Source organism: Sebastes fasciatus, chromosome 6, assembly GCF_043250625.1.
Source record: "Sebastes fasciatus isolate fSebFas1 chromosome 6, fSebFas1.pri, whole genome shotgun sequence".
Taxonomy (NCBI): domain Eukaryota; kingdom Metazoa; phylum Chordata; class Actinopteri; order Perciformes; family Sebastidae; genus Sebastes; species Sebastes fasciatus.
In genome coordinates, this window is record NC_133800.1 from 22,656,773 (window position 1) to 22,789,165 (window position 132,393).

The following is a 132,393-nucleotide window of genomic DNA, read 5'->3' on the forward strand; positions in this document are numbered from 1 at the left end:
CACTCACTGTGCTCACATGAACGTTCTGTTAGCGCATTAAAAAAAAAAAAAAAATCATGGTTCACATACCCTAATTCCACAAAATGCACTGGATACATGCGCTAACATCAGTACAATATCAATGGAAGAGGAAAAAAAAGCTAATAAAACATAACAGATAATTGTCTCTCAGCAAATAAAACGTCTGAAACCCTATGTTGAGTGATGCCAAATATTTCTGAAACACTAACGCAGATGAAGAGTAACTCATGCATTTATCCCATTCATTCATGCCCCGACAATATTGTTGCTTAAATTCACCAATCAGGCCCAGCAGGGAAGGGTGCCGTCCTTCCTCTCAGGCCACACATCGGTACACACAGCCCTGCACCAGGCGTCTGTGATTACAATATGAGCTCAGACCAGTTGGGGAACCCCTTTTACCCATTATGTCCATTGAAAATGTTTAGATTCAGTGAAACGTGGAGTCTTTTTTTTTGTCCCTGTCTAGCATGATACCTCCAGCCATAATGGAAAACAGCCTCATCACAATCAAACCGATCGAAGTCAACACAGACATGCTGATCAGAGGGTCACTGAGGCCGACTATCAAGATGATCCATTGTTCTGCTGGGGGTCGAAGCTGATGACAACAACGTAAAAGGGAAGACAACAAAGCTTAACACAGCAGCTGTGAGGTAGGTAAAGCTAGGAAAGACAGAGACAAAGTAACAAAGCCCCTTGTGCGTGGTGGGGGACAGTTGTACGGTTCTCCAAACGTCGACTGACTCCAGTACCAACGGAGCACAGAACAAAGAAGTTCAAAAGGTTGAGGGACACAACTTGTGTGGACTGTTACTGTGTAGTCTGAATGCTTTGAAAGACCTGCTGGTGTCTGACACGTGACAGGGTCTTAAAGTAAAATGGCTGTCTACGGTTTGGCACAAAATGGCGCCTGGTTTGGGTGAGAGGAGCACAGCGTATCCTTAGCCTGGGCTGCTCTTAATAAGACAATACATATTCTTAGAAAAAAAAAAGAGGACTTAACAGCGGCAAAGTCACACACCACAGAAAATAGGATAAAACAAACTAATGAATTAATCAAAAAAGGAGAAAAGTGATCATTCATGCATCTCCCTCAGACACGATCTTTTCATTTTTTCTTCTTTTTTTTCCCTCCGTCATTTTCTTGAGGTTGTAATTTTTGTAAATCAAGGTCCTTTCGATCCTCACGTAGCCACTCATGCCAGTGCTCATTTCAAAAGGTTCACACTCATTCTCAAGTCTTTGTCAAAGTTGTTGTCGCCGCTGCTGTTGTTGTTGTTTTTGCTTTGTAAAATCTATATTCTCTGGATCTTGTCAGCTACCACCACGGGGTTCTCTTTGCGGATCTTGGCGGCAGCCTCGGCTTTGTAATCGTATGGACAGTTGTGCTTGTCTGAGTATCGGTGGATGCCGCAGAACAGATTGCCACAGCGACAGTCGAACCCTGGAAGCAAAAAAGGTCAGGGGTCAAAGTTAGAACGGGAGAGGTGAACGACTACACTTGAGAGATGGTAAGAGAAAACCCTGTCTTTCCATCTATAACCAGTAAAACAATCATCACAACCTGAACCACTGACAGGAATGTGTTGCATCAGACACCCCTTCATGTCCCCCTTTCTCACCTGTAAGGCCCACCCTTTTACGGCACAAGAAGCACCTATTCTTCTTGGGTTTCGGGGTCTCACCCTTGCCTTCTTCACTGCTGGAAGAAGCTACAGGAGAAGGGCTAGAAGCAGCAGGCTGGTTTACAACTACATAAAAGAAAAACAATAGTGAAAAAACACTTATTAGTCATGCTAGATTGAATTTGCCAGTATCTGATATCTTTCATTTTGCAAGAACAGCAGATTAATGAGTTTTGTTCATAGTTCTACAAGACATGCAAACACGTGGGCAAGTGAAATTGTGTACTTTTGTTCCGAGCAGACAGTAATTAGTATGTTCCTTATCTCTAAATTGCCCCCTCTTGTTCTTGGCAGAAAAAACAGCGCACTAGTCTGAGAGAGCCTCTGGCAGGCAGCATCCAATCTGAGAATGCCCTCTGGCGTAGAGGTATTTTTAAACAGGGTTATTTTTAGGTCTCCTCTTTTTCTTGGAGGCTGTAAGTAAAACCAACAGTTGGGTTTAAGATATGCAGCGAAGCATCAAAAATAAACTGTGGCTGCAGTGGGTCCTGCAAGGCCGTGTTTGCCTTAAGAAGTCTGTGTGTGAGCAGTCACCTGCGTGTGTCTGTTCTCTTGCCTGTGTGTCAAATGTCTTGCTTGTTTATGTCAGCTACAAGTGTGTGTGTGTGTGTGTATGTGTGTTTCTGCGGTTTTTACCAGGCTCTAAGGGTTCAGGCTTGTCTTCTCTCGAAATGCTCATCTCTGTCATTTGTTGAGTAACAGGGAGAGATCCTTGAATAGTTCTGTAGGTTTAAATAAAGGGAGAAACAGGGATCAACGGGAGAAAAGGAATAAGCAGTTCTCACATTCAACAATTACTTACTACCTTGAACAATCAAACGCAGCCAATACTGACCTAGACATGTCTGGTGAAGAGGCAGGCGAGGCGTCAACCTTTGCTAAACTGGCTTCTAGTCTCAGGATGGCTGAGGCCTCTGAGGTAGGACTACCAGCTGAGCCTGGACAAGAATAGATTGATTGAGAAATTAGACAAAGTAGAAAACAATGACATTTTAAATCAATACAAAAGTACAAATTATGTAAAATATTAGGCGGAAAAACACTTGTACTGTAGAAAGTACTGCACTGTATTGATGTAGAAATTAAAATATAACAAACTCATCTCATCTACCCCAGATTAATAATTCAAAATATTTTCTTGGTAATGTAGAAGTATCGGGCCAATTTCCCATCTCAAAGCTGTATTCAAGATAATCTTTCTCTTTGCAATGTGTTTATCTTGTTTGAAAAATAGGTCACAACAGGTTGCCAGTGGCGCACTGTGAGAGAAACTTCAATATTTGACCTTAGAAATGTCTAAAGTAGTGAACACCCACCTAACCTTGAACACTGTAATAAAGAAAACAGCTGTCTTTCATTACACAGAGTGGAAAAACAGAGAGGGAGGGCAGGGGGAGGAGAGCTGGGAAAATACGCCGACTGGCCTGGAACTGGTAGTATTTCAAAACAATGTCTACACTTCCTCGAGCCTCTCCTTATCTCTAGTTATAAATATGTAGTGTATGGTACATGTATTGTGTTTACAACACAAACTCAGGGCTTCTGAAATTTGGATTGCAATCGTTTTTTTATATGAGACTCGGACAGAATTCTTTATCTCTTTTTTTGTATTTTTTTTTTTTACTTACCCATGCCCATAGGGCTGAGGGGGCTCATGCGGTCGCTGCTCTGCTGCCGCGTCAGGTGATCCTTATAGCATACGGAGCACATACCATTGGTTCTTGGGTTGCCATAGAAACCGCAGCCCGTGGCACAAAGCATGGGCACCTGGCTCTGGTTCGTCTCTTGGGCCATTGCTAACAGAATGAGAGAAACAGAGTGAGAGTTAGACTGACAGGCACACACACAGAGAGAGAGAGAGCATTTTATTTTTTACACCTCAAAGTGAAACACGACTAAAAGCTTCTGTTTTTATTCCATCACGGGACACATTTCCCCGTAAAGACGCTGCCAATCTGGTTCCAAAGAAGAAACTTGTTGCTGTGTCAACAGCGCTCACAGATAACACGAGTCATATTATGAAAATTGTCGAACAACATGCCTGTCTCTTTGGGCTTGCCCTTTAGCCTGAATACAGTAATGAACGCTTCTCCACAGGAAGTCCAGAGAACAAACAACACTCGCTGTGTTTCTGCTCAGCACCTTGGCAGAAACTGGACTCCGTTCTGTCCCAACGCTTTGTTCGCTGTTGTGTCCCCCTTTTCCTCCCACCATCCCCTCCCCCATGAACCCCTTTTCACAGTTCTGAGAACAGTTGGCTCTTCCTAACTTTGTCTTTCTCATCAACTGTTCCCCCTTTTCCAATAGCTCATCGTAGTCACATAGCTGGCATTATAACTAAATGTAATAAGTGTTATATGCGTAATCACTGTGTGTCATGATAATTACATGACCAAAAATGACTTCACAATTACTAACACTGCCTCATCAGTCCATTCACTTCCTCCGTATTGACACGAAACAAAGCGCTGACTCACTATCTCGGTCACTGTTCTGTTCTTACCAAAAGACACAAGATAATGAATGAACAGGAACAAAGTAGGTCAGCAGGTTTCAGAAAAAGTCCCTCCCTTCCCCCGTGTGATTCTTGCCCCACAGGGCATTTCAAAACCTTCCGAATCATTTCTACCCACACACACGCCCATAAACAAGCGTGTATGTGCGTAACTTGGCAAAATGTGTAGCCCTATGACGTTGCCTGCTCGGCTGCAACGCAATACAGCAGGAAGTTGTGTAATGGGAGGCGCTGCCTTTGAGTCTAACAGATCAAAAACACCATGATGAATGAGCAAACAGACAGACAGGAAGGCCTAGATTAGCTGGGTAAAGAGAGGTATCCTGTCGGCCAGTCGTGCTCTGACTGCTTTACAAATAGTCTGATCGACTGATACAGAACCACCCCAGAGAAGAAAAACAGCTACCAGCGTACAACAGAACCATATTTCAAACAACCTTTGGCCCTGTCGTGCTGTAACATGGCAGCTGCTCGCATGCGTTGGTGTGAAGCTCGTCTGTATTCTGCTCACGGACACAAACAGGACACTAGGCGAGCTTAACGTTCCAGCAGACGCTGGCAGTTGTTTCAGAGCGTCCTGTCAGTTCACTCGAGGTGTCCTGGCCTCACCAACAGACTAATAACAAGTGCCATTAAATCTTGAGCTTCCCCTCACAACCCCTCCTCCTCCTCTTCCTCCTCCTCTCTTTATCTCCCCCTGCATGCTATCACTGCCGTGTCAACAAAGGGTTTCCTTGGAAAAGCCCACAAAGACCTTCTCTCCCTTTGCGTCACGTGTTCAACTGCTGACTGCTGACAAATACCAGACAGGACTGATCTAGAGGTCTGTGACTAACGTGTCGCTCGAAAGGAATTTTCTTTGCACGTGATCATCAGTATCGTTCTCTTTAAACCCAACACCAGTTTATTATGTTGACAGCTACATTTGGACTGTAGGATTTGGGCTGATATCTCTGTGTTCTTGGATAAGGTCTTTGAGTAAAAACAGCTCCTCAAAAAAGGAGACTACATCACATCTGACAAGAAAAACAGCATGAAAGACACAACCGAGAACACGACAAGGACTATAGCTGCTTAACAGATTAACCGTGACTGTTGACTTTCTGACACAAAGGAACAATGGACAGTGTGGCTCAGCTGTCACGTTCGGGCCCAGCTGTCAAACAAACAGGAGGCATGTTAACCTTTACCAAGACCTCACACACACAGGGAAGAGGAAGGAGGTAAAATCACTCAAGTTACCCACATTTAAATCCAGCCAGCTACCAATCTGGCACGAATACACTGAATATTTGAGAAGTTTTTACATGTTTGATGATCAAATTAGTTTTTTTAGGGAGAAAAGCACACATGAAATATAACTGATTGTTGTTAATGTTGGTGTCCATCACCAAATGGAGCTACTCAAATACACCTTTATTAATCAATAGCTACTTTACTGCCCCATAAGCTAAATAAAATACCTATGTCTCGCTTCTTCAAATTGGCAGTAAGCTATGTCACTAACAATGTATTGTGAAAAACTGAACATCCGATGGGGCAAGTCTGGGGGTTTCCAGCACAGGGCAGATTTACCAGTCACCACCAACTTCCTTTCACAAAAAAAATCCACTCACTGAGCAATAAAATGTGAAAAAAATGCTCTGGATCGAAATTGTGCTGATTGGTCTCTAAAGCAATCAACAATTGAGTCCAGTTTAAAACAACATAGCTGTGAGAATCTCTCAAACAAAAGGTTGGAAGACAGTGCTCCTGTATCTAGACAGAGGCTTAGCTCATATTTCAGGCCCTGCTGTGCTGAAAACTACTGAGTCACACTGAAGGACAGAACAGGAAAAAGCCCTCTCTGTTGTTTTGTCACACACACACTAAATCATTCTCTCTAAAAAGGGGACACAATGCTGTAAAATAACCATCAGAGATTGATTAGGAAGACAAACAGCACTGATGTTTTCTGAAATAACCCACAGTCTAGACAGTGTGGTCTCTGCTCTCCTTTGTTTCTTCTTTCTTCCTTTGTCTGCAATCTCTCTCTCTTTGCTTCCTGTTTTGTAGCTCTCTTTTTTCTCGCAGTATTTTCTACTAAATAGACATTTTTCTACCTATTTCCAAAGAAGCATTGTGATCAACCTCGACTATATAATCACACTTAAGTACTTAGAAAGGACTTGGTGGTGCTACATAGCTCTTAAACACCGAGCAAACCTCATTTTACCTCCTTCTTCTTCTTCAAACACACACAAAGATGTACTGGCAGATCATTTAATATTTAACTATAATGTGTAGTAATTTCACAGCATCTCTCTTTCGCTCTACTTGCCTCATTCGGCTTATGAATTTTCTATTTCTAGAGAGGAATTAGCTGGCTTTGGTTCCCCCATCCCCCCCAGCTCTCTGGAGTGAAATAGAAAAACAGAGACAGCAAAGCAAAGCAGCACTAGCTATCCCTCCCGTGTTCTTGTTTTCCCCTTAAAGCAGACTGGAGTCACGTTTTCAGGGCTTGTGATATTTCCAGTCAAGGAGGAGGAGATGATGACAACTTCAACGACACCAAAACACCGAAAAAAACAGCTTGTTTACCACACAATACCATCACACATACAACCTCTCTGACCTTTCAATCCAGCCTTTAAAGGTCGCAGTGACCGACCAGCTGCTAGTTAGTTAAACACCCCTCTTTTTCCTTGTTTACCTCGACAAGACTTTAAAATCATCCTTTTTTAAAGAGGAAAAAACACCCAATAATAATCCAAGATCATCACCTGCTAAAAATGAAGTTTCTCTCTTGCGAGACGACAGGAAAAAGTGGTCCTGGAGAGAAGAAGAAACCGTTTCCCCTGTAATGTCCTTTAAGTCTTCTTCCTTTAGCTGTGTTGATGTGTTGGTTGTCCTTCGTGTCAGACAGGTTTAGGTGGGTTTAATTCTCCCTTCCTCTCGGCCTCCTGCCTCTCTCTCTTCTATCTCTCTCTCTCCGTCTCCCGTTCCTTCTGGATGGATGTTTGTTTCCTTCTTTAGTAAAGAGGAGTGGCTGCTGGATGATGTCACGGGTAAAACCACGTGTCGCTATTGGCTGACCGCGGAGCCCCCGGTGGAGCGCTGTGTACAGTTCTTCTGTCTGTAGTCGGTTCTGCGCATGCGCACAGCTAGTGTTGCGTTATTACACATCCATTCGTCATCCTCCTCCTACAAGGCCACGAATCTGCTTTATTGAGTAATCACACATAAGGCATTTAAATGAACAATGGTGCTGCTGACGTGACAGAATTAATAAAAAAAAAGTATGATTATTAAGATATGAATTCCTCTTTGTCCAATGTTCTATATTTTTCAATTCAATTTGCTTTATTGGCATGACTTGTCAGGTGAACAATATTGCCAAAGCGTCAATTCAATGATAAATAAAAATTAAAAAAAAGAACAAAATAAATACAATAACATATACATACAGTATATACAATTCATTAAAGTGACTGTTTGTAAGATTCAGAAATGCTTGTTAACAGCAACACCTGTGGCCGTTAAGTCAACGAAAGTCAGCGTCAGGCTCGCGCTTGTGCTCGCTCTACATAGACATGAACGAGCATCGCTCAAAACAGTGAGGCGACACACGTCAGCTAAAACCACAATATCACTCTATATTTCACCTGCTTGGCAGTATTGTTATAGCTGACCAGACGAAGGTCTCTCCATGAATCAATGCTGATCCTAGTGTTGGCTTTTCCTGCTTCAGCCTCCCGACCACGGCCGGAGGAAACAGGGGAGACACCAGCACCCGGTCGGAGACGATAACGTTTCTCGCTGCGGAGCCCCGTCACTTCACAAGACACGGAAAACCTCTGTTGGTCTGGAGGAGCTGCAGCATTTATTTCTGCACAAACGTCCACTGTACATTTACTAGATATTCTCAGAGCTAAACTAACTCTTCTGCAGTGGGTAGTGTGCGCGCATGCACGTGAGGTGGAGCGAGCTGAGTGAAGGCAAGCAGGCAGAGGAGCAGAGTACAGCAGAGACATATGCGAGCGCGCATGGGACACTGACCCGAGTGATTTATACATGTAAGAAATTACAAACAGTCCCTTTAAAGTATCAAAACGCTCAATATACGGAGAAACACACACACAGTCTGTATTTAGAAATTGCGCGTTTGAAACAAGCCGTTAAGATTGCTGTCCATTTGTGATGTCACAAATATACAATATATTTAGACCATTACACGGTTTTAAACGTAAACATTCTAAATCTGTCCCAGTTTATTTCCTGTTGCAGTGTATGTGAATGACATCAGCTGACAGGAAGTAAACATGGACCCAAACTGTTGCCTATCAACGCAATTCCATTGCAATTCCATTGCAATTCCATTGAAATGCACTAAAACGGAGCGTTTCAGACAGAGGGTAAATACAGGTATATTCAGGCAGACGGTATGAGAAAAATAATGTGTTTTTTGAACATTACAGCATGTAAACATGTTCTAGTAGAAACACAAAATAAACGTATGAACCTGAAAATGAGCATGATATGGATCCTTTAAAACAGCCTCGCCCCTCCTGCTGATTATTTATGTCAGAGGAACAAACAAGTGTAGTTTTATAACCAGGAAGATATACGAGCCTGTTTGTTATAAGAGAGGATGACACTAGGCTGCCCACCCTCCCTCCTGCATACACACACTTGTTTTGTTGACACTGAGAGTGTAAACATGTTTTCTGGGAGGTATCAACAGACAAGAGCAAAGCAGTGGGTGATACCAGGACATTTCAAACTGATACCAAGTATTACACCCGGGCCAGGATCACACAAGTATTGATACGATACCAATTAATTAAAATTGGTTAATGTCAGAGGTGGAGGAAGTACTCAGATACTAGAAGTAGAAATACCACAGTCTGAAAATACTCCGTTACAAGTAAAAGTCCCAAATTCAAAATGTTACTTAAGTAAAAGTACAGAAGTATTATCAGCAAAATGCTTAAAGTATCAAAAGTAAAAGTGCTTGCCATGCAGAATGTCTCCTTTAAGTGTTATATAGTAAGGGATAATGTTGTGAAATAAACCCCGGGTCTGGCTTCACCTTGAAGAGGTTTATTTTACAACAATGACCCGCTTGCTGTACATTATCCCGCTTATTACACGGCTACTTACTTAAGAAATCAATAATTTGACACAAAAATGGTCCGCCAGAGTCTGACATCTGAACTGCGCCCATAGCAACAGTCTGTTATACATAGCAACAGAGCAGTGAGTGACCAATCAGAATGAAGTATACAACAAAGCTGTGTAATATAATTCATACAGTATATATATATATATATATATATATATATATATAGTTCTGGTGTCGGACTCGGGGGGGCGTTTATGTGTCAAATTATTGATTTCTTGAGTAAGTAGGCGGGATAAGCGGGATAATGTACAGCTAGCAGTTCATTGTTGTGAAATAAACCTCTTCAAGGTGAAGCAAGACCCGGGGTTTATTCCACAACAATGACAGGCTTTCTGTACCTTGTTCCTATTTTTGTTTTTATCACTAAAACATATATGTAAGAGCATTTTAATGTTGTTGATCCTCATCTTGGAGACAATTGTTGATACTTTGTATACTACTGGGTAGATTTGAAGTGAAGTACTGTATCCCATCATGTGTTTATATATATCTCTATATCTATCTATATATATAGAGAGATAGATATAGATAGATAAATATGTAGTGGAGTAAACAAGTACAATATTTTCTTCTGAAATGTAGTGGAGTAGAAGTCTAAATGCTATCATATGTAGGCATATACATATAGGTCAGTTCTGAATAGATTGTCATCAGTGATTTGCCAAACTTAAGGCATTTATTTTTACTATTTTGCTATACTCTGTAGATGCATGTTAAAACACAAGACATTTTTTTAAAGGATAAATATAAATGTAACCTGTATTTAATCAGGTAATCTCAAATATGTTTAATGGGTGGATTTATGAGTTTTCATGTGCCCAAAACATAATCTACTGAAAGACAGATCAAATGTTTTGGGATCGATCCTGTTGATGATGTCGAGTTGAATCTGTGGTATCGATACTTAAGGGTATTCACTCACCCCTAGTGAGGACCCTCATTTACATAAATTATTGCTTAGCCCCCACGCCCTTATCCTAATCTTTACGATCACAACTACCCAACCAGCCCATCCCCAAGCCTTACACTAAACTGAACCCACTCATTATTCTCACCTTTTCCCTAAAATATAATCTTAACTGTCAAACAACTCTTTGAAGATCTGACTCAAGTGAGTACACGCCAACAATGTCTTCACTTTGGAAAAATGTCCTCAACCTGAAGGTTTGTATTGGTCCTCATAGAGATAGATTTACAAGAGCACACATACACACACGGTGACACTGTGTTGACGGTGAGAGTGTAAACATGTCTTGTGGGAGGCTACAACAGATAAGAGCAGAACAGCACCAGTATAGTTTCAGAATGTACTGTTAGGAAATGGTTGTGAAATTCATGTTAGTTGGCAGTTGGTAAACAGCGTTGTAGCCACTAAGTCACCACTGAGGACCCTGATGTCAAGACGTCAATATTGTTTCAGGGACTTTGGGGGGTTTTCAACAATCTGAGATGGCGTTTACAGCTACAGTTACTGAGTCCAAATTCTTGAGTATTTTAGGCTAAAAAGCTGTGCTAAAATAAAGTGTTGTGGGGAACGATTTGATATAGTATCTAGATAATTGTGTACGGAGATACATTTAGCAGGATCTGTATTAACAGTTAAAATTCTTGAAAAAGAAAATAGTTTCTGTGTTTTTGGTGGCTTGGCAAAAATGTCATGTGTGGGTGGGATTACACTTTGGACTCTTGGTCTCAGTATTTCTAAGATCTTGGCTACAGTCCTGGTGGTAAACATATTTCTAGTGATAATATAAACACCAAACAGTGTGTTCTTTTGTTCTATCAAATTTGACTATAGCCTGCTGTTTTTAACATCAACAGCCTCCAGATCATATCATCTACTGGTCATGTTTTTGTGAAACACGTTCCTTCCACTCACTTGCAGCGTGTCATATGTGCTGTATAGTTTGCCCTGCAGGTCTAACAAGTCCCAACAAAGTATTCCCCCCCCCACCTTGTCAGTATAACGTCACCCACATCCTCAGGCACTAAAGGCCACGCTGAGCACAACACAAACAGGGTAGGGGTAGGGCCTTGTGGTGTTTGTGCGTGTCTGTGTGTTTGTGTGTGAGTTTGAGGGAATGTGCTGTCATCTATCCGTAAGTGGATTCGTGGAAACTTAGTCGACTAGTACAGTCTGGAAGCCATTGGCTGTAGTAAAGTCTGTTTGCTCCAGTTCAAACCGGAATTCATGTGGAAACTGGAAAGAGGTGTAGCCAAGTGAAAGTAAAAGTAGTAGCTGCTGCTGATCTTCCCCTAACTTTTTTAATACTCACACATATGTTTATTTACACAGATAACATTGGCTTCATCAAACGTCTTTATTTATGTAGCCTGAAACTATTTTTAATGACATTTTCTTTAACCAATTTGTCAAAAAAAAAGAGGGATAACTGAAACTTATTTACCTAATTATCTATAAATGTAAGATTGTGTCTTCCACAGGAAATAAATCAAACACATAGATATAATTTTTACAGCGCAAATATGCAATCTGTGTCCTTTAAATAATGTCTAACTAACTTGTCTTCTACTATCCCTAGCATACTGTGTTTATTCATATATTTGTGTATTTTCAGGGGAAAATATTCAACACAAAGAAAGAAAGACGTGTAAATGTGACCTGATTCCCTCATAAATAAGACAATTGAAAAAGACAAAGTGTTTTTTTTGTCTCTTCTCACAAACACTAAGAGTTGAGAAACCTGAACATTGATCAACAAGCCCTGATCATCTTCAATCAGATTGTCAATCTCTGATTACTAAAAGCCGGCTGGTGACTATTTGAGTCACTCTAACTGCAGGATGGCCAGTAACATTCACACTTGTAAAATTCGGTAATTAATTCAAAATCACATGATGTTAATGTTGTCTTCTGCTTTCCACACCCGCTTTGACAACAGTGAGTTCATTTGCATACAAATGACAACCAAAGTATCAGGGGAGTGTCCTCAAAAGCCAGGAGCGTTATTTGCTGATTAAAGTGACGGTGTAATCTAAAGATGTAATCAAATAGTGGCAATGGGGTGGAATATTGACAACCACTGAAAGGCAGCCGTGGTTTGGATTTAAAGTGGCAATCGCAATCCTTAAGATTTCAGTCCTGGCTGATGATATTATGTTGTGCGATACTGTATTGATCCTCCAAATCGCTATCAATTTTTGATAAACCTCTTAAAAAAATCATGTGAAACTAGAAAAATTAAGGAATCCATTGGTAACAACCACGTCATACTAGTTTATCGAGAAGGAGGCTTAATAACGCTCCACATTTACGCTAAACTTTGGCGAGAAAAACTGGCATGGCCATTTTCAAAGGGGTCCCTTGACCTCTGACCTCACGATATGTGAATGAAAATGGGTTCTATGGGTACCAACGAGTCTCCCCTTTACAGACATGACCACGTTATGATAATCCCATGCAGTTTAGGGCAAAAACCATGCAAAACGTTTTTGTGCATGCATAAATGTGTTGATTTTGCCTATTCTAAAATGGTTTATTTCTGGTGTGTTCTTCATACTATGACAGTTTTCCTAAAATTAAATTAAAGAAAAACCTGCAATATATCACCTTGCTTAGAGTATTGCAATATATTAAATCGTAACATCTGTATCATGATACGTATCGTATCGCCAGATTCTTGCCAATACACAGCCCTAACACCTAGCAAAGTGAAATCTTATACTTAGACTTGAATTGAAGCGTCATTGACGTAACAGAGCTGTCCGTCAACGTCTGTTATGAACGCTGTCTTCACTACCGCATTGCATTTTATTATTCATGCTGCCGTAGAGTCCAGCGTTGCCTACTGTAATATTATACTGAAATAGTATGCAATTCGCGTACTATTGGTTTCATACTAAGGTTTCGGACATACTAAAATAGCTCACATACTGTTTTAGCGTACTAAATAGCATGTTAGTAGGGAATTTCAGACGCAACTGGAGTCTTTTGTTGATACATGAGCATAGAAATAAAATAGAAAATTCTAATAAATTCTATTTCTATGTACATGAGATTCAAATTTTCTGAATTGTGTGCATAGTTAAATTTTTTGTGTGTATTCAATTGAGAAAAACTGTAAATTTCCCCGGGGATGTCACCACAGACACCCATTTCATAATACAAATATATAAATATTGCAATACTTTCATCAGTGGGCCTTAGGCTCAGTCACCATTGTGTTGCCTCATTTGGCGATTAACAGACATTTATTTAAATGAAACTCTTTGAGATTGCCACTTTAAAGTCCTCCTCGCAGAACGGTTAGACAATTGTGAATAGTGCTTGTGAAAGTTCAGCATGTGGCATTTGTTTTTTGCAAATCGTGTCAATGTGTCATGACACAGTAGTAGTAGTAGTACTAGGGTTCCCTTGTTGTACAGACATAAGCTTTTCATATGTGAGTAAAGAAGGCACAGGGAGGGAGGGAGGGGTGAAGGCAAGGGGGGGAAACCTGGTCTGTGTTTTACACTGAGGTCTTTGTGTGTGACTGTTGTGTTAACGCAGCCCTTTACAGAGAAGCAGAAAAGAAGGAGCATGTGTATATATGTGAAGTATATATGTCTGTTTAGTATGTGAAGGTTCATGGGTTTCAGTGAAGGGAGGGGGCAGCTGAGGAGAGAGTGGGAGGTGTCGAGTATCATTACCCATCCCCCTCGATGTCATAGCTTGGCTTCTAAATATGTGTGTGTGTGTGTGTGTGTTTGTAGGTTTTGGTACCAGTATTGAGTGTGTGTGGGTGGTTAGGTGTAATGGTGCTGGTGTCTAGTATTGAATGGGGGGGTGGGCCATTCGCCACGACCATGACGGGCACACGTGAGGAACTGAAAGTGACAACGTTGCCATGACAACAGATGCATACAATTCGCAGCTATGCTTTTTTGTTGTGTTTCAGTCTGTGCGTGTGTGTGTGTGTGTGTGGGTGTGGGTGTGTGTGGGTTTGAGAGGGTGTGAGGATTACTTATGTGAATCTGGAACAGCCTGTCTGTAGTTACTAGGCAGATATTGGCCCACTCGACACACACACACACACACACACACACACACACACACACACACACACACACACCCAGGGGCACAGCTTGCCTGTGTCTGGCGTCGCCGTGGTGAGACACTGTTGATAAAAGGGGCTAGTGGTGGAAATGGCAGCTTATCCATTTACATAAGCTGTGTGTTGGGCTTGATAAGCTCTGCACTGAGGGCTGACTAAAACCATTGCTTCAAAACTTGATCCCCCACCCTGCTCTACTCTGTCCACATTCAACTTCATGTGCAGCCCCTTGTTAAAAGGGCGAGGACGTATGCGCATGTGTGTGTGTGTGTTAACATAAGTAAAGAGAAACATTTCGTGAACAGAGAGGTGCCTGTCTGTGTGATTCTGGGGAGATCAGGGACAGCTTTGTTGTAAATCCTCACTACTTTCAGTTGTTATTGCTCTAATTGTTGAGGGAACCCTTAAAGCGGCAGTAGGCAGAATGATAACTTTTCAGCACATTGTAATTCAAGTGTTCTGAGTGAGAACTAAACTCCTGCACCTCCTCATGACTCTGTTTTCAGGCTTTAACAAATCTAACCCGTGACGGGAGACTTTTGCCGATCACAGGTCATTTCACTCGCAAACTCCGATCAAATGGTAAAACTAACAGCGCTAATCAAATATGAATCAATATTCCTTTACTGTAATGCCAATTTCTCGCGTCAGATGTTTTCAGAAACATCTTGTAGTGCACTGTTTAGCTGTAAAATGAGAAAGTTTGGCTGGTGGGCGGTGCTTAGTACTTCCTAAACTGATCTCAACATGGCTGCCGGGTCACAAACTTTCTCATTTTACAGCTAAACAGTACACTACAAGATGTTTCTGAAAACATTTTATTTAAGAAATAGGCATTAAAGTAACAGAATATTGACTCATATTTGATCAGCGCTACCTAGTTTGACCGTTTGATCGGAGTTCGCGAGTGATTGACAGCTGCTCAGAGACGGCAAGGCTCCAGCTCGGCTCTTGTTGGTTGTTTTCCTACGGTCTGTGAAATCTTGCAGATGCCATTAGGCGCAGTGGAGGACACCGGAGGATTACCGGTCTCATGCACTACTGTCAGGATATAGTGACCGTTTTATAAAAGTAACTTTTTTAAAATCATATTTGCTCCATTTCTACCTACTTCAGCTTTAAGTGAACACACTGGGGTCACATATGTGCAAAAGTGTCAAATAGCAAGGTATTCTGGATGGAACTAAAGAGACATTAATTAATAGAAAGAACAACACAAATCGGATCAAATGAATGTGATCTGCTGAATCAGCACCGACTGACCATTCAGTCCCTCACTCGTGCTACAAAACTCCTCTACATCTCTCATGAATGTGTTTCTTGTTATTTCTGACCAGGGAGGAGTCCCCCCAAACTTTCCCAGCACACACACTAAACTGTCTTCTTCTTCCTTTCTCCCCCCTTCTTCGCACACACAAACCCCACCGTACATGGGTATCTGGGTGACTGTTGGAATAACACGGTGTGTGTGCGCAAATGTGGTTCTTAAAATTGCCAAAAGGTGGTGCATGTAACAATGTGTTCTAGTAGAATAATTAGTTGTCAGTTACAAATGTATGCTGTTGTGTGTGTGGGTTTGTCCTTTGCAGCTGATATATGAGTAGGCTGCTGCATGCCTGCGTGAGGTGAACAAATGTGAACCCTTGCATGTGAGTGTGTGAAAGAGAAGGAGTGTGTGTGTGTGTGTGTGTGAGTGTGAGAGTACATGTGTGTGCAGCAGATGTCCTGTGTTCTGTTCTGTTCCCCCAGACTGGCTGGTCTTTGTTGCTGCTCCCTCGTGCAGACGGGCCTGGCCACGTGCTTCTCTGTCTGCAGGGACAAACCACGCCTCCGCCGCTGTAATCTGTCAGTTGCAGCCGCCAAGTCCCGCCTTTAACAACACCCATAGTCTGACGGGGTCCGCCTCCTCGCTTGATGACGCTGTTTTTACTCACGCATACTTACCATACTCTCTTTTTCCTCTCTCTCAGTCACTCACCCCCCTACACTGTACTGTGGATGTGCCATGCATGGACAGACTGCAACAAAACTGAGCAACACGCTTCTTCTCCTCTTCCTTCCATGTCATCCACCTCTTTCTCTCATTTCCCATCCAGCTCCTGATATGTTAAAGGATGAAATCTCCTTCCTGAAAACTTTTCTTTTCTTTCTTCCTCTTCTTCCACAGTCTCCTCTCTCCTGCAGAAACACCCAGAAACAGGAGGAAAGGAGAAAAACTAGAGAGGGAGAGATCCAGCTGGGCAAAGGCTAAGTCTCGAGGTAAAGACATGTGCGTTTATGACAGAATAATGTTCCACTTTCTTTTCTTTTTTTATAACCTCTCTGACAAAACAAGTCTAACCTTTGCTCAAAAGCAACCAATCATCCTGACAGTGTCGCAGGTAAACAACCTGCATCACATTGAACCTACACATGACTCCGTGTGCTTCGGATGTCTTTGAAGACAACTCTCTGTATGCAAATTCTGTCTTGTTTTGAATCCCTCTGGCAAATATATGTGTTTATAGCCCGCAGTCACAACTGATTAACCTGCACTCCCCTCTCAGCTGCATTCTCTCTCTCTGACAAAAACAGCTTTGCCCTCTAGGCCACAACTCCCTGCTGCTTTACATTTAGTGTCAACAGTTGTGGAGCTTTAAAAGTTCACCGGCTGTTATAGAGTCAGTCATACAGGTGGTGTTTGCGCATTTGTTTTTTACTGTTAGGGTACAAGGAAATAGATTTTTCAACAACATCAGTTCATCTTAATATGACCGTCAGAGAACTGTTCAATTTAATTTGATTCATTTTCCTTTGTTAGTTTATCATGTTAAAAAACAAACTGCTCTGTTAACCCCTCATATTTATAATGAACAGTAGACTGGGGGCAGGAATCTTGGTGACAGACAGATCATCTGTTAAAGAGCTGCTGTTTGACTCATACAGACCCTTTAGAGGGTTCACTAGCCTTTTACCACGGCAACTGTGAGATGAATCACTGTCTAATGCCTGCACTCCTGATAGTTACAAGTCACTTTAGCGTATCACCAAACAAAAACAGCATGGACAAACTGTGCTGTATGCTGCGCACAGATAGGTACACTCATCAGAGCAGTCTGGAACAGAGTGCAAACACATGCAGACGCAAATGAGCTTTTGATTAGATTATTTTCATCCTGTTTTTACTCTCCATAAAGAGAGTTATTTTAAACCATTAGGCATATAATAATCACTTCTTTGCACATTATGTTCAGTATATTATCCCTATAATATAATCCGTGTAATTCCCATGAACATGTCCTGCTCTGACTCCCATATAGACCCGAGAAGACATTAACGGCATTATGTAATACTAGCTTCAGCTTCACATAGTTTGACATTAAAATATTGCCACACCATCTTCACAAATCCTATTCTTTAAAGGGTGTGTTCACCCCACTTTAAAAAGAATAAAATCCCGTAGTGGTATCTTGACAGATCATTTTGAATTAATTTGTCCTTTTTTCGGTAGAAAGTAGTTCCAATGAAAACAGTTCACACAAGGGCTGTGAAGTTTCCTGAGAAACCAGGATATTGATTCTGGAAAACATCATTTTTTTTCCCAAATAAAATTCCCCCCTAGGGAGACTTCACAAAGCCTGGACAAAATAAATCAAAATAATCTGCATGGCTAGATACCACAACAGATTCATTTACAGTCAGATGCGTCTTGCAGTTTGTTTTCATGCCGCCTCTCTCTGCTCAAGTGACCTTGATGACCTCCCTCAACCTCTCTGTTCAGTGGTTCCCTCGGAGCTGCAGCTAAGTTTAGCCAGAGGAAACTGATATCCCTCCCACTCTACTTGATCCCATATCACACCAGAGATGATGATCATGTACACAACACAATTACGCTTTGGGCTTTCTCCAGGCGTGCATACACGAGTACACAGACACACATGCAGAAAACAAGTCAGTTAAAGATAAAAGATATATCAAGACAGAGTCTTCCTGCTCATTCCAGTATAGAGCAACAGCGCCCTCTACAGGTTTATTGGTTTGGTACTCACCCCTGCCTCTCTCATATTGGAGTTTTTATGTTCAGTATGTTTGCCTCATTTTTTTAGTCATGTCAGTGTGACACCGTGCTCATATGTGATTTTTTGTGATTCAGACCCTTCTCAAATGTAAACATTACATTTTTGCTTTTTTGTCAAACCCTCAGAGAGACTAGTTAAGGTTGGGGTAATACATCTAATGTAGGTTAGTGTAACATCCCCCTAAGTGAACAGTACACAACATACCTTTTTAACCTCAACCAATTCGTAACCTTAACCAAAAAACATGTCTTTTTAACTGTATTTATTATATTTTGGTTATATCTGTCAGTACATATAAACCCCTACATACGTACATATACATATGCACATATATGTACAGACAAGGTATAACAACAATAAAAATATTATAATAAAATAAATAAAAATAAATAAATAAATAAGGGAAATAAATAAATGAAAAGGGAGGAGGGATTCAAATATATTTATCTAAATATAAATAAATAAAAAATCCCTATCACATGTCCATATACAATATAAAAATTGGATCAGAATAAAATGTGACACCATTATCAAGTTCAGTGTCCTTTCTTGACCTCCATTATGTTGCCCGTAGCGCTAAAAACCACGTCTTTATCCTAACATATCACTTGACTATGTGGGGACCAGCTTTTTGTCCCTAAATTAGTAAATGAGTCTCCCTAATGTGACAGATTTATTCACCATAAAATTACCATGCAAGTACGCACACATTCAGATGTGTCAGATGGCTGAATTAGTCCATAAACCTACCCACACACAAGACTGTGACTCATTCTTTTGGCAGCCAGGATCAAAACAATGTGAAATGTCAGCTTTAGCCTTTATTTTAGTTCCATGAGATAAAGACAGGAATGGCTTTGTAACCAGAAACTGCACAACAGATACAGAATTATTATTAATCTGAGAATAAGAGGCCAGACTGACTGGTGGCATTATTATTTTTACCCAAACCTGTGAGACACATATTCAAATTAAATAAGAAAAAGGAAAAGTGCATTTCAAGAAATAGTTGGTCAGGAGTCAGAATCAGGGCCCCGTTTTATTTTTTTCTTGACTGGTGCTTTACACAGATTCATGTTTTTAGCCATAGGGTGTCAAGGGTCAGAGTGTGGGAACAGTATAGGAAAATAGCAAGAACTAACTGATGCATATGTGAATAAACAAAATCAGGAAGCCGTCTGATAAAACACATTATATAAAGCCATTGCCATTATTTCATGAAGAAAATAAAAATGTGGACGTTCAGCTACATGAATGTGATTTTTGGATGTCACTTCTCAGTGAACCCTAGCTGCTGAGTCATGTGTTATGATACAGTGAAAACAACCTCCCATGACCCTCATGTTTTTGTCTTTATACACACATACTCAGAGGTACACACTCACTCATAAACACTCACAAACACACACAAACACACACACACACACACACACACACAGCTGCATAAAGGCAGTCATAACTGTTTTGAATAATTGATTGCTAGTGAAATTGCGTGGCTCTAGGGTTTCCATGCTGTCATTGTCCCTGTTTCGGGTCGATGGGTGGCGAGGAAAAAGTAAACTTCTCATGCGAGTTACTCATCATGTACCAGCCCCTCAACACACACACACACACACACACACACACACACACACACACACACACACACACACACACACACACACTTCATTCCCATGGCAGTGTGTGGGTTTGGATAAGCAGCATCCTTCCCTGTAAAGATGCGAAAGGAGAGAGACCACTGAAAACCCTGCAGCTTTGTTACCACCTCACATACGCAGAGCGTCTGCTGGATGCCGGGGCGACTGCTTTAGGGGTTACAGGACCATGAGAGGAAGATGCCTCGAGACAGTCTGATCACCTCTGAGAATGACAGTAAGACCATCTTTATATTTCCATCACCAGGCTGCTATACTATTGAGATTTTCACATAATATGATTCTGGAAAATGTTCATTATTTGTACCTGTGGTCATGAAATTATGATAGATTTACTTGCCAAGCATGTTGATTAGCATCAAATATTACTGATTATTTAAATAAAGCAAGGCCCTCTGGTCTCTGTGTTTATAGTGTGTTATATGACATAGTCGTGATAACTGATTTGAACCGATGTTTGGACAAAAACATCCGTATTTATTGAGTTAAATAGAGCCTTACGTTCATTAATATGAAAAGAACAGACAAGCAATGTTTACACTTAAGTTCTGGTTTTAATCATCAGTAAACATCGACCACCTCTAATATATTTATCCACTGCTTTCTTTCATCCAGCTGCATATTTGGGAGCTGGCCTCTGGCCCTTGGCTGTCTCCCCGCCCCTGTGGGCTCAGCCACCCCGTCTCCCTTCATTAGGCCATTGTTTGTGTCTTTTGTGCCCCTCTACTGCACACGGCCTTAATGACCCGGGCTCTGGCCACTCCGGTTACACTAAGGACACACATCAAAGGGCCGACTACATAAATATCAGCTCAATTTGTCAGTGGTCCTCTTTGTTTTCCTCTTTATCCCCCTTTACTGCAGGACAATAGTGCCAAGCAGGTATACAATAAGGTCGACTAAGCTCCACCAGTGAAAGGGGTCAGTGTTGTAATGAAGATATTAACTGGATTTATAAAGCTGAGGTCATCAGAGGAGGAAAGGGTTGGATATATTTAATCTGGGGTAAAAAGCAACCAATAAATAACTACAGAAATGTTTCCTACATCTTTATTTCGCTACGACACTGTAAAATGCCAACTTGTATTTTTCTGCATAATACATAGGCCATTACAAGTTAAGTTGGTCGGCCTTCAAAATATACATTTTCAGCATTTAAAGGAAAAATATGTTTACTGTTTACTTCATAACAGACCTTTTAGTTATGTCTTCTTTTATGATTACCTCAACAAGTTTGTCAGTTTCAAATCAGGTCAACTTAAATTGTGTAGTGATCACTTTCAGGACTTCTAATTGTGTAACACAGTTGACTAAATGTCCAACTCATCTTCCATGTGACTCATCAAATTAAGTTGTTTAAAAACACCGTTAGCTCATTAGCATATTCTTCCCAGCATGCATAATAATTTTCTAATTTGAAGAAAGGGACATGGTGGAGGCTTGTATGTGTCTTGTTATATGTCTCAGATGAGTCACATGGACTTTATCTCTGTCATGAAAATGAAAACAATGAAAGTTATCCATGTCAGTCACCCCCGTCCCGTCTTACATCACAGGCATTGTGAGAGATCTTGAGAAACTATCAGGAGTACACTAGATTTTTAAACATGATTCAACTGAAAAATGTGCGGTCAGGTTAACATGCAGGCTGTTCGTTCATTTCATTTGGGCTTATTACAGTCCTGCGACAGCCAGAGATGCTGGATTCTTTTCTTTGTTATGTCGGAGCATTTGATCTATCGATTGCTGTCGGGATGTAATAAGAATTTCAACTAATATAACAAAAAATGTGTCTAAGCGCTGCAATTGTGGCTATTCAATTTAACAGCACTGATATCGTTTGACTGTATCTGCATGCATGTCAATAACAGTTACAACATATTATGCTATGGCTTGTCGCGAGACATCACTTTATAATGCTATAACTTATCAGATTTGAAAGTCCAGTACAAGGATGAAGTGATGTTGACACAATATACAGATGTAATTATAACAATTATGAGTTGGACAACCTCAGAAACATTGAGTTTTCTCACCTTTTTCCATTTTTGACATAATCTTTCTCCCACAGTTGACATTGGACTGGAGTTGGAAGGTGAGTGTATGTTATTACATGAATCACTAAAGGTTCCTATAGTTCAGGATGTTTCTACCGGTAAGATGATCATGAAGAATTTTCCTAAATAAACTAAATGATTACGGATTGCAGAGGAGTCTCGTCTTCTTAATGGTCTTTTGTGTACGTTTTCCCATTTGATCCTGTTCCTGGGGTTGAGGAGCTGTTTGTTTTTGACCAGTTGTTCCTTCTCTTCTCTCAGAAGCTCTGCTGTCACCATATACACATCTGGCCTCGCTGCTCCAACAGTTCATCTACCATACCCAGCCCCATGTAATATTTACACTACCTTTTGCTCCCTACTATGACCTGTGTCTCCAATTATCACAGGACTATCACATCTGGATTAAAATATACCAGTGACAGAGAAAAAGAGATGTTTAACTGAGTAGAGAACAATGACAAACTTCACAATACTGTAAGACAATTATAGAACCGCAGAGAGAAAGAAAAGTGACAACACTGAAGTGTCAGTGATGTGAGTGAGTGTACATAATGTGTGCAGTATGTTGATGCATATATTGAATAAAGAAAGCATCTATGTTTTACTACAGGTGACGAGGATGAAGTTTCCACTTTTCAAGAGGAGCATGAGAGGGAAAGACACAGAGGGAAAAGAAGGGATGGTGATAGAGAGAAAAAGAAGAGGAGAAAGCGAGCATCTAGAGCAGGAGAAGGTGAAGAAGAAATACAGGCCAGGCCTGAGAAAAGAGAAAGGGGCAGGAGGAAGAGAGCGAGGAGTGATCAAGAAGCAAAAGGAAGAGAGGCGGACGAGGAGGAGAAGCCCAAAATAAAAAGCAGTAAGGCTTCAAAGACAAGGAAGAATATAAAAAATGAGAAAACAAGAAAAATGGAGGAGGAGGTGGAGGATGGAGAAGCTGAAGAAAGAAATGCCAAGGGAAAAAAGAAACATGGAAGTGCCAAAAAAGAAGAGAGACAAGAGGATGGAGGTAAACGCACAGCGAAGGAGAAAGAACGGGAAGTGAAGAAGAAGAAGCACAAGAAAGTAGTTGAAACGAGGTAAAGTATGATCTTATAAAATTCACCTTATCTGTAGTTCCCTGCTGAGGAAAACTATTGTAATCTTCCCATTCTGCAGAGTGATCAGAAGGACTTTAACGGTGTCATGCATGCAAGAAAAGGAACAAAGACATTTAACACACTACTCTGCTATGCCTCAGTTCAGAGCCGGAGGCAAGCGAGGAAGATGATAATGAAGAAGAGGACAATGAAGAGCAAGAGGTGAGGCCAGAGTCTCTGACACCAGAGGAGCTGGAGAAGCTGAAGGAGGCTGTGGACGAGAGAAAGAAACTGATCCAGGGTCTGAGGGGTAAACCCTGGCCTATGAAAAAGCAGCTTGTGACTTTACGGTAAATCCATGTTTTTATCGACGTGCACTTTGAGTTCTCAGGACCAGCTGTGATACAACATGTGGATTAATTTCGAATCATCTTCCTTGTAGGGAGTCTCAGGAGTTTGTGGAGAAATATGAGGGAGCTTTGGGAAAAGGCAAAGGAAGGAAGCTCTACGCGTACAAGGTCATGATGACCAAGGTAAGGACTCACAGACTGATTTGATATCAATACCTATTCCTATAAGTATTTAAATAATCTTATTGAATAGATGATGCATTTTTTATGTGATTTTATTTATTTTGTAGAAATGGATGAAGTTTCAACGGGACTTTGAAAACTTCAAAACTGCCTGTATTCCCTGGGAGATGAAAATCAAGGAGATTGAGAGTACGTTTATTTTTCAGATATATTTTTTTTTTCCTCTCATGGTTTCAAACTTTACGTCTAGAATTCAAGACTTCAAAGAGTTTAAAGAGACTATGTAAAACGAAATATACATCTCACATCTAGTTCTCTTGCTTTCAGAAAGTAATCACGGGTGTAACAACCATCCTCATATTTCTTCCCTCTGTCTCTCAGGTCACTTTGGCTCCTCAGTTGCCTCTTACTTTATCTTCCTGAGGTGGATGTATGGCATCAACATGATCTTGTTTTGTCTGACCTTTGGCCTGGTTATGGTGCCAGAGGTACGGTACATGGCTTTTTTTTTTATCAGAAACAAATCATAATTTCCTGGTATTTCCTTCTACTCATTCTATTTGTTTGCATGCTTTGAGTCTTTTCTCTAATGACCCTCCTTGCTCCCTTGCTTATTCCTAACAGGCATTAATGGGGCGGCCCTATGGCACCATCCCAAGGAAGACTGTCCCCAGGGCCGAGGCAACCAGTGCCATGGACTTTGCTGTCTTATGGGACTTTGGAGTCAGTTTTGTGCAACATCACACTCATCTCAGTCTCTTGAAATAGCATTTAGTTGTTTTGTTACATGTGCAGTGGTGGAAGAAGTACTCAGATCTTTAAAGTAGCAATACTACAGTGTAAAAATACTCTGTTACAAGTAAAAGTCCTACATTCAAAATCTTACTTAAATAAAAATACAGTATTAGCATCAGCATATAATATAGAACCAAAAGTAAAAGTACTCATTGTGCATTATAATTAGTGATGCATTAATATTACATCACTAATATTACAGCTGGTAAACGTGAAGCTAATTTCAGCTACTTTATATACTGCTGGGTAGCTTAATCCGTAATAATATATCATAATTTATTAGTTGATTTATATTTTGTATTAATAATCTGAATCTGCAAAGTAACTAACTAATAGGGCTGTTAATCGATTAAAATATTTAATTGCGATTAATCGCATGATTGTCCATAGTTAATCGCGATTAATTGAAAATTAACTGCACGTTTTTTATCTGTTCATCTGTTCTTATCATCATAGGATTGGGCAAATATGCTTGCTTTATGCAAATGTATGTATATATTTATTATTGGAAATCAATTAACAACACAAAACAATGACAAATATTGTCCAGAAACCCTCACAGGTACTGCATTGAGCATAAAAATATGCTCAAATCATAACATGGCAAACTCAAGCCTAACAGGCAACAACAGCTGTCAGTGTGTCAGTGTGCTGACTTGACTATGACTTGCCCCAATTCGCATGTGATTATCATAAAGTGGGCATGTCTGTAAAGGGGAGACTCGTGGGTACCCATAAAACCCATTGTTATTCACATATCTTGAGGTCAGAGGTCAAGGAACCCCTTTGAAAATGCCCATACCAGTTTTTCCTCCTTCACGACATGCTAGTATGACATGAGCCCGCTACAACCTAAAAATCGCAAGTTGTGTTAGTGGCGTTAAAAATTGTACTTAAGTACAGCGCTTGAGTAAATGTACTTAATTTACATTCCACTACTGTGCATGTGCCTGTGAGTCAGTTTAGAAATAATAATGCATTCTTTGTTTGTTGCACATCACCTCAACTAAACTTTCCATCTACAGGGTTACGCTCAGTATTCAGTCCTCTTCTACGGTTACTACAACAACCAGCGTGCCATTGGCTGGCTTAAGTTCCGCATGCCTCTGTCATACTTCCTTGTTGGTGTGGGAACGGTGGCCTATAGCTATATGGTGGTTATAAGAACGTACGTTTATTAGGAATACATTGATTGATTAATCTCCTTTTGGCACAATGTTATACTGTAATTATTTGTGATTAAAGGATGGCCCGTAATGCGAATGAGACCGGGGTCGGAGATGACAACAGCTTCAATTTCAGCTGGAAGATGTTCACCAGCTGGGACTACCTGATAGGAAACCCTGAAACTGCAGACAACAAGTTTGCCTCCATCACCACCATTTTCAAGGTCAGTGCAGCTGATCCAGTATTTGATGCCATTTATATCACATTCATCTACATCCTCAGGTACATCCCTCCTTTTACCTCTGCAGGAGGCCATCTTAGAGGAGCAGGAGAGCCGGAAGGATGACAACATCCATCTGACTCGTTTTCTGCGAGTGCTGGCCAACTTCCTGGTCTTGTGCTGCCTGGCAGGAAGTGGATACCTCATCTACTTTGTAGTGCGTCGCTCTCAGAAGTTTGCCCTTGATGGACTGGAGAATCACACCTGGTGGGAAAGGAACGAGGTATAGCAATGACAAATGAGAAACAAAGAATGAAAGAGACATAAAAGGAAGAGTATGTTGAGCAAGTTCAGTATACAGAGTGTGTGATACTTTATATGGTTTTAAGGGGAGACACTACAGGTGAGTAGGGTAAACAAATTTAACTAATAGATATTGCCATGAAACTTACCCAGTTGATTACTTACATAAAGACAATATATTTTGATTTCAAGTTTTATGAAAATGTATGTTTAAATAAGCAAATGAGGCATTATCTTTTCAAATTTGTGCTAATTTGCATACGTTTCAAGAACAGAAATCTGAACATTGGATAAAGCCAGGTTAAAAATGATTGTTTCATTTTGTTGACATATTAGAGTCAAAGGTTTTTAGAGAGGGGATTTTTTATCTCTCTATTTTATCACTCCATAAATCAGAAAATACTGTCAACAGCCATAAAAAAAAAATTAATTTCCACATGTTTTTAGGAATAAAATGTTGTATAAATCAGGTTCTGAATGATATGTGAACACACCCGTCTGTAAAAACCTTCAGAATATAGATAGGAATGAAACTGGAAAGTTTGGAGGATGTAAGTGCTGCTGAAGTGGAGATTTCTGGCTCAGATTATAAGAAAAAACTCATTTTGAGAAAACAGCCTTTAAAGATATGTATTGTAAATTTCCATACATTTTGACACTTTGAACACATTGAAGACTCTACAGGTGAATAGGGTAAAACATTTAACTGATAGATCCATCCATCCATCCATCCATCTGCAACCGCTTATCCCGTTAGGGGTCGCGTAACTGATAGATATCACCATGAAACTTTCCCAGTTGATTACTTACATTAAGGCAATACGTTTTCTGAAATGTTATGTTTAATTATGCAAATGAGGCATTATCTAATGCTAACTTTTGGTGTATCAAGGAGAAATGTACAATCGCAAATATACAATATGTAGTAAAATAAAAACTTAAGTGTGTATTTTGGATGTTTTCTTTCCACTAGCCTGAAAGAAGACATGTTATGGAAGCAAAATAGCCAGAAATCTCACAAAATTGACACACCTGTAATTAATAACATTAATTAAAATGAATTTGTGTTTCCCAGGTGAACATGGTCATGTCACTACTGGGGATGTTCTGCCCCATGCTGTTTGACGTCATCAGCGCCCTGGAGAACTACCACCCTCGCGTCGCCCTGCAGTGGCAGCTGGGTCGCATCTTTGCCCTTTTCCTGGGAAACCTCTACACCTTCATCATTGCACTCATGGATGAGATCAACCTCAAAGTGAGAACATGCAGCATGTAGACGTGTGAGATACTCTATCATTTTATAATATACTTTAACCAGGCGGTGTGTGTATGTGTTGCAGAGGGAAGAGGAAAAGATAATAAAGTTTAATATAACCACGTGGGAAGCCAGTCTGTTAAATGTTACGGTATCAGAGAACAGCACGGCTCCACCTGTCACCATCCAGCCTGCTGATGTACCCAGAGGGCCCTGCTGGGAGACCATGGTGGGCCAGGTCAGTGTGCATGTGTTTGTGTGTAAACTATTATGTAATTGTATGATGTAATCAATTCTACAGCATAAAGGTATGGATGCCCACAGTGACCAATATTAAATACAAATATAGAACATTGTGAATTAACCATATGAATGAATACAAACTAAATATGTAATATAACCATGGAATTGTGAATTGTTTTTTTTTTTGTTTAGCAATTTGTATTGGTTTTCCATTAAACCCACTATACATTTGTTCGCAGCAAATATTATAAATGAAAGTGTACACAAGCATAGACCAGCTGCATTATTTAACTTAATACAATTGTGAAAGGAACCCTTCCAATCCCTCCAAACATCCCCATTGTCCCCTTAAATCCGAATCTTCACAAGACTGACGGATTGTCCACTGATGTATATACTGTATACACATATATTATGTATGATTGCTTCATCCTTTGCAGGAGTTTGTCCGGCTCATCATATCTGATACCATGACGACCTACATCACGCTGCTGATCGGGGACTTCCTGAGAGCCGTGCTCGTTCGTTTTCTCAACTACTGCTGGTGTTGGGACCTCGAGGCCGGATTTGTGAGTCATCTGTTCTACCTGATTACTGTGCCTCCGAGTGTATCATTTATTTTTGATTACACATTCAAAATATGCACCTTCTTCTGAGGTGAATTTGAATGTTGGCATCACAGTGAGTCACAGTAGTTATATCTGCCTTTTTTTATGTCGTCTGTGAAAGCCGTCCTACTCTGAGTTTGACGTCAGTGGGAACGTTCTGGGCCTGATCTTCAATCAAGGAATGATATGGTAAGAAAACAACATTGGTTTTATTTAAATCAGCAGGTTGATGATGAATAGCACTTTCAGTCTGTTCTCCACTCTGTGTTTGTCCTAATCTTTTCCTCCAGGATGGGTGCCTTCTACGCCCCCTGCCTGCCTGCCCTGAACGTCCTCCGGCTCCACGTCTCCATGTACCTGCAGTGCTGGGCCGTGATGTGCTGCAACGTGCCTCAGGAAAGGGTCTTCAAGGCCTCTGGCTCCAACAACTTCTACATGGCTATGTTGCTGGTTATCCTCTTCCTGTCCACTCTGCCTGCCATCTACACCATCGTCACCATCCCCCCTTCCTTTGACTGTGGACCCTTCAGGTAATGATGATTGTTCAAGAAGGGATCCTGGCATTTACAATGTGATGACTTGACCTTCTGTCACAATCGTTCTCTTCTCCTTAGTGGGAAAAAACGTATGTTTGATGTGATCCAGGAGACTCTGGAGTCAGACTTCCCTGCCTGGTTTAGCAAAGTGTTCAGCTATGCGTCTAACCCTGGACTGGTGCTACCCTTCATACTGCTTATGGTGTGAGTCAGCAGCATACCGCATGGATACAGATTCTCATATCTTCTTCTTTCTTTTAGTGGTAAAGTTTAAGGTTCTTTAATGGTGATAATCTGTTATTTTATCTTTCAGACTGGCCATTTATTACCTGCAATCCACATCTAAAAGCTACAAAGAAGCTAATGTGGAACTGAAGAAAAAACTACAGACGGTAACCAGAAATTATATTTTGTTTTTCCTCTCATCTAGCACTAGTACTCTAGCTTTTATCTGCTTTTGGATGCACTGGTAATGTGCGAAATTGTATGTGATCCTCTAACTTTGTAAATAAAGAGGGGGAATTGAATATCAGGCAAATAAAGCTAACAAATTGACAGGAACTTTCATGTTTGTTATTTGTTTGTCCTCCAGATTTGCTTTTCCAATTCCATTTTTAGCAGCTTTAAAACTTCCCAACAGTGTGTAGATTCACAAACAGCCCACCTGAGGCCACTGTGGTGTCTGTCTGTGGCCACAGTAGTTGTATTAGTATCATCACTCCAGCAGATGGCAGCAGAATAACAGCTCATATCTGTCCAAAGAGCAACAGCTCAATAAAAGTAATATAAAAACTGTATGTCTTATTCTACATTTCTAAACTTTAAAGGGATTTCTAAAGATCTGTGTGTGGACATGTGCTCCGAGTGATCTGAATATGTTTCATGCAGTCAGTCTTATAATAATTGCTTTTGTGTCCCTTTCAAGCAAAATGAGGAGAACAAAAAGAAGAACAAACTAGCAGCACTGAAGGCACAAATGGATCTAGAGGAGGCCAGAAAAGCTCCATCGCAGACTGCAGAGCAACAAAAGAACAACAACGCTTCACTACAAGACCAAGAGGGTGAGACTTTTTTAAATTCAAGATAAAAAATAGAAACAAAGGATTTTTAATCGTGGGATAAAAAGAAAGATCCAATGTAAGAAAAAACAAAAATATGTTAAACTTTAATTACAGAATGCACTTTGGGTCTCACACTATGGAGCCCTGAAACTGACAAAATGTAGTAAAAGGTTATTTGACAAGTAAAAAAAATTAAAATAAAATAAAATTGAGTGTAAAAAGAAATGCAAAGCTTTATACTTTTCCTTTAACCTCCAATTAGTTTGTAAAGAAAGGCAAAAATGTTGTATTCTTTACCACAAATCAGTTGATAAAAATCAATTAAAAGTTGTTTTTTTCTATTAATCTTTCACAAACTCATTTTATTTTTCATTTCCTTATTTTTCCTTTTTTTTCTTGGCACAAATTTAATCATTTATCTATTTCATATTTTACCATTACTCCCAAGTAGAGTTAGCTATCTTGTCCTACGTTCTCCTTCAGCAGATGAGGAAGATGACCACGGCGTTAGTCAGAGGCTGCATCATGGTAAGAATGGACGCAACCCTCCTCCTCCAGTTCCAGCCACCAGAGCCCCTGTCCCCAGGACCTATCACCATGGTAACCATGGGGCTCCTGGGTACCTGCCCGGTTTCCCTCGTGAACCCAGGATGCACAGGGTGCCGAGCCTGCAGAGACACTGAGGGACGGAAAAACAACAAGTTGGCAAATGTCACTCAAAAGCAATTAAGCACTTTATTGAGAAGTTCAAGTAATGGAAAGTTAGTTAGTTAGTTAGTTAGTTAGTTGGTTAGTTAGTTGGTTAGTTAGTTAGTTAGTTAGTGCACATTTTCTCCTGAATAAAAGTGTTTTTTAAAACTGTGTATCCATGATAAAAAAGAAGCTGAAAGCATTTCAAATTAGTAGTTGTTTCTTTGTTTACCAAATAAACATTAACACTCTGCGTGGCCTAATCTTTCATATCACAGCAAATCACCACTCCAAGGCAATTATTTTGTTTTAGAAATGAGTGAGCTAAACGTGGAGGTTTTGTTTTTCTAAATTGTATTAATTTATTTTAATTAATTCTACACATTTTTTTTTTGCCTTTTAAGACCCATAACATGGCACAGATTAACCATTAAAGGTACTAAGTGCGAGATTGGGAGCATTTCTATAGAGGGGCAAAGTCCATCCCCTTCCGGTAGACCACCATGGGACCTTATTTTGGAAAAAATATGTACAGTAGTGAACGGAGTGAGACAAATCATTTTTTGATACCGTTTGAATTGTGCCATGAATCACACATGTGATGTTTGTCAATTTAAAAGATAATTTTACAAGTCAAGAAAGTCACAGTTTGTCGTTTAACTGTTAAGACTGTGAAAATACGTAATTAGAAAGACTACACACCGGAAAGTCGCTGAAGCTACGATGTGTTACGTATCGGAACTCCCACAAGCAACGCTCATTCTTTCGCTTCCTGGCTGATAAAAAGACCTTAGGAGTCTCTGGATAAATCACACCAAGGACGTTACATTTGTGCTTGGAACCTAAGTTAGATAGCTAGCTAGTGTTGGTGACGTATATAGTGCGAGACGAGAGATGTAGTTCACTGAGCGGTTTCACACAAAACTAAATGACACTACGACAAACTTCGACTTCCATGACTTGCAAAATAATCTTTTAAATTGACAAACATCATTCTGCAACTCAAACAGGATAAAAAAAATATTTGTGTCTCACCAGGGAGGGGACACCGGAAGGGGAGGGACTTCGCCGCTATTGCCTCCAAACGGTTCTCAACATGGCGATGACTGAGCCAGCGGCCTGCAGCTAGCTAATGGTGCTAACAGCATTTACAGTGAAAACAACGGCGACAATGCTGACAGAGCTAACAGTGTTAACCTTGTAGGGAACCGGAGAATGGGTGCAACGCTTCCTCAATGGCGCAGTCGGTCGGGACGGCATTATCAGCTGTAATAGCTATATGAGAGCAGTGCAGAGCAGCGGCCGGGAGCTAGCCAGAGCCCGGCTGTGTCAACAAAGCACGGAGAAGCCCGGCTAACGTGTCAACAAAGCACAGAGAAACTCGGATTACAACACACACAGAGGGAGAGCGACTTCATTCTCTGCTCAGGTAGACACTTCTCCTTTATATCTTTGTATAGCTAATAGTTGTTTGCTGCTATATTAATGCTCTGGATATATAGAGCACCATTCACTTTTTAATCTTAGTGTTAGGTTAAAGAAATTAGTTCTATTCACACTCTTGGCCTCTCACTCTGAGACGCTGAGCGCAGCTGTCCCTGGACCTGTGACTGGGCCAAAGCATTAAACAATTCATTAGACATGGACGCCATTTAACCTAGCTAGGCTTAAATTGATCTCTTACTCATCTCTGGCTGGACTTACACACTCAATTTAAATCTGTTTTCCAGCTGTCTAACATAGTCAGCTCTGAACTTTGGAAAGCACACATAAAGAGTGTCAGATTATCCCTTTTTACGAACAGCAACAATGAAGTGTAATCTGTGCCAAACAATCAGATTTGAGTTGTCAGTGTAAATCCATTCATTGTGTTCTCCTGACCCTCATCGTGTAGCATGGATGACTCGTATCATCTGAGAACCGCATAGCCATATCCGGTGTCTCAATAGCAGGTTGTGCTCTACACTCTCCTGTCAATCAAACGGTCATTTCGCTGACTTGTCAGTCAAACGTATGGTGTCGTCTCATTAGTTAAAGCTTTATTTACCTGAAATTCTATATATTGATAGTCATTCAAAGTCTTGAAATTTAAGATCTGAGCAATGCAAGGGTTGTCATTGAGGAATAAGTGTTGCGTCTAAATCATTCAAGACAACGAGTCAACAAGCTCATAGTGCCGCTGACGTTGAATTACAGTGCCAATCAAATCCACTTCCATCGATGCTCATGATCAATTCATGGCAAGTACATTAAGTATTAATTCTGCAGTTATTTGAGAGCTAGAGGGAGAAGTAAGCCTCTATGCTTTATTCTTTCAACATGAGCCAAGAATTTGTCAATCACATTATTTAATAAAGACTGAGAAAGTAAAGCCTCCATCTTCTCTGTATACTGGAGTCATAATCAGCCTCAGTCTTATTTATTCAGGTAATGCCAACCCCCCCGATGCCCGCTGTGTCACCCTCCTACTGGAGTAGTGTTCTGGCTCCGTCCCAGTCTCCCTCCATGCTGGTAGCCTACAGTGTAGCAGAAAACTGAGCCATGACAGGTTGCGCATTACCGGATATCTCAATGTCTGCTATACCACGATGGGCATCTCTTATTCACTAACGGTGAAGAGAGGAACGAGACATTGCGGCGCTACAAGCACTGATTTGATTGCTGGGACGGTGTCCAGTTTTGCTTTGGAGAGCAAAGGTTGTCACCGAGTGAGAACTTGTGGAAAGTTAGACGCTTTTTATTTAATGGATCTAAAGAACAAATGCATCTAGACCTTCTGTAATCCTATAGGATAGTGAGAAGGAGATGTATACCGAATGGTTGCAGGAAGTGGAAGGGACAATCAGGTGCGAGGAGCGAGAGGAGGAGATGGATGACGAGGACATGAAAAGCTGCAACCCTGAGGGCTTAGCTTGTCTTTCAGGTACCAGCCTTCATACAACCCCCGGAAGTGTGTTGCTCTCTGTGTTAGCAGCATCTCCTGTTTCCTCCTGTATTATTCAAAAGGTCACATCTGACATTTGACCATAACTACAGAGGTAGTAGCTACACCTTAGTGGTTGAAACACATCATTTAGATTAACATTAAGCAGCATCGTTTGTCCCTCAGTCCTCAAATCTACCTCATTTTTTCCACATCACATCTGTGCAATCACAAACTCGTAATTCACACAAATTCCTAATACGGCTATATGAGGTTTCAGCTGTCTGAGTTAGTCAAATCAAGTGGGTAGAAACCCTTTTACAGCCAATGTCATCAAAAATATGCGCGCACATGTTGGCAACAGAAGTGGCGTTTTGCCCCAGCCATTCAGACGAGTTAGTAAGCTTTAAACATGGAATTAAAACTGTTACTTGCATCAAAATGTTTGGTTGTTGCGTGTTCGGTTGTGAGAATCGATATCTCAGCAGTGGGCTCAAGTCCTACAGAATTCCGACAGGATCACAACAGTTTCAGAGCAACAGGTGTTTCGGTTTAATGAGTGACCGTGTTAACTGGTGACGTTCAGCTGAATGCTTCCGTGATTGTTTGTAGTAACTGACGTAAATGCTTGGTGTAGATAAGATGAGTGTTTATTTAAAATTGATTGAAGGCTTTTTACGAGGATACATGTTCTGTTCATGCTTTAAACAGCTGCCGTCACTACAAGCAACCACGACGCATTCGGCTAAGAGTCACCAGTTAACGCGGTCTCACACGTTAAACCAAAACACCGGGGGCGTCTGTGGCTGCCAGCTATTAACCGTGTTGACTATCACTGGACTGAGTACACAATCTAGTGACTTGTATGCTTGTAATTTCTCGCTGGTGTAACGTTACATGCTAGGTTTCTCCACTAAATACTTGTATATATTTGGCCACTTAATATTGGGCCACTTGCTAATGTCTTCTACTCACTCACTAATAGCACATGGATCTGGAAAGTCAATTTGTTTGTGATCTTTGGTGGTTAATGCCATTGCATAACTTGACAAGCTATTGCACTCCGCCGTACTTTCATTGCCAAACTGTGTGCGCACACACTTACGTATGTCATCATTATTTGCAAACTGTATTTTCGAAAGTCACAGTCAGTCGTTTTTAAGTTTTCTTGTTGAGCTACAGTGGAAAGATAATAACACAAAGACAGAATTTAATTCTAAAAAGACTGTAACTATTGAAAACACCCACTTAATTTGACTAACTCAGACTGCTGAAGCCTCATTAACTTTAGCTGAACTTTGGAGTATTTGTTTTTATATTTTCAATATACATAATTTTGAGTGTTGTTTTAAGATAGACTTGAAAAAATGTGAACCTATCCTTTAATAAACGGCTCGTAAAACAGACTGATTTGTCCCTTTAAAAGAACAAAGTTACAGATTCACTGGAGTAATTCTTGTGTGTTCAGTTTGCATCGTACTCCCACAGAGGACTCTGTACAGTATTTAAATCCAGTGACTTGTTTCGCTTTTCACTCAGGATTACTTAAACTCTCATCTAACTTTAATGGGGCCTGACCTGTATGTCTAAATTTGCTCTGGTGTCTCCTTTCTGGGTCACAACTGACAAATGTCCAAGCATCAGTTTTTAGTGCGCGGCTTTCTTGTATAATACAGTGACAGTGATACAAGTTGTTAGCCTTTATCCAATCTGAATAAACTCAGATTAGAGCAGGTGGAATGTAACCGAGCTCTTATTGCTCCAGTGAATTATCAATTAGCATTTTGACTGACAAGTCCATTGTCTGATCCTGTTTTCTCCCAGGCTCCCTGACTATCATCTAATGAACTGTGTTGTCTTTGACGGTCGTCAAGGAGCCCGGTCTTTGTACAACAGAGGAACACCTGTTCCTGCATGTGTGTGTGTGTGTGTATGTGTGTAAGGGTGTGTAGCCTGGCTTTTTGACACAGCACCTTCACAAGTGTAACAGCCCCTTGTACTGAGTGACTCATGGATGAAGAGGGAGAGTTTAAAGTGAGCAGAAGAGGACTAACTGCAGGAAATAACTAAAAGAGACACAGCAAAATGCCTCCAAAGCGGAAAAACGATACTGCGGTTAAGGTTGAAGATGGTGAGATCTTTTTATGCTATTATGCTAAAAATAACTGTCTTTCATTGTTTCTAACAATCAATTTCCAGCTTTAAATATTCACCTTTTTGATTATATTGATAATGACTGAGTAAAAGTCATTGTTAAGTGGTAAATATTAGATAATTTGTGTTTGTTGTTTTTACATGTTCACAGTTGGGATGGAGGTTGATGTTGTATCAGACAGTGGAAGTGAAGGTGAGTTTGTTTACTTTTCATCAGAGAAGCAGTTAAATTGAGCAGGGTATGACTATGTCTTGAAGATTTGCCACAATGTGATGGTGTTATGGACAAATTAGTATAAATTAATGCTTATTTTTCCCTCTTCCATCTCTTTTCTTCAAGATTATTGCAACTTTTGACCACATTTTCTCTTTCATAGAGGCTGACTGGAATCATTTCCGAGGATTCTTGTACACTTTATTATTGTATTTTGTACTTTTGATGAGCTAGAAAATGTAACGAGAGTAATATCACTGTGTTGCACATGCACAATGCCGTGCTGGATGAATGTTTCAGCTACTCATCTAAAATGTATGTTTGTTTCAGAGGAGGCCAGGAGGAGGGCTAAAAACAGAAGAACCAGACCACAACGTAAAGCCAAACAGGTCAGCGATGATGATGATGAGGAGGATGAGGATGAGGCACCAAGGAAAAGAGGACGAAAGAAGAAGGCCAAGCCCCGGGACAGCGATGATGAAGACGACGAGGAAGACAACCGGAGTGTGAAAAGAAAAAGTTCAAAAGCCTCCAGGAAGAAAGCCAAGGAGGAGAGCGACGAGGACAGCGAAGAAGATGTAGGGAAAAAGAAAAAGCGAGGGGCGGCCGCGTCCAAAAAGGACAAAGAGGAGCAGAATAAGGAGAAGAAGGGGAATGTTAAAGGGAAACAAGGGAAGGATAAAGGTGGTGAGAAGGACAAGAAAAAGAAGAATGGGAAGATGAGCAGGTGCAGTATTCTCTGAGAGCTATCTCTCGCCTACCTGCACGCTCCACACACCTGGATGGGCTCTCTCCATTCAGTCTCATGCAGACCCCTGCAGACTCTGGTGATATGAAGCTATGTGGCATATGTTCAGGGAGATGGAATATTAACTGTGTGAATGACGTCAATATTACAACACTGAATACACACTTGTTTCCCTGAATATATGGCATTTAGAGTTTATCTTGTTTTAATGTAGCATATCAGCAGTCAGATGCTTGTTATGTACTAAGAAAAGTTAAGCAGCTTTAAGTTAATAATTTAATTAATTTAATGATGAACAGGTTCGCACGGTTTTGGCTGCTGTGATGGATGGTGTAATCTAATTTTTTCATCCATTATTCAGGCTACTGCTGCCTTAAAGTAAAGGCAACGGGACAAAACATCCTGAGACACCAGATCTTCCTGCTGTTTCATGGGGAGTGTTTGGGAGTTGGCTGCATTTTAAAATGTAGCTAATCCACTATCCAGTGTCAAGAAAGAAGCTTTTAACTTTTTGTAGGGGATGAATTCAAATCCATACCGTGACTCTTAAACGAATAATTTAATATGATAACTTAATTTGTGTAGAACTTTTAAAAAACTTTATGAGAAAGTGCTGCATAGAAGGTAAAAGAAACTTTAGCTTATCAAAATAGCACGAAGGCTTTTGACCTTTACTGGCTGCCTGTTTTAGAACAGATTTTAAAGCCACCGTGTGTCCTATTTCGCGCCCCCCCCTGGTGATAGTATGAAAAACTGTCGCAGACAGCAAAGCATGCTGCCATGAAGTAAAATTAATGAAATGAACGGTCTCCGGCCCTTTCTGTAATTTTACGAAACTGACCATCCAACATTCACACGCACTTTATGAAGCGAAATGACACGTCTTCCAGGAGATATCTTATTTATTACATGGCTGTGTTGAATACTCGATTCTGATTAGTCAATCATGGCGTTCTGCGGTCTGTAATTTCTGTATAAAAGACCGTTGCTATGGGCGCAGCTCTGATGTCGGACCGTTTTTGTGTCAAAATATTGATTTCTTAAGTAAGCAGCCGTGTAATAAGCGGGATAATGTACAGCTAGCGGGTCATTGTTGTGAAAGAATCCCCTTCAGGGCGAATAGAGACCCTTCCTCTGTGCGTCAGGGTGCAGCATCGCCCTGTCTGGGATTCTTTCACAACAATGACCGGCTCATTGTCACATTATCCCTTACTTAAACGATTGTTGCATCTCCCCCCCCACTCAGGCTTTTTCCCTCCGCCTTTGAGTGTAGCCAATCGGAACAACTATACACACTTTTGCCTTCAAATGTGGTAGAACACATTGTACAAACTAATTATTTTTAAGTAAAACCCGGCCCTATAGCCATGCTAGCACCTCTTTGAGACTGAACTGAACTGTACTGTAGCCGACTACAAGATACTGCAATTCAATTACAAACGTGATGTCATAGATGACAGTGAATGCAAAACTGAGTATTGATTTCTTTTTCTGTAGTCCGAAATATTGGAGCCCCAAAAGTGATTTTAAGTAGCAAGAAACACAAGGATACCACAATAAAACAAATAGTGTTTTTTTGTTTTCTGGTGTCTGAGTTTTAGATTTAGCTCCTGTAACTCCTTCTCAAAGCCATGGCACTTGACAGCTCTTTCCCTTTATCAGCTCTTCCTCCTCCTCTGATTCTGACGATGAATCGCTGTCGGAGGGAGAGATCGCATCCCTGAAGGAACAGGTAGAGGAGAAGAAGAAACTGCTCGCTACGTTAAGAAACAAACCCTGGCGAATGAAGAGGAGACTCGTGCTGCTCAAGTAAAACCCCAAAAACGAAAACTCACATCCTCTGCCTGTTTACTTGTTATTACTGTCATTTCTGGTTATTGCTGCTGCATTTCTGTTCCTCATTTGTTTTTTGCTCATTGACTATTTCTTACCGCTTTCCTAAATGCCTATACCATCACTCATGTCATGTACATGTGATGTTGATCATTCATTATTAAAACTTGTTCATCGCTACTTTAGCTGTTTGGTACTTGTCTTTATCAGTGCTGTGATCTATGGAAAGTCAAAACTACTAGCTTTGTTTGAGGCTGTGCCAAACTGGCAGCTAGGCAGGTATATTGCATTATGTTACTTGATGACATCACCACGCTAGGGAAGAAAAGGCGGGACTTCAATCAAGGTGTTTCAGGCAGTGCAGGAGCAGTGTTTCTGTGGAGGAGAGTAACTCCCTTTGGTGTGGACTTTGTAACTTTCCAGACCTTTTACATGAACAAAAAACTATATAACACACTAAAGGAAAGGCAAAAAGCACAAAAGCATAATAGGTCTACTTTAACACAGAAACACAGCCTTTGAAAACCTGAAAATGATTAGATCCAGGAAGATATTTGTCCATCCACATTAGTAATTTTGTTCAGTTATATAAACTTTCCCCTCTGTGAGCTACAGACAGACAGTCTGTAAACCTCAGGTAAACACGCAGCGGCACACACAAGGTTGGCTGTAGTTCAGCCAGTTCAGACATCTTCCTCTCAGCGTGAGAAGACAGTACCGGCTGTCTTGCCAAGGCCGGTGTAGGTTAGTGTGTGTGTGTGTGTGTGTACCATGTGTGTACGTTTCTCTATGTACAGATCAGTGTAAGCAAGGCAACAGGATAGGTGAACTGCCTTTAATTTTTTCATGAGCTTGACACTGTTTAATGCATGTTGTGGCTAACTGACCTGCTGCTTGCCAACTTCCTCCCGATGCTCTTACTTACCTTATGCATCATCATCATCATCAATCAGTAAATCATCCCAAACCTGTCGTTTTTACTGTTGCCACTGACTAATTAATTCATTGGTTAGGCAGATCATGTATATGTCATCGGTGGATGTTTTCTCTGATTTAAACAGGGAGGCCCAGGAGTTTGTTGAAAAATTTGAAGGAGCTCTTGGGAAAGGAAAAGGCAGGAAGATGTATGCGTTCAAAGTCATGATGGCCAAGGTAATCTACTCATTTTGCAACACTTACGATAGAAACTTTAGAACGGGGATGATATTGTGAAGATAACCACTTTAAACCTTTTTTTTTTTTTTACTTCAGAAACTAATAAAGTTTAAACGTGACTTTGACAACTTCAAAACAGCCTGTATACCGTGGGAGAGGAAGATAAAGGATGTAGAAAGTTGGTGCCACTATGACATTATTGGAAATAATCACTGAACTATGACCTCACTGTTATATTTCTAAGTCAAGTTTTCTGTTTTCCTAATCATAGGTCATTTTGGATCATCCGTGGCATCCTACTTTATTTTCCTGAGGTGGATGTACGGTCTGAATATGGTCCTGTTTGGGTTCATGTTTGGCCTGGTGGTGCTGCCTGAGGTAAAGCCTTTCTCATAATCCATGTTAGCCGGTGGTTCTTGATGTAGCAGACATTGTATATGTTTCTCACCTCAATTCCTCTCCTCTGTTTAGATTCTTATGGGTCTTCCCTACGGCGCTATTCCCAGGAAAACTGTGCCTCGAGAGGAGCAGGACACAGCCATGGACTTCTCTGTGCTCAATGACTTTGGAGTAAGGATCTATTCATCAGTTCATTCATAGTGTGGCTGTAGACTCATGGGTGTCTTGTTTTTATTAAGATGTTTTATTTATCATGTTTTAACATTTTCTTAGTCTTGTTAAAAATGTGAGAAAGTTGCTTTGTGCACCTGTTTCTGCGGTTGTAATATGTGTCTGTATCTTTGAAAATATCATCAACAGGGATACTGCAAGTACTCCTTTTTGTTCTACGGGTACTACAACAACGACCGAACGATCGGGCTGCTGCAGTTCAGACTCCCTCTGTCTTACCTGCTGGTGGGTGTCGGCATCTTTGGATACAGCCTGATGGTTGTCATAAGAACGTAAGGCAAAACACACAGACAATCAGATGTACGTGTTGATGTGCACGCAGATATGTTTGTGTGTTTTTCATCACGCGGTCTTTTCTCTTCTCAGGATGGCTCGTAACTCAAATGAAGGAGGCGACGGGGCGGAGGAGGGAGAGTTCACCTTCAGCTGGAAGATGTTCACCAGCTGGGACTACCTGATTGGAAACCCCGAGACTGCAGACAATAAGTACGCCTCCATTACCACCAGCTTCAAGGTTAGCAAGTGTGTGTGTGTGTGTGCATTTGTGTTGGGGGCATAGACTGTATATATAAGAAGTGTATGTTGTCACTGTGACGTCAACCATTGGTTTGTGGACTACCGTTTGAAGCTCAGAAAGGAGTCTGTGTCTCGTGGGTTTCGCCACTGCCCCATCCCTTTAGGAGACTAGCGGCATGTCCTGAGTTTATTAACTCCAATGGGAGAAGTATACACAGATTATGACTGATTCTTTCACCCCATAGTTTCCAAAGTAAATATTGGACCCATTTTTAACAAGCCACAAGTCTTCTGAACATTTAGATACTATACTAGTGACATTTTTCAGACGGACAAGTCAGGAGAAAATTAACTTTGTCAGAGACCTTCCTCTGTCTCAGCACAACACACTCTCGCGAGATCGGGCAACTAAAATTTGCAAACACCCTAGCTAATTCATTTTCTTAATGCTAAATATGGCTGTTAGCTGTGTAAATATCTAATGTTAGAAAAAAAATACATTATGCAAATATAATAATCTGCTTTCAACCATCTACACAACGTTCACAACACTTCCAGCGATGCCGTAGTAACGATGTCGTGGTAGCGACCTGGCAATCACACGGTAGCCACACCCTAAAGCATACCCTGCTTTATGGTCTATTTTACTCTAAATGGAACCATAATTTACAAAATGAACATCATGCTGTATTGAAGAAGACTTGAAACTAGCGATTGAGACCATAAACTCATGTTTACAATGTTTACTGAGGTAATAAATCAGGTGAGAAGTAGGGTGATTTTCTCATAGACTTCTATACAATCAGACTTCTTTTTGCAACCAGAGGAGTCGCCCCCTGCTGGCTATTAGAAAGAATACAAGTCTAAAGCACTTCAGCATTGACTTCACTTCTCAGACCCGGAGGTTGCCCACTGGTTGGGGGATGAGCATTGTAACATGAGCAAGGACTTCCCTCGATGCACCAAAATGTAACAATCATACATAGAAAAATCCATCATGGAAGAACCTGAGATATTATATTCCTCACCAACAGCAGTCTTAGCAGACCAGGATGCAGTGTATTCGCAAGATATGTTGTATTTTAAAGAGTTTGCAGTGACAGGATTTTTATATGTGGAAACTGTAACAATGTGCAAATGGGGAAAAAAACGTAATCACAACTTTGTTCCCTTAAATGGATTTTGCCCTGCTGTAGGAATCCATCGTGGATGAACAGGAGAACCAGAAAGATGAGAACATCCATCTGCGACGGTTCCTCAGGGTTCTGGCAAACTTTCTGATCCTGTGCACTCTTGGAGGCAGCGGATACCTCATCTACTTTGTGGTGAAACGTTCTCAAGACTTTGCCAAAATGGAGAAAGATGATCTCTCGTGGCTTGAAAAGAACGAGGCAGGTTGACATTAAACGTGTTGTATTTCTTTACCTTTCATGATTAAGTGATGATTCTTTCAGACTGAGGCTTGAAAATGAGAGTGAAAAATGAGATTAGTAACCCCGCTCTCTCTCCTCCAATGAGTCAGGTGGAGTTTGTGATGTCTCTGCTGGGGCTGGTGTGTCCTCCTCTGTTTGAAACCATCGCAGAATTGGAAGATTATCACCCTCGTATTGCCCTCAAGTGGCAGCTTGGACGAATCTTTGCCCTCTTCTTGGGAAACCTTTACACCTTCCTCTTCGCCCTGTTTGATGAGGTTACTGAGAAGGTATGACCGATATGTCTGTATGTGTTTGTTCTTGTTCCTGGGCATGTGGTGCAGTTGCATTCATAGATATTTGGGCTCAATTTAGGCTATTTCCTGTATTTTATTACATCTCTCACTCACTTTTAAAATAATATACTAACCCTCAGTTAAGCTAAATCTGTTGTGACAGCACATACCTTTAAAGCAAAAGTTTGACATATTGGGAAATTTGCAGATCGATACCACTCTTACAATATATCTGAGAACAGGCTGTTCTCATACACCGTTCGTAGGTATACCTATGAAAAGTAATGCATTGTTATTCGTATGTACTGTATATTCCACAAAATCTATTCATATATAATCCATCTAATCGTGACGTCGAGGTGGACGGGTGGGTAAAACAACACCAGACTTTCGCCCAGGAGACCGGTGTTTGTATCCTGTGTGAAACCAGAAGTCACAAAACGAAGTAGTTTTGTTGCCTAAACCTAATCAAGTTGTTTCCTTGTGAAGACAGAAGTATATTTTGAAATGACTGTATGAATGTAACAAGCGGAATTAGACACGTGTTGCTGAAAATTCGTAGGAAAAACGCTCGAAAACTGAGGAATAACTTTTCGTAAGATATCATACGAACCGGAATCGATCTAAATGATGTAATTTATGCCACGTAAATAAAGTTTGAGCTGCTTTTCCGTGAGTATACTTTTATACTTACTTTACTTTTATGTATGCATTTTCTATTCCTTAGTTGGAGACAGAGAAGTCCATCAAGAACACCACTATATGGACTTTCAATCAGTACTACGCCAACTACAGCTCCTTCTATAACACGACAGATGTGCCTCCTCAAAATGTGCACCCAGCTGATGTCATCAGAGGACCCTGCTGGGAGAATGCAGTGGGAATAGTCAGTAGTGGCATTATACTGTATACTCTTGTACGATGGTGAATGAGAGATTATGAGTGCAAATACAGTAGCAGCTGCAGTAGGCTCAGTTAGAAAATCAGTTTGCATGATCAGTTATCATTCCTCTACTTCACCCTCCAATTAATCTAACAGAAGACACCAAATGTTTGATTTCATTGGTTGGTTTGTATTTGTTCTTGTTTCTTTTGCTTATTCTCTCGTTGGTTTCTGACGCTGTGTAGGGATTTGTGAAGCTGGTTGTGTCGGACATGCAGGTGAGCTATCTGACCATCCTGATTGGTGACTTTCTGCGAGCTGTCATCGTCCGCTTTCTTAACTACTGCTGGTGCTGGGACCTCGAGGCCGGATTTGTGAGTACTCGTAATATGTGTTACTGTGTCTCTGTGTACATTGTGTGTTTTGCTTTTTTTTGTTTGGTTAGATTAAGTAAAGAATTCATTTATTAATTTTCTTTTTACCATTACAAAATTTCCATGTCCAGCGCTGCTAACATCACGTCACTGCACGTGTGCAGTCGATGGTGTATCAGTTAGTGTCATCATTGTACAGCTACCATGTCATTCAGCTATTATTGAACACTGTGTGAGTACATCACGGTTCGTATTGGATCTGAGTCAACCTGATACCATACAATGACATCTGGCAAGACAGCTGATCCCTAACATCCAGTGAAACAGGACGCTGCAATGAGATCTTAATTACAGAGAGAGAGAAACATAGACTTACAGAGAGAGAAAGGGGAGCAAATGCAAAGTGTGTCGAGCCGGCTCTTATTAATTAATTTGAGCATGCTAATCATGTTGTTGTGTTGCTTCCAGCCTTCATATGGAGAGTTTGACATCAGTGGAAATGTGCTGGGGCTTGTCTTCAATCAAGGAATGATATGGTGAATTACTCCACATCTGCATGGTTAATTTTATGTTCTGTCTCTTTCTGTATTCTCTAATGGGACTAATGAGGTGTAAAACAGCTTTCTTTGTTGTCCGTCTCCACTGTGTCTAAAATTAACAAAATAGTGAGTGTGGAGTGCCTGCCTCTTCATATTATTTGTGTTATTTGTTTGACTGTTAATATTGGAGCCAAACTGTTGCAAAAGTAACTCAATCTAACGACATTAAATCATAAATTAGAATACTCAGTCGATTTTTTATAAATGATTAGTTCAAAGTCGGCTAGTAATTCAGTATTTTTTTAAATAATATTGCTGCTGTTTTCCTCAGGATGGGAGCATTTTACGCCCCAGGTCTGGTGGGTCTGAACATTTTGCGTCTCCTGTCCTCGATGTACTACCAGTGCTGGGCAGTGATGTGCTGTAACGTTCCTCATGAGCGAGTTTTCAAGGCCTCGCGGTCCAACAACTTCTACATGGGCCTGTTGCTGCTGGTGCTTTTCCTCAGCCTGCTGCCTGTCGTCTACACCATCATGACCTTGTCCCCGTCGTTCGACTGCGGGCCATTCAGGTCAGTGAGAGATGGAGACGGTACTACGTGATAGTGAAATATGAATTCATATTACAAAGTTAGATTGTTGTGATAGTTTGTGATGAATGAACTCAATGTATCCAAAACAAAACTATTTAAAAGGACTCAATTTATCCATTACAGGATTGTTTTTAGTGCTTGTTTCTAGTGTTTTAGTATTGTCAGTTGTCAGTCTGTTAGTTGGTCATTCTCAACAGCTATTGGACGGATTGTCATGAAATTTTCATGGTGCCCACAGGATGACTCCTAATGACTGTAGCGCCACCAGTGGGTCAAATTCTTTTACTTATACCTTGAAATAAAAGCTAATGCCATCCTTACTGCCTCATCATCCTCAGCTACACTTAGTGTTTAGTGCTAAGTGGTAAATATTAGCATGCTATTATGCTTAACTAAGATGGTGACCATGGCATTGTAAACATTATACCTGCTAAACATAATGCTAACATGCTGTTAGAACTCAGAGGTGGCGCTGCCATTTCAGGAGGGTAGCGTACAGAGTCATCTGTAAATTGTTCATCATCAGAGATGTATAAAGTATGTGCAAAAGACAAATACCCATATAAAGAGAAGCTGATAGAGGCAAAGGGGCAACATATTACAAAATTAAAGTTTGTTAATGATATTGATCCTTACGAATTAGGAGGACTTTGACAGCTTGCCACCCATTACGGTCACTAACGTGTTTTGGCGTTAGTGAACACCAGCGGTTCAAAATATGTTAATCTTTGGAAGCCTATATCCAATTTACAAACGGGTAGGTATATGACATTAAGATCTACAAGACAAATGCCAACTACAAAATCATCCGGGCAAATATTAGATGTTTTGCTAACGGATACTAACAAAATGTCAGCTGACACTGCATATTTAATCTACCGGTACCTATCTTGCAAAATGAAACCCATAATGTTAGCCTACGTTTGTGTCTGACTGTAGGCTATACTATATATACTGCATTTCGTCTTTTGAATCTTATTCACTGTGTACTGTTTTGTATTAGTTCAGCAGTTTAATTGACACTTGCAGTAAACAGCAGGCGGATTGCAATCTGACCCTTTATCATCCAAAAATGCCCGATTGCTGTCGGTGACGTCACATTCCCATTCCCTATGTGAGCATGTTCTCATTAGCATTTAGCTCAAAGCATGGCTGTAGATCTTAGTGTTGTTAAGAACACATTTTTGCAGGTGCAGATACGAGTGACAGCAACAGCTTAATTTATTTCAAATGTATTACCTGTTTAGTTTCTGTTTATTAAAAGTTCAACAGGATGAGCTTTTCATACATTACTATTGGCTTGTAGTGAGGTGTCCTACCATACATTTTCACTTTTTTGCAGCTTTAGTAGACACTAGTGCAAAAAAACTTCAACTGTTTAATATTAATTGCTTTATTTGTAAGGGACCATTTACAATATTTTACCAGAGTTAGTTTAACGCTAATCTAGCACATCTATGCTTAAACATATCAAAACTGTCTCATATTTGCGATTTGGTGGACGCTTTTTATCAATATACAACAAACAGTGTGCTGTGTTTGATCCAGTGGCCAACAGAAGATGTATGACGTGGTCATGGAGACTATAGAACAGGATCTACCGTCCTTCATATCGAACATCTTTTCGTATGCCACCAACCCTGGACTCATCCTGCCTGCGGTCCTCCTCATGGTGTAAGTATCACTCAAATGTCAACTGAAGAATACTGTGTGGTATCTGCTAAAAAGGAGGAAGCTGAGGAAAAATAAATAGGCGTTGAAATAACATTGTAAAGTATGTTCTGAATTTCAGCTTTCAAAATCTCCCTGAAGAGTTGTGTACGCAAGTAAATCTGTACAGTTTAAAGATTCAGATATTCCCACATTTAGTGTATTTATTAAACTGTATATAGACTGAAGTCTTCTGCACACTGCCTGTATATATATATATACAGTCTATGTGTAGATTCTGTATGTGATTATAGCATCTTTCAAATTATTCTGGTGGCATAATGTTGTCTGCTAGAAAATGAGCCTATCCCTGTCAAAATTGGTAATGTGTTAGTGGTATTGCATGGATTGCTGTCTCCCACTGTCTTTTTTTATACTACCACAAGGGGGCACTGAAGAAAAAAACAACCTACACATTGTTGCTAGCGTTCTCTTATTATTTTTTTTACCTAAAATGTATACATATTGAGTCTAAAAATGCATGAATGAGTGTGCGTAATTTTAGAAAGTGAAGTCATAAAACTTGGAGGGTGGGACCGTAGTATCTACTGTCCTGTGTTTAAAGCCTGACTGTGGTCTAAGCTGTTGTACTGTTCATTATAATGGCTTAAAACACTTATAATACTGTGCAACAGGTTGGCCCTCTACTACCTGAATGCAGTGTCAAAGGGATACCAACAAGCCAACTTGGACCTTAAAAATAAGATGAAAATGGTCAGTATGAGCGTCTAAGATCTGTTTTCTTCCCCTTGTTTCCCCATTTGTTCAGTTCATTTTCTGTGTTCAAGATTCAATCAAACAAATGAGAAACGTCTGGTTTATTGGTGAATACTTTAGGCTCGAGACGAGGAGAAGAACCGCAGGAACAACAAGGACAGCACTAATCAGGTGATGAAAGACTTGGAGGACCTGCTGCCAAACAAGTCTCTAATCCCGCCACCCATCGAGGAAGAGCCACCCCCACCTGGTACACACAGACACACATATATTCCTTTATTGCGCATGCTATCAGCCAATTTGCACCCGACTGTCCTCACCGCTTGTTTTGCTCTGCATCTGTCTTCTCAGATGTCGTAATCGACAGGGGCAGCAAGTCTCCCAGAGTGAAGCCAGGTGCAGCAGCAAGAGGGGTCAATCTGCAAAAAGACGTGTCACTGGCCGCCCAAAACCCCAGAGGTCCAGTGACCCGTGCCCCGGGGCCACGACGGGGGCCTCCTGGAAACGCTAGGGGGCCTCAACCTGGGCCTGGGAGAGGAAGGGGTCGAGGCGGGCCTCCAAGGCGACAAGAATCATGATTCATGGACTAAAATCCAGACAATACCTATAATTCACCACAGATAACTAGTGTGTGTTTACATGCAGTCACAGTCAGACTGTATTTGGAGGGTGCCACTAGATTAATACAATTTTAGATGTAATTGATTGACAAAAGAAAAAGATAAATATACATACATTTATTAACAGTTACTTTTCGTCTTGATGAAAGCATTATAACTAGTATTTCAAACATGCCAAATACTTAATTGAGTAAAATTAACCACTGAAAAAGTCTGTAAGCAATGCAATGGCACACTAAAGCCTCCACAGTCACATCCCATAATGTTCTCAGTTTGGAGGTGGAGATGAGTTGGGACTGTGTGGAAAAACAGACAGTTTGATCTGTAAGTAGTACGACAACAAAATGTAAAAAAACCCAACATGTTTACTGCATTGAAATCCGTGTAAGGTTTACTGGTTCTTAATATGGGTCGACAGTTTTATTGATTTCATTTGGAAATCCATGTAAATAGTATGTAAAATGTATTTCTACTTTTTGTATGACATCTATTAAAATAATTCTTTTCTGGCAAAGTGCTATTTAAGTGGTTACCACTGAACAGAAACAGGTTCTCTTAAGCTAACGTACACATGACAGACACTCAAAATGCTGTTCACTAAACTGTATAATACATCTGAGATAGAAGAACACTAGAGCAGTGTTTCACAAGCTACGCTAGCCTTTCATGTTAGATTAAATGTTATAAGTAGGCTACAATTATCAGAACATTTAGGCTCCCTCATGTGGCTCAAAGGTGTACTGCGGATATAAATCTTAAAAGACTATGGAAGAAATTCTGCTAATTTAATTAAATATCCCGCGACCCCAGTCTTTGGGAACGATGCACTAGAGGAACACAGATAAATGAAAGTCAGTATTGTCACAGAAATATCAAGAGAAAGAGACACAACATTGATAAGAAGTTGAAAAAACAGGTATACGACAGGGGTAAATGTTGATGGAGTGACACAGACTTGAAGATTCCTTCAAAATATCCGGGTGCAATATGATTATTGCGAAATGCGTGTCTGAAGCGCTGAGAATTAAAAAGACAATCCTGGGATGGTATTATGAGTTCTTCTGGGAGATTTTGATGGTGACCGCCTTGACCTCTGTGTACTCCTGAAGAGCGTATTCCCCCCTGAAATTAAGGAACATTACATGAGCAACATTTACCAGTAAAGTTGAAATGTTACCAACCTACGTGTAGCTGTGTGGTGGACATAAATGCAGCAAGTCTAAAAGCCACGTTGTCATTATTGTAGTGCCAGCAGAGGTGTCATTTCCTCTGGGCACTGGGGATGCAGTCACTTCTTTAAATCCTATTTTTGTCCCTTTTACAGTTTCAGTTTGATTCGTTCACTAAGATAACTCCTCTGAGTCGCCTTAATACAAGTTGCTTTACCTTCTTAGTGGAGGTTTGTGGGGCTGTATGCAGCTTATGAGGAAGTCTCTGAGTTTTAGGGTAAAAAAAAAATATTTAGCTGTTTTTGTTTACAGATAATTCTCCTAAAAACATAGTAGAACTGATCATCAATCAAAGATAATGCACTAATTGATGGAGCTCTCTGTTGTAAAGACAGAAATAAAACATTATTTTTTGAGTTTAAAGGTTGTTGACCCTAGAAATTTTACAATCAGATCTCTATCAAGGTAATTATAGATGATTACTGGGTTAGTGTATTATAATCAGCAATTTAATCATAATGGATTATTTGCAAGATTATATAAATAAATATAAATGAAGAAAACAACACTCATATTATGTGTACATACTTGTAAGTTGCTTTGGATAAAAGCATCAGCTAATGAAATGTAATGTAATGTCCCCACCTCTGAAACCAAACCTATACACCCCTTAGCACCGGCCATGCTAAAGCTGAGATAACATACGATGATGTTACTCACAGTTCCCTCCCGTTCCCAGACATCTTGAAGCCACCAAAGGGACACTGAGCACTCATGGCATTGTAGCAGTTCACCCTAAAAAATAAATAAAAGAAACATTAGTTTCATCTCATTACATAAAATCTATATACTATACTAATAAAGTTATTAGTATACATTATTAAAGTGTAATATTTCTTTAAGGAAGGTTTCTGTGAGGATTTGCTCAGCAGATACTGCAGATTTAGACGGTTCGAGCCACCAGCCCTGGGCTGTTGAACATGATTTTTCAGAGGTTTTGATCCGTACCAGACCATGCCGGCCTGCAGAGCAGAGGAGACTGTCAGGGCTTTGTCGATGTCATTAGTAAACACTCCTGCTGCCAGGCCATAGTGTGTGGCGTTGGCTCTCTGGATGACCTCGTGGATGCTATGGAAACACATGATCTGCTGCACTGGACCAAAAATCTGAGAGAGGGTGAGAAATGTGGTGTCACGAGGAGGAAATTCAGAACATTGCAGTAGAATGAGGACACATATGATCCACGAGTACCATCACACAGTACCTCTTCTTTGGCGATGCGCATGTCGTCCGTGACGTTTGAGAAGACGGTGGGTTGGATGAAAAGTCCCTGCTGACCCCACGCCGACCCCCCACACTCCAGCGTGGCCCCGTCCCTCTTCCCACTCTCTATCAGCTCCATTATCTTATCAAACTGCTTCTGGTCAATCTGCAGAAAAACAGCAGCTCAAATCAGATTTTGTCTTTGCACATAAAGCTTGCAGTCAAGTGGAAGTGGAGATATTTGATATATACCTGTGGTCCTTGGTCAACCCCTGGCAGCAGTGGGTTTCCCAGGACTTTCCCTCTGGCCTTCTCCACACTGCGGTGGACAAACTCCTCGTAGATGGGTTCCTCTACGAACACCCTGGATCCAGCCAGACAGCACTGGCCCTGGTTAAAGAACAGGCCGCTGTGGGCCTGCTCCACTGCGTACTCTACTGCAAGACAGACATGTGCACATGTAAAGGAAGTAAAAAGGGCGATACAGCATAGTCCCTGTTTGCTACCTGTGCAACACATGACTGCTTAAAAAAATTGACCAGCATTAGGGCATGGATTGGAGTTACACCTGTCTGTCACGTCATGTGTGGTGCCTTCACAGACTACACTGAAGGTACAGTAAAATATTCGTTATTCTCTGGAAATACTTAAAGGGTAACTTCGATATTTTTCAACCTGTAACCTATTTTCCCATGTTTTTGGGTATAACTGACTAACAGCGACAACAATTTCTGAAATTGGTCCAGTATTGAGGGAGAGCGCTGTGGACAGAAGCTGCTCACAGGCTGCAATGTAATCCTATTGGGGCAAGCTGGCACCATCATTTACGTCCACTAAAAGTGCTTGTTTTTGCCATGACAGGCTTATGGAGTCTCGCTCAAGAGTTGTAAAGACAATATAATGTGTGTGTATATATATATATATATATATATATATACCCATTACATTACCACATTATCACATATGGACACACCTTTGGAAATAGTCATACCCTCAACTGTAACCTAATTCTGACCTGCGAGAGGCAGCAATGCGCCACAATGGCACCTAGACTGCCAGAAAGCATAAGAAGAAGTCTCGTTCTGAAGGTGGAATACATCCATGGTGGAAACGTGAGGGCCAGCCGGGCAGAGTTTGTTGTGTTGGAGTACAGAAAGCATAGCTTAGTGTTATCTAAAAGATTTTCAATGTTGTGGCTGAATATTTAGATGATTTTCAACAACGTGGACGAGGTCTTTGAATTCGATGGCCACCCGTATTTAATTGAGCCAGAGTATACGGATATTCAGATTTCACAACGAGACTTCTCCTTGAGCGGGACTTGGACACAATAACAAACAGACCGGATCAAGCGAAAGGTCAGAAAAACATTTTATTTCTCTGTAGGATCCTTTCCATAATGTTGTCAGACTCTATAATAACAATCTGAGCCTGTCAGTGGCAAAAACAAGCACATTGACGCTGCTCACTTGCCCTCGCAGTTCGTTTCGCGGCAGTTTACAACGTTATCCCTCAATACTGGACCAATTTCAGAAATTGCTGTCCCTAAGTCCCTAAGACACAAAAACATAGGAAATTCGGGTCCAGGTTGAAAAATACTTAAGTTACCCTTTAAGATCAGTCCAGCCTGCTGTCTTCCCACATTTTCATTTTTAGTCATTTAAAGCAACTTGCCCTCATCAGCAGTGCATAGAATAATGCAATCCCTGAAATGACATACACTATGTGTACAATAACACACAGAATATTTAAGAAGTAACTATAAAGTAATCCAGTAACTTATTACTCACAGTTACAGTCAGCAAAGACAATGTTTGGGTTTTTCCCACCGAGTTCTAGAGTAACTCTTTTCAGGTTGCTGTCACCTGCAGCCTTCTGGATGAGTTTCCCAACCTGGCAACCAATGACGACAGTGTGAGGTGACAGTGACATTACAGTGAAATAGTCAATACAAATAGGAGCAAATGATGCTAGAAGAGAAGAGAAGAGACACTTGCTCAATTTGCTATTCATGTCAATAGATACTAACAGCAGTAGATCCGGTGAAGGCTACTTTGTCGATGTCCATGTGGTGGGAAATGGCGCAGCCTGCTGTCTGACCGTAACCTGGAACCACGTTCACAACTCCTGGAGGAAACCCAGCCTGAACACAGAGAGACGTCACAGAGGGAGAGACACATGTTCATCTTTAACTGAGACATAATCTTAGAGCAGTCATTCTACTTTTACAGCTGTGCAGGTCTCAACAATTTCTGGATGCAAATTGATGGCTTTTGCCCACAGGTTCTTTGTTCTTGTATCATTGTCAAGTACCTCTTTGATGAGCGCAGCCATGTGCAGGGCTGATAATGGGGTCTGTTCAGCGGGTTTGATGACTACAGTGTTCCCACAGCACAGAGCCGGAGCAATCTTCCACGCAAACATCATCACCGGGAAGTTCCACTGTTGGCCAAAATGCATAAACATGTTTGAGTTGCAACAACATGAGGACCTTGTAAAAGTACAATTAATATTGAATAAGCATTAAAAACACATAATGTTTTACAACCTTTCTCATTACAGTTATAGTCATTGGAGAAACTAATGAATATGGTATAAACATGCTGTGCATTTGCAAGTGTTGTGCTTTTACAAAATTATTTTTTTCTACTCACAGGAATGATCTGGCCACATACTCCGATGGGCTCATGTCGCGTGTAAGTAAAATACTCTCCATCTGAAAACAATGTATAGTTAATTCATGATCGCTTTGAACACACTGTGGTGGATTTATGTTAATATATTGTCAAACATGGCGATATCTATAATCTAACGTGTCTTTTGTGTCACGAGTGTTGGCGAGCAATATTGGAAAAAAGGGCAACTCACCTACAGGGATGGTTTTGCCGTGAATCTTGTCCGCCCAGCCGCCATAATATCTCAAGGTTTTGATTGTGGCCATCAGATCTACAAAGTATGCCATGAGAAACACTTTGCCAGAGTCCAGAGCCTCTAGTGTCTACAGATTAAAAAAACACAGTAGTTAGCATACAAGTGACATTATTTCATGGTAGGGCTGGGCGATAATTCAATATGATAATTTAACATCTTTCAATGGAATCATATCGTGATGAAATCAAATATCGAGATATTGTGATACACGATTACATCTAGATTGATAATAACAAACACATACTAACTCAAATTTCTCAGAAAATCCATCCATCCATCTTCAACCGCTTATCCGGGGTTGGGTCGCGGGTCTCAGAAAATCTGATCCAGTTAAATCAAACTAGTGTCTTAATCTGATTACTCTGTATATGTGTGCATGCTAAAATAGTCATAATTTCACTTGAAACTGTTATGTTCATTTTGCATTAAATGTCTAATTAAATGAGAAAATACTCTTTATACATAATAATACACTTGTTTCCATTTGTCAAGTATTTAATTCACACAGGAGTATACAAAAGTAGACTTTACCATGTGGTTATTTCATATAGACTATTTATTTATTGAACTACAAGAAAAGATGCTATATTGTGATATATATCATTATCGAGATATGAAATGACCGATATCGGGATAGAAGATTTTGTCCGTGTCGCCCAGCCCTACTTCATGGTAACAAACCAGTTGAATGTGTGTGTGTGTGTGTGTGTGTGTGTGTGTATGTGTGTGTTTCTCACTGCCAGTAGTAGCCGGTCTCTCTCCACTAAGTCGGCAAGTCTGTTAAGTAGTTGACCTCGGTCTGAGGCGTCCATGGATCGCCATGGAGACCCCATCTGGAAGGCGGCTCTGGCACTCCTCACTGCCTTGTCCACATCTTCCTATAGAAGAGGTTCAAGTTGAGCTTGAGTTGAGAATCATAAATCAGCCTAAAGGATCTTTACAATCTGTGCATCTGAAAATGGACTGGTAATAATGTTTAATGTACTCACTGGGTCAGCCTCCTCCACTTCACACAGCAGCTTCCCTGTGGCGGGATCATACACAGGAATCTTTCCTCCGCTGCAGGACTCGTGCCACTCGTTGTTGATGAACAACTGAGGAGAATTAGAAAACACTAAAACGCAAGGAAACAGTACATTTTTTCTCCCCCCTCTCGTTGTCTCACACATGGCACTATAGTGTATCAGCTCCTCTCAGCCTGATAGAATTAATAACAGGCTCACTGTTTAGCGGGAGTGGTTTTGCCTGCTCGGACTCTTTTATGAGATGCATCTGCATGCTGTAAAGGTTCAGATAATTACCTACAACAATACCCTAACTCATCTTGTTTCATCTCCTCAAAACCACATTCACATCCTCCTCTAATTACAGGCCGACACACCATATTTTTAATTTTAATTTTTGACACAAACCATAAATACTAAATTACTACATCACTGGTTCACAATGCTGTATTGAAGGGCAACTGAACCCATTATCAAAAAGGGTTTGTCAAAATAAAAAACATGATTAAAGTCTCAATCTGTCCTCCAGGATAAATGTTAGATAAAAGGAAACTATCAAAAACTGCAATTTTTAACATTACTTTCAATCAGTCTCTCAGATTTCTGCACACGGTTCCAAACTAATGACTGAGATAGCTAAACCCAACACATGTCAACAGTTGTTGATTTCCACACTCTAATAAAATCCCTAAATCCTGAGTGTCTTATTGGTAAATTATGTTTAATTCTGGGTAGTTATGAGCTAAATTGTCCTCTAGAAACAAAGAAATCTGACCCAAACTGGAGCTCAGTTGTGGATCATTCTTCATGTTTGTTCAGTCCTGATTGACTCCTGACTGTTGGGTGCAGCTTACCTTGGTGTAGTGAATGGGGGGGTCTGGGACTGGCATGGGCAGGGCCTGCATCTCAGGTCCGCCTGCATGCTGCGGTTTGTGGCTCTGGTTTGGACCCTGGTGGTTGCATCCGTTATCAGACTGCTGCTGGTGGGAGTTCATGTTGGCATTCTTTCCCTCTGGAAAAGACACATGCAAGCCGGTCAAACTTGTTTTTTGTGGATGCGTGTGTTAACCCACTGTACTGCATGTGTGTGAGAACACTTTCATATCAGGATCACTGATTTGAGAATAGCTCCTTTCGTTTTTCATCGTAATCCTGTGCGTAAATTGCCATCCCAACATGCTGGAGAGAAGCTGTGCCAAATGAGGCACTGGCATTGTCAGCAGGGTAACACCGCGGGGTCAAGGGTCACGACTGGCACCGTAAAGTCGGGCCGGCTCTGAGCTGTGGACTGCACTGACCTCTTTTAGACAGAAAATAGACAGGAAAATATGACAAACACAGAGGTGTTTGTCATATTTTCCAGAAAACTTTAAGCTTTAATTCTAAATTGGCTCAACTGTAAGAAACGGTGAAGGGCTGTGCGCTGAAAAAAAGGTGATTAAGAATATTCGTTGCATGTAGAGGCATGTAAGGTGGAACAGACAACTATATAGCCCAGTGATCCTCAAAGAGGGGTGAAATGTTTTCAGATTCATTCATTTTAAATCATTGATATATTTATTTTTGTTACAAAAGGATGACATTTTTAAATCTACAGTAGATCATAAATTACTTTCTAATCTAACAAATCTATAACTCTCAGAATCTGAAAATATGTTTAATACATGTTTAATATCGCTCTACTACATTTCTCTTGTATTGTTCTTTCACATAACTAAAACTATAGAAGTGTATAAAAAAGGTTATAAGTCAAATTATCCAAAGGGATAAGGGGCTTCCTGGTATATTCTCTCTCTGTAGCCTATACAGTAAACATTAACACATCACAGTATGTAGCCTACTAATTTATGTGTTTTGTTTCCTGTAATCTGGTTAAAACAGCATTTAATTATCTTATTCACACAGGTCCATTCAGAAAAATGTAGCTTTAAGCTTAACATTTAACTGTTTTTTACTATTTTTCTTTTTCTTAATTATGCTTAGTCCTTTTAGTCAATTATTGATATAATTGTTATTTTAATAATTAATGTTACAATGAACAAAAAATATCATAAAGACAGTATAAATAATGTGCTGCCCTAGTTTCCCCTCCAGAGTTACCTATACACATAAACAGCATAATGCATTAAAATATTAGAAAAAGAAAGCAAAACAGCTTAAAAACATTACAATGCAGTTTAAAGGAATAGAAAGTAAATTAAAGGGAATTAAAAAGTTAAAAATGGAGACATAAAATGGTTCATAATGAGGTTTTTAACCTGTATTTAAAGGTAGTCAAAGTTGTCTAATATCCTCTGGAAGTCCACACTAACTAAATGCTGCTTCTCCATCTTTAGTTTGCAAATATCTTTAGAGAAATAGATATTTTATTTCCATTGAAAAACATAATTGCAGGTTGTAGAAGTGTTAAAAGGTGTAGTTACCTGATGGAGATGCTGATGAGGTCTGGTGGACTCCTGCTCCGCTCACCGGCATGTTGCAGCTGTGTGTCTCCTCTCACCGCCGTGCAGCTTTATATACACCTGCCTCTGCAGCATCACGTCTCCACCGGAGCACCGGGAGTCCTCCTCGCGCTCATCACCGTTCAGACGGAACCACCCCCGCGTGCCCCGCGAGACAGGCGCGCGCACCACTGAGATTCTTTCATGGAAGCCCATTTCCAACAATGTGAAGTGCATGGTAAGTATTTAATTCAGCCCAAATTTGTATTAATTGTTCATTCTGTATATTTAATGTGTTATAAGCATTCAGGAAATGTGCTTTTTAGCTCGTTACTTTTGGCTATAATTTTCTTTTAATCAAAAAAAATGGTCTCACTACAATGAAATGGCTACTATGGGGACTAACATCATCACAATTGAGTAATACAAACAATAATAATACAACAATCTGCAGAAAAACAGATAATGTCCTGGCAGAAATGTTCTATTAAGTATACGGACATTTCCTTCAACCCTAAAACAGAAAAGTCTGTAGATTTACAGTATATCCTCTGTACCATTCACAAATACTTCTGTTAATCCTAAAGAAGACATTTCTGTAAAATTACAGCATATCATGCAGTAGCATTTGCTGAAAGTCTGTTCTGATAATCAAATCTGTATATGGCCTCCTGAACATGTTTTGGTTGGTGTGTTCATGTTTTTGATACTTTTCATATGGCAATTGAATTTTTCTCTTATTAATTTGATTAAAATATTTATTTATTTATTCATTCATTCATTTATTTATTTATTTATTTAAATTTTAAATGTTGTCCCCATAGAAATAAAAGACAAATGATCAAAACAAAAAATCCAAACTAACGTCTTACTGTGTAAATTGGCTGAATTTGAGCCAGGCCAGCCATTCAGACTTGTTGCATTGCTCCTATCGCTTCATTGCAGCGCTTCAGCTCAACTGTGCCGTGTCAACATGCAGCAGAGGATGGGCCCATCTACAAGGCAACAAACATAATTGGGAAGATGTTTGCTTTGATAAGGGGCCTCCTGCTGCTTCACTGTCTCCCAGGAACAATGTGGCCACATAACTTTGTCTGGTGCGCCTATTTTAGTCTTGGCTGTCTGGAAATACACACATCCCTTTGAGAATTATCCCCGGGGACAACACGGTCTCTGTAATTAACCCTTGTTAATGAAAAGATCAGCAGTATTGTAGATGGGGAGTGTTGCAAAACACAGTGGAAACCATCTTCCCATACTAATGTGTATAGCTCCATTTGGTCAGACAGTTGACTTGAAGCTTGTGCAACAGTTTTGTGCAAAAGTTTTACGCCTCAGTGAGGAATTATAAATGTTATTCATTGTTGACCAAAACATACAGCCTCATTAGTCGCAGTCTGTCTAGTTTAACCTCATGTTGAGCGGGCGTACATGCTCATTACATGCTCAAACTCAAGTTTTTTACATTGTGTGTGTTGGTGTTAGGGCTATAGCACTGGTCTTGATTTCATGTTTAAATATGAGCAATATTCTCCCCCCAGACACTTCCCCATCCAGTCTGGCTCCACAGACTCAGTGTGTGTGTTTGTCTCGGCTCTGTCTGCCAGAGCTAATGACAAGACTGGACCGCCTCGGCCTGGAGAGGACGTGGTCCAGCGGGTCAAAGGAGCTGTCGCTTGGCCTGACAACACCGGGTGTTCCACAGTTGAGCCTGAGCTGAATTGACGGTTGGATGGAGAGTGAGAAAGAAAGGAATGAAAGATGGAGAGTGATGGGGAGGAGGATGTAACACAGGCATGAAAAGAGGGATGAAGGCAGTGGGAGAGTGAGGAGAGAGGGGAAGGAGATGTTGAGCTTGAAAAAAAGAGAAAAACTTTGCAGGCTTCGATAATCAAATTACAGGCCAACAATGGAAATATTTCAAAAAATAAAAAGGAAATAAATCAGGTCAGGTGTTAAATTATGATATCGTACTGGGAGATTTTGTAACGCACAAATAATCTGTCTTTGGCAGATGTTTATACTGACATTGTAGCAAAAGTTTTAACTTCTTGCTGGCAATCATTTTTCATATTATAACTGCAACTGCAATGTATTGCCAGCAGCTGCATGAACAGTGTAGCCTTGCAATATGAAGATGGGAATCATCTTTTATTATTAAAGGTCTCAGAGAGGTGTAGATTCAGCTTTTCTCTCTTTTTTTTTACCAGTACGTGATGTTTTGCCTGCTCCAGACTGCAATACACTGTGAGGTGTTCCTATTATTTTGGCCACACTTCCTGAAGTGTTGTGGTTGTTATAACCTGTGCGTTCCAATACCCATATTACTGTACTATTTAGTATGCAAGAAAAAGATTTAGTATGTCCCAATACATAGTATGTCAAATGCCGTATGCAATAATGTCCTACTGCATCCAGTCACATTTTGCAGTATGCAAGCCAGCATGCTTTTCTGGCTATTCTGACCCACAATCCTTTGCACAGCAGATATATGAGCAAGAGGGTCAAAGTTCAAGGCGCAATGTTATGCCCCAATTGTATGCATACTGCATGCAACAGTTCATACTTTTATAAGAGCAGCTGCAGTATGTACTAAAGGTAAAAAGAAAAAGTATGCGATTTGGAACGTAGCCTATATGTATGAAGATTTGGCTGATACCTGAAGCCTAAAAGCATTGACCTCAGTCCAAACTGTAGGGGCCATGAAGTCAGTCTAAGCAGATGGAGAGTGCCCCCTTGTGACACATTAGAGAGATTACATTGTTCATAACAGTTCTGGGGTCTGTGAGGAAGGAAGTACTCAGATTCTTTACTCAAGTAAAAGTACTAATATCACAATGTTTTATTCTGTACAAGTAAATGTGATGAATTCAAATTGAAAATATTTGAATTGGTGGATGATCATAGTACATTTTCAGGGTGCTCATATATAGGGATGCACCGATTTATCGGCTGAAAATCGGTATCGGCTGATGACATTCGTCGATGGCAGTGGCCGATGTTTATCTGTTGTGTCGTATCAATTTTACGCCGGCTAAATATTGTGTTAGTTATTAAATTTTTTTAAAATAATCTTTTTTTCAGGTGAAAGAAGGTTATTTTTAAAGTTGTTTCATAAATGTGTATGATTGAATTTGTGCTCATTCAAAGACAGTGTAATGAAATGCTGAATGACTTTGAAACAGCTCAGTTTTTTTCTTTCATAATGAAGAAGTCTTTGTTTCCTTGCACAAAAGAGGAATTAAAAGAAAATAAATAAAAATATATCGGCCCAGAATTTCACAATCGGTGCATCCCTACTCATACAGACAATAGTTGGCTTTTTTCCCATCATATATTTCCCATTTCAGAACCTGACATAATACTTTTCCATCCTATGCACAGCAACAAACAGGCTCCTACTCTGCGAGGGACAGAGCGAACGGGAGAGGAGGGGCCCTTGTTGTGAATGGTTCCGGTCTTTGGTCAGATGCGGTCACTGGCTGTCCTGGACCGACTCGTCCTCCACCCCGAGCCAAGTTTCTCGCCGTGTGCGCCTCTCTATTGTTAGCGGGCAGCAGCTCCCTCTGCAGGGGGCCCGGCCGCTGCTGAATGGGGCGTCCCGCACTGTGAGCTATACCCTCATCAACAAGTTCCCGAGGATCAGACCTCAGACTTCTGCACGTCTCTGCTCTGCTCTCTGTTGTCTGGCTCATTACTTTTTTACACCAAAGTTACAGAGCTGCATGGTGAGTTATCTATCGAAACTGTTAACCATATTTCTTGCTTTCTGTCTTTGTTTGTTTCTTTTTTTTCCTTTTGTCTTCTTCTTATAGATACCTTTTCCCCCTCTACCCCTGTCTCTCTCAGTATTTAGAGTCCACCTGACAAGATGAGACTGATGTTATGGACGCTGCCCATCAAGGAGAACCCATGTACCTCTCTGTCGAGTGTCACCGTTGCTCTGTGTCTTCTCACCCTCCTCCTGATGGCCCTCAGGGGCCGAAAGAGCCACCACCACTCTTCCCGATTGGACCACACTAAATATCCCCCTCCTCCTGGACCCACGCCATGGCCCCTTGTTGGCAATCTGCTCCAGATGGGGGACCAGATTCATCTTTCTCTGACCCGCTTGAGGCTCCAGTACGGCGATGTTTTCCAGGTATGTACAGTAAAATGTGTTAAAACGTTTTAGCAGGACAGAAGATTATTGGTTTATTCGTTCAATCATGTGTTCATTCCTTCACTCTAGATGCGTCTGGGCTCTCTGACGGTTGTCGTGCTGAGTGGATACTCCACCATCAGACAGGCGCTGGTTCGGCAGGGAGAAGCTTTTGCCGGGCGACCTGACCTTTTCACCTTTTCCGCCGTAGCCAACGGCACCAGCATGACCTTCAGTGAGAAGTACGGGCCAGCCTGGATGCTTCATAAGAAGCTGTGTAAGAACGCCCTCCGGTCTTTCTCCCAGGCCGAGCCCAGAGGGTCCGGTGCCACCTGCCTGCTGGAGGAGCACGTCTGTGCTGAGGCAGCTGAGATGGTGGAGGTGATTCGAGAGCAGGCTGCTGCTGCCAAAGGGGAAACAATGGGTATAGATCCGGTGAAGCCCCTGGTGACTTCAGTGGCGAACGTCGTCTGTGCCCTGTGTTTTGGAAAAAGGTACGACTACAATGACAAGGAGTTCCTCACTATGGTCCACATCAACAACGAGGTCCTGAGGATCTTCGCAGCAGGGAACCTGGCTGATTTTTTCCCCGTGTTCCGCTACTTTCCGAGTCCGTCTCTGAGGAAGATGGTCCAGCACATCCACAGGATGAATGGATTCATGGAGCGGAGCATCGAGGAACACATCAGCACCTTTGATAAGGTAAGGAGCCCGGCAGACACACCTGTAGACCAGAATTCAGTTTAAATTAGGGCTGTCAAAGCAAATTTGTTGTAACGCCACTAATTTCTTTAGTGCATTAACGCAACTTGCGAGTTTTTAGAGTAAAGATACTGGCATCATATAACTAAAAAACCGTAGGAATCCATTGATACCAGCCATGCAATATGTTGTCAGGAAAGAGGTTAAATAACGCTCCAAACTTATAGGCTAATTTCTGGCGAGGAAAAACTGGCATGGTTATTTTCAAAGGGGTCCCTTGACCTCTGACCTCAAGATATGTGAATGTAAATGGGTTCTATGGGTACCCACGAGTCTCCCCTTTACAGGCATGCCCGATTAATGATAATCACATGCAGTTTTAAGCAAGTCATAGTCAAGTCAGCACACTGACACACTGACAGCTGCTGTTGCCTGTTGGGTTTGAGTTTGCCATGTTATGATATGAGCATATTTTGTTATGCTAAATGCAGTACCTGTGAGGGTTTCTGGACAATATTTGTCATTGTTTGTGTTGTTAATTGATTTTTAATGATAAATATATACATACATTTTCCCACTCCCATGTTGATAAGAGTATTAAATGAAATTGACAAATCTCCCTTTAAGGTTCATTTTTAACAGATACAAAAATGTGTGATTAATTTGCAATTAATTGCGATTAACTATGGACAATCATGCGATTAATCGCAATTGAATATTTTAATCGATTGACAGCCCTAGTTAAAATGTAAAGACATTGCAAAAGGAGAATGACACCCTGATGCATTACAGTACAATCAACCATTACTTTTTGCAGGATGAGGTTGTGTTTTGATTTCACACTTGCACTGTTGATAGGCAACTGCAAAGAAAAGTAACGTAGAAGAACAATGTAAAGGTTTTTAAGGACATGCAATGCAAAATAGATGTTTCAAAGAAAGGGACAAAAGTTTCACGTGCCTACCAAGACCAAGTCACCAAAATGATTTGTTAAATATCTTAACAGTGTATTTTAATGACAAACCAATCTCTGGTTTGATGAATCTTAACCAGCCTATTGTGCCACAAGATACAAGCAGAATACTTTCAGGACAGTCTAATGTGGTGGATGCTGCGTTGTTTTCTTTATATCTGTCCCACTAATTTGCCGTCCACTATTTAATCTGACATTGCACTCATACAGTATTAGCTGTGAGTGCAACCGTAGCCAAAAAAATAACAAACAAGTCCCCTGGGAGGAGGGACCTTTGTTCTTGTGCATAGAGGCTAAAAAGTTCGCACGCACTCTAATTAGGAATTAGCATCCCACTGGAAGACACGCGTCCTACCATAACTGATTACTGTCTCTTCCCTAATTATTGCTTTTAAAACTTCTATGAACCTCTAGATCTGAGCAATCATTAATCAGCCTATAGTTAATACAGATAGCTTGATGTTTCAGTGACAATGATTTAAGAAACACAATCAATTTGCTGTCATATTGTATGTTTGTGTGTTGCAGAACTGTATCCGGGACATAACAGACGCTCTGATTGCACTTTGTGAGGACAGAGAAGAAACTAAAGACACGTCTGAACTCTCCAACTCACAGATCATTCACACCGTCATAGACATCTTTGGAGCAGGTTAGCCGCACTGAAAGTTACACTTATATTACCATTGATGACGAATAGTGTCGGTAATGACATTAAAGGGGACATATCATGCTTTTTTCCCCCCAGGTTCATACTTGTGTTTTGGGTTTCTACTAGAACATGTTTGCATGCTTTAATGTTCAAAAAACATGTTACTTTCCTCATACGGTCTGTCTGAATATACATGTATTTACCCTTCGTTTGAAATGCTCCGTTTTAGTGCATGTCTGCTAAAAGTCTGCTCCGATTGGCTTGCTAGAAAAATATGGTGCACCTTTACAAAGATAGTTTTCAACCTGTGGGTGATATATTGTAATGAGCCTGACTGGGTTGTCTTATTTCAGTTTGTGAGTTGGTAGGCACTCCAGAAACCCAAATGTATGTGCACAAGCACTGAAAAAGTGAGTTTTTCATGATATGTCCCCGATAAATTGATCATATTGATAACGTTGTTAAAATAATGTTTGTGATTTTCTAAAGGATTTGACACCATCATTGCTGGTCTACAGTGGAGCCTTTTGTACCTGATCAAGTATCCAGACCTCCAGGACAGAATACACCAGGAGATAGGTACCCTCTTATGTTTAAGTATGAACAATCTCTCATTGTTTGCCAGAGGGAACTCTGACTGGCTTATTAATTTTCTTCAGAGCATCACTGCATGCATCTAATCCAAAGAGAAAGAATTCATGCTATGCTGAATAGCGAGGGCCCGTCCAGTGTCCGGTTTCATGAATGATTCATTCTCATTGTCCAGAAATAGAAGGTTCCTCATTAATGATTCACACATTATCATTCATCATTCATGATCACACATCAAAATCTAGAGGAGATCAATATCACATTTAGCTCTTTAAATATGTACCAGAAAAGTATTCAAAAACATGTTTTTAAGGATACAAACAGGTGAAAATGCATCTCTTTGAAACACATTTATCATCATCAAGTGAGCAGACATCAAGTGAGGCATATGATGATGTCTATTAGGAAGGAATAATAAAACAACAAACTATAAACCCAACAACAGCCAGCCCGAGTGCCCTTCCCGGACACAATCCGACAGCCACCAGAGAAACTCACAAAAGATCAGTCCAATTTGCTGACGCCAGAGCTACTTTTGAAGTGGGTTGACAGAACTGGTGCTGTCTGTTCTGAGGCACGTTGAGAGAAAGAAAGAAGAGAGAGAGAGAGAGAGAGAGAGAGAGAGAGAGAGAGAGGAGACAGGATGAATCAGGGAGGGAGGCACAAATAGCCAGAGAGAGAGAGAAAGAAAGAAAGGTTGGAGAGTTGTTCCAGGCCGACACAAAGGCGGTAACACGCAAGGCAAACTATGTCAACACACATAGTTTGAAATTCTTCACTTACTCATCACTTCAATTAATTATAAATTAACACAATTAATGAGAGCAATATTTTTAATTACAGTCATTTGAAAGACAAGCATACTTTATGTCATTGTAATTATTTGTGAAGTGCATGTTAAAAACGCAACACATCTCAGCCCTTTTAACCCCTGATGAACTGAAGTGCAGCTAGCTTTTACAGACTGGGAACCTTTGACTTATTTAAAGTCTAGAAAGAAAACTAATGATGATGCAGCATCTGCATCTTAGTTCAGAGGCCGTGTCCTTCAAGACCCCATTATAATGGTTATATATATATATATATATATATATATATATATATATATATATATATATATACTGGAAAAACAAAGTTCGGAAACTTGTGTTTGGTGGATAATTTCTCTGTTGTTACAATGCTAATTGGCATTGTATTTTACATCGTTGGAAAGCCTGTTTATTTATCTTCGCAATGATGTCTAACTTGTAAGGATCATGCATTTGTGGGATGAGCAGCACAGCTGATTATGTGGGTAGCGCCCAAGAAAAATTTGCCAAAATGCTCTGCCAATGGTAAACAGTGTATTCTCATAAGGCTACCAGGAAGCCTGCAATGACTGCCCTTCACGGTTAGGCCCGTTTGCGCTGGTGTCGACAACACAGACAATGGAACCTGAACATGTGGGGGAATGTCATGTTCAGTGATGAGTCCAGGTTCTGTCTGCGAAAGTTGGATGGCAGGGTCAAAGTATGGAGACGACGCGGAGAACGCTATGCTGATTGTTGAACCGATGGAGTAACAGCTTTTGGCAGGGGCAGTGTCATGGTGTGGGGCGGCATCTCCCTCACTGGCAAAACAAGGTTTGTCATCATTGAAGGCCATCTCAATGCAGTGAGATATCGGGATGAGATTCTGCAGCCAGTGGCGATCCCATATCTCCACAATCTGGGCCCTAACTTCATCCTCCAAGAAACAACGCTCGCCCCCACAGAGCCAGGGTTATCACAGACTACCTCCACAATGTGGGAGTAGAGAGAATGGAACGGCCTGCCAAGAGTCCACACCTCAACCCAATTCAACACTTGTGGGATCAGCTTGTACGTGTTAGAGTGACCAACACAACCTCGTTGGCTGACCTGCAATGAATCCTGGTTGAGGAATGGAACGCCATCCCACAGCAACGTGTGACCAGGTTGGTGACCAGCATGAGGAGGAGGTGCCAGGCTGTTGTGGCTGCGTATGGATCTTCCACCGCTACTGAGGCTCCTGACGGTGTATTAAATGAATCAATATGTCTTGTTTGTTCCTTGTTACTGAAAGAGAGTTCAATCATCCAATCCACCAAACAACTCAAAACAAGAGTCAACACCAACAGGAGAATACACTGTTTACCATTGACGGAGCATTTTGGCAAATTTTTCTTGGGCGCTACCCACATAATCAGCTGTGCCGCTCATCCCACAAATGCATGATCCTTACAAGTTGGACATCATTGCGAAGGTAAATAAACAGGCTTTCCAACGATGTAAAATACAATGACCATTAGCATTGGAACAACAGAGAAATAATCCACCAAACACAAGTTTCCGAACTTTGTTTTTCCAGTTTATATTATACTAATGGTGTTTTTTTTCTCTTTCGTAGACGACCACATTGGTACAGCCAGACTGCCCAGGTTTTCAGATAAGCCCAAGATGCCTTTCACGGAGGCGTTCATGTACGAAGTGTTTCGCCACGCTTCATACGTCCCTTTCACCATTCCTCACTGGTAAGACTTTTGTTTTCAGTGCATTCATGTTTACAGTTGTCTGTATTGCTGTTAAAACTCTGGTTTTCTCTCTTCAGTACCACGAGAAACATCACCCTGAATGGATATTTCATTCCCAAAGACACCTGTGTCTTCATTAACCAGTATCAAGTCAATCATGATGTGTGAGTAGCAAGCATCACTACATTATGACTTTGAATATTACTTTCATAAGACATGTGTATCAGTAAAGAGTGAAGTGTTTAAACATCTTCTTATCAGTTGATAAAAATGTGTTTCTCTGTTTTATCGCTTTGTTGATCTTCATGTTTTTCACTCTGTCCCAGTGACCTTTGGGGAGACCCGGACACGTTTCGCCCCGAACGCTTCCTGGGTTCCTCGGGACTCCTCAACAAGGAGCTGACAGAGAAGGTCCTCATCTTCGGCATGGGGAAGAGACGCTGCCTCGGCGATGGATTTGCACGTTTGGAGATGTTTGTCTTTCTCGCCACGCTGCTCCACGGGCTGCGGATTGAAAATGTTCCAGGGCAGGAGCTGGATCTCAGCACCGATTTTGGTCTGACTATGAAACCGCGTCCGTACAGGATTACCATCTCCTCGAGGTTTTAGACCAAATGATGCTCTGTGTGGATGTTTTGGAATATCACAACACAATTTCTAATTATTCTTATTATTAGCCACCATATTTGGATAACCAAAAGGGAAATATACTGTACGTATAAATATGTTTCTAAGATTTTAAAAAGTAGCTATAAATAGCATAGAATATGAACTAACTTAGTTTCTGTATTGAACACAATGTTTAAGACAATGGAGGGTCATTCAAAGTGCCTCTGTGCCCGTACTTTGAAAGGGTCCCTCCGCCTTCCTGTCCCGCCACATTAAAAATGAAATTGAAAACAGCGCCTCATTAAAAGCCTTTATCTTAAGTTATTAGTTACAGTTAAACACTAAGGGAGGGAGAGAGAGGGTGTTTCAGATTGGCGTTCAGCGCCTCAGGCCTCAAACTGTGTTCACGCAGAGTTCATCCTCACTCTTCGTCCGCCCTCTCCTCCTCCTCCTCCTCGCTTCAACTTCTCTCCTATCTCCTCCTCATCAGTCAGATTCCTTTCATCTCCTCGTCCCCCTGATGTCCTTGTCTTCTTCCCGTCCTTATCCCCCTCCCCTATAGCTCCTCCTCCTCTTTTATCGTAGCTTCAAGGCAAACACTGTTGAGCTAACTCATCTGCTAAAATCTCCAAAGTCTCACCCAGTGGCCCTCTGAGGAATGACACAAATATATATATTAAGACATGCAGTCTTTTTGAACATCCTCCTCCTCTCCCATCAGTGCTGTGACCTCCCACACACTCAGATTAGATACAGTCCCAGACCTCTTTGAGGGCAGTAAAGAGGACAGCAGCAGAGTGTGAAATCAGGCATTTCTAATTTTGTAAGCTAAATGTAAAGAAGCATGGCGTATGGAAAAAAGAGGAGACGGGTAGAATTACTTATCCTTAAAGGGAAAGTTTGAAAGTTTTGTTCATGACAGTATTAACTCTGTTAAACTTGTATCTATTCAGGGAAAGTCTACTGAGGTCTTTCCCAACAGAGTCCTACATGTTAAAGACACAGTAGTGTCACAGTAGTGTCACAGTAGTGTTGACCAGTGAGTTGTTAGACTTGAATGGATGGTGAATATCATAACGTCTGAGGTCATACTTGTAACTTGAAAAATAAAAAGGAAAATGCTTAAAGGGACTGTTTGTAACTTCTTAAACTAACACTCTTATAAATCATTGCGGATCGGTGTTTCCCATACGCGCTCGCGTGTGGCTACGCTGTTCAAACACAAACTACACGGAAGCACCAAAACCGCAAAGTTATATCTATTGAAGCCCGTCTTGCAAAACAGTGTCAACTAATCCTGCTCCAGCCCCCCCGACTACGGCCAGAAGACACAGGGGAGACCGTAACCCTGATCTCCAGGGCCGGAGTCGACGCTGCACTCTGCTCCTCTGCTTGCCTTCAATCACACACCGCGCTTGTTCTCACTCGCTCCACCTCCCACGTGCATGCGCGCACACTACACACTGCAGAAGAGTTATGTTATCGTCTCCGACCAAAACTCCGGTTTCTCCCCTGTTCCATCTGACCACGGTCGGGAGGCTGAGGCAGGAAACACAGTATCAGCATTGATTCATTGAGAGATCTTCGTTTGGTCAGCTAACATTACTGCCAAGTGGGTGAAATATAGAGTGATATTGTGGTTTTAGCTGACGTGTGTCGCCTCACTGTGTAACGGCCACAGGTTCTTACATAGAGTCCCTTTAACTTCTGCGTTGCGCTAGCAATACTTTTATTTTCAAGCAAAATCTGTCGTTTAAAAGTTTTAAAAAGTGCTGTAACTCTCAGAGTGTCCTCAGTGACAGCAGACCTTCAGCCATTTACTGTATTAAAGGCATCATCCCCAGTTTGTCTGTGTGTGGTCATGTATGCAAAGTGGTGAATTTGTTTGCGTCGATTAATTAACAAAACACACCAAGAGAATGAGACCCCGGCCCCCTCATCAATCATGTTCCCTCTCCATGTACTCTCTGTGTCTTTGTCTCTCATTTTGTTCTAGTCCACAGAGCTCACAGTAGGATTCAAGCTATGGCCGTCATTAAAGAATAACAAATCACCGGGAACATGTGCTGACTGGCCGCTGATCTAAAGCAGCCAATAAAACACTGCATGCAAAGCTGGGAATCATGGCTCTAATGTGGCGTAACATAGAGAAGCACTTGGGGGGGCCCGCGGTATAGATTAAAAAGTGCTGAACAATTAAGATTGGGCCCAGTTGCAGGCAAAAGATGGTCTTCTTATAGAAACTGTTATCCCGCATCAGCGCTGACGTGCCAGCCTGGCTCAAACTGTTCTGTTTGAAGCCTCGACTCTGCTGTGACTGTTTTGGTCTGAGTCCAAAGCCCTGGAGTGAGACAAAAAACAAGCCAATAACCACCAGAATCAATCTCTATATAACTCTTCAGCTCAGTGTTGTAGTACTCAAGATCGTTCTTGGTCTTAATACTGGTCTCAAGACTTGTTTTTCTAAGATCTGTCTGTGCATTCTCTGATTTTTTATTTGTTAGTGTTTGCTCATAGAAAACGAAGGAAAATTCCCACACATAAAATTCACCTCTGCAATGCCTTTTGATTATTCTATCAATACATTTCTCATGGTACACTTATACATACAATATACACATTATATATGGCAATAAAAGAGGTGAATGAAGAGGACTATTTAGTTTTCTCTTGGTGTTTTTATGGGAATGTGGCTCTTTCAAATCGATTTGAGGAGTGCCTACGGTCTACATGTTCCACATTTTATAGTAAGTGTGTCATGCAGTGTGGGACTCGCACTAGTCTGGACTTGGTCTTTACTTGGTCTTCTGCCTTGGTCTTGGTCTCGACTCGGTCTCAACCCCTCAAAGTTTTGTCTCGACTCTGTCTCAACCCCTCGAAGTCTTGGTCTTAACTTGGTCTCAACTCCTCAAAGTCTTGGGCTTGACTCGGTCTCAACTCGTCAAAGTCTTGGGCTTGACTCGGTCTCAACTCGTCAAAGTCTTGGTCTTAACTTGGTCTCAACCCCTCAAAGTCTTGGTCTTAACTTGGTCTCAACTCGTCAAAGTCTTGGGCTTGATTCGGTCTCAACTCGTCAAAGTCTTGGGCTTGATTCGGTCTCAACTCGTCAAAGTCTTGGTCTTAACTTGGTCTCAACTCCTTAAAGTCTTGGGTTTGACTCGGTCTCAACTCTTCAAAGTCTTGGGCTTGACTTGGTCTTGGTTTAGGTGGTCATGACTACAACACTGCTTCAGCTAAATTACTGTATTTCTTCTCCACATAGTCACCTATACAAAACAGGACCATATAAACATATAAAGGGAAAGAAAACCTTGGAGGCCTAGTTCATTTGATGTATTAACACCTACAAATTACACAAATCTGCTATTTCCCCCTGCAAACTCTGGCACTTTTTAATACAGCTGTCTTTACCTTCTGTCATAAATATATCCCTAATTTTAGTAAACCTGATCGCTGCCTCTCTGAAAAAAAAGAAAACAGCAACAGGACATGGCCTTTGCGTGTTTGAGAGTGTCCATTCCCAGCCATGTGATATGACCCTGTAATAGTATAAGAACAGGTCATGGGCCTCGGAGACTTAACCTCTCTAATGGGCCTTTTCCCCAGATACAATAGGAGTGCAAACTGAATGACCAACGGACTATTTGCCTCTTCAGTTACACGTGGGGCCCCTTTTATTGTGGGATCCTCATTCTATGGACCCTGGCAGGCAGCACCCATTAACAAACTGCACGCAATCCCTGAATGCAACTGTGAGTGATGTAACCCATCCCTCCATGTGATCAAATTAAACATTCAAATTAATTAGAATACATGCTAGTTCATTAGCACGTACAGGCCACTCAACAAATGGTCCAAACAATCCCAGTTCAACACTTTCCTCCACTGTCATACACACTACAGTTCAAACGTCCTCCTCGTCCACTGTTTGTCCTGACCTCAGCCTCGTGATCACCTATCAGAAACAGAAAAAACAAAACAAAAATAAGGTTAGCGGCTGTTTCAATGTGGCCATCAACAAAACATTTTTAGTTTTATTCTACATATTGATTCATGTTTTGTAACACATGCACCTCTTTCAGCTGGGCAATCTCTTTGCTGTCCACGTGTCTCTGAGCGTTGTTGGTTATGGCCTTCACTCTGGTCGCATAGCTGGAAGGTTCAGGATGTTATTAGGAGTTTGTGAGCATTCAGATAATGAAAAGATGGATCTCTATATTTGTCTCTTACACGAGAGATGTTAGCGTCTCATCGAAGTTGCATTCTGAAGGCGAGATGTTGACGATCATGAGGGTTTTGGCGTTTCCACCCAGGGAGTCCTGCATCATCTGAGAGGGACGAATGGCCACATTACATTCCATGACCACGCATAAGCAGCTCGTTGTTCATTGCTACAGTTTTTATGATTTTTGTCTGTTTGAATTCATTCAAAATCAAAAGTATACTGCTTTTTTTTTATCATTACCTGTGTCAGCTTGCTATTCCTGTATGGTACATGTGGCAGTTCAGCAGACAAGGCTGAGATCACATCACCCAGGGCACTCAGAGACTTGTTAATGGAGTTAGCCTCCTGCAGAGGACGAGAGGAATATCTGATACTTTCAGTCATCGTCTCAATCACTTGAAGGGCCAATCAAAACATAACATATGAGCCAACCTTTAGCTGGTGGTCCTTGGCACCGGTCTTGGCTGCCCTCTCACTGCCTGCCAGGTCCACGAGGCTCAGCTTCCCGGTACTCACGCTCCCATTAGTCAGATTCCTGCTCTCCACCATGATGCAGACGATGAGATGGGAGCGGGAACTCTCCACATTCATCTCTTGGGAAACAAAACACAACAGAAAAAGTCCTGAGTGGACTTTGATAGCTTACACTGTGGCTGCAACTAACAATTATCGATTATTGTTTTATTATTGATCTGGAATCTTCATATCATAATTTAGATTAATTGATTAATTGTTTTGTTTATGAAATGTTTCAAATAGCTTGTTTTGTCTGACCACAAGTCAAAAATCGTTAAATTTAAAATAATATAAAACAGAAAAAAGCATAAAATTTGAGAATATTTGGCTTTTTTTTCTTGAGAAACGACTAAAATGATTGTCAAAATTGTTGCAGATTAACTAATCATGTAATTATTTCAGCTCTAGTCAAGTTTATGATTAAAGATGAAAAATAGCATAATTACCAATAAAAGCATAAATAAAAAATGTGACAAAACTAGTATTCTTTAATATTTTGTACCATCTTTCCCTTTATAGTACTTGAAAGAATCTAAGTGTGTTGAGCATTTTTTATAGGACTATTTGTAATTGATGTAAATCATTTTTCTAGTTCTTAGTGCTCACTAAAACATTCGGTGCATCCTGTAATGACTCTGTGTGCATCTATAACACAATGTTTCTCCTCTTCCTACAGGATGCTGATTCACAGTTTGGCTGCATTGCCGCTCACCGCCCGGTCCAGTAATGATGTACCTAGCTGCCGCCCCGTCACACTGACTGTGACTAACGCGATTAATCCAAACCATTTAGCAGGGCCCTGTTTGTACTGGGCAGCACGGCACGGTATAAAGGACTCACTGGTGGCAGAGATGTGTCGGTTGGCGCAGGCCTGCTGGAACAGAGCATAGAGCTCCTGGGCACTGGAGGCCTCTTTTGTCTCTGCTCCTTGGGCGAACACAACCCCTTTTCTGTTCTTCTTGATCTCCACCCGCCTGACCTGGCCATGGGACTGGGGCTGTGCATGATGGGCCTCACCGGCCTGGCTCACAAAGAGGTCCTGCAGCCTGTCATTGTACAGCTCCAGCATGTAGGCCGAAACCTGAGGAAGAAGGATGAAGAAGCACAGGAAAGAGGAGGAAAAGGAGAGATGATGTCTTTTCTATCTCCCAGATGAGATCTAATTACATCGGTGATACACTGTCTGATACCTTAAAGTCGAATTTGGTGCTGCTCTCCCGTATGATATCAAATATGGCATTAAAAGATCTCGGCATGATCCCAGGGTTCTTCTGCTCCTTGTCCCCCACCATGGTGAAGGTCTTCCCTGAGCCCGTCTGGCCATACGTAAAGATACAGACGTTGTAACCATCGATAGCCGACTGGATCAGCCTGTGGGGAAATATATCCTCTACTGCTGAGCTGTAATTTGATTACAGGCCTCCATCAGTGTGATTTAAATAACTGCACTTTTACTTTAAGATGAATTGGCACAAATTTGTACTATAAACTATCAGAAACTACGTAATGGTGGATCAAAAGATACACGTTTGGGGCCCATTATATGTGTGTTATGGTAGATTTGTGAATATAGTGTATTGGTCCCTGATTGGGAACCATATCCTCCATACCTGTTGGTGTCATGAAACAGGTCTTCCTGAGAGACTTCAGCACTGAACACCTTGTCGAACTGAAACTCCCTCGGCCCACGAGGGGTTTCCATGGTGACAGAGTAATCATCTATTTTCTCCACAACCATAGCTCCACCCTGCGAAACCTCGCATCGGTTCACCGGTCGAATCCGACAAAACACCCTGATTTTACCTAAAAAATAAGACATGAAACCTCAACAACTTAAAAAAAAGTAAAGGTTAGAACAACAAACAATAATGCTTGCTAATGTGTACCTTTCATGTCTTCCACCATATTGTAGTACTTCTTCCTCATTGTCCTTTCTGAAGTGTAGTTCTCAATTATTTTCTTTTTCTCGTCTTTAACTTGCTTTAGCTTGAGAGAAGAGCACGATAACACACAGCTATATGACGCTGGAGAATAGATGTAAAACGTGTTTGTAGCTGCTTGAACTAGATAGATTATTAATATTCCTTGATAATCCACAAAAAAATCACTTTATGCATCTGGGAACTTAAAAACATCTAGAAAAGTCAGTTCTGTTTCTCATTTAATATATAGAGGGCAGCTGGGAGGTCACCATTGCTGAGGCCTCACCTGACCTTTGACCTGTCTGATAAAAGACCAACCTGATCCTGCAGCAAGAGAAGCTGCTGACCAACACTCTTCACTCCCTCTGTAGTTCGGATTGTCCCTCGTCCCAAGATGTCCTCCAGCTCTGAGACCGCGTCGCAGTCTGAGCCAAACAGAAATTAATACCACATACCGGTAAGTGATGCACCTGTAAGCCACAGGTAGTGCAGACACAGAAGCATACAGTTGTTGTACAGCAAGACTGATGTACATGAACGTGAACAGCTTTTGTAGATGCAATTATTATAATTAATGGTGTATGTATTCACCATTTATTACAGGGCTTTCTCCAGTTTTGATGCAGTCCAAAGCCAGTTGAGAGACCTCGTACCCCCTCACTGTTTCTTGTAGTGAAGAGAGACTTGACTCATATTCATCTAACCTGAGAAGTGGAAGAGAATCATTGTTATATTTCAGACAATAAAAGTGTGGAAGGGAAGGTAAAAGCTGGGCTAGCACTAGGACCCAGAAAGGACCCAGGTAAAGGGCAGAGTCTATAAAAGTGGGTGGGAAGATCACCTGAGCTTTCCTTCCTGCACTAAGACACACCTGAGAGAGCAGCTGAGACCAGCCTTTGTTTGGTGTTTGATTTGGTAGGCTCCCCTTTTCAAAAACACGTTTTAAAGCATGATTTTAATAATGAAATTGTAGCACCATTAAATTTAAATAAACCATTAGCTCATGTCTGGTGAGGGACTAAAACTTGGAGTGATTGTTTAGGCACATCAGTCCAGAAACAAGGAATGCTCAAGCAGAACAGATGCTAGTTTTTTAGTTTTTAATACAATATTAACATGGTTCTTTATAAACCTTGGGGAGGGGATTGTGTTCCAGCCTCAAGGTATATTGTTTATTTTTTACATTACCTATGTTTTGTATGTAAAGTTTCCTTTTCTATATTAATGTGCTCCTGTTTCTTTATAGTTTTTGATCAGAGACACTACTAGAGGAGCCAAATACTGTTTTTCCCAGACTTCTTAGATTTTGGTTTGCCTTTAACTAATCCATTGGATTGGCTATTTTCTGTTTTATTTTTCTATCAGTTGTGTTAAAGTGGTAACTGAGTGGAGAGTACCAATCTTGCATGTGGTTTAAGTCACCGTTGCTGGCTGTGAGTAGGTAAATTAGAGTGTTGTAGAACAGTTTTGATTTGGCACAAATTGGTTCGTGTGTAGTGGTGTTTTATTCATAATTTGCCAGCATATGTTGTGACAAATTTCCTATTTTTATTTTACGCATAGGTTTACACTAACCTCCATGATGCAGGTGCTGATGCAGTCTAGCCTCATGTTGTTTCTTTGCCTGTTTATTTATTGATTTGGTTCATGTATTAACTGTACAATTTACTCCTTACCTCTTTTATTTTGGCCTATACATTTAGGCCTTTTGTTGAAACTCCCTTGCCTAAATGGAGACTAGTCTTTTATTTCATGCATTGTTAATATAATCTATATATTTGGTAGGCCTATAGCAGCCTCTGGCTCCAGTTTATTATGGGTCTTGAGTATCACCTGATCACAAAAAGAAGACAATGAGAATATTGGCTCGATTTAACCTGTGGCTATTCCAACCAATAAGAAGTAATTTATTGTTTTATATTTGCAAACTGTTTCCATGATGTCTAACCCCTCTTGGTCAGTGGTCTTATCCTCTTGGTCTTCTTTGGCCATCTGTAGACGGTCCAGTTTGTCTCTGGCTTCTACTAAAGCGACCCGGTTCTCCTCAATCATCAGGTCCAAAAGAGCTCTGGTCTCAGCCACTGCACTGCAGACAGCATGAGCCTACACAACAAAAGTCTTAGTTGTCATCAAAGTCATAAAATCAGGGTGATGTCTAAGAAAACAGAATAAAGTATATACAGTAGCCTATCATTTGACACACACATGTAGTGACCAGTTGGTTTAGACATACAGTAGTTTAATAGTTGAGCAGCACCTTGTGTATGACAGTGGGCAGCAGAACGCTGCAGGGCGGAGGGATGGGCGGGATGGGGCTCCTCTCTGCCTCCAGCAGCTCAGTGATCTCTCTCTCCTTCTGGTACAGGCTCTCTTTCAGCTCCTCAAGACGGGCTTTAGCCCCCTCCAGTGGCTGACTGGACTCATTGCAGGCCTGCAGACAGAAACCACCTTAAAGGGTCAGTACACTCAAATCACAAAAAGATATTTTTTCATGCAGATATTTGAGATATCCACCTCTGAAACTTCTGCTACCATCCAAATAACAAAATGTTAATTCATACATGTTTAATTTGATCGTTTCCCCGTCTTTGTAATGTGACCTTTTCTACACAGCCTGTTCTCATTCCCAGTGCGTTAAATACCAAGGCTTTGTCATGGCCGTCGGCGTTCGGTACTGCCGCGCACAGCACCCTTTAGCACCGGTATGAAATGCACCGGGCGCTCCATTAACTATAATGTAAACCCATCCGTGGTAACCGTAAACATTGAGAGAAAGTACGCCGTTAGTGTGCTGTTTGTGTCCCGTGTGTCACGTTACAATCATCTGACCGTTTGTGTTCCGTGTTTACAACGTTCAGCGTCATTTTCACTGTACAAACGTAGTAGTTTTAAACCCAACCATGTATTTCTTTCCTAAACCTAACTATAGTGGTTTTGTTGCCTAATCCTGAAGTGATGTCAAGGGTAACTATAGTGGTTTTGATGCCGAAAATAAAGTGATGCCAAGAAGCGTGACGAAGCAGCGGTATGTGACGAGTTGGGATGAGAATGTGTTGTTCTACATCATGCACTTCAGATATGAGCAGCAGACTGCCATGGTAACTACTTCAAACCCACCACAGTCTGTTGTTGAGCTTGATGTTCTTTGTTCTCTGAGCTTTCACTTTCCTTCGCAGCTTCCTGCTGCTCTTGTGCTGATACCATCAACATTTCTTGGACTTTCCCTACTTCCTTTCTGGCCATTTGCAGCTCCTGCAGCGCTAGTCAGTGTCACAGGGTGTTAATAATGGTGTTATATGCAATGGTCAGTGATTTTTCCGGCATACATATCAATGAATGCATGCAGACTCACTGGAGGCCTGGTGGCTGTGCAGGACATCCAGCCTGTTGGAGAACAGTTCCAGCATTTTGCTCTAAAAGAAGGACAAAGTTGGTTCCATAATTACGTAATATTTTTTTTTTTAAAGTTGCCTGTTTTACTCAAATATGACCACAAGGGGGTGCTCCAGTTCAGAGGAACTCATAAGGGTTTATGAGGCCTGCCAGCTTCCTATGCAACCTTCTCTCTGTGCCACTGCAGGGCCTCCTCTTTACTCCTCTTCCTCTCAGCTCCCTGTTCCTCCAGCAGCTGCTCGTTCTGTGCAGTCATAGCCTTTAGGAAACGAACCAGACAAGGAGAGAAATACATTAATAAATACATAAAGATGTTTAATGTTTCAGCTATATGGCCTGTAGCATGTGCACCAACATGATTGATTAACTTTGAAGTAGAGATCACAGAGTTTGACCCTATTTTGGCGCTGTCCCAGCAGTGAGAACAAAATGTGCCACAAGAGAGCTGCAGGAGTTGTGCAGGGGAGTGAGTCAGATAATAAAGGAGGAAATAGGAAAGGGAGTTGATTTGATTGAAATAATAGAGACGGAGATGGGCTGACTCATGACCGTCACTGACCACAACTCTCCTCTCCCAGTCGGCGTTCTTCTTCTCCACCTTCTCCTGGTAGAGGTCCAGGATTCTCCTCAGGGTGTTCAGCTTGTTCTGGTGATGATATCTGATCCTCTGCATGGTCCACTCCTGATCACACAATAACATTTGTATCACAGTTATGTGTTGGTGCTCTTTCTCACAGACGTAAACCCCTCACCTGGTTCTCTCGTGCCGTGACCTGAAAGCTCTCCTCCAGCTCATGCACCATTTCGAGGTGTCTTCTCTTCATTGCTTCCATGTCCTCGGCTATCTGTTTTGGGTTATATAGTAGAAACACCTCACATACAATATATACAATAGTAACCATGGTTGCCAATACTGATCGAATGCCTTCCAGGGCTGCACCAGCAGCATCATCAGGGCAGCCATGTGAGTGTGAGGAAGAACACAACACAGTGTCTGACAGTGACTTCATTGTGTGTCTGCATGGCCTCTCACTGAACGACTGGACACAAGCTCTAAGTCACATGTCTTAACAAAAAAAATCAGTGTCATCGTGAGTTTGGAGTCATAGACTATAAAACTGATTCTATCCTGAGTATGAACACATCGCTGTAGGAGACACAGAGTTCCGTGCTCGTTCTTTTACCTGAGTGACGCAAAGCTCGGCTGACTCGTAGGGGATGTAGATCTTGACATCTCTTGGCCTCTCAGCTTCTGTCGGCTGATCTGCATCGCTACTGTCTGACAGCTGCGATTCTGATGAGCCTACAAAAGTAACATGCCGTAAATCACCATTCAGTCCAGTGAATGCGTGCAAAATGACAGTCACCGCTATCACTTTGTACCTAATAAGGGTACAAATCATGTATGCTTAACTAATGCATGACTCATGATGATTAATGCATGTATCAATGCAGGATTTATCACGATTTTGTGTTTCTCACCGAAGGATCAAAGTTTCAAGTTAACTATGACTTTAAGTGATTAGTTCACTCTCAATCGATCATCAAGTAAATTAACTGGATTCCAGTTACATCAAAGTTCATTTTAGACCCATTAGCTCGGCCTCTCTGAAAGCAGAACAGTGCCGGTTCTCATAGAAGCATTAGGGTTTTTTTTCTCCAGCCCTTTCTCCTCTACTTTGTCGGTCGGTACCTGCTAGATGATTTTATTTTGAGTGCATCATTATCCACCGTGCTGAAGTCCATTTCTTTCAACAACAACAACTCTTGTTTCACCCTGTAGGTTGTAAATGTGGCATAAATAGCATTGGGTCATGCAGAAACATATTTGCATCTGACGACCAGTTTTGTTTGTTTTTTCTTAAAAAATTGCTTCGGATTTTTAATTTGGTCGCATATCACTTAATGTTTGAAGTATCTGTGCATTAACATTCTTCACTTGTTATGAACTAATCACATAAAGTCACAGTGACTTGGTCATTTGTTAATGATAAGCAACAGGAATTCATGATAAATCCTGCATTCAATCATCACGAATCATGCATTAGTTAATGTATATGATGTGTACCCTTATTATAAAGTTACCGTGATAGTCAGTATAGCAGCAGGCTTTACATCTCTGACCTCCACAGCTTCTATGTAGGGGAGAGTGGGGTAAGATGAGCCAGTGGGTAAGTTGACCCACCCCCTCTATCTTGGCAACTGTGATTATGTGACCATTATTTTAGGAAGTACCCATCATTTCTATCTTGCTGTGATGAAGTTAAGCACATGGGAGAAGTAGTAAGTACTTTTTTACACCAAAAACAGTTTTTTCCCAGTCAAAGTAAATTTTCTGCATGTCAGGAATAATGAATGTTAGGTCAAAGCAAATTTATCCAGGTCTAAAAAAATATATTATACATGTTGGTGATTTACTAAGATATAACACCATGTTAATCCCTTCGCTAAAGATTAGCCTGAATTGCTAAACTGGGCCATTTTTTCCAAAATGGTAGCTATGGGGCAAAGTGAGCCAAAGGCTATGGGGTAAGTTGAGCCAATGGCTCACTAATATTCTACTATTATTCCGAGCCACTGGCTCAACTTACCCCACCATAAATTAACCAAATTAATTCTCTGATGTATAAAATGGTATTACTGTTGAGTGTTACACAACTTGGTTTGATTTTTTTATGTGTTAACCTTTATAGAAGAGGGAGATAAAGGAAGTTAAAACAGTTGGTTATAGTGGAACAGTAGAGGCAAAGAGGGTCCTCACAGAGGAGGTAGAGAAGGAGCTTGCAGACCATATCAAGAAGCTGGCTGAACAGTTACATGGCCTTACTCCAAAGAAATGCTGTGAACTGGCATTGGAATTGGCAGGAAGAAAAAACACTCCTGTCCCCAACAACTGTAAAGAGCAGGGTTTAGCAGGTAGGCCTAGGTCAAACCAAAGACCAAGACGAAAATCACAGCGTACAGCAGTTCTGAGGAGAGTGTGATGCCATCCCATTTGATGACACTTCTGAGCATGAGAGTTCTAATGATGAGAGAAGTGAATCAGACATCTCAGATCTGTCAGTTGGTGACTTTGTCATAGTAAACTTTGTATCCAAAGGCAGAAGCTACCATTACATTGGCTTGGTTGAGAGCCTGGAGGGCAACGAAGTGAGTGCAAGATTTCTCAGAAGAATCCGGGGGAACACTTGACGTGAGAAGCCCACCTTTGCATTCAAGGAAAAGGATGAGGCATCTTTTCCACTGAGTGATGTGCTGAAGGAGCTACCTCAACCTCAAAAGGCTGGAGGAACTGCAAGGAGGGAGCAACAGTTCATATTTCACTGCAACCTTGACGACTGGAATATAGTCGAATATTGAATGATATTTAGATTTTTCAATGGTCTTGAAACTCACAGGTGGTTTGTTCTCACAAGTTCATAACTGTGAAACTGTTTGTTAACACACTTATGCTGAGGTTTAAACTTAAAAACTCAGATGTTCAGTTTACCCCACGATGGCTCAACTTACCCACTGACTCGGATCAACTTACCCCTTACCTGGGGCAAGTTGAGCCACAGGAGCACTTTTTTTGGGAAGGTCATTTTTTTCAGACAGCTTTGTGATGGATGCATGCTGATCATTTCATTTGATAGGAGAGATCCTGAATTTAAGGTTCAAGTTTTCATTCTGCTTCTGTCTCATTTTTCCTAACCTCGAGGACAGCATAAGCAAAAATTGGCTCATCTTACCCCACTCTCCCCTACCTGCAGTAGGGATATGTATTGGCAAGAATCTGGCGATATGATACGTATCATGATACAGGCGTTTACGATTCAATATATTGCGGGTATTGTAAGCATGGCGATATATTGCAATTTTTAAAATCTAATTTTAGGAAAATAGTTTTATAAAGAATGCACCGCCGTATGTATAATTTCTGAGTAAAAAACTTTTTTTAGGCAATCAGAACAGTGGGATCTGCATTTGCATTTATCATAGTCCCTGTAACATTCAACATCATAGCACTACTTTGAGAGGACACATACACTGAGAGGGTGCATCTCTTTGCAAATGAAATCATTTTTTACATTATTAAAATTGATAGTGTTTTTGAGATTCAATACAGTATCACAAAACAAAATATTGTGATATTTGATTTTTTCAATATTTTCTTGCACCCTTAACCTGCAGAAGGCCTATCTTTCTCACCTCCCCACCTAACCCCGTCATCATCATCATCATCATCCCTCTCCACTAACACCCCTCCTCCTCCTCCACACGTTTCTTCATCCTTTTACAGCACCTTGGTTGACCTCTTGTCCGGGGTGTTTCCTGTGGTCGATCCAGCGTCTGAATGCGGCCCACCTCTTCATCCACAGAGTTTTGTGATGAATGACAGCTTGAACAACGAAACAAATTGTTGGGGGGGGCAGTTGGAAACAGCTCGGGGAGTGGAGTAAAAGGCAAGGGAGAGAAGAGGAGAGTAACAGCTAGTCTTGTCACATATTCTTCTATTGCCTAATTATGTTGCAATGCAGTGAATGTGCTCTCTGATATCACATTTTAAAATTGCACCCCATTATTAATACAGTTGCAACTTAAATCATTATAATTACAAACACATTTAAATGATTATTGGTAGATTTTATCCCTTTCCAACAAGGTGTGATAGTTCATATTTCATGCTGTTTAATAGAAAATATAATTAAAAGATAAAAAAAAAAAAAAAAAGAATTCCAAAAATCCAGAGAATTATCTTTCAGCCATTTAACTGATGAGTACTTCAAATACTCAATTACATGATCATAATACTGAACAGATGAATGCCAAACGCTGGAGCTCATAAACCAGCTCTCTGTGTGGGAGTGTGTACAGTAACTGTGCTCAAACCCTGTTTAAGTTCTGATTTTAACCAATGAATCTCGGAAGTGAGCAAATCAAACAAACCAATTACAACATTCAAACATCAAAATAAAGTCCTTCAACGTGATACCTTGCCAGGTTTCCGATGAAAACTGTTTATTTGTTTATAATGCATTTATGATTTTTTACATGGATGCTGTTTTGTTGGGAAATAAAACACATAAATCTCATTGAAACCATTTACATTTTATTTATGATATTTAAAACATGTTTTACATCTTTATGAGTGATTAGCATGCTGTTTATTGTCTGTTTACATTTCTGAATATTGCACTCAAAATGTAGGTCATTTCAATAATTGTATTAATCAGTAGTTAGTCCCTGTTTATTTTTATTTTCAGGTTAATCCTTCAGCGTGGCCAGGTTTATCTGAAATATTGACACATTCCATGAAATAGCCTCTGAATATTTCATCTCTTTGTCTGTTACATTCCCGTCCCACCCTCTACCCTCTGTGTTTCCTCATACAGGAATGTGGGCTTGCCGTCATGCTGCTACTTTCTTGCCAGTACCACCTTTTAGTAGAGAAACAGAAAGTGTATCAGGAATTACAGAGGCAAGTTGGTGGGATAAAAAACACTCTGGTTATCTGTTTGGTTTGCATTTGGTTAGGGGTTAAAGTGCAAAGGTTAAAGGTTACTAGCGTCTACAGTGACTGCATGTGTGGGATGAGAGTGGGCGTTGTCTACTGGTCTGACCTGCTGTGTTGTCCTCGTACTGGTCAAACTGTGTGTTGTGAATTATTGGACATGGCCTCTCATCCTTCAGCTCTGGTACGCTGCCCGGTAAATCCCCCAGCACCTGCGCTGTGACAGGGACCCGTCCAGGCCGTGAGGACAACACAGGGTCCTCAGGGCAGGTAGACCGGTTAGTTGTCTCCCAGGCGCCTGAGAAAGAATTAACATGAAGGAAATTTAGATGAATTTAGATATGCAAAAATTGCTGACACACAAAGGACTGAGGGGCCGGGTTTTAATTGTTACTCCTGGATTCCAAATAAAAAGACAAACTCTTGATGTACATTAAAGGTGCTAAATGCTAGATTGTATGGATGGAAGTAGATGAAGGTGACCAGTTAAAATGAAATGCTAAAAAGAAGCTACACCAGGAGAACTACAGTAAATCTTTCAGATAACCAAAAACATCTGGACAGAAGATGGTGGAGCCTACAGTGACATAATACGGGCATGAGGCCAGTCTTTATATATCTATACAAACCCACAGACCTCTGCACATTTTGGCATCTGCAACAGCCAGAGTGACACCAGCTGTTTTCCTACTGACAGTAAAGAAAGGTGTGCATATATGCTGTCCTGTTAGCATGTGTGCTTGCAAGTCTGGTACTATAGTGGACCCTTCTGGCTTTCATGTCCAAATCTCCAACGGGACCCTGCCAGGAACGGTGTGTTTCTTCTGATACACTGACTGCTCCACTGCTTCACAATGGAGGCAGCCAAGCAGCTGAAATATTTAAACCTCGTCTGACTACACCCGCATACCTGCAACACATTTATCAGTCAGAACAGCTTCTTCTACAACATATAATCTGATATCTGATATCAATAATGTCGTTAGCACCATGCAGATGAACATAAGGCTTTGCTTAGTAGTTTATTAGTTGTTTGTGTGTTTGTTTTACACTCACGTTGTTTGCCTGCAGGGGCCACAGAGTGATGTCTCCCTACTTTCTTTCCCAAGAAGGTCAGTGAGTAAGATCCATTCTCCGCTCCAGAAGAGTCCTGGTACATTGTGTGTATATAACTGAGCTGGCTGTCACTACTTTTGTTATTTTTTGGTCTTTGTAGGTGAGAATATGCAACTGGATTAGTCCAAAATCTGCAGAGAAAAGAGGGTTAAAATAATTTTAAAGCCTGAAAAGCCCAGATAGATGAAACATTTTAATTTATATGAATTGAAAATCCCAAAATATTTTAATGAACTTTTGTTCAACTCCCCAAACTATTTGCAGATGTCAATAAGCTCACACAGCAGATTCGCTCAGGGAGTGTAATCCTTTCATCAGCCTCTCCAAGCTACTATAAACTACAAGCTTCTCAACAGGAAAAATGGAAAATCACAAAGTTTGATTTTTTTGTCTATTTTCTTTTTCAATTTCACGGTGCTATTTAGGAACAAATCCTACATCTCACTTGGCAGGAACTGGCACAGTGCCAGTTCTTTCACTAAATAAAGTGATTTGAATTTACAGAAAACTAAAATTTATGAATTGCAACATGATCTCCATGAAACTGATGTACAAAATCCAAAATATGCTTATGATTTAATCAGAAAACATAGTAACATTCAAGAGAGTAGAAAACATGACAAAACTTAAAAAAGAACAAAGACGGATTGATGATAAAAGGTGGACTACCTGGTCTGACAGCAGATTGGATCCCTTCAGTGTGATTCAGTGCAGTTTGAGTGCTGCTATGCTGACCAGTCGATCTCGTTCTCTTAGGGGAACCGAACTCTCAACAGTCTTTAAATATTAAACCTGCAGAGATGAAGTTTCACCAGGTACTGGCTTAAACCCCACACAGCCCGCTGGTAAAAAGATGCCCCAAACAGTCCTCAGGTTTCCTGTGTGTAAGATACAGATTGTAACTGGATGCTGTCTCACACTCACAGACACATATAGTTCATATACACACTTGCTTCTCTTGTTTCTGTTTGTTTTCCTGGAGACCTGCACACTTTCCTCACCTGTTTGGGTTTAAGGGAATAGGGAGGGGAATAAAGGTCAAATAGGTCACCAGGTGAACTGCACTGAGGAGTATCAGGAAATTATCTTCATGCAGGTTTGTTGTGATGAAGAGAACATTAGACGTTCTGGTTTATAGATATATTTGCTGCCAGTAGTCGAATCCACCTCAAGTACATTTAAGTACAAATTTATAATCGTATAATCAGTGTTAACCAGTTTAACCAGTTAAAACTAGCTCCACCTCGAGCAGCTATAGCGTTCGATGGATCATATATCAGTCACATGGGACATTTTGCAGCAGAACTACTTTTACTTGCACTTCTTAAAGTAAATCATTGTTCTGTGTTTTTACTTAATTAGGATTTTGAATGCAGGATTTTTACTTGTGGAGTATTTCTACATTGTTGTATTGGTACTTTTAGTTAAGTAAATGATCTTCTTCCACCACTGTTTGCTACTGTGTCCATACAGTATACCTCCTAAAGAAGAATGTGTGGAATAAAATCAATTTCATGGCAATTCCTGCTACTGATTGATGGTGTTGTATCGTATCCTGTTGCTCTTGGCCAAGCTGTATGAGGACTTCCTTTCTTTTTTTAGACCATTAGACCATTTGGACCACAGTGTGTGCATCTGTTTAACACACCTTGTAGTACTTAAAGATAAATCCACCCATGATGCCACTTTAATGAAAACACAGCTTTACCCCGTCCTTCTGTTTTCACGATCCAAACTCTGCCCTGACCATATTCCCCTATATGGACACAGTGTCACTTTGTCAAATACGGAAACTTCAACAAATGAAAATAATTGCCATTAATCACACTCATATGCTGATCCCAGCAGGAAAATAATTTAATATGTATGATCGATGTTTTTATGGACGTCATCAAGGGCCTGTGAAGTCTTGATTGTTTAGCCTCCCACATAATATGCTGATAAAGTATGACTCAAATGATCAAATGATGCAATTTTCCTTCGAATGTGTCATTATCCTGCTCTTTGGAAGCGTTAGCCTCTGCTGAGACACGTAAGATGCAGGTAGGCCCAGACTCTGCTGCCAATACGCCACACCTTTTAAAGAAACTCATTACCTCATCACACTAAAGGCAGACTGTTGTTGAGGAATGTCAAGGTGGTCTTTGCACAGTCCTTCCTACAAGTACTGTCATGTCTAGGGATCAGGGATGTAGATCAGGGGCTCCACAGATCAACACACAGTGAGGCTTGGATTCATCTGATGAGGTTTAAAGTGACCTCCTGATAGAGGAGAGATAACAGCAGGAGGGTCATTCTGTCTTCTGGCAAATGGAACAACAATAACAACAAACTCTATATGCTAGGGACACACTAGGGATTAAAACAGTGAAGACATTACGAGATGAAAATAAACATGCATATGTATCCATATAGAGCCCTGAACACCACACACATAAAGTGTTACAGATACTGAGTGATAGAGCAACAACTATGTGCTAAAAATGTTCAGTCAGAAAAAAAATTATAAATATTTACTTGCAGGAAAGTCTGTATTCATTACTTTCAAATGTAAAATTCAAACTAAAAATATTAGAAGAAACAACAAAATCACAGATCATGCGTAAAATATGAACCTTGAAAACATAAAGAAAGTATAATAATAATAAACGGGCAAATCAAACAAGAAAATACACAGAGATTCCTGTGTTTGAATACATCAGGAATATTGCATTGAATCCCCATTATAAGTACACTGTTAAGAATTTCCCAGTAAAATAACAGTAAAGAACTGGCAGCAGGGTTGCCTTTATGTTACTGTAAAATTAACATTATTATACAGTCGCTGAAATGTACAGCTTTGTACTGTTAATGAAAAATACAGTTTGAACTGTTTTTTTTTTTTTAGTAATTTCACAGTATTTTACAGTTAATTTACTGTTTAAAGATACATTATATAGCTGTTTTTCACCTTTCTTTTACATTATCTTACTGGTTTGTTTTAATGCACTATTTAGGTTGTATTTTTTACATACATTTTAATAAACATTATTTTTTGCCTAGATGAATAGACTTAGCAGGTTACAGACATAGGAATAGTCACACTAAATACAATTAAAGGCACTTGTTAGGAAAAAGGCTATAATAGACTTGTTGACACTTTTCCCAAAATGTCTGTCTATAGCTGGCTACAAGCACAGAATCCAAACCATAACAACATGTGAGTGAAGAACAGAGCTAATTCACTGATTTTACAATCATGTACAATGTACAAGCCTCACATGAGCAGATCAGGTCCCAGAATTCAAGAAATACTGCATGAAACTGTTACTGATGATACTTTAGACAGTTGATCAGCAGTAAAGTGATGTTTTTTTCCTGCTGTAAATTAACAGCAATTGTTTACAGTGCAGCAGCATGACTGTGTTGAATGAGCTGGAGAGACTGTTCCTAGTTTTTACGCACGACGCTCAGACAGCGGTTCAGTCCAATAGCAGCTGTGGATGGGGGAGTATGGGCTGGACCAGTTACTAGGTGGGGTTTATCAGTGTATAAATACTCTCTCTGTGTCGCTACAACGCCCCTGGATCCATTGAGACTAACTTCTTTCCTCTAAAACCACACGGTAAGACACTTTCCTTTGTTTTAAAATCTTAAATCTGTCCTCCAGCTGTGAGTTTGAGAGTATCCTGAAGTTTGGTTCCAGATGTGATGCCTTTATATCTGCTCTCCTTCAAAGTATTGATGCGACCTATGAGGGTGTGGTTGGGGAAAAGAGCAGAGATTTTTTTTTTTCGGATTTACAAATTTGACTCAGGAAGTGTTGAGCTGGTTTAATTTGTCTCTCAGTATTAATATTAAAGCACATTAAAGGAGACTAGTCTAGTCTACAGTATAGGCTATAGTGTAAATCCCTATTAGAGTTGAGTGTGGGTGTGGCCACATGTATGCTTGTCATTATGGAAAACCACATAACATAAACCTCCAGTAAATATGCAGAGGCTTGTGCTCTCCAGGAGTAGATGAAGGAAAAACAAACAGTTCTTTCCTTCTTCTACTAACAAAGTTTAAGAACTTTACCCAAACACACCCAATAAAAAGAGTGATGGTTTCTTCTTTGAATACTATCTGTAACATGATCAGTGGACTTTGTTTGATCACATCTTGTCTTCTCTGTTCCCCCTGCAGACAGACTCCAGCAGCACCACCATGTCTTTCATCAGCGCCTTCATGGAGCAGACTGTCTATATGGGCATGCCTGATGACTCAGTACGTAACTCTGTGGTTCTGTTCCAGTTGCTCAGGCCAACAACCCCTTTTTTTTTCTCTTCCTGTGTTATGTTAGGGTGGAAAATTTTTATCAGGCAGAGTTGAGAGCGAAGAAAAGAGTGGAGTGTAGAGTACAGCAGGGCAAAGGAAGGAAGGAATGAGTGGGAAGTTTAAAGGTGGAAGGAAAAAGGAGTGGAGCAGAGCAGAAAGATAAGAAATGATGTATTATTAGAGTGAAAGGGAGCCTGCACTGTAAAGATTATATGCAATGGGAAAGATGGTCATTCTAAGTCCTGTGAGTGTGAGTCATTGTGGCAGGAATCTGCGCCCCTCCCTTTATAAACTCTGCAAACAGAACGAAATGCTACTTCTGCTTTCTTAAAGTGAACTACAAGCTGGGTTGCATGAGGCTATCCTGCATGATCTCTCCGACTCTCCTGTTATTGTTCAGCTCAGTCCAACAGGGGTGTGTGCAGACATTTTAAAGGACATCGACATGGTCTTTGTAGGCATGGAGGTGTAGGGGTCGAGACGGCCAAGGACGTGTCCACAGGGGTCATAAAACCTGCCACATTTCTCTTTTTGTATGTCTTTTGTGTGTCTTAATGTGGAAACAATGTGTGAGGGGAGAAAAAGCTGTGATTTTACGTGTTTTTTAAAGAGCACGTTTGCACCTAAGGAATTTGGAAAATGCACGTTTGCAACCGATCTCATGCACACCTCCACTGGGGGAGAGCTCAAGTATATTTACCAAACACACAATAATCTGTGTTGTGTCTCTCAGGACCTCAAGAAAGAGGGAACGGTGACCGCAGCTCCCAATTTCAGCGCCAGTGGAGATGCAGCAGTCCTGGATAAAGCAATCAAGGCAAAAGGTGAACTTTTTAAAATCCACACAGGGAAGCTTTGGAGCGTGTGTGAACATGTCTTTGCTTTACACAATGTGTCTCTGCTAGCAAGTGTGTCATGCTGGCCTTTTGTTGTAAGAATGTTAACACCATCTGCTGGCCATCATGCACCATTACTCACAGTGGAATTGTCTGTGGTAGAAAGTTTTGACTAAAATCTTCACTGAATTATATATTCGTCTCTGTCGTACAGATCCAGAGGTAGTAAATGATGATTTAACTTAACAACATGTCCTTTGTGCAGGTGTGGATGAGAACACCATCATTGAAATTCTGGTGAAGAGGAGCAACGAGCAGAGGCAGCAGATCAAAGAGGCTTACCAGCAAGCCAGCGGCAAGGTAATTAGAATTAAACAAAGACGATCGCAGGAAGAATGTTGATTTTGTTCAAAAGTAAACACACAACGCTGTACAGTATTTGCTCACCGGTTGTCCTCTCGCAGCCTCTGGAATCAGCGCTGAAGAACGCTCTGAAGGGAGATCTGGAGGATGTGGTGTTGGCTCTGCTGAAAACACCGGCCCAGTACGATGCCCAACAGCTGAAACTGGCCATGAAGGTACACACACACACACACACACACACACACACACACACACACACACACACACATAGTCTCACTTACATATAAATGTCTAAATGACTGCTCATTTGAGGCGAATGCTTTGGCTTCACCATCATGTGTTATTTTTGGCGCATAATGACATCCACCCACTTCCACATATTCATGTATTGTTTTCCTAACGGGAGAGTAGAAGGTGTGTTTTGTTTGAATGGGCCGGTGAAGAATCTTTCTCTGTATCAATCTATCGTTGCATGCATCCCCTTCTCAGGGTCTGGGCACAGAGGAGGACATCCTTATAGAGATTTTGGCCTCCAGGAACAACAACGAGATCATTGACATAAAGAAAGCCTACAAGCAAGGTGCGTGCTGACGAATTTGAAGCAACAATATTCAGTTTCACCAAGCTCGTGTTTGTGGAAAATCACAATTACAACCTTTGGAATACAGGAGAAGGTTTAAATGTAAAAAAAAAATAAAAAAATAACAACACTTGGTGAAACCCAATTTACCCATTTTTGGCATCATTTTTTATCCTCAATGTTAATGTTGTGATTTCTTCATCAAGATTACAAGAAGGATCTGGAGGCTGACATCAAGAGTGACACCAGTGGAGATTTCAGGGCTGCTCTCCTTGAACTCTGCAAGGTACGTCAGTGTCCACACACTTGCTTTCTGTCTTGTGGTGTGTGTTTCATGCTGTTCTTGTAACAGGATTTTGAAGACCTGTAACAGGATTTTGAAGACTTGTTATAGGATTTTGCAGACCCATGTAGCACAGACACCTATTCATTCACAGCAGCACCAGGATGCTTTAAGTTGTGAGGCAACATAGCACACCCTGTAGCTGCTACGATGACAGTGGTTTGTAAAAAAAAATAAACAAACTCACTCCCTCGATACACATGCACGTGCTAACACAACATGAGTGACCAATTGGGCCTTTTATGGATTTATATTTGGACATCTTACAAAGGGCAAATGTACAGTACAAACTCAATATGGTGAACATTCATCTTATTTTAAAAGTTGGATAAAATGATGAAATATGAATTTGATGGAAATACGCAGCAGAATATTTGCGTTAACAGCCTGCTGGGTGAATTAATCTCTATTTTTAGGCCTGTTAATTGTCTTCACTATCTATAGAATAATAGTATTATTTATTAAGCAACATGTTTCTGTTGCCTTTACCACTTTCTGTTCAGTTTTCATGCACAAAAAATGGAGAAAATTATGTGATTTGAAATGTTAAGACATAATAGAAATACCAATCATTTTAACACCCAGCACATATTTTATGGTACAAAGATGCTGCCTATGACAATTAACTTCATACAACACAATTCCATCATCAATCAGACTTGCACAGCTGTATATTTTCAGTAGATCCTTAGAAATATTTTGGTTTGAAGCAACAATGGGGCTTTTGGAGCGAGTGATTTTAGTACCTTTGGGTGCTTTTGTAAGTTGCACTTGCACGACTGATCTAAAATTTGGAGGTTTTGTCTCGGGAATGAGCAGTTTCAGAGATGTTGGTAGCTGCAGGCAATCAGGAGACACTCGTAAATACCGGTAAATATTTGAGTTTACTGTCAACTCAAATAGTTACTATTACTGAACAAAACAACCCGCCACTATCCATCTGCAGACACCTTCTACTGTCTATTGCAGTGGTTCCCAAACTTTTTGTCTGGTTTCCCACTTTTTAAAAATGACAAATCTCGACCCAATTCACAATAAGCCTTATCCATAAATCGTGAGAAGAGTGAATTTGGGGGTAAAGGAATGTTCCTGACCGTTTTTACTGCATTTCCGCATCACCTTATACTATCTAGAATAGGTAAAGCAGTCATTTTGAAGAGATACGTTTGATAAATCACAACTTTGTACAGCACTGAATTCACTCTGCTTGTCTTTATCACAGGCCAGCAGGACTGAAGGAGTTTGTGAGCAGATGGTTGACAGCGATGCCAGGGCTCTGTACGAGGCCGGGGAGGGGAGGAAAGGCACAAACGCCACCGTCTTCATTGAGATCCTCACCGGCAGGAGCGCCCCTCATCTCCGTAAAGGTTAGCTGGCTACCTCTCCTGTTCAGTAAAATCAGTTTTATTTACTGTTTGTTCCTGTCAGATCTAACACTCTTCCACTGCGTCCTCTCCTTCAGTGTTTGAAAGGTACTCAAAGTACAGCAAAGTGGACATGGCCAAAGTTATCGACCTGGAGATGAAGGGGGATATTGAAAGTTGTCTCATGGCAGTAGGTAAAGGCACAACCCTTGTCTCTAACTTTATTACCTCATCATTTATGCAGTGATTTATGCACAGACTCGATTTAAGCTTGACCCGTTTTTTTTTTTTTTTTCAAATAACCCCAGTGAAGTGTGCTGGAAGCAGGCCTGCATTCTTCGCTGAGAAGCTCTCCTTGGCCATGAAGGTACAGTATGTGTAGGCTACTATTCACAAAATAGTTTTAAATGCATGCAGGATACTGTGCCTGCTGGCCAAGGCCTTCCCTGACTGACTCTTTTCTACCCATCAGGGTAAAAATCCCCGCAAACACCTCCTGACCCGCATCATGGTTAGCCGCTCTGAAATCGACATGAAACGGATCAAGGATGAGTACAAGAAAACCTACGGCACAACAGTCTACCGGGATATTCTGGTGAGCAAACATCTGACCTCTGAAAATGACAATAAATGCATCCTAAATGTCAGAATTGGTCAGGTTTTTGTTATTATACACATGACAATTCACAAAATTGACAATGGGAGACAATGTAAAGTTTGTATTCAAATTTAATTTACACACTGTCTTTTCTTTCCTTCAGGATGACACTAAAGGAGACTATGAGAAGATTCTGCTCGCTCTCTGTGGGGGTGAAAACTAAAAGCCAATCAATGGGATCAAGGCTCATACAGCTGAAGCTCCAGCAGCGAGCCCAGCTGTGGAAAATCACCTATAATCTCATGACACATATTGTGCCTTATGCTCTTGTGGAGAACTGACTTGTCTTTGTTTGACTGTCATGATATTTAGAAGATATTAACTGCAATGCGCAAAGATTAACATTGAATCGGCACTGCTTCAGCAGATATTTTCACTCCAAGTTATTCCTTTTCATTCCAACACTTATCCCAGTATAGATCTGACAGCAGTATGCCAGTGGACCTATGCTCTGGGATAGACCTCGCTTTTCACTCATTAGATTTGCATATCTGGTGCTCGAACAGAAGCTGAAGTCAGCGATCACAGTGCAGCTGCAAACAGATGTATAACAGATCACCATGTGCCAATCATAGTCAGTGGCAGCGGTAGGCCTACCCTTGAAGGAGCTTGAACAATTTGCAAATAAAAGGTTTTTGTATGAAGGCCTATATCTGAGTGGTCTTGGTTTTTTGCACATGCATGTACAATACATATCAGACAGACATGAACCAACCAGATATAAGATAAGTTTCCAAATATGTATGTACTAATAATATTAGTAATTACCATTACAGTAGCAATAATAGAAAATTGAAAGACAGAGAAGGCTTGCCTAGTAGCATTGCTGAATAATAAAGGACAAACACACCCATACCTATACACATAATATAGACACATATAGCGAAATATCTATATAACACATTTACATCATATACCTGTAAATACAAAAAAATATGATAGTTTTTAACACTCCTCATGAAGCACAGGCAACCACATATTTTGGCTCAGAATCCACTGCAAATTCATAATCTAGAAATTATAATGTAACCCAATTAACATAGCAATCTTGATGTGCAAACACTAACAATGAATGACCAATGAATCACACACACAGAGTGGGTGATACAATGAATGAATGACCAATGAATCACACACAGAGTGGGTGATTGAGTACAGCTATTGTGTATTAGTGTCATTTGGGGAACCTAGGGTTGCCAGGTTGGGTAATAAAATGTGTTTTATGTGTTTTAGAAAGTGGATCGTATCAGTCCAGTTCTCAGGTCTCTACACTGGCTCCCTGTCTCTCAGAGAATTGATATCAAAATACTCCTGCTGGTTTACAAAGCACTAAATGGTTTAGGGCCAAAATACATTTCTGATCTTCTGCTATGTTATGAACCATCCAGACCTCTCAGGGTCATCTGGATCAGGTCTGCTTAATGTCCCCAGAGTCACAACTAAACATGCAGAAGAAGCAGCGTTCAGTTTTTATGCACCAAATATTTGGAACAAGCTCCCAGAAAACTGCAGGACCAACTCTGAGTTCTTTTAAATCAAAGCTTAAAACGATCCTGTTTGCTGCTGCCTTTTATTAAACCAGATAATGATCTTATATACTGCACTAGAGCTTTTACTCTTATGTGTTATATTCTATTTTAGCTTCAATCCTAGCTTTTATTTTTAGCTTGTTTTTATTTTCTAATCTTTAATGTTTTTATAACTGTTTTAATTATGTCTTAATGTTCTTTTGCACTTTGTCGCAATGTTCTTGAATGTTTATGTAAAGCACTTTGAATTTCCCTGTTGCTGAAATGTGCTATACAAAATAAAGCTGCCTTGCCTTGCCTTTTACTGCATTGCAATCATTTAATACATCCATGATCGCAATAGCCAACAATTTATCAAGTAACTCTGAAGTGTATGCATAGCTTACAAGAGGCAACCTTTGGTAGAGGGTAATGCAACTAACTGATCAAAAAAGTTTCATTTGAGAAAGAAAACATGTAGAGTAAAAGCACAGATTCCGCTCACAAAATATGCTGTATTTTTATAACTTATTTATGCCAATAAAGTCAAAATAAGCGAATAGCTGCAGTGATACCAGGCAAGTTTTCTGAAGTATTAAATAATGGTACCATTTCAACTGAAACATGACATAGCAATGTGCAAACACTGACAATGAATGACCAATGAATCACACACACACACACAGAGTGGGTGATAGAGTACAGCTATTGTGTATTAGTGTCATTGGGGGAACCTAGGGTTGCCAGGTTGGTTAATAAAATGTGTTTTACTGCATTGCAATAGCTGACAATTTATCAAAATAGTAGGTTAGAAAGCATGCACACACACTTTTACTTTACAAATATAAAAACACACACCTCTTCTGCCAATCTGAAGACGGGGGATTGTTGCCACAGAACCTGGCAACCTCATAGCTCATAAATACCACAACAAGAAGGAGCAGCTTCTCAACCAGTTAGCTGAAGCTAAGCTAACCAACTTTCTCTCTCAGTATGTGTCTATATTTATACATATATACTCGCAACATTTACGGAACTACTTTGTCTCATTGCAGCACAACTCTTAATATTATTGCCATGTTGTATAAATGTGTTTTAAAGCTATTTAAATGGTTTAAGGTTGCCATGGTTTAAGGTTACCATGGCAGCGCGCTAACTAGCTAGCTAGGCCAACGATGCAATATCACATTTGTGTTTCTGCTATAAATGTAAATGATGGAAACTCATGTTGTGATATTGAACATGTTATGTTCATGTTTATGTCCATTAAGTGATTTGACTTTGAGGAGCTAAGTTTAGCCGGGTTTATGTTACTGATAACTGAGCTGGGCAGTCAGAGAGAGGCAGTAAACACAGCTGTGTCCTTTTAAGGCTGCTGCTGGGATCTGTGACAGCCTTTATTATAATAATAATAATAATAATAATAATAATAATAATAATAATAATAATAATAATAATAGTAATAATAATAATTATAATAATAATAATAATAATAAGAAAAATAATAATAAAATAATAATAATAATAAAAATAAAAATAATAATAATAATAATAATAATAATAATAATAGTAATAATAAAAATAATAATAAAATAATAATAATAAGAAAAATAATAATAATAATAATAATAATAATAATTATAATAATAATAATAAAAATAATAAGAAGAAGAAGAAAAATAATAATAATACTTTTATTTATTTAACACTTCTCAAAACAGATGTTACAAAGTGCTTCACAAGACAATAAAAGCAGATAAATAAAGTAAAAGATATGGTAACTGTTAAATCAGAACATCACAGAACATATCAATAATAAAAGAAGTGGTAAAATGGTAAAATTTATATTTTGATAAGGAAAAGTAAAAGTAGTACTAAAAGTAGTAATAGCATAAAAAAAATATTTAAAGTCATGCATTAAAAAAGTGAAGAAAAGAAAAAAAATAGTCAATATGATTAAGTTAAATATGTAAGTAATTAATTGGTATTGTGATTAAGTTATATTATAAGTGGTACTCTGGATTGATAACAAATTTATATTTTGATAAGGATAATTATATCAGTAATTAATTTATATTTCTGTATGACACAGATTAAAGGTAATAATTATAGTTAGAATAATTATAAATAATAATAATTATAGTTAGACAAATTTAGGAAAATGTAATTAGAGTATATGTATGTCTCAATAAGGAAGCTGGTTAATAATTAATAATTTAATTAAAAGTCATAATAACAAATAGTCAATATGATTAAGTTAAATACATAAGTAATTAATTGGTATTGTGATTAAGTTGTATTATAAGTAATAATAATACAATTTATTTATATAGCACACACCTCAAAACAGATGTTACAACGTGCTTCACAAGACAATAAAAGCAGATAAATAAAGTAAAAGATATGGTAACTGCTAAAACAGAACATCAGACAATAAAAGCAGATAAATAAAGTAAAAGATATGGTAACTGCTAAAACAGAACATCAGACAATAAAAGCAGATAAATAAAGTAAAACAAATATGGTAACTGCTAAAACAGATCATCACAGAACATGTCAATAATAATAGAAGTGGTAAAATGGTAGAATTGGTATTCTGGATTGATACCAAATTTATATTTTGATAAGGATAATTTTATCAGTAATTAATTTATATTTATGTATGACACAGATTAAAGGTAATAATTATAATTAGAATAATTATAAATAATAATAATTATAGTTAGGAAAATTTGGGGAAATTGAATTAGAGTATATGTATGGCTCAATAAGGAAGCTGGTTAATAATTAATAATTGAATTAAAAGTCATGCATTAAAAAAGTGAAGAAAAGATAACAAATAGTCAATATGATTAAGTTAAATACGTAATTAATTAATTGGTATTGTGATTAAGTTATATAATAAGTAATAATATAATAATAATAAAATGTATTTATATAGCACACACCTCAAAACAGATGTTACAACGTGCTTCACAAGACAATAAAAGCAGATAAATAAAGTAAAATATATGGTAACTGTTAAAACAGAACATCACAGAACATATCAATAATAAAAGAAGTGGTAAAATGGTAGAATTGGTATTCTGGATTGATACCAAATTTATATTTTGATAAGGATAATTATATCAGTAATTAATTTATATTTATGTATGACACAGATTAAATGTAATAATTATAAATAATAATAATTATAGTTAGAAAAATTTGGGAAAATTGAATTAGAGTATATGTATGGCTCAATAAGGAAGCTGGTTAATAATTAATAATTGAATTAAAAGTCATGCATTAAAAAAGTGAAGAAAAGATAACAAATAGTCAATATGATTAAGTTAAATACGTAAGTAATTAATTGGTATTGTGATTAAGTTATATAATAAGTAATAATATAATAATAATAAAATGTATTTATATAGCACACACCTCAAAACAGATGTTACAACGTGCTTCACAAGACAATAAAAGCAGATAAATAAAGTAAAAGATATGGTAACTGTTAAAACAGAACATCAGACAATAAAAGCAGATAAATGAAGTAAAAGATTTGGTAACTGCTAAAACAGAACATCACAGAACATGTCAATAATAATAGAAGTGGTAAAATGGTAGGACAAGTTGATAAAACAAATATACAGTATATATACATAAATGTGTATAAATGTACACATGCGTCCAGAAACGGATGTATACATACATATATTTATACCCTTCTACTTATAGGAATGCTATCCTAAAAAAATGTGTTTTCAAAAGTTTTTTAAAAGTGGATACAGAGTTAGTCTTTAGTCACTTCATATCTTCTACAACAAGATTATAAACTCAGCATCAATATCCCTGAAGCTCACACTCTCTGTCTTTTCATTTCAGGTCATATCAGTTCATCTGGGTCCATTTGAAGTGCTCCCCTTTCAACCAAACAATGACCTGACCCATGGACCACTGCAGTGTCTGCTCAATTAGAGGGTCACTTCATCATGAATGACAAACTAGTCTTCCTGGGCCTGCTGTACTTTGTCCAGGGCATCCCCTATGGTCTCCAGTCCTCCCTGCTTCCTGTCTACCTGCGTGGAGCTGGTCATTCCCTCACCCGCATTGGCTTCACCAAGATCCTCTACTTCCCATGGGTCCTCAAGGTGCTCTGGGCCCCTTTAGTGGACCGGGTGGGCACCAAGCGCCGCTGGCTGGTGGGGACGGTGTCTGGGCTGGCTCTGACATGCCTCGCAAGTGCTGCCCTGGCCCCAGAGGCACATATTTGGGGTGTAGCAGGAACCCTGTTGGCCATGAACTCCTTGGCCTCCGTCCAGGATATTGCTGTAGACGGGGCCGCCGTGGGGTTGTTGAAAGGTCGTGGGGAGCTGGGCCTGGGCAACACAGCCCAAGTCGTCGGCTATAAAGCTGGATCGGTGTTTGCCGGAGGTGGGCTGCTGGCTGTGATCGACGTGGCTGGATGGAGCTGGATGTTTATGCTGCTGACGTTTGTGTACGCAGGCGTGGCTCTGTTTGTGTGGGGGGCCCCTGTGTTGGACGATGAGACTTTGAGGGGTCAACAGGCGGATGGCAGCAGGAGGGGAGGGCAGGGATCAGACGCTATGAGGCCGTGGAGAGTGTGGAGGAAGATGCTGGAAGTGCCCGGCACCCCTTGGACAGTCCTGTATGTGCTGACATACAAACTAGGTGAGTATTATTAACACGCAAGCACTTGTTTATATTGAAATGAATATAATCCATCTCGCTTCCTTCTCATCTCTGTTGAGAGTTGCACATGCACAATACCGATCGGGCACTTGTGAAAAGGTAAATACAAAGTTTATGCGCTAAATCACAAGTGAGCATTTCCATTATCCTGGAAACAGGAGTTTAGTTGGGAGGCGTTAGAGGATGTGGGTGGAACTCAGATTAATTTACTTAAATAAAGATTAAACATGATAATTAACGTTAGTCTTTGTTGTTATTTGATAACTGCGAATAAATAAAACAATTTGTATAGGGACAAGTAAAAATGTATTTTGGGCAAGTAGATTTCTCACCCGGGCAAGTGAAAAAAAAGATAAACGTTGAGCCCTGGTAGGAGTTTGATAAATGACTGAAATGATTAATCAATTAGCAAAATAGTTTCAGATAATTTTTATTTTGATTGACTAACTGATTAATTGACTAATTGTTGCAGCTTTAATTATAATTTATGTGCAGACTGAGTTCAAATGATCATGATGGACACCAGTAAAGGAAGAAAGAGGTGAGAAAGAAAAAGCACAGAAAAGAGTAAATAGGAGAACTCCCAGCACATCTACCTATAAATAGGAGACCGGTTTTATCAGCTTATCAGCTTTTATTTGTTTTCCAATCACAAAGTAATCATAGAAAAAGAAAAAAGAACCTCCTTGAAACAATGAAAAGTTATATTTCCTGAAATGCTCTCTTTTATCCCACTGTAAGCTTTTCTTTAGTTGTGTCCCTGCCTTCATGTAGGGCCCAGAGATCACCACTAGATGTCTCTGTTGGTTTGTCCATGAGGACTGAACTTAAGAATGAGTGTATTGAAAAAGTTTGGGAAGTTATTATTACTTGACAATTTATTGTGTCTTAGTAAGTCCTGTACGTACATTGGAAAACAGGCCCTGCTAAGATAAAGCAGTTGTTTTCAATGTCGCAGTTCTAAAAGTATAAACCAAGGGCACTTTAACGAGAATACAATATTGAATTATTTTATATTTGAATGCATATTACGTTGATTCAGACAGTTTTGTATGTGAATGAGTTGGTTCCGATAAGAAAACAAAAGTTGAAAGTAGTTTTGGATCAGTCAAGCGTGCGTGTGTGTGTGTGTGTTGGTGTGTGGGAGAGAGAGAGAGAGAGTTGATATGACCAGAGTTTGGTGTTTGGTAGCAGAAGGGGATTATGTAAGGATTAGAGTGTCTTTGTGTCTGTTGCGTTCAGAAACCGAAATGGAAGACGGTGCATCACGCCGATGTGTGTGTGTGTATGTGGGTGGTGGGAATATAATTGTCTCCTCACATTTGCATAGCTTTTACTTGTGTATGTGCTTGAATGTATATGCCTTTGTTTTTAGATTTTGTGTGTGTGTGTGTGTGTGTGTGTGTGTGTGTGTTTTTGAGAGAGTTTTAAGGGTGGCTCAGTAATCGGATGAGCCCCAGCAGACGACACTACTAGACAAAATATGAAGGCTGGCTGGACCCCCTAATCTGTCTGGGGAGCAACCCCCCCCCCCCAACCGCCCCAACACTCTCTCTGTCACACAAACACACTATCGGCTGATGCTCTTGATTACAACAATAATTACTGTTGTAGGTTGTATTTCCTCTGTAGATTCAGTAACAGACTTGTCACTTGTTAGAACTTCCTGTCGTAGCAGTCTAAATATTTCCCACCTTTGCGGGAAAAAAAGATTGTATAATATTTTCGATTAGGCCGGGATGTGCCCGCGTGATTGCCAATGTGAGACAGTATTGTTTTTGTTCAAGGGGTGTGTGGGTATGTTTGTGTGATCTGCCTGTCTGAACACCCCCCTCTGCTTCACACACACTAACACACAGACACACACAAGCACAAACCCCTCTCCCTCATCTATCCCTAATGAACTCTGAGTGAGTTTGCGCCGGGTCCAACACAGTGGCCAATCATTGGGAGCCTCGTGTCTCAACTGTGACCCCTGTGCTATCTGAGGCCACAGGCATGATGGGAGAACTGTCTGGGTAGACTCGGAGGGACGGACGGATGGAGGGCGTGGGGGGTGGGGGAGGGAAGTAGTGAGAGAAAATGTAAGGGGGAAAAAAGGTCAGGAATAGGCAAACAAGAGATGTTTCAAGTTGCAAATAAGCTCAAACGTTGTATACAAATATTTTAATATTCTGTTGTTGTCATACGTGGGAAAACGTCTGTGCTCAGTGTGCTAGCGTGTGAAACTGCTAAAACACTAATTAAGTATTAGCCATCCTTATTATCTTTTAAGATATATTGCAAACTCAAGTGTTAATTGCTATAATTTGACAATTTGAGAAACATAATTATTTCATTGGACTTTTGTCATCTATATCAACACCTTAAATGCTTTGAATTAAAATGCTTTATATTACAAATCAATTATTCTCATATTGTTATTTGCAATTAACACATCCTTAGTGTAAGTGATGCCGCAGTGTTTCACATGTCAGAGCTGGTTCTTTTTAAATGTAGGGAGTCAGTAGCTCTGTGTGTTTGACAGGAGATGTGAATGATGGTGAAAAGAGGTGGACCCTGATGGTGGCTTTCCCTGGGAACTGACCAGGTGGACGGAGGAATGGATGGATGAACACAAAAAAAGAAAAGCTTTGTCCTAATACTCCGCTTTAACCCTTTCCTCCAAAAAGACAGCCACAAGAGTTAATGGTAAAATACACTCAGTTACCAGTTTATTCATTGATATAAACATTAGAAACAACTCTCATTGTAATGCAATACAGTTCAACAGCACCACAAATTACAGCCTCCAAAATGACCATACAATTGAATTGACACCTCTTCAAATTAGCAAAAATCTTCATAAAGGAAGGGTTTATTGCTGGTCTGTTGTTTTAGCTGCATGTACCTAATAAACTGGCAACCTAATACTCTCCTGGAGTGTATGCTGACTAGAATGGGAGGCTCCTGTGCGTGTTCATGAGAACTTATATAAAGCCATTGACGAGGGTCTTTTTTCTTCTTTTTCTTCTTCTTGCATTGTTTAATGTAAAATTGCATCCAGTTTATTCATGCACCATTTACCTCGACTGTACATGTTTTTTAAAGCAACATGTTTTAGGTGACTTTTAATGCACATCTCTCTCTCTCCCTTAAAATTTCTGAAGGAAGGGAGAAGGGAAAAAATAGGGTCGTCAATCGATTCAAATATTTAATAACGATTAATCGCATGATTGTCCATAGTTAATCGGGGTTAATCACAAATTAATCGCACGTATTTTATTTGTTCAAAATGTACCTTAAAGGGAGATTTGTCAAGTATTTAATACTCTTATCAACATGGGAATGGACAAATATGCTTGCTTTATGCAAATGTCTGTATATATTTATTATTAAAAATCAATTAACAACACAAAACAATGACAAATATTGTCCAGAAACATACAGAATACGCATGAATGTGTTATTATCACTTTATCTTGTTATTATCACGTTATTATCGTATTAACTCTGACACCCCTAAAAAAAATTTTTTTTTTATTGGGGCATCACTATATATCACATGCATGCACAGTCCGAAGGTGGAGGGTCGAGGTCGAGAGGGTAAAGTGAAGGATTTGAAAGCACTGTTTGTAGGTCTACACTGAGGGAATAGAGTAAAATATATTGAGCCATTAATTAATTAAAAACAAATGCATGAAAAAATGTCACCCTGCTCATTTCAAATACTCACACATACTGTACATGTTCAAACCACACATTCAGGTATTGACATGAAACCTACAGTCCAGTCCGCAGAGCAGTTTCAGAGACATGGACGCCAGCAGAAGCGGATGATGGTGGGTTCGGGGGAGGTCATGGAGTTCTGAGATATGAAGCGAGGTGGAGGAGTGGGAATGAGAGAAGAGAGAAACTTGGGAAGGAGTGTGGGGGGTATTTTCCAGAGGGAAGAAGAAGGACTGCAGGGAGGGAGGCTGAAGGAGGGGATGAATTAATGAACAACCACCACATGGTGCCCTGAGAGAGACAGAGAGCAAAATGGCAATAGAATTAAACACACTTGTCCATGCAGAGACATAAAGAGGCAAGATCCTTTATAGAGGTTTAAAAGTGTAATCTTAATTTTTTTGTCCACATAAATCTCACATAATGATATAAAGTTGATTTGAAAAATCGGCATTATGTGCTTTTGTCAACGGACAATATTTGATCATATCGGCCTTTTTTGTGTACCTACATTAATTAACTGATGTAAACAAACCTTTTAATAGCATTAAAAAACACTAATATCTTAGATTAATTGTTGTTGTGTTTCAACACCATCTTTATCAATTCAACACACACAGTCTTGGTTTTAGTCTAACCAACAAATACTACTGTATATGTGTTTGTATTATAGGAAAAACGTCTGTAACCCAAAGTGCCTTTTTAAAAAGACAGAATTGAATCGTAGCATAGCCAAGATCCAACAGCAATTATTGACACATCATAGAAAATGATGGGGACAGCGTTTTTACTCCAAGAGTAAATATGGATGGATATTAATATTACATCATTTCTCAGAAATAAACACAGAACAAACAAAATCAACCCAGTAACCTAGCAGGTTTGGGTTGGGTGGTTAAATGGTGGTTGTCTTGCTTCTGCGAGTGTATTTTCCCATATTCAGGACCCCCAGAGGGCCACAGAGAACTCCTTGACATCTACATTGATCTGCAGGGACTCTTAGTGTGTGTGTCAATCGACTAATATGCATAGGATATTGTGAAGGTGTGTATAGACAGGGCTCTGTTTACTGGTTTTGTCTCCAGGGAGCCTGAGGAGCTGAAAGGTGTGTGTGCTGTGCTCAAACATGTAGTATGTATGAGGCTGTCTCTGTTTACCACGCTCTCGGCAGGGAGTGATAATGCCGTTCTGCAGGGGGACTGAGTGTCCTCAGTGATCTCTCCTGCTCTGCCAGCTCTTTTGTCTAAGCTGCAGTGTGGACGTTAGGATTTGACCCCACTGTCCTCATCGACCTCTCACCCTCATCGCACCCTTTTCTCACCCATAACCTACCCTGATCCCTCCCTCTACTACCACCCAGCACATACTCACAGATCATCTCTCCCATCACAGTCGCCATGGATAAAGGTGATATGTGTAGAATTTTTAAAAAGTCAGTGTATAATAGGAAAACTAATAGTGATAACTTGGAATAACTGTCCTAAAATAAGTGACCTCTTTATGTTTTGTGATATAAAACGGTCTCCTCGTGTGCAGTGAATCTATCAGTTGATTTCTGATGAAATCCATCTTACTAATGTGTCGGTTAACAAATGATTGATGTTGCCATGAATTACCCCTAATAACTAAAATAAATAAAACAAACTAGGAATAGTTCGAAGCTTCATTCATAATGTTGACATTCAAATTATTATTATTAATAACTTACAGAAACATTGCGCGCAATAGTCCACCTTTCAACTTCTCTTTCCCCACTCTCTCAAACACACACAGCGATCAATGCAACGCTCAGTCTCCGTAATTGTCTCAGTCCTCAGTCCAAATTTATTGAAAAAGTAATCATTTCCAGAAGTCACAACATGTTTTTGCACCAACAGCTGTTACGCTTTTCGCTCCACTAACTGGCGTCTCCACCAGGTACCCAGGATTTGCTCAGAACTTGGTAGAACAGCTTTCCCCTATTTTGCGCCCGGGTCATAGAATAACCTTCAGAACAAACTACAGCTTCATGATTTTGTCTCCCTGGGAGAGTTCAAAGCTCTGATAAATACCTGTGTAACTGAAGAGTGTGAATGCTATTCCTATATGTATGTTCTTATATGTATCTGTTGTCCCTTGTCTGTGTGTAACATTTACTATTTTCAGTTGCCCATGTCTGTTTTTCACATATTTTATAATTTTTGTAACATTGTAATGGCGTGCTATCTTGGCCAGGTCTCCCCTCGAAAAAGACATCATAACCTCAAGGGACTTCCTGGTTAAATGAAGGTTAAATAAATAAATACTTTTTATCTACTAAATAACAAACAAATAAAAGTTAAAGTAAAAACAAAAAATCCCCATATTATTTGTTAGAGTAACACCGAAAAACTCCGCTAATCCGCCTCATCTTGACTGTGTCGGTGTGATTTGATCAGATTTGATTGACAGTGTTGTGTAACATAACGTCGTTGTCCTATGAAAACCATGTATATCTAAAATGTCAACTTTGCATGAGCTGACAAAGACAGTCCTGTTTACAAGACATTTTGCAGACAATCCTATGTGTTTTTAAACGGTTTATTTAGCTCACTTAGTAAACCAGACAAAGTTACACACCATCCCATTCTAAATCACTACATACATAGTTTTAATTGGAAAGCAACAATAAGCAAAACAACCCCACAATTGGTATCAGAGGAACGGAAACACAGAGACAGAAATCTTTAACATGAAATAACCCAAATTGTTCAAACTTTAGCAGAAAATAAAAGTTTTCTTTCCCTCCATGTGGTGCTCGGACCCCATTCTACAAGTCTAGTCAATGACTGATGAAGCACCTTTAAATAACTGAGATAAATAAAACAGCCCTGCCAGTTCTCTTATGTTAAATTGTTTTGTCTTTCTGTGCTGTCTGCCTCTAATGTAAACATAAACAGAGATTTCTTTGAGCCTGCCATCCCTCCTCTGTTTCCTCTTCACTAACCTCCTAACAATGTCTCTGTTCATCCGCCGACCCCCCTCCTCTTCCTCTGTCTTTAGCTGTCTCCATCCCATGCTGCTCTCCAGTCATGTTTAACTCACAACTTTTTATTTTTTCAGTGCATTGTGATTGTCATTTCCTGCTCTATATCTATTTTTTTTTATCTTCTCTTGCCCCTTTTCACCTTCTGACATTTCTCTTTATGCCCTTTTCTTTGTTTCCATAATTTTTCTCGTTATCACCGACTTTCTCTTCGTCCTCCACCTCTCCCTCTTTCTCCCCACTCCGTTCCCCCTCTCTCATTCTCTCCCCCCTTCGCTCTTGTTCCACCCTTTTTCTCCTTCCCCTTCACTCTGCTTGTTTAATCTTTGCGGATGTCTAATGAAATCCCTGCTGAAATGGACAATTGTTGCTTTGAGAATATTTATAGAAAGGAATAATCAGCCTGGTTGTGTTTGTCTGCACGCCCCCCCCCCCCACCACCACCCCCACTCTTTAAAGAAATAATTAGTTGAAGGCAGGACTGTGAAAGCTCTGAGCTTTGAGCTAAACAACAGGCAGACAGGAACGGGAGCACAGAACCATGGGTAAACAACCCAGGCATCATGGGCACCGCTGCTGCCAATGTTTACTTTATTATGACTAATATGGTTACGGCACAGTTGATGCAGCTCACAACAGTTCAGCACAGAGGATGACGGAGATTAAAATGTGAATAATGCACAGAGAGGGTGTAAGTGTAGCTCCCACTGGGTGTGTGGGGTGATAGTAATGTAATGAGATATTATAAAGATGTACTGTAAGTCTGTTATCTTGGATTTGAACCGTATCATGGGTTTAGGAGTCATATGTACATATGTTGCTGTCATGTGACTTATTTTTTTAAAATAAAATTTAGGGCTGTCCTCGACCAAAGAAATTCTTAGTCGACTTTGAGTTTTGCGTTTCTCCTAAAAGAGATCACACAAAAGCACCACTTTAAATTTTGTATTTACCAGAGATGTGCTCATAAGTTACATTCAGCATGAAAAAAGCATTAAAAAATGACTAATCAACTAAAAAAATCATAGTCGACTAAGACCAAAACGACTGATTAGTCAGCCATAGGGCTGCAACTAACGATTATTTTCATTGTCGATTAATCTTTCAACTGTATTTCTGAATAATCAATTAGTTGTTTGGACTATAAAATGTCAGAAAATGTGTTTCCCAAAGCCCAAGATGACGTCCTCAAATGTCTTGTTTTGTCAAAGGTATTCAGTTTACTGTCATAGAGGAGTAAAGAAACCAGAAAATATTCACAATTAAGAAGCTGGAATCTGAGAATTTAGACTTTTTTTTTCTTAAAAAATTACTCAAACCGATTAATAGATAATCAAAATAGTTGCCGATTAATGTAATAGTTGACAACTAATCGATTAATTGTTGCAGCTCTAGTCGACTAATCGTCTAAGAGGAGGCATCCCTTGTAAAATGACATCACAAATCCAGTTAATTGCCTAGCCCTAGTGCAAATGACAAACAACTCTTCTCATTTCTCTTTCCCTTATACTTCATCTGAAAGAAAAACACAGACAGGTAGATTTGTTTAGGAAAAGTCACTACCATACCTATCGTATTGGCTTTAATTTTCATGATCAACTTGAACGTAGTCAGCCCCCGTCTGTACGTGTAAATTGCCGTGAACAGTGAAACCTGAGTGACAGAAGTGAGAGACAAGTGTTTTCCTACACAGAGAATCCACATTTCCTACGCCACGTTTCTGCTGGGTTGTCACACCGCTGTTACAGCGGTGACACTCTCGTTCTGCCGCTGCACTCCCTATCACTGGGAGCTTCTCGGCTTTCTCTTTATCATTTTTTTTTATTTCAGTCTGTTTCATCTGTCTCTTTTTTTCCTCCTTCTCTATTTTTGTTTGTCTCCTGGCTGACTGAGTGAGTGAGTCGTCGCGTTGTGTTGCGTCGTCTTTGACAGCAGTCTGGGAGCCAAGCTGTCACTCACGCAGCTCCTTGGTCCCACTGTCTTTCTGAAGTCAGTCTCCATTAATATAATAATGGCGTATAGTCGGCGCCACTGAATATTTTACTGTAATGTTCAGCAGAACATTACCCCCACACTCAACGCCACACAGAGAAAGTCTTATTGTCTGACAGAAACTTTTTATTTTGACTGAAAGGCCTTTGTGAGGTCTGTTTCATCTGCGGAAGTTTCTGTGTTTTTGTTGTGTTTTCCTTTTTGTGCTTTAGGAAAAGTGCTAGGCCCCCGTTTGATAAAGTGACTGAGGGTATTCTTTTTCTTGTCAGGCATCTATTATTGACACTTTCCAGGAATAGGCCTAGGTGCGCTGCGTGTCGGTCGGTGTGCTGTATTTGATTCGGCAGTTGTCATCTCAGGAAAACCATGTTGTTCAGTCTTGCAGGCTAAACACTTTGGTACAACATCCTCATTGTATTTGACTGTGATTGGTATAGGCGTGTGTATTCAGGAGGTGTCTCACTTATTTACTGTAGGTGAAAAATAGTAATGCTTAGTCAGAGACATATAGTATATAATGTAAGTATTGTATGTTCTGCCACCAGTATATCTGACCGAATAACTCATTCCAGTCCCTCTCTTCTTCTCCCTCTGTCTCTCATCTTCTTTTTTTCTCCCTCTTGGTCCACCTCTCTCTCCTGTCACTGTGCATACAGGTGAGCAGGGTGCAGTCACCATGTTTCCTCTTTTCCTGTTGGATCATCACATGACCGCCAGGGAGCTCGGCTTCTGGAACGGCGTCATCGCCATGGGCTTCTCCATCTGCGGGTCGTCCCTGGGAGGCATGCTGCTCGCTCAGTTCAGGTAGCCTTCATCAACATCGTTATGCTCACCAGGTTATCACCGGCTTCCAACACGTTCTCATCCCAACTCGTCACATACGGACTTTGTCAGATCCCTCGGTGTCACTTTTTCAGTTGCAGTAAACACTTGCTTAATGTTGTGAGTTGCTCTTGCTTAGATTAGACAACAAAACCAGTATAGTTAGGTTTAGGAAAAAAAACAACATGGTTTGACTTAAAATTATTAAGTTTTTACAGCTGCTTGTAAAGTGAAAGTCAAACGTAACACACAGACCACAAACAGCGGTCTACTAGATGAAAGCCTTGTGTTTGTTGGACCCATCCACCTCCCCTCCTCGCCCTGCTCTTTAAACTACGTTCCCACAGCACTTTCTGTTGCCGCGGAGGGGTTTACATTGTAGTTAATGGAAAACCTGGTGCGTCTCCTACCTCCTAAAGAGTGCCTCGTGTGTTGGTATCAAACACTGGTGGCAGTGACAAAGTGTCGGTATTTGACGCCCTGGGAATGAGAACGGGCTGTGGCTCCACCATGATCATTTTTTGTATGGCACTAGTATTTTGTGACTCTGAAGGCTTTTCACTTTGCAGGGTTTTAAAATTAATTGGTGCTCAGGGGAAAAGTCCCTTAAAAATGAGGAAAATGCCTGTGAAAGTCAAACACACTGTGAAACTACACATTGTTTTAGCATGTCACCAAATCTACATTCTTCAATAGAGTCCAATATTCACTAGGCTTGTCCTCAATAAACCAATCAATAATTCTGTATATAAAAATGTAAAAAAATGATGAAAAATGTTGGTCACAATTTCCTAGAACCGAAGGTGACATCTTCAAATATCTTGTTTTGTCTGATCAACAGTCTAAAAGCCAAAAGTATTCAGTTTACTGTCATAGAAGACTATGAAAACAAGCAATATTCCCATATGAGAAGCTGGAACCAGTCAGTGGACTAATCAATTAATCGACTAAAGTGAACACTGACTGGCCCCCGGGGTCATGGTAATTTGTTGGATCTCCTGACAGAGTAATTATTTCCAGTACATTTAGAAGGGCCGAGCGAAACGGTTTTTAGAAACAAGCCAGTCTGAAGTCGCAGAAAAATGTTGGCACCATGCCGCCAGCAGAAGAAAAGAATTGAAGCGCCACACAAAGTGCTATAACACAACTGAAAAAAACGAATATTGGAAAAAATCTTAAAGAGTCAATGAGGTGAAAATGAGATGTTATAGGATAGAAAAAATCTGATGTTTTTCTGTAAAACTGGTCGTGAGTTTTCAGCAGTGAGAAAGAAGTGAAAATCGATAAGGTCCAGTCCACTGCACCACAGGAACATGTATCTTACTGCTTCACACTCTGTGCTCTCATCAGGTGTTACAGTACCATCATCATCCAGCTCCTCTTCTTCGTCCTCCTCCTCCGAGCTTTTTGTGTACCCTGACTCCTTCTTTCCTATTGCTTTCTTCCTCCTGCTTTACCTCTTCCTCATCACTCTGGGCCCGTTCTTCCAGTTTTTTTTATTACTCTTCATAGGCTCATGTTTGTGTGTGTGTGTTTCTGCCTGTCTGACTGTGTGTGCACAGTAATTTAAGTAAACATAGCCTTGTTTGAGAGCTCAGGGACCCCCTGTGTCTGGTGTGTGGTGTGAGAACAGCATGAGCAGCAAATCCATCACACACACTCAGGCACGCGCACACTCAGACACACACATACACACCCCTCAGGGTTTGATCACAGAGAGACAACGCGCAACTCCAGTTGAATTTAATTCTCACATTTACAGAAATATAGTAAGATGTTAGACTTTCGGATTAATATGACAAATTAGACTTATTATGATAACTAGATGTGATGACCGTGTTGAAACTTGTTTTAGCACAGGTCTACAGTGTTCAAAAGCCAGTTGATGCAAAATTGCAATACTGATGATAACGCGTTAAGAGAAATTTCTATAGCGAGTTGTTTTAGTATGATTGTATTTAACCTTTAGATGTTTTCCCCTTCAGCACATTGACACTGTGCCATTTGAGCCTGACCATCGTTGCATAAGCTTTTACGTCTGCTTACACTAGGATCACATCATAGCACAGCCCTATGGCCAGTGTGATGTAATGGCAGCTATAAATAACAACAATGCCTTTATGGAGGATAGTGTGTTAGTTCCCACACTGTGCGCTACTGTACTCTTAAAGGTATTTTGTGGAACTTTTCCCACATCTATCTTGGTCGTTTTTAACTATAAATTTTAACAGGATGAAGGATTTTAGTCATCGGACATCTGGACCTTAAGTTATCAGAGAAACAAGTTGAGCAAATGTTAGCGGCAGCTCGGCTCGCAGCTCCTCCGGGACGTCCTTTGTCTGCCGAACAGCTTTGGAAAAACACAGATTTTTAATATTTAAACTGCTTTATTCAGTGTTTTTGCCTTTTTTAATCACCTGGTCCGTTTGACCTCTGAGGATAATTCGGAGAAGCTGACTGCAATGACGGCAATAACAACAACCCCAATGATCCCACGCTACTTCACAACGTCACCAAACTCTGTCTTCTGTTATTGTTTTGATTGAGACCCATAGCGGCAAAAAATTACATATTGTGCGTTTAACAAAACATCCAACCATCTTTACTTCCATCTATCCACATCTAGAAAATGTTTTGGGATGTGGCCAATTTATTGCATTAAGGGATCAAGATGATTAGAGATACTGTAATTGAACTTATGTGTTGGTGTCTGTGTTTGTATGCTTGCCCATTTGTTGACATGCATCATTTGCCCTGTGCTCTGTCTTATGTCAGTCTTTTTGTCCTTGTGTTGTGCTTTCAGCTGGCTCCCAGGTTTTCTCTTCTTGTAAAGTGACACTAGCTAACACAGAGCAAACCTCGAAAGGCAACATTTTTCAAAAGATGTCATTGTCATACTTTGGCTTTTGATCTTACACTCTCCATCTCACTTGCAAAGGACTCGGTAACTTGTAAAGGCAGTGAAATGTTCACACACTGACAAAGACTGAAAACGCTCATTTAAATGAGTTCTTCTGAAATTCTCTGGGAGTCAGATGCACTGTAAAAGATGTTCAGAGTCATCAGTCTTAGGAGTCTTAAGAGTCGGTCTATCAGTCTTTACTGGTGTCAGTTTCTGCCATGAGTTCAGGTATCTGTGTCTGTGTCTGTGTGAGAACTGCTCTTTTTATTCCTTTAAAACCATTTAACTAGGGCTGTCAATCGATTCAAATATTTAATCGTGATTAATTGCATGGTTCTCCATAGTTAATCGCGATTAATTGCAAATTAATCACACGTTTTATCTGTTCAAAATGTACCTTAAAGGGAGATTTGTCAAGTATTTGTTAGTCTTATCAACATGGGAGTAGACAAACATGCTTGCTTTATGCAAGTGTATGTAGCCTAATTATTAATTATTGGAAATCAATTAACAACACAAAATAATGTCAAGTATTGTCCAGAAACCCTCACAGGTACTGCATTTAACATAAAAAAATGTGCTCAAATCATAACATGGCAAACTGCAGCCCAACAGGCAACAACAGCTGTCAGTGTGTCAGTGTGCTGACTTGACTATGACTTCCCCCAAACTGCATGTGATTATCATAAAGTGGGCACGTCTGTAAAGGGGAGACTCGTTGGTACCCATAGAACCCATTTTCATTCACATATCTTGAGGTCAGAGGTCAAGGGACCCCTTTGAAAATGGCCATGCCAGTTTTTGCTCGCCAAAATGTTGTGTAAGTTTGGATTGTTATTTGTCCTCCTTTGCCAGGTTAGTTAGCATGACAAGCTATTAAGCAAGCTAGTATGACATGGTTGGTACCAATGGATTCCTTACGTTTTCTAGTTTCATATGATGCCAGGATTTTCACTCTAGTTTTAAAAATGAGCCCACTACAACCTAAAAATCGCCAGTTGTGTTAATGCATTAAAGAAATTAGTGCCATTAAAACAAATTTGTGTTAATGCGTTATTATCGCGTTAACTTTGACAGCCCTACATTTAACACAAGACAACAGTCAACTATTTGAACCCACAAATGATGCAGTTATCTGAAATTTGTTAGCACGATGGGTGCAAAATAAAGGATTTAATGACTCAGTTTTTAGATGAGATGATGTGTTAAAATGGATATCTTTGGTTGTATGTACCCTCCAGTGTCAGATGAACACTTCTCCTACCTCACCTCTTCCTGTCACACACTCACACACACACACACACACACACACACACACACATACACACAGAGAGAGTGCTGTCCACCAGGCTGCGGTCCCACCTCTAAAAGCCCAGTTGGAAGGTTTATCCTCCCCACCATCAGAAACGGCTGAGTGGTCAGTGAGTGACCCCCTTTACAACCGCCACTGGCAACCTGAGAACACGGCTATTCTTATCTGGGCCCGGCCCGTGTGAGGTGGCAGCCAGGCAGGTTCTCTTTCTCACTCACGCACACACACACCCACACGCACACGCACACACACACATCAGCATCTCTTGAGAGTGCGTGATATGAAAGACTGTCATTGAGAAGGGAGGTAAAGGAGCAGCAGAGAGAAGAATGTCTTTAGCATGTGAATGACGCAGGATTGGTTTTCCAGTAGAGGGGTAAGGAAAGGCTGGGCGGTGAGGGGAGAGGATATGGAGAAAGGTTGAGGGGGAGAGAGAGAGATGACTTGTACAGCAATAAAAAAAGTGAAATAAATAAATATAATGTAGTTGATTTAAGGACTGTATAACTGGATATTTGTATGATGCTCAAAATGTTTTATCGCTTCAGAATTGCTTGTCAATGAGTCAAAGTAAGAGTTCACTACCGATGGTCTTCTACTTTCCTCACATAAATAGTTTTCTATAATACTCTGTAAACTCTTAATCACACACACAGGTGAGTTTATTTTATCCTGGTATTTGAGAGGGAGTAGGGGTTTCTGTTGGAGTGAGTCAACATTTTTTCCTCTGCAGTCGCTGTAGCAAATATTAAAGAAACAAATTCAACGCTTCATGGCTTAGGGGTCTAAGACATTGACCATATTAGAGCTGCAACGATTAGTCGATCAACAGATAATTAATCAGCAACTATTTTGATAATCAATTAACTGCCAAAAATGGCAAATATTTGATGGTTTCCGCTTCTCTAATGTGAGTATTTGCTGCTTTTCCTTGTCTAAACATTATTGTAAACTGAGTATCTTTGGGTTTTGGACGGTTGGTTGGACAAAACTAGATATTTGAAGACATCATCTTGGGTTCTAGGAAATTGAGATGGGCATTTTTCTGCTTTCTGATGTTTATAGGACAAACAATTAAAGGGTAACTTTGATATTTTTCAACCTGGACCCCCTATTTTCCCATGTTTTTGTGTTAAAGTGACTAATGTACCCGGTTTGAGTGCGGTCAGGGACATTTGTTGCACGTCAGCTGTCCTCTCTCCCCTCTTTCCTGTCACATTTCTTCTGTTCACTATGTAATAAGGGAACACATTCAGAGGTCAATATTCAGAAGTCATCTATATTAATATATTAATATATATATATATATACACATACATATACATAAAAAGCCACAGGACAATCACGATTAGAAGGAAAAGAGAAGAAACATAGTGTAATGGGTTTAAAGACTTTATGGATATTAAAGAAAAATTCTGTTTTTCACAACTTGGATCCATATTATAATAACCTGCATGATGTTTAAAAGAGCATTAGAATAAGTCAACAGTAAACCACGGAGTAAACAGCCAAACAGTGAGAGCAGGGTCAACCAGGGCAGACTGGGGTTCATCAGAGTTTGCTCACTGCTTAGCCAAAGACCTGGCTCGCCTCATGAGGCAGGATAATGAAATGAACTGGTAAACTTTGCTGAGAAGAACATTGAACTTTAAATCTCCATCATGGACTGAATGTGTTTTACTCTTCTGTGCTCTTATCTTAAACTAAATCACATATCCTGCTTTGTGTGCCAGGCTCCTTCTTCCTCACAGCCCTTTTTTTTTTTTTTTACACATAAATAATTACATGCAAAAAGACATAAACAAACACACACACAGTCCTTTGAGTGGCAGGCATCCTCTGAGTGATTGGCATCGTTAATCCCTGATGTCACACAACAGTGTGAGTGCGTGTTTGTATGTGTCTGTGTGTGTGTGTGTGTGTGTTAACAGTGATTAATTATCCTCCTCATGCTGGGGATCTCCTTAGGTTATTGATTACGTCACGAAGCAAACCCACAGGGGGATGATTTTCTTGCACTAACAGGGAATCAATTAGTGTCTGGGGACTTGTTTACTTAAGCACATGCACACATGTTACTGTGTGTGCGCATGCATGTGTGTGTGTGTTTAATTGTGTGTGACATGAAAAGAATGTCTCCGAATGTAATGATACTAGCCTTGAGCCAATGTCATCAATAACACTCGTACCTTAAAGTTGTTGAACATCTCTCTGATACTCTGCTTGTTTGTTGGTCTCTCCTCAGCATCGGGGCTATGATGCGACGTGTGTTTGTATTGCGAACCGTCAGCATGGTCTTCCAGAGCTCTCTACTCACCATACTGGAACCATCACCACTTATGAAAGGTGAGAGACTGAAATACAGACTGGAGCCCAGTTTCAACACATATTACCGATTGCCATGATCCTATATAGTCCAGTCTGTCCGTTTATTTGTATGTATGTAGGTGATGAAAGGACAAGAGAAAAATGAAGACATACATAATAGATATTAGAGTGACCCTGTTAGTTGTTTATTCTTCTCCATGAATACTGTATCGGCACACCACATGTTTATTGAATTCTGTAGATTTACATGTTTAAACTTTCCAGATCTTGATCCCCATACGCGTGCAGTCCTCTTTTGACCCGCTAGTAAATAAACCCATTAACATGCAGGTACATATAAATACACAGCTCTACGTCACAGATGTACGATGTGAGTTCATGATAAACACACAAGAACGATCACACTGACTACTGCTTATTCAACTCGGTCGCTGTTTTTAAAGACCACCGTTTGAATAGGCTTCATAATCAGTCATAAACACAATAGAATTATGTAATGTGGTGAATTAAATAAAATCTAAAAATGAATGATGCTGCCTTACAACAAACACAGCAAAACTGCATTAACAATGACACTCAAAAATACAACAAACTATGCTCTCCAAAATGAGCATTGAGGTGGTAATCCCAACAAAAACTACATTATGACTTTCACTACTCTGCGATTGTGTTGTGGTGTTACTGTTAGTGTGTTCAGCTCCGGGATATTTGTGACATAAGGTGTGTGTCCCTTATTCTAATGGAACGTGTCAGCTGATTTCTGTCAGCTTGGCTGGAGGGTATGTAATTTGATATTAAAGTTAGGTAATGTCCGTACACCACCACGGTTTTACAATAGATATTTGCCTTCACAGTGAAAGCTTTAAATCCTTCAGTAGAATTACTGACACTTTTCTTTGTCTGTTTTTTTTTCGGGTGTGTTTTCAAGATAAGTAATGGCATAGGAAAAAGAAAGAAAGAATATATTACTACTACATAAAATTCTGTTTTTTTTGCCTCCGTGCCGGCGACATCTGTGGCTGGAGGCGTTATGTTTTCGGGTTGTCCGTCCGCCTGTCAGAGACCATCCTCGTGAACGTGATCTCTCAGGAATGCCTGGAGGGAATTTCTTCAAATTTGGCACAAGCATCCACTCGATAAACTGATTAGATGTTGGTGGTCAAAGGTCACCTTAGGATAAAGTGATGACATTTTGGACAGACATGGATGTAAACTGCAACTTGACTGGTTGGCGGAGGCATACAACTGCAAGGCGGTAATTCTAGTTTCTTTCAGACTCTGCTTTTTTCTTTTGAAAAGTTTTACCACAAAAAAATCATCCAATTAAGCAGAAATCTTTTTTTTGTTGAACTTCTCACAGTATATGTAGACTTTTTCAACCTGTGTTGAGGGGACATAAGTAGACATCGCTTCATCCTAAAGGCGGCGGTTTTCTTTAAAATGAATTTTGTTTGTACGACGTGTCGGAAGGTAAGAGACACAATAATGTGGGGATTAAGGTGCACACTTTCAGGCAGTTTCTCTTGGATGGTATTCACGGTGTTGCTCTCATTTGTACACACAAAAAGTGACAGAAATGGTTTCGTAAAGAATGAAAAAAGAGAGCTAGAGAAGTTCAAACCCTGCTTACTCTCTCACATCTTCACACCCGGCCAATCGCTGCGTAAATGTTGGAATGTCGTTTCAGAAAGTTGCAGAAATTGTCGGACACAGCGACAAAAAGGTCGGGAACTGTTGACCTCTGTTTCAGCCAGATGTTCAGTATAGCACGAGAGTGGATAATGCAGAGGGAATTGATAGACATGTGCTCTTTCTCTCTCCAGAGAGCCATTCAGTTATTAATGTCTGAATGACACATCTGATTCTGTTACACAGCCAGTCGCAAAGCTTTAGGGATTCAGATCCGCGCCATTTATCTGCGTCTGAGTTGTCTGTTCCCCTATCAAGCCTCTCAGACTGAAAGTTGAGGCCTCTCCCCCGCCCCTTTACTTTAAACCCAGAACAAAGATTTCAGGAAAACTCAACAAAAAAAAAAATGGAAAAAACATTCAGTTTCAGATTTTTCAATATTACATGATAACCCTCTGCTTCCCACTCTTCCGGGCTGATCAGTCGGTGTATCTGTGTGACTCCAACAGTCTTGTGTCGCTGACTGAAGAGTCTTATTCGGGAAAAACTCTGGCGGCTTGAGTGAATAATTCAGTGTTAGCGGGAGCAGAGACAGATAGGCTCTGTGGTTCCTCTGTGTTTCCCCACTAACACCGCTTCCACTTCCCCTCAGAGGATACACTACATGTGTTTTGGGGACGATGGGGGAGGGGGGGGTTTGGTGGTGGTGGTAGAACGGAGAGGAGACACTTCAGCAGCTTACCGTTTCCCGCTGCTTTGTCTCCCTACTTTGACTTCTACATAGAATAGTATAGTGAGAAGTGTGGCAGAGCAGAAGGAAGTGTGAAATTGATAGTTTTCTGCCTTTTTCTGAAAAACTTAGTAGACGTTTTGTGCCTGTTTTTGCTTGATTTTGCTCGTGTGTGTTCGCTCCCCCAGGTATGGCCGTCCTGAGTATGAGCGTTCAACACTTCTTGGGCGGGCTCATCACCACGCTCACCTTCACTACCATGATGCATTGCACTCAGAGGGCAGAGGAAAGCATTCAGGTAAAGCAGACTTTAGTCATACCTGTCAACAGCCTCATTCAGGCTGCTGTTATGTAATACGTTTTTATCACTTGTCGCTGTGGTTTTAGTATTAATTGTCTCATTCTTTGGTGTTAGGTCATCTCCTGTGACTTGAACAGACAACACATACTTTCTTTTCTCCCTCCTTCTTCTTCTTCTCCTCTTCTTCTTCTCCTCTGTCTTTGTTCAATTGTGCCATTACGTAATTTTAGGTCATTTTCTTTGGTTGTCAAAGAGGGGCTGTAGAGAGAGATCCTCAGCATACAGTACCACACCTATCGTCATCTATACCTGTCAGTTGTCATCAGCTGTTTCTACCTGGAGAATCTCAGACCCCGTTTCTATTCATTGCTTCTTTCCTTTCTTTCTGTCCCCCTCATCCCCTGACGCTATTTCTTTGTCATTCCAGAGTCCTTTAAACGCTCTCTGACTTTTTTTCCTCTCCCCTCTCTCGTTTTCTCCTCTTTGACATAACTCCCTTTGTCCCCGTCGTAACTGGGCCATCATTGCCTGGAGGTGATCGCTGTTCACACCGCCATTCAGACATCACTCAGTCAATCTCTGAAGGTGACAAATTATCATTTAAATTGCTGTCACTCTCAAAGTGGAGAAGAAAGGGGAAACAAATTACAGGCTGCAGCACAGATATCAGGATCTGGTTACTAATCAAATAAATAACAGGAGAGAACCAATCACAACATGTGATGATGAGAACCACGGTTAAATTGAGAGGGTTCTCATGACACATATACTGTTTGCTTGTTAGTGTGCTGGTGTGTGAATCAGTGTGTGTGTGTGTGTGTGTGTGTACGCGCACACAGAAGGGGGGAGTATTAGCTCGCCGGTGCTCGTTGTGTGTATATATGTGTGTGTGTTATTGAAGGTAGTGCTATCCAGTAACAGAAAGCTGATAGTGTGAGTGCTTGTTAACGATCCCCAGGAGAAAGAAACCGAATCTGTTAAACAAGTTGCTCAGAATAAAGGCACTCCACTTAGCTGTGGTCACACAGGCTCTCAGAGCTCTCTACCTCAGTGTACAGACCACAGTGTACAGACCACATAGTCTAAACTCACCACCCGTTCCTCAACTCTCATCCAATTCATACCTATTTCATTTACAGTCTTTGTTTTCCAGTGAGAACTGTTCTGTATGGATCGTCGTGATTGTGGCACTAATTGATTAGTAAACTGATTAACCGTTTAGATTACAGAATGTCAGAAAATAGTGAAAAATGTCCATCACAATTATCCAGAGTCTCAGGTGACGTCTTCAGATGTTTTGTTTCGTCTCACCAACAGTACAAAACTAGAGCTGCAACGATTAATCAATTAATCAGTTAGTTGCCATTAAATGAATCGACAGCTATTTTGATAATCGATTAATTGGTTTTAGTCTTTTTTTTAAGCAAAAAAAGCAAAAATTCTTTGATTCCAGCTTCTTAAATGTGAATATGTTCTGGTTTCTTTACTCCTCTATGAAAGTAAACTGAACATATCTTTGAGTTGTGGACAAAACAAGACATTTGAGGACGTCATCTTGAGCTTTGGGAAACACTGATCGACATTTTTCACTGCTTTCTGACATTTTATAGACCAAACAACTTATCAATTAATCAAGAAAATAATCGGCAGATTAATCGACAATTAAAATAGTTGTTAGCTGCAGCCCTATACAAAACCAAAAGATACTCATTTAACAAGGATATAAAATCCTCACATTGTAGAGGCTGGAACTAGATTAATCTTTGCTTAAAAAAATAACGTAAACCATATATCAATTATCAAAATAGTTGATAAATAATGTTCTGTTTAAATATTATTCAATTAATTGTTCTAAAATGGCAAAAGAAATGAATGGTGCTCAGCAAAACAATGTTAATCCTGTAAAAGAAGCTTATGTTATAATTTTTGGATGTACATTACTGATGGATCACAACATTTACTCCTGTTTACCTGCTGAGTTTAAACCAGCCAAATGTCCAACTGAAGGTAAACTGGTTCACACTAATCCTCATTCTTTTGTAACGCAGAGCAGTAATTTGTGCATGAAAATGTTTCAGAATTACCTAACAATTTAAATCTACATTTATTTGATGGATTAAAAGCATTTTTTATAATGAAGAAAGAGTCCTAAACCTAATGAATGAATGAATGAATGAATGAATGAATGAATAGGTTCAGGTAATGGTCTAGGTGTCACTAGAGTCCTTCTGTTTTGTTGGATTTACCTGCCTCACCTGAATTCTGAGCTCTCAGGCAGAGGGAGGAGGTTTAGTAAGATTAGGTAATCTCTCTCTCTCTCTCTCTCTCTCGCTCTCTCTCTCTCTCTCTCTCTCCATCTTGAAAGCCTTACGGCTGGGATCAGATACTCTTCTTCGTTTGGCCTCCGTCCATCGTCTCAGGCCATGATCTCACGCTTTCTCTTTCAGGCTTCCAGTCTTCTTTATTTTCTTTATTTTTCCCTTCTATTGTTTCCTTTTTCCTGAAAATCACACTCTCATGTTTGTTGTTGTTGTTGCAAATGATTCTGTAATAAAGGTTTAAAAAACATCAACTGATAAATTGATAGGATGAAGTGTCACCTCTCTACTTTCCCACCTACTGCTCCCTCCCTTTACTTACAATGTGTCTTTATTTTCCAAACCCTCTCCTTCCCCCTTGTCCTTTTTTCCTCCGCTCACTTCCCTCTCCTTTACCTCCTCCTCTTACTCTTTTCCCATCATTCCTGCCCTCTTTTACAACCTCATCCTACCTCGCCACTCTCCCTCTCCCCTTTTAGTCGACCCACTACAGTTTCCTGGCGACTCTGGAGGTGCTGGGGAAGCTGACGTTCAGCGCTCTGGCCGGGGGCGTGGTGGATTATTTCGGTTTCCAAGTTGCCTTCCTCTTCTTCCTCACGCTCTCCGCCGGGACGGCCCTGCACGTGTGGACGGCTACCTTCACTGGTGCTCTCAGGGAACACCAGCTCAAAGAGCAGCCCAAGTGAGGTCAGGATCAGGTCAAAAGGTCCTGATGCAGGGTGTATCTGCAGGTGCTGAAAATGTGTTGAAATAACTTGATTTTGACTACCAGTATTCAGACACCTCCCGATAAATATAACAATCATGACTTCAGCAAATGATTTCAGTCTAGAAGTTCTTGAATACGTTGACTTTCTTGTTCTGCCATTTTTAAGGAGAAATCAGCCATGCGGTTAACTACTCTATTACAGAGTGTGCTTTTATTTTTTTATTTTCCAAATGGCACAATTGACATTTGGAATGTCTGGAAAAGTCTTAATATTAATAATATTTACAGTAGCGTGAGGAAGATACTACGTAGTTAACGATGAGCGCATGTTTTCTGGACAGGATGGGATTGGTGCATCCAATCAATGTGATGAATTGGCAGCGACGCAGAGTCCTATTGTATTGAGAGTTGAGAAGTACTTTGGGAAATATAATCATTGATATCATCTGAGCCATTTTAATGTTTCTTAATAAGCCAGCAATAAGTGCTGTAGCCAAAAGCAATATCGCTACTTTGTGATGCTTATTCTATCATATCGTGTATGAATATGTTACGTCGTTCTCCTGAGTTGTATGGTTTACAGTTCTAAATGAATGAATCTCTACTACCTCGTATCAGCGCTGTATGGTACGACACGCAGGAGGCCAATGTACAGCAGCTGCACCAAGTAGAGCGTACCCTCATTCACAATGAAAAGTTGCAATACATACACTATGTTAGCTAAGCCACAGCAGTTAGCCAAAGTAGGCTTGCAGATAGTGCAGCTGTTTTGTTGTCTGTCTATTTAAAAGGGAATAAAAATGCAGTGCAGCTGTTGAATGAGGAGCATTTATTCAGTTTAATCCACCACAGAATTTCAGAGTAAAATCCTGTTCCCTTTGGAATCGAAAAGGTCAACCCTGAGTGTTTATTCTTGTAGGAAACCTCAGCCTTACACACTGCATGGTGCCATCTTGTCTCAGTTTTTCAATCAAAGAATCAGACTTAGAAATAAACTTGGTAAAAAAACTCTTTATAAAACTTAAAAGACCAATACCACTGGCAAACTGCAGTCACGTTTGTGTTTTATGTTTAAAAAATGTCAATTGTATGTACTCTAAAATATACTGTAACAATCCATGGTACTGTTTGCTATATAGAATAATCCTCCAGGCTTCAAATATGAATGAAACAGCAGCGTAGAATGCTCTTTTTTTTAGATATAAGTCTTAAAATTGATAATTGATAATGGATTGGTTTACATAAAGGCAGTAATCTCAGCAAATTTAGCCCAAATAAACCTGCTTTCTCCCACATAAATGAATAAATAAATAAAGGGATGCCGTATTACAGGTTCATCGATGTAGCCGGGTCCTCTGTCCTGAGATTTGCAAAAAAAAAAATAAAGCTGCTGAGTGAATCTTAGAGTCTGGTCTGTTTTTTGTCTGACCTCTGGTATTTACCTCCCGTCACCACATTTCACCATATCTTCTACCCCCAGGGGAGAAGTCCTGTGTGGTCTTTGAGGACGTTCCCACCTTTGAAAATCCACCGTGGCTTATAGCTGCTTCGAACACAACACTGGCGCTCTGCGGTGCATTGGCTGAGGGCTACGGGAGTGAATAGGGCCCGTGTCACAGGATCCACAGCCCATACAGCTCTAATGACACAACAAATGCTGTGAAGGAGGATTAGGCCAGCTTACACGGCCTCTCAATACACCTCCACTTTACACTTTCTCACCCGGCCTCATTATCTGGGCGTACTGTTTGTATAGCGGGGATAGAGAGGGAGGGTTTGAGGAGAGAGGCTTATGTTTTATCCTCTCGCCATTCTCAGAAAAGAGCAAGCGGCGAGAGCAACAGACCTGTTTAGTTTGGTGTCTTTTGAAAGGTCACATGAAACCACAAGCCCACCGCTCGTTGTGTCATCCAAACTTGTTGAGGTGTTTGCTGTATATAAGGAAGGAGGGCTTCTTTTACTTTACTCCTTCCAGAGTTAACCCCCGACATTCCACTCAGCCGCCAGGAAACAAGACACAGGAAACGGTTCTGTTGGTCTTGAGGAGATGCAACTTCCACTGTACATTCACTTGATAGCTCTCAAAGCTAATGTAACTCTGTCTTCTGCTCCACTAGTTCACAGGTTCGCTCCATGGATGTATAAAGAGAACTGGATACAGCGTTGGAGGCGGGCTCCCGTTCATTCCTATGAGAGTTGTTCAGTGGCGCATTAAGCCAAAAAGTGCTGGACTGCCGAGTGATAAAGTACCCGGATCATCCGGTGATCTTCTGAATCCATTAGGCCCTTAGAGCAGACGCAGTAGCATTTCCTTTAACTCCACCTCCCAGCCCTCGCTCCAGCCTCGGTCTGGGGCTCATTCACATGAACGGAGGAAGGGAAATAACTCTGGATTCGGCTATTTTACAACTTTTAGGACCTAATGATTTAAATAAGGACTATTCAAGTGTTCATGCTGGGAAGTTGATTTACCTCAAAAGAAATTATCCTCTGATTTACAGACGTCTCTTTCCCAAGTCGATGGGAAAAAGTCGTTTTGGGTCCAATGGCATCACATGACATACACGGAAGTTGTAATTCCACCGTTTGGCCACTACGAAAATTTGCTTCACGGCCCGCTGCTCTTCCTGGAGGCTTGGTTCGCTCACACACATTCATCGCCGCTCTCTCTCTCTCGCGCTTCACCACTCACTTCCCACGTACACACACACACTCTACACACTGGCTCTGCTGTTCTCTAAATGATCTACACTACTCTTAGAATAACTGACACTTAGATAGGGACATTCGCGTTTTTGCGCCGACCACAGTAGTTCTCCTACACGCTCGGCACACAGGAGAAGCTTCAGTTGGTTGCAATCTGCAACCTCACCGCTAGATGCCGCCAAAACCTACTGATTGCACCTTTAAGAATTGGGATTCGTTCACCCAGATGAATTTGAAAACATCGCTAACATTCATGCTTTGAAATTCTGGAGGCTAAAACATTGTTTTCTTTGCCGTGTGTGTCCGTGATGTTGGTTGAATATGTGGTCAGAGTAAGCTAAAGAAAAAGAGAAAACTTAGTGTAGGATGTTTAATAAACAATCCAACCACAAGGTCCTTTTAGTAGCTGTTCTGGAGCTTTTGATTGTATCACCAGATCTTCCTCGGTAGATGGAGTTCACCCAGTTGTCAGGGAATTATAGATGTTCACATTTCCATGTTAGTTCAAAGGAACATTGTGTAAAATCTCGGGGGATCTATTAGCAGAAATGGAATATAATATTCATAACTATGTTTTCATTAGTGTATAATCACCTGAAACTAAGAGTTGTTGTGTTTTCGTTAGCTTAGAATGAGCGTGTTTTTACGCGAAGGCCACCGTAGATCTCTGATACGCTTGTGAAAATGCGGTTGCATGAGCCGCAGAGTGCAAAACCGTGGTACCGCCAGCCGCCGTCTGACTTCCGTTGCTCCTAAAGTTATTATGGTATGGATGGCCTCTGAGTGAGGCAAACGGCGTTATCATAGTCTTGGAAAGGGAGGACTGAACGTAGGGGTACAAAGTTGGTTGCAATCTGCAACCACACTACTAGTTGCCACCAAATACCACACACTGTACCTTTAAAAGCTGAGATTGAATGTTTGAATTGAACTTTGAACTGGGCAAACGAAGATCATGTGATGCAATCAAAAGCTCCAGAGAAACTAGTAAAGGGACCTTGGGGTGAGATTGTTGTTAATAAAATTAACTGAAAAATTGAAAAACTCAACAGCAACACCTCTCTACTTAAACAATCTCCTGATTGCTCTGGATCATCCACAGAGCTCACTGTAAACCGTGTTCATTGGGACTATTTCTTCTGAGGAAAGTAGTTCCAGTGAAACACATCAAATAAAAAACGAGAAATGTGTTAACTGCGTTTGCTAGCTTTGTATTAAAGCCTGTGTGCAGACTAAAGAGAGCGAGGAAAGGTAGACAAGTGGTCTGGATCCTACAGCGCTGATGAGAGTGAGACCTCCCACTGCGGTTGCCAGATTGGCAGAAACCCCCCGTGGAGAGAGTGCGTGTCTCTGGGCCACCCTCCCTGCCACGGCTACCATTGTCGTGATAGATTGGTGGATTTGATGTGCGTGTTGCCTCACATGTCGACTGTGAACTTTTCAGAATAATAACAGTTATTATGGGAATTGCATAAGACCTGTTGCCAAGTGTGAGAGGAGCTGGCTCAATTTGCAGGCATGTGCTGTGTAAAAGTGTTGTGTTATCACAGTACAGATCAGTGAATACTTCATTATGATATAGCAGGGCACACGGCACCTTGTGTTTGTTCATGCGTGAATTCCTGAGCTGTTATCATCAGCGTCAGATTCCCTATATGGAAGGGGAAGGCTGGGTGTTCTTTTATGTCAACAGCTATTCAGTTTCATTCATTAACAATCAGGCTGGGGCACAAGTCTGGTCACATCACCAACTTTATACCCGTATCACACAGCAAAAGGATAGGCCTGCTCATTCACCCCGTGCCAAGGCTGATCCGCTAATCACGGCGTCACAAGATGCACCACAATGACACCCAAACAATAGAATACACAGGAATATTAAGGCAGATATTATAAGCTACCAAGAATGGAGAGAGAGAGAGAGTTCACTGACAGTTACATCTCTTGCCGGTAGAGTTACCTCTGGGGAGAGACGGAGGGAAGAGAGGAGAGAGGATGGGAGGCAGGCAGAGAATGCAACATGTTTTAATCTCAGCAAACAAAGGTGTTGTATCGCTTTTTTTTTCTTCTTTTGTCTCTGAGCGCCCAAGGGGAGGAGAGGTGTTGGCTTTTTGCGCTGCTTTTGTCCCGTGGCCGGCAGAATGGCCTTCTGGGAAACTTGAGTGGGCAGGTGGAGGAGCGATCAGCAGCATCAAGTGTCACAGTGTTTCCTCCACTGGTGTTTACTTTTTGTTTATTTGCAGAATGAGCTGGACATGGACACCTTCTCTCTCTCTCTCTCTATCTCCTCTCTCCTCTCGTTCTTCCCACCGCTTTGTCCTTTGTCTTTGTTTTCCTCTTCTGCTTTCTCAACTCACTTCATCATACGTTCACATGAAGTTTGTTTTTGTTTGTTATATTCTCTAGAACACTTTTTTTAAATAGAAAAAACTCATAGATTTCAGACTTCATTGGATGTAAACAGTATCCAAATACAATTTCTGTCATCTGATGTGATTAAAATCGGAAAAGGGCGATAAATAATAATCTAAACAATCAATATCGGAGCTAATTTTGATAGTACACAGTATTTCAAGATAGCCTGCACTTTAAATACTATTTTATATCAAAATGTATTAATTGAAATGCAATATACTGGATTAGGTTTACACTTTTTTTTGACCGTGCACCTGTAAGCTATGATAAAAGCCGTGGTCGGAAGCGTAGCACCCATTTTTGCATGCCCCTACAGCAGCCAAGGCTCAACGAGGAAGAGGAAAAGAGAGGATCTATGGAGGAAGTACGGGAGCAAGGCAGCCTTAAAGGACAGAGGAGCATTGAGGGTTCAGTTTGCTGTTAGACACAACGACCGAGCTGCAACTCTAGCCTGAGGAGAGAGGAGCGCTGGTGTATTTTCTTCCATTGCAAGCAGGCAGATATCTTTACCTGGTGACAACATACACCTGTGTGTAGATCACATGACCCGATCGCCACTGTGGGAACAGGCAGAGAGATGTACTCAGTCAGCCTTTGTAGAGATTTAAGGATCTAAAGCAGAGGAAGAACTCGGGGAGGAAAATTACACATTTGCTTTAACTTCAGTTGGATGTTTTCTATATTAGAAATGTTCCTAATTGAGGCAGTAGTTTCCTGTTTTGTGTCTTAAATTTTAAACAAACACTGAATCTGCAGCACATGACCATTTATCCTGCTCTGTTATTTCAGGGTGCCTGATAATCGTGTTTTTGAGAATTTTGTTTTTGGGAATTACCAGTATTTGAATACAGTTAATTTAAAAAATCACGCACCTAATCCCCTGCACTTAATTTAGAAACAGCCATTTTCCATTTTGATAAGAGCCTGAGTAGAATTTTCAATTAGTTTCCACTGAGATGCCACGAGTTCACCTTCACAGCCTCTGAGCAGTAACTACAAGCCCGACCCCACTGAATAACTTAACGTAAGAATAAATTGTATGTTCTGTACTCATTTCATTAATAATACACGACTAATTTTCATACAGGATCCCTGCTCCCTGCCAACATAATCATAGTTGTCTATTTTTAGGTACAGGCTTTTAATTGGCATGAATATTCCAATGAGAGACAAAGAAGCGCGTGTTGAAGATGGCAGCATAAACAGAAGAATTTCACATATAGTGCAGTAAATGTAGTCTACACATGCATTTTCATCGTCGCCGTAGTATTGGGATGGCACACAGTAAATGGCGTGCAGAGTCTGCAGTATCTGTGTGTGTTGCGTATAGAAATTTCAGTACATGTATAGGAATGTGAGTTCATTTTCATGGTGTTCGTATCATCACAGGGTTATTGTAAGATCACAGCTTATAGGTTCTCAACTAGTTTTTATACTGCAAAGTCCACCAATCGCAACCTCAGCCTTATCTTTCCTATTTTGGGGGTTTGTATATATGTCAACATTTAAAAGCATCCATCCACATCCAACAATCACAGCAGATATTTTTCATTTTTCGTAAGTATGTCACTTGACTATATGACTTTCTTTTTTATAGTCCACTGCTGAGATCAGAGAAATTCATGCTATGTTTCAGCCTGTCTACAGCCATATAGTCCATGCAGAGGTTGATGTATGTAGCTTTTCCCAGTTGGATTTGCATATTAACAGAAAATCCAATATGACTTGAAGATCAAGCTAGTTAAAATAACTGTAATCATATCTGATACTGCAATCTATGCAACTTTCACGTGGTGGATAATTGAGAAATGAGTTGCAGGTGTTGGTGTTGGTGTTGTATAAGATGTGTTCCTTGGTGGAAAAGAGCTGTTTTGGGTTCAACTGTTGGAGATTGACTTCAGGGAAGCGGTTCACCTTTAATCATAAAGGTATTTATGTCTTTTGAAATCATGTTGTTAGTCGATGCTTTGTTCTTAATGTTTGTCCTCTTGGGTTATTTAGCAAAATCTAGGGAAATTTTAATTAAACCTAAACTATCATGTAAAGTTAAACTTGTGATGGTAAGCTTAAAACAAGCTTTGAGGAAAAAAATACAGAAAAAAAGTTTCAGCATGGCTCTTGTATTCCTTATCTTGGTTGCAAAGATATCAAAAAATGAGGATAGGGATAAGCAAGACCAACCAGAAAGTCGCTAATGCACATGCTACTTGTCCGTCACAATAGCTCTCTGAGCTTCTTTCTCTTCTCTCTGTAGGCTACTCTCCTCTGGCATTTTGTTCAGGGTTGTACATCATTTTCATTTATTAAAGAGTTATTGAAGTTCGTTTGCTTGGTCGCTCACAGGACAATAATTTCACAATTTATTCAAAGACATAGACCCTCAACTCCCCTCTCATAACTGTCTTAAAACTTGGCACTTTTGTGGAGCAGTTCATCACCAAGCATCCAGGAAGAGTGCCGGGCTTTGAAGCAAATTTTCGTATTCGCCAAATGTTGGTACTACAACTTCCGTGTCCGTCACGTGATGCATTGGGCCCAAAAATACTTTTTTCCATAGACTTACATTGGGAAAGAGACGTCTGTAACTCAGCGGATAATTTGTTTTTGAGGTGAATCAACTTCCCAGTACGAACACTCTCATATCCCTTATTTAAATCATTAGGTCCTAAAAGTTGTAAAATGCAATAATAGCTGAATCCAGAGTTATTTTCCTTCTTCCGTTCATGTGAAAGAGGCCGAGGCTGGAGAGAGGGCTGGGAGGCGGAGTTAAAGGAAACGCTACTGCGCCTGCTCTATGGGCCAACGGATGCGGAAGCTCGCCGGTAATCGAGCCATTTTGGCGTCATGCACCACTGAGCAACTCTCGGGAATGAACAGGAGCCCGCCTACAACGCTGTGTCCAGTTCTCTTTATACACCCATGTTCATCACAGTGTAAAATAGATGGTGCGACAAAGCTAATAAGCTACTATAGCTTCTTCCATTTTGGACTCTCCAGCTCTCCGTTCCCTCGAGGTCAGCAAGGTCAGATGACTTGCTCTCGGTGAATGGTGCGAATTCACATCAAATGTCACCAACTCAACTTTAAAGTTTTGTGTGTGAACGGGCCTTCATTCACGTTTGTCTAAAAACAATGAAATGATATAAACCACGTGTGTGTGTGTGTTTGAAGTGATGGGAGCTGCTCTGTGGTGAAACAGGCTCTGCTATCTGGCCCCTCAGTGATGGGCTGGGATGTGACAAGCTGCCAGCTCATATGGTGTTGAGCCTGAGTCACTTAGCTCTGGTCCGCCTCTGACTCCAGGCTCAGACCCCTTCAGCCCCACCCTCCCTCCTGCATCCCCACTCTCTCCCTCAGTCTCAGTCCCACCACTCACACACACACACACACACACACACACACACACACATACACATCCTCTCCCCCAGCCTCATTTGGACCATTAGGGCCAAGACAGGAGAAGCCTCGTTCTTGTGCACACACCCCGCTTCTTCTCTTTCATTTTCTGTCATCTATTTTCCGACGCCTTCCGATTCATTCCTCCATCTCGCTGCCCTCACATGCGGACAACCCGTCGGGACTAGTTGTTGACGGGGGAGTTAACAGCGCATTGTGATGGTGTTTAAAGGGTTCCAGCTCTATATGGCTGTCTGGTGACTCCATCCATGCCTCCCGGTGATGGAGCCTTTGTAGGTCATCTATCTATCTATCTATCTATCTATCTGTCTATCTGTCTATCTGTCTATCTATCTGTCTATCCATCTATCTGTCTGTCTATCTATCTGTATAACTAAATCGCGATTAATCGCATGATTGTCCATAGTTGATCATGATTGATCGCAAATCAATCGCAAATTAATCGCATATTAATCGCAAATTAATCGCATATTAATCGCACATATCTGTTCAAAATGTACCTTAAAGGGAGATTTGTCAAGTATTTAATACTTTTATCAACATGGAAGTGGGAAAATATGCTGCTTTATGCAAATGTATGTATATATTTATTATTGGAAATCAATTAACAACACAAAACTATGACAAATATTGTCCAGAAACCCTCACAGGTACTGCATTTAGCATAAAAAATATGCTCAAATCATAACATGGTAAACTGCAGCCCAACAGGCAACAACAACTGTCAGTGTGTCAGTGTGCTGACTTGACTAAAACTTGCCCCAAACTGCATGTGACATATCATAAAGTGGGCATGTCTGTAAAGGGGAGACTCGTGGGTACCCATAGAAACCCATTTTCATTCACATATCTTGAGGTCAGAGGTCAAGGGATCCCTCTGAAAATGGCCATGCCAATTTTTCCTCAACAAAATTTAGCGTAAGTGTTATTTAACCTCCTTCACGTTATTATTGCGATAACTTTGACAGCCCTACTGTCTGTTTATCTATCTGTCTATCTGTCTATCTATCTATCTATCTATCTATCTATCTATCTATTTTTCTGTCTACTCATTCATAACAAGTGAAATACCTGCTCATTGAGGAGTTGTTGGCAGACTCAGTCCTCTCATATTCCAGGCCTCTATTATTTTCAGTATCTCTCAGGGAAATCATTCTTTGGCAGAGTTTGGCTGAGAGCAGACTCTATTGTTTCTTAGAGTGCAGTCACACAAGAAAGACTCATATTTCTCTTAATCCCATATCAGACTATCTGTGGTATGAAATTGAGGCTGTGAATAAATGGGAAATGTCAAATTTGTCATGCTGATATCACTTACAAAAGTTTGTGTTACAATGTGCAGAGACACCCAGCTGCTCCATTGTTTTATTTACGGGTAATTTCCTGATCATTTCCTAGGAAGTGTCTAGGAAAAAACTACAGAACAAAATCTACGACACTTATTTTAGTTAGAGTTTAGAATTTAGTGTAAGAAGTTAATCATCTCCAGAGGAGTTTCTGTGAAAGGAAAACTACTTCATTTAGAACCAGAGTAAATTAATTAATTAACTGTATTTTCACATTTCTGTGTTCAGCACTGAGTATAAGACTCACAAAGTTACATTAGCAAGTGCACCAATTAAATACAGTCTTCTTCTTTCATTTTCTTTATAATTAGTGCTCAGTTCTTTCCATGAAACAACACAACACATGCAGAGATGGTAGCTTCAGTGTCTAAAGCTGCCATGATGTAAATGTCCATACAGACTTCAATTGTCTGTACACAGACATGTCCACAGAGTGAACTTTAGAAGAGTTAACTTCACACAGTTCACATAAAGAGGACCTAATGTCCCCTAAATAAGACCAGCGAACCATATTATTGAGACACTTTCTTACAAACAAGAAGGGGAGGAGGATCTCCTTTCTCTCAAAATACCAAATTACCCCATGCCATATAGCAAGACATTATAGCCTGCTTGGTCTCACAATATATATCACAAAGTCCAACTACTACCTACTACTACGATGGGTGTGTTGATTTGGAAAAAGCATGAAGCAACGAGGTGATGGAGCGGAGGAAGAGGAGAGGAAGGGTGGAGATCTGTGGAGGGAGGGAGTAGAGGATGAATGGACCACAGGACAGAGGGGGAGACACAGGACCATTACTACACTGTTTGACATCATCAGGGATTCAGCCTCGGGCCAGAGCGACTAATGGGGGTCTCTCTGCCTCTCTCTCTTCCTCTATCCCACCCACACCCACACACACACACACACACACACACACACACACACACACACACACACACACACACACACACACAACAATCACATTCAAAATGCACACTACATTACCGATATGAATTCATGCATGCTTCAGTGCTTAGATCTCTACAAGCAGACACATGCGAGTACGCAGCTACTCACACACACAGCTGAGCCGCCATGTCCAATCCAATAAGGTTTTCATGCAGAGTTTAAAATAACAAATAGCTGAATCTATATTTCCGTTTGGTACCTCAAAGTGTTTCCATCTTAATTTTGGTGCAAAGCTGTACTGTATATATTGTTTAGTTGCATTGAAATCGCCTCAACGATATGTACAGCATGGTCCTACACGTTCTATTTTTGTGTTGCTTCACGGGTAAACTAATCTTGTATTATCATTCATGTAAGTGTTGATGCGTCATCTGTGAGACAAATGGGAAACAGTTTAGACCCACTGTCTCACCCTGTACCTTGAAAGCCACACCACTTGTGTATCTCCATAGTCTTTGAGGGAAAAAAGGCTTACAGCGCCACGCTGCCGAGAAAAGCCAACTCATCCCCACCAGCATTTGTTGTGCTCTGCTTAATCTAATTCAACTGCTAAAACCCCTGTGACAGCAGCTCCTGTGCTTCAAGCACTAAATCATAGTCTTACAGGGAAACGGCAACGAAAATAAAGATCAGCGGGAGAATAAGCAGAGTGGAGACAGAGAGACATGGGAGGTAATGCTTCCAGATAAAAAGAGATGGATGTGGGATAGACAGGTAGAGAGAGGCAGGAACACAGTAGAGCAGTGGTGTATCTAGTGGAACCATCAGAGAGGCAGTGTGTTGACTGATGCAGACAGCTGGACATGGATTTTTTAATCTGTCTAAATAGGATCTGCCCAATGCAGGCTTTTCTCCCGAACAGCAGGCCCAACGCAAGGGTTGTGACAGCCAGACGACAGCATGGGACCACAGCATTCGGAGATGACACCACTGCTGTCTGTCTGCCTGTGTGTGTCTATGGGTGTGAAAGAGAGCAGTACATGTGTGTGAAAAAGAAGAAGAAGAAAAAGAAGAGAGAGAAAGTCAAACAGTAAGACATACTGTCAAAATACGTGCAAGTCTTGTAAACAGTGTCAGATAAACTTTGTGGTTTTTGTTTCAGATTTCCATCTGATGCAAAGCATTAGTTGTGATGGAAAGGCTACGTTCAGGTAAAAGCTGTGATAGTCAGGTTTGCATCAAAATGTAGCGCAAGTTTTAGCCAAATTTGCAAAACAATCTGCAAAAGTGAATACAAATGAATGTGTGTTTTCATCCACTACTGTTTTGCATCATATTAAGAGTTGGATGTATTCAGGTAAACATTTGCTGGTGCTAATTCTCCAGTTGGATGCCATTAAAACATTTTCAGAGGAAAAAGGCACAAAGAGGTAGTTAATGTCATCTTTTTTATAACATACTATGCTGAATTTTTTTTTTATAAAAGAATTTCATGGAAAAAAAGTCATAGTATAGCATGTCGA

At 40.5% G+C, this 132,393-nt stretch overlaps 8 protein-coding genes across 12 annotated transcripts in view; 5 read left to right on the forward strand and 3 right to left on the reverse strand.

Moving 5' to 3' along the window:
- The window catches only part of zfand5a (zinc finger, AN1-type domain 5a), a 7,814-nt gene extending 573 nt beyond the window's left edge, over window positions 1-7,241 (reverse strand). The window contains exons 1-6 of the mRNA XM_074638501.1: window positions 6,987-7,241; window positions 3,338-3,505; window positions 2,545-2,647; window positions 2,346-2,431; window positions 1,647-1,775; window positions 1-1,468 (exon numbers count right to left, since the gene is read on the reverse strand). The exon at window positions 1-1,468 is cut by the window's left edge and continues 573 nt beyond it. Coding sequence (XP_074494602.1) covers window positions 1,320-1,468; window positions 1,647-1,775; window positions 2,346-2,431; window positions 2,545-2,647; window positions 3,338-3,503 — 633 coding nt within the window. The 5' untranslated portion in view covers window positions 3,504-3,505; window positions 6,987-7,241 and the 3' untranslated portion in view covers window positions 1-1,319. The remainder of the gene's footprint in view (window positions 1,469-1,646; window positions 1,776-2,345; window positions 2,432-2,544; window positions 2,648-3,337; window positions 3,506-6,986) is intronic.
- Window positions 7,242-20,143: 12,902 nt separating this feature from the next.
- Window positions 20,144-30,918, forward strand: tmc1 (transmembrane channel-like 1). 3 transcript variants are annotated; one of them, XM_074638507.1, is made up of 20 exons: window positions 20,144-20,372; window positions 22,227-22,250; window positions 22,826-23,291; window positions 23,453-23,641; window positions 23,734-23,824; window positions 23,932-24,013; window positions 24,206-24,312; window positions 24,449-24,547; window positions 25,645-25,787; window positions 25,865-26,009; window positions 26,095-26,289; window positions 27,385-27,564; window positions 27,650-27,802; window positions 28,248-28,376; window positions 28,537-28,604; window positions 28,706-28,945; window positions 29,030-29,155; window positions 29,265-29,343; window positions 29,877-30,012; window positions 30,499-30,918. In XM_074638507.1, exons 1-20 carry the CDS (start codon window positions 20,336-20,338, stop codon window positions 30,693-30,695), a joined length of 2,886 nt encoding a protein of 961 aa, XP_074494608.1. In that variant the 5' UTR covers window positions 20,144-20,335; the 3' UTR covers window positions 30,696-30,918. The 3 variants fall into 3 exon arrangements, with proteins under 3 accessions (XP_074494608.1, XP_074494609.1, XP_074494610.1); XM_074638508.1 differs by lacking the exon at window positions 22,227-22,250; XM_074638509.1 differs by lacking the exon at window positions 30,499-30,918 and having other exon boundaries at window positions 29,030-29,153.
- Window positions 30,919-35,630: 4,712 nt separating this feature from the next.
- Window positions 35,631-48,170, forward strand: tmc2b (transmembrane channel-like 2b). The gene is made up of 20 exons (XM_074638503.1): window positions 35,631-35,756; window positions 35,931-35,972; window positions 36,324-36,720; window positions 38,404-38,550; window positions 39,636-39,726; window positions 39,826-39,907; window positions 40,001-40,107; window positions 40,201-40,299; window positions 40,489-40,631; window positions 40,726-40,873; window positions 42,072-42,266; window positions 42,398-42,577; window positions 43,311-43,469; window positions 43,712-43,840; window positions 44,309-44,376; window positions 44,711-44,950; window positions 46,520-46,645; window positions 47,317-47,395; window positions 47,519-47,648; window positions 47,750-48,170. Exons 1-20 carry the CDS (start codon window positions 35,711-35,713, stop codon window positions 47,974-47,976), a joined length of 2,835 nt encoding a protein of 944 aa, XP_074494604.1. The 5' UTR covers window positions 35,631-35,710; the 3' UTR covers window positions 47,977-48,170.
- Window positions 48,171-48,184: 14 nt separating this feature from the next.
- LOC141769442 (aldehyde dehydrogenase 1A1-like) lies at window positions 48,185-56,972 on the reverse strand. The gene is made up of 14 exons (XM_074638502.1): window positions 56,809-56,972; window positions 55,240-55,397; window positions 54,371-54,475; window positions 54,119-54,259; window positions 53,319-53,448; window positions 53,105-53,166; window positions 52,764-52,892; window positions 52,480-52,593; window positions 52,241-52,343; window positions 50,703-50,887; window positions 50,452-50,616; window positions 50,196-50,353; window positions 49,908-49,982; window positions 48,185-49,140 (listed from the first exon to the last, which is right to left on the reverse strand). The coding sequence occupies exons 1-14, from the start codon at window positions 56,858-56,860 to the stop codon at window positions 49,068-49,070; spliced, it is 1,650 nt and encodes a 549-aa protein (XP_074494603.1). The 5' UTR covers window positions 56,861-56,972; the 3' UTR covers window positions 48,185-49,067.
- A 3,297-nt stretch (window positions 56,973-60,269) lies between these two features.
- On the forward strand, window positions 60,270-68,852 carry cyp1d1 (cytochrome P450, family 1, subfamily D, polypeptide 1). 2 transcript variants are annotated; one of them, XM_074638506.1, is made up of 8 exons: window positions 60,270-60,554; window positions 60,676-60,967; window positions 61,058-61,669; window positions 63,171-63,294; window positions 63,784-63,873; window positions 66,292-66,415; window positions 66,493-66,579; window positions 66,742-68,852. In XM_074638506.1, the coding sequence occupies exons 2-8, from the start codon at window positions 60,698-60,700 to the stop codon at window positions 67,022-67,024; spliced, it is 1,590 nt and encodes a 529-aa protein (XP_074494607.1). In that variant the 5' UTR covers window positions 60,270-60,554; window positions 60,676-60,697; the 3' UTR covers window positions 67,025-68,852. The 2 variants fall into 2 exon arrangements, with proteins under 2 accessions (XP_074494607.1, XP_074494605.1); XM_074638504.1 differs by having other exon boundaries at window positions 60,642-60,967; window positions 66,742-68,851.
- Window positions 68,853-70,159: 1,307 nt separating this feature from the next.
- Window positions 70,160-86,079, reverse strand: kifl (kinesin family-like). Its single transcript, XM_074639807.1, has 23 exons — window positions 85,787-86,079; window positions 84,360-84,568; window positions 83,631-83,821; window positions 82,626-82,872; window positions 78,114-78,120; window positions 77,833-77,925; window positions 77,640-77,762; window positions 77,247-77,339; window positions 77,040-77,100; window positions 76,805-76,947; window positions 75,945-76,106; window positions 75,636-75,790; window positions 74,279-74,391; window positions 74,006-74,112; window positions 73,652-73,751; window positions 73,376-73,568; window positions 72,956-73,136; window positions 72,606-72,846; window positions 71,682-71,842; window positions 71,490-71,594; window positions 71,255-71,352; window positions 71,098-71,176; window positions 70,160-70,979 (listed from the first exon to the last, which is right to left on the reverse strand). The coding sequence occupies exons 3-23, from the start codon at window positions 83,731-83,733 to the stop codon at window positions 70,929-70,931; spliced, it is 2,616 nt and encodes an 871-aa protein (XP_074495908.1). The 5' UTR covers window positions 83,734-83,821; window positions 84,360-84,568; window positions 85,787-86,079; the 3' UTR covers window positions 70,160-70,928.
- A 1,185-nt stretch (window positions 86,080-87,264) lies between these two features.
- anxa1a (annexin A1a) lies at window positions 87,265-92,783 on the forward strand. The gene is made up of 12 exons (XM_074638510.1): window positions 87,265-87,294; window positions 87,858-87,938; window positions 88,723-88,813; window positions 89,091-89,185; window positions 89,290-89,403; window positions 89,678-89,768; window positions 89,975-90,054; window positions 91,334-91,478; window positions 91,574-91,669; window positions 91,784-91,842; window positions 91,948-92,070; window positions 92,237-92,783. Exons 2-12 carry the CDS (start codon window positions 87,879-87,881, stop codon window positions 92,294-92,296), a joined length of 1,014 nt encoding a protein of 337 aa, XP_074494611.1. The 5' UTR covers window positions 87,265-87,294; window positions 87,858-87,878; the 3' UTR covers window positions 92,297-92,783.
- Window positions 92,784-94,499: 1,716 nt separating this feature from the next.
- mfsd3 (major facilitator superfamily domain containing 3) lies at window positions 94,500-121,490 on the forward strand. 2 transcript variants are annotated; one of them, XM_074638512.1, is made up of 6 exons: window positions 94,500-94,632; window positions 97,509-98,315; window positions 107,697-107,844; window positions 114,322-114,422; window positions 116,952-117,061; window positions 117,179-118,421. In XM_074638512.1, exons 2-6 carry the CDS (start codon window positions 97,616-97,618, stop codon window positions 117,326-117,328), a joined length of 1,209 nt encoding a protein of 402 aa, XP_074494613.1. In that variant the 5' UTR covers window positions 94,500-94,632; window positions 97,509-97,615; the 3' UTR covers window positions 117,329-118,421. The 2 variants fall into 2 exon arrangements, with proteins under 2 accessions (XP_074494613.1, XP_074494612.1); XM_074638511.1 differs by lacking the exon at window positions 117,179-118,421 and adding an exon at window positions 119,862-121,490 and having other exon boundaries at window positions 94,501-94,632.
- The last annotated feature ends 10,903 nt before the right edge of the window (window positions 121,491-132,393 follow it).

Coding starts and splice junctions, on each gene's coding strand:
- anxa1a (XM_074638510.1), top strand. CDS start 87,879: ATGTCTTTCATCAGCGCCTTCATGGAGCAGACTGTCTATATGGGCATG. Junction 91,670..91,783: donor AAGTTGTCTCATGGCAGTAG/GTAAAGGCACAA, acceptor AAATAACCCCAG/TGAAGTGTGCTGGAAGCAGG. Junction 91,843..91,947: donor AGCTCTCCTTGGCCATGAAG/GTACAGTATGTG, acceptor TCTACCCATCAG/GGTAAAAATCCCCGCAAACA.
- kifl (XM_074639807.1), bottom strand. CDS start 83,733: ATGTACCAGGACTCTTCTGGAGCGGAGAATGGATCTTACTCACTGACC. Junction 77,340..77,639: donor ACTGGGAGAGGAGAGTTGTG/GTCAGTGACGGT, acceptor CGTTTCCTAAAG/GCTATGACTGCACAGAACGA. Junction 77,101..77,246: donor TGCAGTGGCACAGAGAGAAG/GTTGCATAGGAA, acceptor TCCTTCTTTTAG/AGCAAAATGCTGGAACTGTT.
- mfsd3 (XM_074638511.1), top strand. CDS start 97,616: ATGAATGACAAACTAGTCTTCCTGGGCCTGCTGTACTTTGTCCAGGGC. Junction 107,845..114,321: donor ATGCTGCTCGCTCAGTTCAG/GTAGCCTTCATC, acceptor GTCTCTCCTCAG/CATCGGGGCTATGATGCGAC. Junction 114,423..116,951: donor ACCATCACCACTTATGAAAG/GTGAGAGACTGA, acceptor TCGCTCCCCCAG/GTATGGCCGTCCTGAGTATG.
- cyp1d1 (XM_074638506.1), top strand. CDS start 60,698: ATGAGACTGATGTTATGGACGCTGCCCATCAAGGAGAACCCATGTACC. Junction 66,416..66,492: donor CCTTTCACCATTCCTCACTG/GTAAGACTTTTG, acceptor TTCTCTCTTCAG/TACCACGAGAAACATCACCC. Junction 66,580..66,741: donor TATCAAGTCAATCATGATGT/GTGAGTAGCAAG, acceptor ACTCTGTCCCAG/TGACCTTTGGGGAGACCCGG.
- tmc1 (XM_074638507.1), top strand. CDS start 20,336: ATGCCTCGAGACAGTCTGATCACCTCTGAGAATGACA. Junction 20,373..22,226: donor GATCACCTCTGAGAATGACA/GTAAGACCATCT, acceptor TTTCTCCCACAG/TTGACATTGGACTGGAGTTG. Junction 28,946..29,029: donor TTTGACTGTGGACCCTTCAG/GTAATGATGATT, acceptor TCTTCTCCTTAG/TGGGAAAAAACGTATGTTTG.
- tmc2b (XM_074638503.1), top strand. CDS start 35,711: ATGCCTCCAAAGCGGAAAAACGATACTGCGGTTAAGGTTGAAGATG. Junction 42,578..43,310: donor TTGATGAGGTTACTGAGAAG/GTATGACCGATA, acceptor TCTATTCCTTAG/TTGGAGACAGAGAAGTCCAT. Junction 47,649..47,749: donor GGAAGAGCCACCCCCACCTG/GTACACACAGAC, acceptor CTGTCTTCTCAG/ATGTCGTAATCGACAGGGGC.
- LOC141769442 (XM_074638502.1), bottom strand. CDS start 56,860: ATGCCGGTGAGCGGAGCAGGAGTCCACCAGACCTCATCAGCATCTCCA. Junction 52,594..52,763: donor TGGCTGCGCTCATCAAAGAG/GTACTTGACAAT, acceptor CTCTGTGTTCAG/GCTGGGTTTCCTCCAGGAGT. Junction 50,354..50,451: donor TGCGCATCGCCAAAGAAGAG/GTACTGTGTGAT, acceptor ACCCTCTCTCAG/ATTTTTGGTCCAGTGCAGCA.